Consider the following 144,179-nt stretch of genomic DNA (forward strand, 5'->3'; position numbering starts at 1 on the left):
GAATGTTAACTATGTGGCATCATATAGATCTGGCCATAAATACGTTTTCACTGTCGAGATCATCACCCCCTTTAGACAAAGGATTTCAGGTGTTTGACTTCTTATTGGCACTAGTAATTATTTCATGCTGCCTTAGTATGGTAGTATGGAGAAAGACAAATCACCATATGAAGTTTGGGCTGAGTATTGTTTACCTGTCATATTTAATATAGTTTCAAATTTGCAGTATTTATCTTTAAATGCTTGTTCTGTATCAGGTGAAGTGTAGAAGATTGCGGGCTGACATTATAGAAGTTTGTAAAATCATGAGAGGTATGGATAGGGTGAATAGTCAAAATATATTCCACGGGATGGGTGAGTTCAGCCAAAGTAGGCAGAAGTTGAAGGTGAAAGGGGAAGATTTAAAATGGACGAAGGGGCAACGTTTTGAAACCATGGGTGGTGTGGGTATGGGATGAGCTGCCAGAGGAAGAGTAGTAGATGCCAGTACAGCTACAACATTTAAAACTCATTTGTACAAACATATGAATGGGAAACATTTAGAGGCCTATGGGCGAAATGAAAGCAGATGGGACGAGCTTAATTTGGAAAACCTGGCCAGCATGGACATTTAGAAAAGCTTCGCACACGGTCAGTGTGGTTTTGTGAAAGGGAATTATATTTTGCCTTGTAAAATCATGCAATGTATTTCTGGAGATGCCTGAGAATGTAACAAACGGACTTGATAAAGGGGATTTGGTAGACACCAGGCTTTCCAGAGATTTTCCACAAGGTATTACAAAACAAAAGTTCTTACACAAGACAGAAGCTCGTAGGATGATGGACAATGTATTAACATGGGATGATGCAATAGATACATAGAAATCGGAGAGTCAGGATTAATGGATCTTCATGATAAAGGTGTACCTACTGGAGTACCACAGCTATCAGTCCGATGACTTCAGTTTTTTACACTCTATACTGATAGTCTGAAGGAGGGAGATGAGTGCAATATACATCCGGGTTTGAGGATGACACTGAGAACCAAAGGGCAGGCTGTTATTTAATGGAGAGGACTTCCAGGAAGGGACCATACAAAGAGATTAGACTGTGTATGAAGCATAAAGTCATCATGCTGACGCAGCAAGTAACCACGTTGGTTCATGAGACGGGGTCATGGGATAAAAGGGTTGTGTTACTGAGAATCTCTAAACTGGTGAGGCGATTATTCATTGGGGTTTAAATGAATGAGGAGTGATACTGCCGAAAAAAAGAAGGCACAGAGAGGCCTAGGTAAGGTACAAGTTGAAAAGTTGTTACCATTCCTGGGTGGAGTCTCGAACTCGAAGACATCGACACCGAATGTGGAACATCAATTTCTATCTGAGATGCAAAGTGCTGTCTTCTCTCAGAAGGTAGTGAATGCCTGGAATTCCCAAACCCAGAGAGGGATACAGGGATACAAGGAGTCGGCAAGAAAGTGGAGTTAGACCTGGAGTAGATCAGCCATGTACATATTAAATGACAGGGCTGGCTTGAGGGGCCGAATTTATTAATTTCACATGTTATGCTTTTGGAAAGTAACTGGTTATTTTCCTGGAAGTTGTGTTGTGTAATGCTACAATCGGATGAGCAAAGGATTTGTTTGAGTTTACCCTGGGTGGGGTATGGGGGCTGTATTCATATCGAATCTGGGACATAACTTACATCTCGAGCAGAAATTGCGGAGAGGGGAAGCTTGGAAACAGGTGTTGGGGGTGAGTGTCACTTCCTGACCCAGCCTGGATTTTCCAAGTGCATTTCCAAAACTACACCTAACCATCGGAGTGACCCTGATCTGCCCCTATGTAGCAGGTCCAAAGGGCTGAATGGAACGTTAGAACACAGGGCTGAGAGACACTAGTGGACCAATCGGCACTTTGGCACTATCCCACCAGTAAATAAGGTCGCGTCTCATCTCATTGTGGTCCCAGCTGCACTTTTCTCTCCTTGCACCATTATCCCTGATTCACCTGTCTATGGAAAATCAGACGAAACCAGCCTCGAGAAAATATAAAGATGCAGCCATCCCAAACTTCAGGGAAAGAGAATTCCCACTTGAATGTATTCCCTCTTCGTGATTTTTTTCTCACTCCAGTTGTGACTGAGGATGGACATTGTCACTATTTCGTTTCTAGTCCCACTCCTCCACTGCTCACAACAAATTTTAAATGTAACCAGGTTGGTGATATGACTGATGATAAAGGTCTTAGACTGGGTGAGATTCAGTGATAAGAACAAGTCAGGCAGATTTCTTTAGTCCGCCACAAGTTACGAACAGAACTAGCGGAGGAGGATGGTGGATTTGTGGCTCGCACTGCTGCCTCACATCACCAAGGAGCTGGGTTCAATTCCAACCTCGGGCGACCCTCTATTTGGAGTTTGAACATTCTCCCCGTGTCTGTGTGGGTTTCCTCTCAGTGCTCCAGTTTCCTGCCACAGTCCAAATATGTGCAGTTTAAAGTGGATTGCCCATAGTGCACAGGGATGCGTAGGTTAGGTGGGTTAGTTATGGGAAATGCAGGGTTACCTGGATAAGACTGGGGGGCGGCACATCCAGGTGGGATGCTGTTTGGTGGGTCAGTGTGGACTTAATGGATGGAATGCTCTGCCTCCACACTGTAGAGGTTCTATGAAATGACAACAAGTTTGGACTATACAACACCCAGTGGGATTATACCTAATCCTCTCTCCTCAAGGTCTTGTATGTTTATTTTTCTCTCATTCCAAGAGTAACTTGTTAAAGCCTTCATAATATCAGCCCTTCACCCCAGGAATACGTGAAATGAAATATCTCTGAACTGCTTCCAATGTAATTATATCCTTTTTCAGATAAGGAGATACATTAAACTAATCTCACACTCATATCATAATGTTTATAATTGTTTTCTCAAATAGCTGTGAGTCTTTGGAACACTCTCTCCCACGGAGCAATGGAGGCAGAGATATTGAATATATTTGAGGCACAGACGGAAAATTCATAAATAACAACAGAGTCAAGGATTATCCAGGAATGGGCAGCCATGTGCAGTGTGGGGGAAAATGTAGACAGTGGTATCAAATAACACGGCTTCAGAACCTCCAGGAATATAATGCAAAATGAAATGATAATATCAATAAAATCTTAAGGGGGAGTACATGATGGCGGCGATCCAGAAGATCTGCTTTGCTGGGCTCTGCATCAATGCACAGGCAAAGTGGTTCTCTAACCCACCCCATCCCAGCCATTTACTTAAAATTCAATGCTAAAAGAGCGATAGAATCTTTACCAATCCCTGTTTGTCAAAGGGACATTACAAAATATGGGAAAGGATCGAGTAACTCTGAACACGCAGTACACCTGTCAGAAGCATTCAGCATACCTGAGGCCGCAGCTGCAACCCACTCTGCTTGTTCACAGACTCAGTTACTCACCGGATCTTGGTCACTGAGTTCACCAAGTTACGTGAAATGATTGAAGCCACGATTGAAGAACAGTTCAGCCGTGGCTAGAGCCGCTCTCAGTCATGCTCCAAAAACATGAGCAGCAACTTCACAGCCTTGGAAACAGAACAAACTGCCGAGCTGCAGTGACAGAGACCGTGACCGATTCCTCTCGAGAGACGATCCTCGCCTTTGTAAAACAGGTCTGCACCTCAACTGAACAAGATGACGACCTCGAGAACAGGGGTAGGCTGAAGAATATTCACATCGTCGGTTTGCTGGAGCGGACAGAAGGTGGTCAGCCGCTGAGTTTTTTCAAGAACTGGCTGCAGCGATTCCTTCACTTGGAAACTGAGGAGGGACGGGTGAAGAGTGAGACAGTTCATCGGGTAACGGTGCGGAAGTCAGACTCAGACCAACGCCCTAATCCTGTCCTTGCGCGATTATATAGTTATGGGGACAAGCAAAGACTGATGGAAGCTTCCAGAACCCAGGGTAAAGATCAGATGGGTTGAATCCACAAGAGCTCCAGGATTATGTTCTTTCAGGACTTTTCAGCGGTGGTGATTCAGGAAAGAAAATCTTTTGATGATAGCAAGAGAAGAGTAAGGGAACTCGGGATTCAGCATTCCTTAATATACCCAGCGTTGTTGCGTATTTCTTTGAATGGATCCGTGAACCCGTCTGACTCTCCAGAGAAAGCGAAAACTTTATGGACATTTTAAAGTAAGCTGGATATTAAAGGTAATCATGTTTCTCGCTTAAAGAAATTTTGTTTATTTTTCTGCTATTAAACAGTGTTAAATTATAGCCTGCAATGGGTAGAGTACTCATTTTTAACTTCTTCATTAGTATTACTACTCTTTTTTTACTTTGTTTGTGTCTGGGGTGAAGCTCAAGCTGGAGGGAGTTACAAAGGTAGTTGTGATGACTAAGTGCCGACCGAAGGGCATTCATGCCCGATTTTTGTTGTTAATTGTCCTGGATTCCATATTGGTAGCGGGCAGACGATAAAATTTTGAGGTATGTAAGCATCCCCAGTGGGCGGTGGGGGGTAAATTCCCCAATCGAGTGTCATTGGCACTTTGGATTTTATTTCGTTCTTTGGTTTTTTATGTGTTTGGCTTTGGAAAGTTTTGAGAGCTTGCTAGTTGTAGTAGTTTTAGTTTGTACAGTGTTTTCGGCCCAATGACTCTTTTTTTCATTAATGATCAGCGTTGTGTAATTCGATGTGAAACTCTAGAGTTGAAATGTTGCTACAGTGTGTTATGGATAATGATGTGCTTAAATGTTGTACCTGGAACATTAAGGGGATCCATCTGCCAGTCAAGAGGAAAAGTGTACTTTCTAATCTTCAAGAAGAGAGGGTGGATGTTGTCCTATTGCAGGAGATGCACCTTGATGACAAGAAACATTTGACGTTACAGCAGGACGGGTTTGATCGGGTTTATTTCTCGACTTTAAATACTAGAGGTAGGGAAGAAGTCATACTAGTGAAGAAGAATCTTCAATTTAAATTATTAGATTGTATTAGACACTCACGAAAGGATCATCATCCCCAAAGTCTTGAACTATGCGAAATATTACAGTATTTTGAATGTTTATTGGCACCCGGCGCACCCTCTTAAAATCCCTGTAGATGCATTTTCCAAAGTAAGTTATCTTGCATCATGGCAGATTATTGTAGAAGGAGATTTCAACTGTGTTATGGCCCCACGGTGGACAGAATGTCCAAAGGTCCCCCAATACCCTCGTTCTTATATTGTAAGCAATTAATGGATTTGTGTCAGGAACTAGAGCTGGTGGATGCCTGGAGGCAGATCTACCTCACAAGTAGGAATTTTATTTTCTCCTTTAACCCGCAGAAATGGCACAAGACGGTTGACCTCTTCCCCATCCCTGCAACAATCTTAGATATGTTGGCATTCTACACAATTGGGAATATTATTCCAACATTCCTGCCCCAGAAGTAAGATAGAAGTAACATAAGATTATGTTGTATGCAGATGAGGGTCTTTATGTTTTTGTCAAATCCCACAGTTTCGGCAGCTCACGTGATGCAATACATTAATTGGCTTTTCACCTTTTCGGGCTATAAGTTTAATTTTACAAAGTTTGTGGCCATCCCTATGGGAGGTCTCAGGGAAATACCGGATGTTCAAGGCAAAACCTGTTTTCCTTTTAAATGGTCACGGGAGTGGTTTTCCTATTTTAGTATATTCATTACGTCCGTCTTTGATTATTTATTTAACGTGAACTATGTCCATTTGTTTGACAAAATTGAACAGACCTTCAAAGATGGGAGGCACTTCCAATATCCTGGCTAGGTCGGATAGCTGTTCTTAAAATGAATGTCCTTCCTTATTTATGATACCCCGTGTGAATGCTTCCTTTGATGTTTCCAAGACAGATATTTAGGAGACTTAATGGCTGGTCTTGCTCTTTTATTTGGCACCATAAGCGACTCTTTATCAAGCCAACCAAATTGCAACTACCCCACAGAGTGTGGGGAGTAGATCTCCAAGATTATAAGCTATCAATTAAGATCTTTATTATCCTATGTTAGTGTCTGGGCCACTGAGGACTCATAGCCAAAACTATGCTGCTTACCCCTATAATTGGAATACCAAGTGTCGACTGGGGAAAATGGATTCCATGTTTAAACTGTGGGAAACCAGGGATATAACTTGGTTCAGTGATTTAGAATTAATAGAATCCCTACAGTGTGGAAACAGGTCTTTGGGCCCAACAAGTTGACTTCGACCCACCCAGACACATTCGCCTACCATCCTATATTTAACCTGACTAATGCTCCAACCTACACATCCCTGAACACTATGGGTGATTTATAATAGCCAAATCATCTAACCTGCACATCTTTGGATCCTGGTGCTGTGAGGCCGCAGTGCTAACTACTGAGCCACCATGTGTTATTTGAGGGAGAAAAAAATGACATCATTTGATCAAATAACTCGTACGTATGGTCTACCTAGTAGAGACCTCTTCTGTCTTTTGTCCAGATCAGAGATTTGATTTTTAAAAAATACACCTTTAACAGACTCTTACAGATCCGATACAGAGAAGTGGGTGCTTATTGCTTAGAATACACTCTCTGTCAGTAAGCTTTATCATTAGTTGGAGTGTGTCCCCTCAGACGAGACTGTGCAGCTTTATGATGTCTGCAAGAGAGAGAGTTGAGGGTTCAGAACATCTCAAAGACATGCGAGGATATTTGTGAAAATGTTTGAAGGATTTTGATCTGTAATAGGACCCATTCCATGCAGTTGAAAATTCTTCATAGGCTCTATCTGACCCCAGATTGTCTCTCAAAATGCAAAGTGGGATTATCTTCAGCATGTCGTAAATGCAGAATGACTACAGGCACTCTTATTCATTGCTTGTTGTCCTGCTTCAAGCTTCATATATATTGGAGCACTGTGTTAGCTGTGATAGAGTGGGTTTGGGAACTGAATTGGAGATGGACCCAGTTTTTCTTTACCTGGATCTGCTCAGGGTACCTTACGCAGATGCAAATGAGGAAAAAATTATATCCATACGTTCTGTGCGAGCAAACATGTTCTGTTGTATTGGATGTCTGAAAACCCGGGTCTGTTGGGTCGTCGTAAGTTCTTCATGGAGAATATCCCTTTGGACTTTCTGACCAGTGTGGTGCATCAAAAAAAACCAGAGATTTTCATAAGACATGGCAGCTCTTTTTGGATTACCACGATGCAGGTTTATCTGTCGCATTAAGAAGGGGTTTTATATAGCCATGCCGATATTGTCTAATGAAGCTAATATCCAGCAAGGAGCAATTATGAACATAAAAATGCGTATCAGTTAATGCTCTCGAAGTACGAGAAATATAGTTTTGTTATGCTGAGCTCTGCTACTTATTCATTATTTATTGTTTATTTTTGTTTTTCGTCTGTCCATTTAGTGTTTTTAACTTGTTTTGTACGTACATGCACATGACTGCAATTTTGTTCAGTTATTTGAGTTGTGTTGTTCTTGGATCATTGTAACATTGAAAATCTCTTTTCAATAAAATTACTTTTTAAAAAAAATGGTAACATTGATAGAATAGAGTCGAAAAGAACTCTCATTAGAGAGGCGACTCGTGCTAGTTTACACTGAGGGTCACCACATCTCGGGTGATGGGGTGAAGTTGAGGTTGAGAGAGCGTCCCCTTCATGGTAACCTCTGTCAGTGTGAGGAACTGAACTTGCGCTGTTGGACTCCCTCTATATCACAAACCAGCCGTCCAACTAACTGAGTGGGAGACAGTGCAACTGTGACAGACAGAAACAGTCACATGCAAAGGGGAAGAGAAACTTTCATAACAATGAAAATGGTACAATTCAGATAATGGTCAATATAACGGCTGGGGGTAAAAACGTTCTCTGCTCAAAATTGTATTTTATGAGAAGACGTGTTTAGAAGCTGTCTTTGATTTAATATCATTAAGGTGAGTCAAGTGAAATAACCAGAATTACTCAGTGTGATTGGAATCTATAACCATAAAATAAGTGTAGATTTTCTGTTTCGTCTGTGTAAAGCATGCTGACCGTCGTATGAAAGTATATAGCAGGTGGAATATATTGTTAGGAGAGTGCGTTCCATGGGAAATGCCCTCGAACAGCCACTTGAAGAAAAATGGGGTAAAAGTGCCGGAGTGCCATCTGGTCAATCATGATGGGTGGGAGAATCGGGCTGGTATTGAATGAGAGGGACACCATGGGGTGGGGTAGGTAGCTAATGAGGTGAGTTCGATAAGATAGCACCGGAAACTAGCTCAACTTCGTACAGACAATTCCTCTCTCACACTCAACGAAAATGAAACTGAGAGAAATTACTGTTTTATACAGCTCAATGTGTCGAAGACTCTGCAGTCCTCCCTCCCAGTTACAAAGCTGCAGGTCAAATACTCATTCAAAACTCTCCATCGCCTGACCCCATACTAATATACCATTCACTCTTAATTCTTCATAATACTGATCCGTGTTGCATGATACTATCGAAATATCTTCATTTCAGCATTCTGGAAACAGTGAACATATCTTTCTATGACATTTTTTCTCAGTCTCCCCCTCCCTGTCTCTATCCCAAAATACATGTATTTACAGTCATACGGTTCTACAGACGGAAACACGCCCTTCTGCCCAGCTGCTCCGTGCCGAACAAAATGTCTATCCACACTCATCCAATTTCTCTGCCCTTGCTCTGTATCCTTTAATCCTTTCCTAACTGTGTATTTGTCCAAATGCCTTTTCAATGTTGTTATTGTACCCACCTCAACCACTTCCACTGACAGCTCAGTCCATATGTGTACCATATTCTGTGTAAAAACGTTGCACCTACGGGTTAATTTTTATTTTATTCCTCTCGAAGCATTAGAAACATTAACGGATGTCCTCTAATCCTCGACTCCCCAACCTTGCGAAAAAAATATTGAAGTATTGACCCTTATGCACGTCTCTCATAATTTGATGAGATCTACACTTCTTGTTGTGGTTCTGTTCGCCGATCTGGAAATTGGTGTTACAGACGTTTCGTCCCCTGTCTAGGTGACATCCTCAGTGCTTGGGGGCCTCCTGTGAAGCGCTTCTGTAATGTTTCTCTGGCATTTACAGTGGTTTGTATCTGCTGCTTCCGGTTGTCAGTTCCAGCTGTCCGCTCTAACGTCTGCAACACAAATTCCCAGCTTGGTGAACAGAACCACAACAATAAACACCGGAGCTACAAATCTTCTCACAAACCATCTACACTTCTGTAAGAAACTCTTCAGTTTCCTAGGCTGTAAAGAAATAAATTCTAACCTGTCCAACTTCTCTCTATAACTTAAACCCTTTAGCCCAGGAAACATCTCTGAAATTTCTTCTACACTCTTTTTAATTCAATGATATCCATTCTAGAGAAAGGAGAACAAAACTGAAACCAAATACTCCAACTGCAGCCTTACCAACATCCTGTATAATTGCAACATAACGTCCCAACTTCTATACTCAGTGCCCTGATGAAGGTCAGTGTGCCAACAGTCTTCTTCTCTGTCCTGTCTATCTGTGACTCAAATTTGAGACAACCGTGCACCTGATCTCTAATGTCCTTTGTTCCACTATACTCCTTAAGGCACTATCATTCATCATTAAACTCCCACCTGGATTTGACTTTCCAAAATGCAAGATGTCACCCTTATCTATGTTAAACTCCACATGTTATTTCTCAGCCCACTTCTGCTGCCGATCAAGGTACTGCTGCAATTTCTGGTCATGTTCCTCATCGGATCCCTCCTATTTTAGTGTCATCTGCAAACTTACTAAACTGGCGTTGTACACTCTCGTCTAAATCATTGATATAGATAACAAACAGCAATGGGCCAAGCACCAACCCCTGAGGCACTCCACTAGTCACAGGCCTCCAGTCCGAAAGGCATACCACCACCATAGCCATTTGTTTCATAACGTCAAGCCAATTGTGTCACCAATTTGCCAGTTTACATTGGAGTCCATGCAATCTAACCTTCTCGAATGGCCTACCATGTGAAACCTTATCAAAGGCTTTACTGAAATCCATATAGACTGTCCACCACCCTGCCCTCGTCAACCTTCCTGGTCACTTCCTCATAAAACTCGAACAAAATTTGTAAGGCATGATCAGTCATGCTATGCTGACTGCTCCAAGTCAAACTCTGTCTTTCCAAATGCATGCACATCTTATCTCTCAGAACCTTGTCAAGTGGTTTACCGAAAACAGATGTGAAACTTACCAGTGTATATTTCCCAGATTTTTCTTTGCAGCCCTTCTTGATTAAGGGCACAACATTTGCTACCGCCCAGTGTTCCGGGACCTTGGCCCCTGAACTGTCTTCTCTCGCCTCTTGCAGAGCTCTTGGATATATCTGGTCAGGACCAAGAGATTTATCTGACTTTATGCATTCTAACATGTCCATCAGCACCTCTACTGTGATATGAAAGGTACCAAGATATGAGAACTAACCACCCCAAAGGTCACAGATCTTCATGTCTTTCTTCATGGTAAACACAGAGGGGAAATTGAAGACCGCGCCCATCTGTTGTGGTTTTACACATGAATGCCCAGTTTGGATTTTAAGGCGTCCTATTTTCTCTCTAGTCGTTCTTTTTCTTTGCAAATCTTTGTGCTTTTCCAAAGCACATCTTTGGATTCACCCTAATTTTCTCAGCCAAGTCTATTTCATATTCCCTTTTCACCCTCCTGATTTCCTTCCTCAGTAAACTCCTGTATCCCTTGGGTCTCTCCAGAGATTCCATTGATTCCAGCTCCCTGAACCTGAGCCACGCCTCCTTTTTTCTGGTCAGAGCCTGATTATCTCATCTCATCCAGGGTTCTCTCTTCCTGCCTCACGTTCCCTTCACCCTCACAGGAACATATCGACCTTGAACTCGAGCTATCTCGCTTTTAAAGCCATCCCACTTACCAGAGATCCTTTTGCCTGGAAACAAGCTACTCCAATCAACCATTGCAAGTCCCTCTCTAATTCCAACAAAATTCGCCTCGCCCCAATTTAAAACTTGAATCTGTGCACCAATTCTGTCCCACCCATAACTATTTAAAAATTCATACAATTCTAGTCACCGGTCCCAAAATGCTCCCCCACTTTACCTCCGTCACCTATCCTGCCCTATGTCCTAACAGTAGGTCGAGTGTGTCCCTTCCCGAGTAGGACCCTCTATATGCTGCTTGTGGAAACTTTCCTGAACACACTTAACTAATTTCTTTTCATCTATGCCCTTAACCCTCTGAAAGTCCCATTCTATGTTAGTGTAATTAAAATCACCTATTGTGACAATCCTAATTCTCCTGCAATTCTCCCCAGCCTCCCTGCATATTTGTTTCTCTAATTCCCATTAATTATTTGGAGGCTTATAGTGTAACCACTATAACATCACCAACCCCCTCTTACTTCTTAGCACCATCCCCAAACCCCACTCAACATTATCTCAGTTATTTCATCTTTAAGTACTGCAGTGGTATGCGTCTGAATCGGAACTATTGGTATTGAAACTGTTTCAATTTACATCTCTCCATTCCAGTGTTTTTCACACCCACAGTACACCCTTGTCAAGGCACAATGGAGATATAAAGCTGTAAATGGATGGGAGCTGCACATCCTGTCACTGCCAGCATTGGTTGCAAGTTTCCCCACATTGGGCTGTGATCTAACACAGTGTTACCGAACAATGCAAAAGCCTGGGGTTACATACGAATGAACCAGTGCAGACTGTACAGCTCCCCACCCTGGATGTTTAACCCAGGATTATAGATCAAGCATTGGTGTGGACTGCACAGAGTTTCACTCTGGACATTGCTGGGTTGCATTCAGCAGTTCGCTCGCCAGATCTACACACTGCTCCATCCTTAACGTACAATGGATGGGCTGGTTATGTGAGTTGGATTTCGAATGTGAGAGAACTAAACATCTGGCAATACCTTCATTTTATGTTTTCATTCTTGTTATTGGACCCTTCAAATCCAGACTCATCCAAAAAGACCCGACACTCTGGATGAGTGATGGTGACTGTTGTTACAGGATCTGGGTCTGCAACATGACCAACAAATGGAGCAGAGGCTGCAGAGAGGGGGTCTCCGTAAAATGGAATGAAAGAGTCACTATCAAATCAGCCGTGCTCTTAGTGAATGGTGGGGCAGGATTGTGTGGACCCACGAATGCAACATATTCATCTACTTCTGTTTGCAACAGGCAAACTCCCCTTCCCTCCCAGTGCTCAATGCTGGTGGGGAGTGAGTCACCTCCTGTTGTCCCTGCGTAACAGGATCCTGGGGCCTCACAAGCCTCTAGATTTCCCAGTGACGGCCTCGAGCAGTTGAGTGACTCCCGCCTGTTCCTGTGTCCCAGTCTTGAGCAACTGAGTGATGCCTCCTGATCCCAAGTTTGTGAAAATAGATGTCCTCCTCTTGGTACTGAGTAACAGGCTCCAAAGGCTCAGTGCTCACCTACTGCTCCTGTGGAATGGACTTGTGGGACTGAATGGCCTCTTCACATTCCTTACAGCTTCTCTTGACTAAAGGCCTTTCTCCTGAATGATGTATTTTTCTATTTGACTGTCAGTAATTGAGCAAACAAGCTGACTGACAGAATTTAGAACCGGAATAGCCCCTTCCTGTTCCTGTGTTATCCACTCAAGAGTCAACAGAGTCTCAGTGATGTACAGCACGGAAAAAAGACGCTTCGATCTAGTCGTCCATTCTGACCAAATATTCTAAATTAATCTCGTCCCCCTTGCCAGCACTTGGCCCATTTCCATCTAAACCCTTTCCATGAACATACCCATTCAGATGTCTTTTAAATGGTGCAACTGTGCCTGCCTCCACTACCTCTTTTGGGTGCTCAGTCCATTAACACAGCAGTCTCTCTTTGAAAGTGTTGTACCTCATTTCCCTTTAGAAATCTTTCACCTCTCACCTTACACCTTTGTCCTGTAATTTTCGACTCGCCTATCCTGGGGTAAAGACATTGACTATTTACCTTATCTATGCCCCTCATGATTTTATAACCTCTTTTAGGTCACCCCTCAGCCTCAACACTTGAAAATAGTCCCAGCTTATTCAAACCCTCCCTGTAGCTCAAACCCTCCAATATCTGCAACATTCTTTTAAATCTCTTCTGCACCTTTTCAAGTTTGACAATATCTTTCCGACAGCAGGGTGACAAGAATTAGAGGCAATATTACAAATGTGGCCAAATTAATGACCTGTACAGATGTAACATTTCATGCAAAAGCATAGACTCAAAGCACGCACCAATAAAGGGAAGGTCACGAAGTGCCTTTTTCACTGCTCTGTCTACCTGTGACGGCACTTTCAAGGAACGGAGAACCTGCACCACAAGGTGCCTCACAGTAGCTCAGTGACTAGCATTGCTGCTTCAGAGCACAGGGATCTGGGTTTAATTCTATCCTTGAATGACTGCCTGTGTAGAGTTTGCACATTCTCTCCGCGTTTGCGTGCGTTTCTTTCGGGTGCTACGTTTTCCTGTCACAGTACAAAGATATACAGGCAAGTGTAGATTGGCCATGCTAAGTTGCTCCAAGTACCCAGGGATGTGTGAGCGAGGTGGATTAGCCATGGGAAATGCAGGCTGATAGGGATAGGATGAGGGGTATGTCCAGTAGGATATCGTTTAGATGGTGTGGCCTCCATGGGCCGAATAGCCTGTTTCCTCACTGTATGAATTCTAGAATTTCAATGGAGTTTTCTTTGATTGGCAACTTTCGACAGAACCCTACCTACATGTCTTGCCCTGATTTGTCTTTCCAAAATGAAACACCTCACATTTATTTAACTTTAACTCCATCTGCCACTCCTCGGCTCAGGTAATCGAGGTCCCATTATAGTCTGAGAGATCATTCTTCACTGTCGGCTACACCAACAAATTTGATATTATCTACAAACTTACTGACCAGACTTCATATACTCAAATGCAAATGATTTGTATAAGTAACAAAAGGCAGTGGACCCACTATTGATCTTTGCGGTATGCCACTGGTCACAGGTCTCCAAGTTCAATGAACAAACATCCACTGTCACGCCCTTTCTCCAATATAAAAGAAAATGTTGGATCTAACTGGTGAGCTCTCACTGGATCCCAGGCAGTCTAACCTCGCTAACCAGTCAACCATGTAGAACATTAAGGTTTTCTTACTGAATTCCATAAAGACAACATCCACTCTCCTGCCTTCATCAATCCTCTTCATCACTTCCTCAAAAAATTCCACCCAGTCAGTGAGACATGATCTCCAATGTACAAAGCCCTCTTCTGTCCTTGTCTTTCCAAATGCATATACATCGTTTCCCTCAAAACCCCCTCCAACAATTTAGTCACCATCGACATCAGGCTCACCGATCTATAGTTACCTGTTTTTTTTCCTTACTTTCTTAAATAATCACACTATGTTCGCAGCTCTCCAGTCTTTTGACACATCACCTGTGGAAATCAATGATACAAATATATCAGCAAAATGGTGAGCAATCACTTTCTTGCTTCCCACATACTTTGGGGATGCAATTGATCAGGTCCCAGGAAGTTGCTCACCTTTATATATTTTAAAATGTCCTACATCTCCTTGTAATATAGGCACATTTCAAGATATCACTCTATATTCCTTCATTCTCTGGCTCTTCTAACCCCCTACACATTAAATACTGAGGAGAAATGCTTGTTTCTAATCCCTCCCATCTAGTGTGATTACTGATCTTTAAGAGGCCCTATTATTTCCCTAGTTAATCCTTTGCTATTAAAGGATTTACAGAACTTCTTCAATGCCTCGTTAACCCTATTTCTAACGCCATCTGATGTCCATATTTTTCTAGCCCGATTTCCCCATTGACTACACACTTACTGCCCTTATACTCCTCTCGGGATTCACTTGATCTCAGCTCTGTTTACCTGACATATGCCTCCTTCGTTACCTTGACCATAACATCAATATATCTAACCATCCAGCACTCCCTGCCCCCACCAGCCTTGCCCATCTCACTCATGGGAACACGTTGGCTCTGGACTCTCTGAAACCAGGTTTTGATGGCCTTGCATTTTCCAACCATCCCTTAACTGTGAATAGGGTATTCCAATCAGCCTTTCACAGGGCTCGCCTAACACTTTCAAAATTGGCCTTGTTCAAAGTTAGAACTTTAATGTTTAATGTTAATCTTTCCTATTCCACAACTAGTTTAAAACTAATATTTATGCGTACCAGACATGAAAAGTTAAATAGACACTTCTTGCCCCTCCGGAACAGGCTTGAGAGGCTGAATGGCCTCCTCCTGTCCCTCTGCAATAGACTCAAGAGGCTTCATGGCTTCCTCCTGTCCCTGTGTAACAGACCCGAGCCATTAAATGACACAGCAATCCGTGGATTATGAGCAGCCGTTAAACTGTATCTGATGGAGGCCCATCCTTTCTCAGTTACAGAAACACAAACAACAATGTACTCCAGGTGCCCTCTCAGTAACACTTCATACAGCTGCAGTGACCCATCCCTTTGTTCTGAATGATTCTTTTGACAAAATATGCCAATTTACCACCTTTCAAGTAGCAACAGGTTAATATAAGCTGAATGGTCTTCTCTTATCCCTCTGTAAGAGTTCCATGTGAACAGAATTCTTTGGCCTGTTCCTGAGCAGCAGTCTCAATGCTCTGTCTCAAGGTTATGAAATGATTTGATAACAGGACATTAAAACCAGGAGTAGCCTCACACTGGTCAATAAGTATCGTACTTTGTGTTCAGGTATCGAGAAACTTGCCCAGCCGACTATTTTTTATGCAGCCAATCTGTTATTTTATAACTGTTTCCTTTCATAAACAGAGTAAAACAAATATAGACCATTGCAGTGTTCTGTTAATACTCTCATATACAATACAAAAAAGATTAAAGAGATTGAAAGGTTTATGGTCCATCCCTCAGCAACCCTCATCCATTCCATCCAAACCCGGTAAATGTTCCCTTTTATAGTTTTATGAAAAGTGATATGGAACTGGTTAACCGAGCCTATTTGTTCAGTGACTGTGATTAATGCCAGTCTTGATGGATTCTAATTGTCCCAGTGGAGGGTTTCCATCTTTTAATGATAAATGGGCGCCGTTCAATGTGTTATCCCATAACATGAGCAGAGCATCACCGACAGCACTGACAGGGATCCGCAGCTCCAGAGAAAGGGGGAGGAGAGATCAGCATCTGAGAACATTAGGCTGGCCTGTTCCAACAATGGATATTAATCTGAGAACATTAGACTGGAACATTCCAACAATGGATCCGAATCTGAGAACAGTAGACTAGAATATTCCAACAATGGATCAGAACCTGAGAACAGTAGACTAGAATATTCCAACAATGGATCAGAATATGCAAACATTAGACTGGAATGTTTCAACAATGGATCAGAATTTGAGAATATTAGACTCGAATATTCCAACAATAGACAGGCACTTATCCAGTTATGTTTGGTATCTTTCTGCATTTTATTATTGGTTGCCATTATCATTGCAGATCTTTTACACTCTTCGCATTGTTCAATACTTTTATTATCCCTTCCTGGCTATCGTTGGTGTTCCTGGTAAGTGTCACTGTCCAGATTTTGTTTTCTATAAACGAATTATAACTGTATTACTGTCCTTTCATACAGTCTACACTTCTTGCCACTATTATTATTCCTGTTGAAACTCTGAATCCAAATATTCACTCTACAGACCACTACTAACTACATCAATGAACGTGTTCAATTATTGTTTTCCTCTCTGCTCTGACAGTGTTACTCATGGGTCTCTATGTTGACCTACTTAGTTTCAACGGAGAACTGCAATGTATTGTATCATTGCCGTTGTTATTTAAATATTAAAAGCATGGAGGTCACTGTCTACTGTTCTGGTTACAAATTCCACTTCCTTCCGCTGTTTCCATCCCATCCCTGGCCAATATCTGCGGCTGAAGCACACAGGTCACAACTGTGGGACACCCCTTTGAACATGAGCTGAATTTTGACACCATTCCCTGACCATTTCTAACTTGAAATGCTCACCACTCCAGAATATATCTCACTGTTTTGTTGCATCTGCTGTTTGAATGTTGAGCTATGAAATACAGTCTTAATGACGTTAATAATCTGATGCTGATGCTCCTGGCTTCAATCCTGCCGTAGCAAATCTGATTCGAACTCACACCAAACCCCCATCCATCTGTCATTCATGTGTATGCCGATGTATATTTTTGTTGTGTCTGGCAATGACTTTATTTGAACATTCTCAAACACTTTACCTCATCTGTCGATGAAACTTCCCTCGTTCCCTCTGTTGATTAACAAAAAGCTTGCCAGTTTTTCGTAATTAAAATAGTTTTCTCCATGTGCATTCCTTCTCAAACAATGAGTTTCACATTCAACCACGCCAATCACGCACACGGACTGTCTCTCAGTCTCTGATGAACACACACACACACACACACACACACACACACACACACACACACACACACACACACACACACACACACACACACACAGAGCAAACCTTCCCATTGTAAACGGTAATCTGATGCGAGGATAGTTAGCATATGATAGTAAAGTTTGCAATACTCTCTATGCTGGGCAGATAGTGCAGTTTACTTAGCAACACACTAGCATGGTCTGCACAGCTCTCCATGCTGGGCTGTCATCTTGTCCCAGTTTATGTTGTTTGTGGTGTTCTGTGAAGCAGATTCAGAATTTGATGTAACAAATCATTCCAGCTGATCTGACAATGCCTTTACTCAATGTTCTCATTCTTGTAAGTTTATTCTTGAAGAACTCACTTCTCCAGTTAGTCCCACTGCCCTGTCTTTTTCCCCATATTTCCACAACATCTTTTCAGTTAATTAACTGTCTGTTTCTGTCTTTACTGTGAGTCTCTCTGTCCCTCTGTATCTTTTCCTGGCCTTGGGGTTTGGCTCCCTAGTGTATCGAGTACTGAAATTGTGTAGCTCAGCAATACTGAAATGGGATGTATCAAGCTGTTGTTCCCTTCCCGGTATGCCCGATGTGATAATCCATGAACAGGCGTGTTTCAGAAGTCATGAGACACATTCTTGTAACCTATTCTATACCTGTGTTTGTCCCTCTCAGGTGATCTTGCTATCAGTAACATGAGGAAGCTCCTTGAGTAAAGGACCAGGCATCTAGATTGTATGACAATGCTGTCACTTACAAAAAAAAGATATTTTCTCCTTTCTTTAAATAAGAGATCTTAAAGGCCAAACAGCCTGCTGAAAACCGCTCAAGTAAACAACTTATGAGGCTTTTAGGGTTTTTAATAAATAGTAGTAACAATGACCAACTCACGCAGACAGGCTTTCCAGTTTTTTTTCTTGTATATGTAACAGCTACCATGTGCTTGGGTCCCAGAAGGGTTGGAAGTTTTAGTAAATTATCCCTTGATGCTATTCTCTCTGAAACCTCACTTGATACTGCATGCAAGAATGCTGAATGCTCCTTTTTTTACCAAGGGGGAGGGGAGTTCAGATTACATTGGATTATCACAGTGTGGAAACAGCCCTTCTGCCCAACAAGTCCACACCGACCCGCCGAACAGCAACCATCCAGACCCATTCTCCCTCTTCACCTAACACTATGGTGCATTTTAGCATGGCCATTTCACCTAACCTGCATATTGTTGGACTGTGGGAGCAAACCAGAGCACCCATGCGGACACGGGAAGAACGTGCAAACTCCACACAGTCAGTCGCCTGAGGTGGGAATTGAACCCGGCTCTCCAGCGCTGTGAGGCATCAGTGCTAACCACCGTGCCGCCATGCCGCCCATGGAGCCGCCCTGTATTTAGGTGATGTTAATAAATTGGAACAGTTCACTTGTAGAAGATACTGTATCCATCATTCAGTTAAGGTTTCCAACAGCTAAGTTATTCCAAATTCCTCTTCATTTTGTATGGATTTTCATTGGAGTGTTTTAATATATTGTGTTTTGCATAATCGTGAGTGTTTTGACTAGTAGAATCACATCTGGAACACTCATTTCCCATTTTCCTTTAAAATAAGGAAAGGTTGGCATCCAACCTACCCTCTTAAAATAGTTTGAAGCAGTCTGGTTGGTCTATCGTAAACTGGGGACTCTTGTCTGGTTCTAAATCGAGAATAAATTGGGTTTAGAATTACAATCCCTACAGTGTGCAAAGAGGCCATTCGACCCAACAAGTCCACACCAACCCTCCGAGGAGTAACCGACCCAGACCCATTCCTCCACCCTATTATTACACATTTACCCTCACTAAGGCACCTAACCCACACATCCCTGAAAACTATGAACAATTTAGCATGGCCAATTCACCTGACATGTACATGTTTGGGTTGTGGGAGGAAAACAGAGCATCCAGAATAAGCTCATGCAGAAACTGGAGAGTGTGCACCAGGAGGCTATTGGGTTCAAAGGTCGTGTATGGTAGTTGTTAGTGTCTTTCGTTCCGGATATTGAATTTGGCTGGTTTAAGCAGTGATTTGTGTATAACGATTCTTTCAGTCACTGAGAGTTCTCTGGATGTGGAAGAAGTGAAGTTGTTTTTTTTTAACAAAAGGTAATGAAGGCAAAGCTGTAGGAATTGACAGACAAGCTGGAGTTGGGGTTGTGGTTGTCTGTGAGAAAATGAGAGGTAATTACAGCTGTAGCTCTGCAATTATATTTGGTGGAAACACCATCAGAGTCTTTGGAAATGGCTAGAATTCAATTTCAAATGAGGCGCCTTGAACATGAGATGGATTTGAAACAGTTTGAATTATAATGAAAAATAGAAACAAAAGAAAAGGAAATGTAGAAGAAAGAGAGAAGAGAAATTGAGTGTTTCAACTTCAAAACTTGAATTAGAGAGGAAAGTTGATACAAAAGGCGAAGATGAATGCAGACGGTAGGCTGAATGAGGAGGTTAGTGAGGTTGAGCAACCTTATTGTAGCCAATGGCCTGATGGGGTTCTGTTTAAATGCACCCAGGCATTATCTAAATTTGATGAGAAGGATGGGAAAGCCTTTTGAATTTCATTTGAGAAAGTGGCTAAACCAATGCAGTGGCTAGTAACCATGTGGATTTAGTTAATCCAAACAAAGCTGATAGGTATTTGCATCACTATCGGAGATAGTATCTGGCCAGTATGAGGTGGTGAAGAAAGCCATCTGAAGTTCATAAGAACTTGGGCCAGAAGCCGACAGACAGCATTTCAGGAATCTAAATAAGGGTCCCTGGTTAAACTCACATAGAGTTTGAAAGGATCAAAGTAATTTTGAAAGGTGGTAAGGGTATTAAAAACAGAGCAAACCTATGACACACTTAGAGAGATTCTTATTTTGGAGAAGTTCAATAATTCACTTCCTGCAGTCGTGAGAACTCGTGTGGAAGAGCAGAGAGAAACAATGGCAAGATTAGAAGCTGAAATGGTTGATGATGATGACTGAGTTCATAAATCAAAGTTTGGTTTCTGTGAGAGATTGAGAAGAATGTGCGAGATCTTCATAAAACATATACCTGTGAGAGTAAGGTATACTGGCATAGGCCAGGAGTAGTAGGTAAAGAGATTAGAACATTAAGAGTTACAGAAGTCTGTAACTCTTTTATGCTGAGACATGAGGAGCTATGTCATTCAGAGGGAGTATTGGAGAGATGAGGAGTACTCCATTATGTAACGTGTGTTTGGATTGTCCAGTGGAAATATCAACAGATTTATTCCAGAATGGGGAAGGAGGCCTTGAGCTTAGTATTGGAGTTACAACATTTCAGCATTTAAATTGCGAATAACATACATGAGACAAATCTTTAGCACTAATCGTGACCTCTTAAAGCTTTTGGAGAAGTTTAGGGAGAAAAGTACCAGTCTGTTTCGATTGAGTTTATTATTGCTGCCATTCAGTTTGAAATTATATAGTTGACAGGGCAAGCAAACCTACGTTTTGACACGTTGTGGAGACTTGGATGAAGGAAGATAAAGGCATTCTGTGGCAGGAGTAAAATGCCTGAAATCCTGGATGCTCACAGTCAATGTAATGTATATGTATTTCAATCTACTAATAGAGGAAGATTAGGAGGTCTAAAATGAATCCACCTTTGTATATTGATGGATTAATTTATTAAAGATGGAGTTGTGAGAATACTATGACTGTAAAAAGGTTATTTTCTCTTGGGTTTTTTTTAGAAGAGAGGTTTTAAAGGCAGAGGTGCAGAACTGCTGTCTGAAAACAGTTTAAGTAAATAACTGAGATTTTAGGTTTCATTAAAACAGTGGTAACAATGAAAGGGCAGCTCTCCCAGACCAAATTTCTTCACTTTGATTTTAGCTCAGCATTCAGAAGCTGCTGGGGATCCCAAAAGGTTTTGAAGTTTCAATACATGATCCATAGCTGCTTTTCTCTGAGATCTCTGTTGACGTTGTTTCCTCCTGGATTGGAAAACTGCTGTAAGGATCTGTATTTGAATATATCTTTGTGCCAAGCGGTGTAAACCAAGAAGGTACGGTATCTATTGTTTGTGTAAGTGTTCTAACATATAAGCTGTCCCAAAATGTTCTTTTCTTTGATTGTATTTTGACTAAAACATTTGAGTAGATTGTATTTTGCTTAATGTCGAGTGGTTTGACCAGTCACAGCATATCTGGAATGCACACTTCACATCTATATTCAAAATAAGGAAAGGTTTTGGTCTAAGCGGGGATCTGGTCTGGTCCACAACACTTGTACCAATGGGTTTCTGACTGGCTCCTGTAATTAAAAATTTTGTGGAGGTGCTGGAGCTTGTACTGTGAGCTGCCTCAGACATTCAGGGAGACCTGAGGATTTGGTGCCCCAACTCTGGATGGAGAATGGGGACTGTAGTTACAGCATCTGGGTCTGCAATATGAACACCAAATGGAGCAGAGGCTGCAGAGAGGGGAAGCTCTGAAACCACAGAGTGAGTGTGTGTGGGGAAGGGGATCTGCTGTATCCACCCCGGATTTTCCAGGAACAGCTTCCCAAGCTCCACTTAATCCAGAGGAGCAGGGTGTAAGGGGACACTGATTGAACAAGGAGCTGGTCATAGAGAGGTGTCACCTCCTTCAACACGACCTGCAGCTTCACACCAGGGGGAGGATGGTGCTGTCAGTGACTGTCAGGGTCACACTTTCATTCAGCTTCTATGATCCATAACATTCCAGGCAGTACTCGGTGACATATCAATCATTTCCCAGTATCTCAACATCAATGTCACCATTGGGTGATGGAGGCTATATATAGTGGATGAGGTAAATACATTGTTTCTTCCACAGCAGGGAGCTGCCGGGTATTTCCAGTATAATGGAATTCCCGATGGTGTACATGGCATCTGCAGAGTACCCATGTCAATAGAGAGAGGTAGAAGAACCGAAGGAGCTCTCTCTCTCTCTATTAATGTTACAGTGTGCCCATCACAGTACATCGTATTGGTGAATACATCCCATGGTCCTGGCAGCAGTCACGGCCTCTTCATTCAGAAGCAGTCAGCCATTCCCATCGTCATCAGGTCTCCACGTAAAAAGAAATGAATATATCTTGGATAAAGGCTGTCCCCTTGATGCACATTTCAAAACATTATTCCCACCACCAATTAACCACATCAATGTATTCCATGTGTACGGAGAGCAATGAGGTCACTTGGAGTGTCTGGGAGCAGACGATCAGGGATGGAGCAAAACCTCCCATGTCTGAACGGGTCTGCGGGAAACGCCCTGTACACAGTATCGTTAAATCCTGTAATCCCTCTCCATTTCAGTGTCATACTTCCCTCCATTATTCCTGTAAATGAAATGGCAGGTTATATCATGTTAAATTCCACCTGCCAAACTGTTATCTAACATAAAAGACTGCTAAAAAGTGTCTATCGATGTAGGAACAAAATAAAAACAAGGTCAAATGTGGAACAGTTGGTGCGCGTTCAGGATAATTTATTGCAGAGAACAGAGAAATCGCAGGGAAAAGAAACAGTTTCTTTGTGTCTATCTTCATGGAAGAATGTCCAGAAATCCTTCCAGAAATACCAAGTGACCATGGGACTTGTGTAAGTAACGTCTAAGATCATTCTTATTAGTGTTGGGGTTATCTTTGAAAAGAAAGCTGGATTGAGTATTTCTAAAGCTGACAGAGTAGACGTACATCATACAAGAATTTCAGAGGAAGCAGCAATAGACATGTTGAGTGCATTGCGGATTTTCACTTTATTTTCCGACACATTCCCGAAAGGCATTTAGCCAATCTGGATAAGGCAAAGGTTATAAATATTATCCAACAGTTTAAGAAAGGATGAATTTAGAGAATGGTGAACTACAGACCAATTATCTTGTCATCCGCAGCCGGGTATCTCTTGGACTCCATGACAAAGAACATGCTACTAGATATTTAGAAGGTAATAACATAACTGGGGAGTGTGAGAATGTACCCATGGAAGGAAAACCAGAAGTGGCAAACATTATTTGGAATGGTTTGAAGATGATTCTTGTGGACATAGGCAATGATGAACCATTGGTTAACGTATAGTTGGATATTCATGAGCTATTTTAAAGAACTCACACAGCAAGTTCATAAGAAAAATTAAAGCGAGAGGTATTGGGAAGAACATATGCAAATGGGAACGTAAAAGTTAGGTTTACGTTCATGTGAATGTAATTGGAAGATAGAGGATGTAGTGCACCAGTTGCATCGAGCGTTGGTGAGACTAAACGTAAAATATTGTGTATCGTTCGGAGTTCCTATCTAAGAAAGAATATATTGACTACAGAGGAACTTTAAAAGGTAAAATCCAGATTCATCCATAAAATGGCAAGATTGTCTGATGGGGAACCTCAGCCTTAATCTCGAGTTTTAAAACATGAGAGTTGATTGTGGTGAATCTTAGAAACATCGGAAGGACTGAATAACAGAGGGACATGCAGAAGTACAACTAGGCGAGATAAGGGAGAATCCCACGATATTCTACATGGACAAATAGAACAGAATAATCAGCAAACAGTTAGCGTCCATTAGAAACCAAGTGGCAATCTGTGTATCAAGCTGGAGAATATTGATAGATTGTTACATGAGACCTTCACATCTATTTTACTTGGGAGAAGGAGGAGGCAGGTACAGAAATCAAGAAGATGGATGAGGAAGCTCTTGAACAGATTGATGAAAAACATGAAAAAGGATTTGAGGCTTTGTCCTGCACAAATTTGGACCAATGTCCATGTCTGAATGAGTTGTATCACAGGCGGCTGTTGGGGTCGAAGGAGGAAAGACCCTGACTAAATATTTTAATTAGAATCTGACAATAGGGGAGGTGCCAGAGAATTGGAGAACTGCTCATATGATTCTACTTCACAGTAAGGGTGGGAGAGATAGACCAGGGAACTATAGAAGAGCGAGTATTAGATCACTGTTAAGGAAACTACAGGATAAAATAGGGAAGGAGAAAATCGAACTCCAATCAGAGTCACAAGGTTTGATCAGGGATAATCATCATGACTTTATCAGAAGGAAGTCACATCCAATGGATTTGATGGAATTAGTTTGAGGAAGTCGATTATTTAGTTTTGTAGGATTGCCTTTGACAAATTTCCACCTGGGAAACTGAGAAATCAAGTAAAATCTCACAATATGAATGATAACTTGACCAGTTACAACGAAACTTTTCTTAGTAGCAGGAGACAGAGGGTGTGGAAGAAGGCTGTTTGTGTGACTGGAGACCAGTGTCCCCTGGTGTACCACAGAGATCAGTGTTGTGTCCCTTATTGTTTGTGTTATTCATAGCAAAAAAAAATGTGAATGTGGAGGGGGCTAGGTGGAGAGTGGGGGAGATGTGATAAGTAAGTGTATGTTTGATATAAAGATTGGCTGAGTGGTTCGCAGTGAGGAGGAAGGTCTTAAGTTACAGGAAGATACAGATGGAATGGTCAGATGGGCAGATCAATGGCAGATGGAATGTAACCCTGATAAATATGAGGTGATGCACTTTGGGAGAAGGAACCAGGCAGGGGAGGACTCAATGAATGGCAGCATATTGGGAAGCTCAGATTGTGCTTCTCCACACATCCCTGAATGTGACTGGACAGGTTAATGCTTAAAAATGTGTTGCTGGAAAAGCGCGGCAGGTCAGGCAACATCAAAGGAGCGGGAGAATCGATGTTTCGGGCAGATTCCTGAACAAGGCCTATGCCCGAAACGTTGATTCTGCTGCTCTTTTGATGCTGCCTGACCTGCTGCGCTTTTCCAGCAACACATTTTTTTCAGCTGTGATCTCCAGTATCTGCAGTCCTCACTTTCTCATTGTAGATTATAAGAGCAATACAGGGCTTTGGTTCGGACAAAATGGAAAACTGTATGTTGCTCCGGGAACCACATTCCAGGAATGATGTGATTGTACTGGAGAGGGTGCAGAGGTGATTCACCAGGATGTGCCCTGGGATGGAGCATATCAGTTATGGAGAGAAGCTGGATAAGCTCAGGTTGTTTACTTTGGAGCAGGGAAAGCTGAGGGGTCAGGGATTCAGAAGGATAAGTTTCTGAGGGACATGGACAGGGTGGATAGACAGCAGCTGTTCCTTTTAGTAAGAGGGTCAAGAACAAAGGAGCACACCTTTAAAGTGAAGAGTTGAGGTTCAGAGATGATTTAAACATTTTTTTCACTTCGAGGTATGGGGTTCTGGGGTTACTTCCTGAGAGGGGAATGATCACCTCACAATCGTTAAAAAGCACTTGGACGAGCAATTGAAAGTGTCATAACATTCCATGCTACGGGCCCGGTGTTGGAAAGTGGGACTAGTATGGATCGTGCTGTATTTCTGTTGGCACAGAGTCTATGCCCCTGTGAGTGTATGGTGTGGAAGGTCAATTATTGAGCAGTTTAAGGCAGGAATTGATGGATTTCTGAAGAGTTATATTCATAAGGCTTATAAGAGTGAACTGTATTTGCTTGTTAAATTACGTCAATGTTGGAAATATGAGAAAACAAGTGCAGTTTCCTTACTGTTTGAAACCAGAGAATGGAAAATGGCGATCAGGGAAATGGCAGAACGATGAAGCCACTACTTCCGTTCTGTCTTCACAAAACTTTCTAACAATACAAGGAAAACCGAGTCTGGTGTGGGAAAATGATAGAGTACATGGAACATACAACATAGTAAGGAAATGGTTTAGGGGAAATTATTGGGGCTGAAAGTAATGGTCATAGACAACACTAACACAGATTTATGAAATGGGAATGATGTTGGAGAAACAGACTGGGAGACAAATGAAAGAGAAGCAATGATGTAAAACATTTTGATTTTTAGAAAAATGTTGGTAAAGCTCCATGTTCAATTTGCAAAATCAAATCTGAGTGGATTGGGGCGAATATATGGACATGTTTCTAGAATGGGACAGCTGGCAGGAAACAGTGAATAGAAATAAACAGAATCGTCAAGCAACAGCCTGACATTTTCTGAAAGGTATGATTCTGTGAGTATGACTATGTCCCAGACTCCCCATTACCTTCCCCAGATATCTCCTGTGTCATCAGCAGGACGGACAGATCAAAAGTGGTGGTACAGTGGGATACAGTTGAAAGGGAATTGCTCTTGGAGTCCTCAACAGTGACTCTGTAGCCCATGAAGTCTCATGGCATTCGTTTGCACATGGGAAAGGAAACGTCTTGCTGATTACCATGTACCAGCCTCTCTCAACTGATGAATCAGTACTCCTCCATGCTGACCAACACTTGAAGGAAGCACTGAGGGTAGCACGTACATAAGATCTACTCTGGGTGGGGAATTTCAATGTTCACTACCAACAGTATCTCAGCTACAGCATTACTAATCGAGCTGGCCAGGTCCTAAAGGATAAAACTGGCGGCAGGTGATGAAGGAGCCAACAAGAGGAAAATACAAACTTGATCACAGCCTTACTAATCTGCCAGTTGCAGAAGTATCTGTCCATGACAGTATCAGTAAGAGTGACCACCGCATAGTCGTTGTGGAGACGAAGTCACACCTGCATATTGAGAATAACCTCCACCATTTGGGTGGTACTATCACGGTGCTTAATAGGGCAGACTTCGAACAGATCTAGCAGCTCAAATCTGGATGTCCTTAAGGTGTTGTGGGTCATCAATAGCAGTGGAATTGTACTCCTGCATAACCTCATGGCCTGGTATATCCCCCTCACAACAATTGCCATCAATCCAGAGGATCAACATTGGTTCAATGGAGTGTGCAGGATGGCAGGAGAAGCACCAGGCATACCTGACAATGAGGTGTCAGCCTGGTGAAACCACCAAAAAGGACAACTTGTGCGCCAAACAGCATAAGCAGTAAGTGATAGACAGAGTTAATTGATCCCACAAGCAACGGTTCAGCTCTAAGTTCAGCAGTCCTTCCACATCTTGTCGAGAAACGTTGGGGACAATTAAATAATTCACTGGAGGAAGAGATTCCACAAATAACCCCGTCGTCCATGATGGAAGAGCCCAGCCCTTCAATGTATAAGATAAGGCTGATGCATTCGCAACAATCTTCAGTCAGAAATGCTGAGTGGATGATCCATTTCAGCCTCCTCCAGTGGTCCTCAGCAATTCAATTACCAGTCATCAACCAATTTGGTTCAGTCCACACGATATCCAGAAACGATTGGAGATACTGGATACGGCATAGGGTCCATAATCTGACAACATTCTAGCAATAGTCCTGAAAAGTTGTTCTCCATAACTTGCCACTCCGCTAGCCAAACTGCTTCAATACAGTTACAACAATGGCTTTTCCTCATTATGTGGAAAATTACCCAAAGTATCTCCTGTATATAAAAAGCAGAACAAATCCAATCCGGCCAAATACCACCCCATCAGTCTACTCTCGATCATCAGTAAAGTGGTGGAGGGTCTCAGTGCTTTTAAGCAGCACCTGCTCAGCAATACCCTAGTCAATGACGCCCAGTTTGGGCTGCACCAGGGCTACTCAGCTCCTGACTTCATTCCCGTGGTTCAAGCATGGACAAAAGAGCTGAATTCCAGAGGTAGGGTGAGAGTCACAGCCCTTTAAGTCAAGGCTGCATTCGACCCTATGTGGTATCAAGGGGCCTTAACAACACTGGAATCAATGGGAATCAGGGGCAAACCCCCTGCTGGTTAGAATCATACCTGACACGTAGGAAAATGGTCATGGTTGATGAAGGTCCGTCAACTCAGCTCCACGTCTGTAGGAGTCCCTCGAGCAGTGACCGAAAACATCTTCAAGGCTGCTTCATCAATGACCTTCCCTCCAATTTAAGGTCAGAAGTGGGAATGTTCGCCAATGATTGTACAATGTTCTGCAACATTTGTGGCTCCTCAGATACTGAAACAGTCCATGTTCAAACGCGACAAGATCTGGAGAGTATCCAGGCTGACAAGTGGCAAATAATATTCAGCCCACACGAATGCCAGACCATGACCATCACCAATAAAATACAATCTAACCTTCCCCTTGGCATCAATGGTGTTATTATCACTGAATCTCCCAGTATCAAACTTCTGGTCGGTAATCATTGCTCAGAAACTCACTGTTCTCGCCACATGAACACAGTAACTATAAGAGCAGGTCCGAAGCTAGGAATACTGCGGCGAGTAACTCACATCCTGACTTCCAAACATCTGTCCATCATCTACAATGCATAAGTCAGAAGTGTAATAGGAGACTCCCAATTTGCCTGGATGAGTGCAGCCCCAACAACACTCAAGAAGCTTTACACCATCCAGGACAAAGCAGTCAGTCTGACTGTCCCTTCATCCATAATGCTCCACCATCAACGCTCAGCAGCAGCAGCAGTGTTTTACTATCTACATGCTGCAATGAAATAATTCACCAAAGATCCTCAGAGACCATCTTTCCAACTCACGACCATGTGTATCTAGAAGGGCAAGGGCTACAGATGTATGGGAATACAATCATCCTCAGGTTCCCTCCAAGCAATTCACCATTCTGACTTGGAAATTTATCACCGCTCCTGCACAGTCACTGGGTCAGAATCCTGGGATTCCCTCCCTAATGGCACTGCAGGTCAACCACAGCAGGTGGACTGCAGCGTACAACAAGGCAGCTCACCACCACCTTCTCAAGGGCAACTAGGGACGGGCAATAAATGCTGGCCCAGCCAGTCACACCCAGATTCATGAAATAAATAAATAGAAATTAACAGAGAAAGTTTGGTGAGGTGTCGCAGGGATCGGTGCTTGGGGCCCAGCTGTTCACAATGCCCTTTAAACATTTGGTTTGCCGAAATCAGATACAATGTATCCCAGCCTGCTGACAGCACTAACGGATGTGGGATTGTGAGTGGGTGAGGAGGATGTAAAAAAGCACCGAGAAGACTAAGACAAGTGGAGTGAATGGGTAAACACGTGACAGATGGAGAACAATGTGGAGAGAGGTGACGGTGTGCCCTTTGGTGGAAACGATAAATTGGCAGCCTACCATTTGGAAAGGCTTGTTTGAAACATGTTGATCTACAAAGGGACATATGTTTCTTTTTGTTGTTTCCTTCTGCATAAACCTCTGAGGTACCTGCAGCGCAGTGAGTTTTGTAACCAGAAGTCAATACTGGGCAAGAGATTGGCATGCTGACCAGTGTATACGGACCCATCAAGTGGGGAGCTGCAACACTGAAAAGGATCTGCATCTGCTTGTACACCAGTCGCTGAAAGGAATATTGCAGAAACAGAAAGCAGTGAGGAAGATAAATGGTGTGTGGACCTTCATTTTAGGGTGATGTGATTCCAGGAGAAAAGGTGTCTTACTGCAACTGTACAGGAACTGGTGAGATATCATCTCGAACATTGTAAGTATTGTGGGCAATTTTGATCTCCGTACCTAATAAAGGACAAACCTGACATTGAGAGAGAGCAGCGAAGGATGACCAGACTGGTCTCTGGAATGACAGGCTTCTTGTGGGAGCAGAGTTTGGGGTGACTGGGCCAGTATTCCATGGAGTTGAGGAAAATGAGTCGAGATCTCAGTGGAATATACAGAACTCTGACAGGGTGAGTCAGATTGGAAGTAGGGATGATAATGTCCCTGGCTGCAACGCCTAAAACAAGGGGACACAGTATTAGGTACAGCAGGTCACTCTGCATTGAGATAAGAATAAATGTCTGTACTCACTGACTGGGGAACCTGGGGAATTCGCTCGCACCTGGAAACCGAATCACTGATTAAAATAAGGATTTAGAGACAGTAAATGGATGGTGGGAGAGCAGGAGTACGGTGTGGAAATGATGGGCCAAGCATCATTACATTGAATTGGGCAGCAAACTCGATTGACCAAACGTACTACTGCGCTTCCTCTTTTATAGCTTCCACAGATTACTCACATTAACAGATATGTACATCGTGTGGGGTAAGTGCATTGAGGAGATGTTTTCCATGAACTAGAATGGGGGAGACTCAATGTGTTGTATGACCTACTCCTTTCCCGCTGTTTCTATGAAGTCTGTGGGAAAGCTCTGTAAATGCTGTCACAAGCTCTCAGATGTTAAGAAGGAGGTTTTTGCAGGGTCGACAGGACTGTGTTCCCATTCCCTTTTCAGACACTGATACTAAGGTCGGATGTTCTGTCCGGTTTCATCCTTTCAGACCTCGGAGTAGTTTGATCCAAATGAGTGCCCTTGCTTGGGGTTCAGAGACCATTGAAATGTTTATCACATGTCAGGGTCTTTGGAGTCACTTTTAGCCCAGCCCAGGAAATCATGGGAGATTCACTTCCTAAAAGTACATTGGAGAAGGAAGTTCTGTTTACAATCCATATTGGCTTCAAGGTCACTGTTACTGACACCAGATTTTAGATCTCAATATTGTATTAATTGTATTTAACTTCCACCACCTGCCAGAGCGTTAGCCTGGTTTGGATGAGTAATTCAGTGAAAATTCCACAACAGCACCATCTCCACATGGGGACCTCTGGAAACCATACTGAGCAGGTTGTTTCTGTGCTGCTTGACAGCTCTGTCAAGAAGAACTCCCACCGATTTCATTTCCGTGATGGGACTGAGGGGGTGGTCATTAGTCAGGTTGTAATTATACTCATCTTTGCGGACTGGACATAGTAAGTAATTTTCCACATTGCCAGGGTGATGTCAGAGTTGGAGCTGGAATGAAACAGCTTCCCCAGGGACACGGCTTGTTGTACAGCACAAGTCTTCAGTTCTATTGCAGAAATGGAGTCTGGACCGATTGCCTTTGTCGTATCTGCTGTGTTCAGCTGTTTCTTCATGTCACGTGCAGCGAATCGAATTAGGTGAAGACTGGCATCTGTGATTTTGTTGGCATCATGATGAGGGTGAGGTGTATCATCGAATCAACACTTCTGGCAGAGGATGCTGCAGATAAAGCATCCTTCTCTTTTACACTGATGTGCAGGTCTGTTCCATTATTTAGGATGGGAATGTTTGTGGAGCTCTCTCCTCCAGTCACTTGTTTAATCGTCGATGACCATTTATAACTGAACGTGACAGGACTGCAGAGCTTCGATCAGATCTATTGGTCAAGTCTGGTAGCTTTAATGAGTTAGCATTAGGTTAAAGTTCATGTGAATCTGACTCTGACATGTTCACCCACACTCGTCACTGAGCCATAGATGGTGTTGATGGTAATGACAGACTGAGGTGTTACCATGGCAAAAAGTTTCAGGTTGTGTTTGAATGCATGTCTGCTTCTCCTGCTGCTGTGATCTACAGCACTACATGAATACGCAGTTTCGAGCTGCAATACCTGCAATGCAATTCTGCTGTCTGTTCCCCAATTCTAAATGTGACCCATTCACTCATCGGCCCTGCACTCAGTGACCTAACCTGGATTCTAATGTGGAAATACTTCAATTTTCAAACTCTCATTCTGCTGAGGGTCTGTCTCCCCGGGTCTTGCTTCCAATCTGACACATTCCACAAAAGCATTTAACTGATCTTAATTCAAATGTTTAATTCACCTGAATCTATTTCCTTGAGAAATACCATCTTCTGTATTTAAAGTGACTGTGTTTCCTCTGTTTCTCTCCCTGACCATGATTAAGAGCTCTGTAGTGTCAGTGATGCCAGCCTTATGTAGTTTCAGCGCCAATGAATTCTCTGGATTCCCAATCATCTTCACCACATTGTATGTTTCCTCTTTTGGTTTAATGCCTTATCACTCACGGCTGCCTTGTTTTCCCGTGAATACGTATTATCTTCTTGGGGTTGAATTTCTAGTATTATCTTCCGAATTATCCCCAGAGACTCCTCCCATTGCTGCTCCATGGTCTTTCCTCCTCAGCTCCTCTTCCAATTAACTCTGGCCATCTCCTCCCGCATGTCTTTGTAGTTACATTGCTTAATTATAACCACATAACATCTTGAAGAGAGCATTCGATATTAACTGAAAGAAGGAGTTTTGAGAGATGGGACACGAAGAATAATTGGTGGATTTCTTCACTAGATACAAAGGGAGAACGAGAGAGAGGAGATAGATATGGAGATGTGGAAAATGAGAAAACTAGATTAACAAAAGAAGTAGATGTACTTCCCTCAATGTTTTGGCAATTCCTGTGTGCTGTGGTTCTTTGTACAGTGCACGTACAACAGAGTAATATGTTCAAATGCTGGGTCTGATGCCATAACTTTTATCTCCAATAATATGACAGACAATAGTTTTGGAAAGAACCAAGCAGGACAACATATTTAATTGCTTGTAGAAAGGAGATGAACTGAAATAATTTGGGACACGAGAAGCAAGAATTTATAACACACATCCTGATAAGAATGAGAGATTAGATTTGGGAATCCCAGAAAAGGGGGAACGTTGAGAAAAAGGGAAGGTATCACTTCAGATGAGGATCAAATAATGTTTTAATGCTTTATAAATTTTACACATCATGTGCATAATTTTTCGTTAACTGTGTTTCTGTTGTTCATTCAGAATGTGTTGTACACATGTGAAAAATGTTACTTCTCTGAACACACATTGATTAAACAGTGTATTTAAAACCATTGTTCCTTCATTTCAAACTCTCCTGTTGCCATTCTAGCAGGAAATATGAACACCACCTGACCACCAAAAGAAATGACCCACTATCACTAGTTTTCATGCATACAGACAAAGAAAGACACCACGTTGGCTGTGCCAACACACACTTCCTAGGACAAAGCCACGCACAAAAGTTCTTAGAGGCATGAAATTTAAACCAGAAGTCCATCAATTAACACATCGGTTTAGATCCTATCTACCTTCCATTGAATAAAAAATGGAAATAACATCATGCACCTTAAGAAACCAAGGCCTATAAATAGAAAGACGAGACATACCACCAGTGCCTCACCAGAGACTCTCACTGATGATGTTACCTTGTCATGGAGACGAAACATCTGAAAACAAACCTTCAAGCTCAGCGAGTTAACTTACATACTTATGAATTGTTATTTTTCTTTTAATAGTGGACTTTGGCGCTACTTTGTCACTCATGTTTTAACAGATTACGAGGCGAGGTGATCTTTTCTGGGTGTGTGGTTTTAATTAACAGAGTGGTTCGACATCGCTATCATAACAGTGTGAGGGCTTGTCATATGGGATTTGAATAGATTTGGGGTACAAAAGGTCCCAGCAGATTCCATCACTTGACAGTTAGTGACCTAGATCTTCAACTAAAACAGGTGACAAAAGTCATTTAATTTTGTTCCTTGTAGTTGGTTAAATTAAAAGAAAAGGCGTTCAACATTACGAAAGAGGTTCTGAGGTTTGAAGCTGATTCACAAATTTGTCAGGAAAGTGTAGAAAGACAAAGGAAGGGCATACTTTTAGAATTAACATGTAGATTAGAATTGGGTTTCACCAGGGACAAAAGGAAAGCTGTCGCCATAATGGAGTTGGTCAAGCACTTTGGTGTATCAGAAAAGCAGGGAACTGCAGTCGAGTTAGAAAAAACTTAAATTGCAAGTGTGGCAACTTGAGTTAAAGATAAAGAAAGAGATAGAAATAGAGAGAGAAGATAGAGAAAGAGAAAGAGAGGAAAAAGGAAGAGAGGGAGAATTTGAAATTCAGAAGTTTGGAATTAGATAAGAAAGTTAAATTAGCAGGATGAAGATGAAGGGAGAATGTAGGGATGTATACAACTATATTAATACATTGCCATGTTTCGATGAGAAAAATGCCAAAATCTTTTTTTATTTCATTTGCAACATTGGCTAGGCAGATGGCGTGTCCTGTGAATTTGTGGGTAATTGTAGTTCAGACTAAGCTGGTGGGCACAGCTTGAGAGGTATGTGCAGCGCTGTCAGATGACGGAGCAAGAGATTATGCAAAAGTCAAACAGGCTATGTTGAGTGCTTATGAATTGGTACTAGAAGAATATAGACATTGGTTCAGAAATATAGAGACGGAACGAGGTCAGAGTTATGTTGAGTTTAAAAGAATAACCACAGTCATTTTGATAAATGCGTGCAGGCCTTAAAAATGGATAAGACCTGTGAAGCCCGATGGGAGATTATTCTGCTGAACGAAATTAAAGACTCACTTCCAGAGATGGTAAGAATTCATGTGAACGAACAGGAAGTTCAAGAAATGAGAAGCGCAGCAGAAATGGCAGTAAAGTATGTATTGGTGCATGAGATGAAATTTAGCTTCTGGGAGGATTTTCATCCTGTGAGGGATAGAAATTGGGAGAAAGGGAGATCCTATACTACAAAACATCGAGAAAAGCAGCACACTGGCAATAGTTTACCACAAGTTTAAAAAAAAGCCCAAAGACTTTGAAAGGAAGTGAAAGGCCTCAGGTCTCACTATAACATAGTAGAAGATATAAAATTACAGTACCGATGGTTTAAGAAGGGCACAGTTAAAAAGGTGTTTTCACTGCAGTAAGCTGGGACACACAGTGCTGGGCATTAAAGGAAGACCCTTTGGGAAAAATGTGGTAAAAGAGTTTAAGCCAGTGGTATTAGTGAACCTGGTAAAGGAGACCCCAACTAGAGGCGAGGAGCTGCAAGAGAGGGCACAGCCTATTTAGGGGCTGTGTATGGAGTTGGTGCCTGACCTCTATAAAGAATTTGTCTCTGTAGATAAACCTTACTAAGAAAATATCGGGTGTAGGGGGAGGACAAGAAGTTATAATTTTGCAAGATGCGGGATCTGTTAAGTTTCCAATAGTTGAGAAGTGAGGAGCCAGAAAGGCATAACAGATCAGGCAGCATCCGAAGAGCAGTGCAATCGACATATCAGGCATAAACCCATCGTCAGGAATGTGGCGAGGGGACAAGGGAGCTGAAAGATAAAAAGGAGGGTAGGAGCTGGGCTGGTGGGAGGGTCACTTGGAGGGCGTTAGGAAGATGTCGGTGGGAGTGATTGTGATATGTCAGAAGGGAGGTTGGAGTGGATAGGTGGGTAGGAAGATGGACAGTTAGGGCAGTTCAAGAGGGCGGTGCTAAGTTGAATGGTTGGATCTGGCATGAGGTTGGGGAGGGGCGATTTGGAAATTGATGAAGTCGATGTTGATGCTGCATAGTTTGAAGGTTTCAGCTGTCCTACCACCTGTCCACATCACCCTCCTCTCCGACCTATCACCATTAGACCCCACCTACATCTACCTATCGCCTTCCAAGCTACCTCCCACCCAGCTCCACTCCCACCCTCCTATTTATTTCTCAACCCCCCTCCCCCTCCATTACCTCCCACTTTCCTGATGAAGGACTTATGCCTGAAACGTCAACTCTCCTGCCCGTCGAATGCTGCCGACCTGCTTTGCTTTTCCAGACCCATAATTTTCAACTTTGATCTCCAGCATCTGCAGTCCTCACTTTCCCTCGGCCTCTAATAGTAAGAGATGGTAGTATATTCACTCTTTCTGATATGTTGCTCAACAGCGTGATAATTTGTGAAATGGGGACAGAAATTATGCATTACCTTGTGTAACATTACGTCGGAGTGCCAAATCAAGTAACAGTGGGGAAGTAACAGTAAGAGTGAGTGACAGAGTGTCAGTTCCAGGAATACAGCTGGGAATGATTTAGTAGGATTCAATGTGGGAGAGGCACGCCTAGTGGTGGAGAAGCCAAAGTAAAACTACGGAACTGGGAAATTCAAAGAAAAATACCCAGGGATTTTTCCAGACAGTGTAGTCACAAGATCCCACTGTCATGCGTTACAACAGGAAGGAAAACCGAAAGAAAAAGCCAAAGGAATTGATGCATGGAAGACTCAGACTAAAGCATTTCTAATGGCCTGGAATGCACAAGGACGTGGTTAATTTTTGTTGTACATGTTTTACATGCCAAATGGTAGGTAAGTCACAGGCAGTAATAAAACCAGCACCTTTGTTGCCAATTCCTGTATTCGAAGAACCTTTCACGTGGGTTATGATTAATTGTGGAGCTCTCATTTCTAAACTAAAAGTGGTAAGCGACATCTGCTGATCATAACGGATGTGTCTACCCGATGTCCAGGGATAATTCCATTATGGGGTGCTAAGGCAAAAAGGGAGGTGGGGGAGTTGGTAGCTTTTTTACTCGCTGTGGGCTACGCAGTGTATTTCAGTAAGACTAAGGGTCTCATTTTACCGATCAGCTGATTAAGGACGTCATGGATAGCTTCGGCTTACACCAGTGCATTCAAGTGCATTCCAAAACCGAATCCCAGGGAGCCTTAGAAAGTTAGCATCAGATGCTGAAGACAATATTAACAGCGTACTGTCAGAATTACCCGAATGATTGGAATATAGGCGTCTCATTATATTGTTTGCCATTAGAGATGCCCCAAATAAATCTACTCACTTTACTTCCTTTGAGTTAATATTCATACATTAAGTGAGAGACTCTTTGAAATTAATTATATATAAATTGTCAGGACCGACATCGGAGATCTCACATTTGGATTATGTATCTGAGGTGAGGGAGAAATAAGATGAAGTAGGTGAGTTACTTAACAGAAACTGAAGAGGGCACAGCATAGAGTGAAGCAGGTGGCAGATAAAACTCTGAAACTTTGACAATTTCCCACAGTGATGACATATTAGTATTGCCACCAGTGGTAGGAAACCCTTTCAAAGCCAGGTTTAGTGGACCCTTTCAAGTTAACAAAATTGTTGAGTCGGGTAAACTATCTGATAAAGATACCGGATATGTCAAAAAAAGTTAGAGAATGTCATGTGAATGAACAATGCTCCAGACACATTTAAGACTCAGGAACAGAGTTGTAGTCAGTTGAACAAATTGTGCAGTTTATCTGTATGATGTAGTGATCTTTAGCAGGTGATTGAAAGCTCACATGTTACAGTTGGCAGACCATGTTGAATGATTACAAGAAGCAAACTTGGTAATACCCTTAGTGAAAACAGAATTCGCAAAGGCAGAGGGGGCGTTCTTGGGACATTACATTGGACATGGAAGGTTGATCCCATGGAACACAAAGACGAAGGGCTTTGAGTAATTTCCACGACCATCCTCGAAGAAAGAGGGGCTTCGATTTTTGAAAATGAGTGGATTCTATCGGAAATTTGTTGCAAACTTCAGCAGCGTATTGGCACCTCTCATGGATTTACCAAGGAAGAACACAGAATTGTGGTGGACAGAACAATGCCAGGAGGCATTTGAGATTTTAAGGCAGGATTAATCACCGTATCAGGTTTAGCTGCACCAAATATTCTGAAACCCTTTGAAAATTGTGTTTGATGCTCGGGATGTCGGGGTTGGAGATGTATTCATACAGAAAGATGATGCTGGGATTGAATGGCCAATTAGCTACTTGTCGAAAAAACTCAATATCCACCAGAAAAAAAATTAAATCTCCATTATTGAAAAAGAATGATTAAGTTTCGTACTGGTCTGACAATATTTTAATGTTTATATGGCAAACAAATTGTCGGCGATGGTTGTGGACAATGACAAATCTCTCGCAATTTTTGGAATCTTTAAAGACCAGAATATGAGACTATTTTATTGGACTCTTATGTTACCAACTTTAAACTTATAAAATTTACATGCTGTTGGTCCTAAAATGTGACAGCAGATGTGTTACCGCTGATTTAAAGGAAAACGTTTTGATAAGATTTGACTTATCCCAGTGCAATATAGGTGTGCAGAATTAACATGAATGGCATAACTGAGATTAATACATTTGTATATCATAATAATGGGATTAAGAATTTGAGGAAAAGGAATGATGCCATCTTTTAATTCTGATGGTTCATATTCTTTTCTGAAGGGGGGAGGTGTTATAAAGCAGAAAGCATGTCTGGTTACTTTAAGACAGAATGGGTCTTGTTGAATAGAAAGTACAGCGACAGATGCCAGCTAAAGGTCAGGCTGTTCCACGTGTCACAATTAGCTGGGAAATGGATACCTGAGTTTTGGTTGCTGCTTTGTCGGCAATTCAAATACAACCAAATGATACAAGAAGCGGACGGAATTTGAATATTATTGCTTGGACACATGCAAAGCGATCAAATTATGAGAATTATTGTATCATGGGGAGTATATCATCCGAGCATTTTGAACACTAGAGGAAGAGCCACTGCCATCCAACAGCAGAGTTACTGCTGTAGAGCAGGAGTGCTAACTCGCCGTCTCAAACACTCTCTCTCAAAGATACATGTTCATTTAAAACCTCCTTGCAGTAAAAAAAAATGACCCATGGAGATCAGCAGCTGGAAGAGTTAACACAGCGAGGAAGATAGAGACTGTGTGGTCTTGAGATTGTAATGTTTAATATGTGGGTTGTTGTTAATGTACCCCCTTCAACCACATCTGCTGGCAGCTAATCCACGTACCATCCTCTGTGTAAAGAAGTGGTCCCTCAGGTTCCCTTTTATTCCTTCCCCTCTAACCTTAAAACGATCCTCTCTAATCCTCGATTCTGTACACCTTGGAAAAAGACTGAGAGCATTAACCCTATCCATACCCCTCGTAATCTTACACAGCTCTATAAGGTCCCCCCCCCCGCCCCCAGTCTCCTACACTCTCAAGAAAATTTCCTAGCTTGTCCACCCTCTCCCTATAACTCAGATCATTGTTTCCTAGCAATGTCCTTGTAAATTTCTTCTACACTCTTTCTAATTTAATAAAATCCTCCCTATAACAAGGTGAAAAAACTGAACACAAACGCCAAGTGCGGCCTTACCAAAGTCCTGTGAACCTGCAACATAAATTCCCAACTTGTTTACTCAATGTCCTGCCTAATGAACGCCAGTGTGCCAAAAGCCTTCCTCTCTGCCCTGTGTATATGTGACTCCACTCTTCGGGAACCGTGCACCTGAACCCCAAGGTCTCTCTGCCCACGACAACCCTTAAGGCCCTCCCATTCACCATGAAACTCCTATCTTGAATTGGTTTTCCAAACTGCAAGACGTCACGCATCTATATTAAATTCCATTTGCCATTACTCGGCCCACTTTCCCACCTGATTAAGGTCCTGCTTCAATTTCTGATAAAATTTCTCACTGATCATGCTCCCACTTATTTTGCTGTCATCTGCAAACTGGCTAATCATGCCTTGTACATTCTCAATCAATTCATAGATAACAAACAGCTATGGACCCAGCCTCCAGTCTGACAAGCATCTTTCCACTAAACCCTCTGCTTCTGACCATCAAACCAACTGTGCAACCAATTGGCCAGTTCCCCCAGCATTCCACGTGATGGAACCTTCCAGAGCAGCCTGCCATGTGGGACCTTATCAAAGGCCTTACTGAAATCCATAGAGACCACGTCTACCGCTCTGCCCTCATCAAGCTTCGTGGTCACTTCGTCAAAGAACTCTAACAAATTTGGCAAGCATGATCTCCCACTCACAAGTCTATGCCGACTGCTCCGAATCAAACCCTGTGTAAGTCATGGATGCAGTCAATGGTATGCTGTCCATCATTGTAAGATGATTGGAGTTTATAAGTAAAGCCATCTTCCTGCTGTTGCAGAGCCTTGCTGAGAGAACATTAGGGGCATTCTCTATGGATTTGATCTCCTTTGTAATGAATGATCTCCTTACCACAGACACGGTAACATGAGGATAGAGTAAAGAAGCTGAATGTTTAATCTGTAGAGCTGTGAGAGACGGGGAAATGGTGACGCGGAAACACGAGGAGTGGCAGCGATCATTTACTTCCAAAAGAGACATTGATAGGGTGAGAAAATCCATACTTTACCCAGGATTGATTGGTTTGATTTATTGCCATGTGTACCTCAGTACAGGTAAAAACTTTGAGCAGTGGAGACAGGTCATAGTAAGCAAGGCCAGACAGATCATAGGGTGGAAGTAGACTTGGACAGAGTAAGGCATACAGGTTACACGGAACAGGACGTGCACTAGACAAGATCAACATGAATACGGTCAGCATTATTTGAACTTAATGAGTCAATTCATCAGTCTAACGTGGTGTTTTAATAGTTTATATGTCTTTACTAACTTTCCCCACGTTATTGGGCAGTCGGTGTGTGAACCATGTACTGAACGTCAGGTTGCTCACAATCCCCAACAGCAGCCACAATACCTTCCATCTGAAACAGGTAGCCATTCCCACCAGCTTCCACCTTACATCGAGAACACCAGGTTGGCTTCTCGGAGATGGAAGATGCCTTCTTGAGATTTCGCACAAGACATGTGGCTTCTTTCCTCACCACTAGAAAACCACGTGTGCATCATAAGCAATGGAGTCAAGCGGAGCAACGTAGAGCAGTCTGTCTGTCCAGCCTCTGCTCCACTTGTTCATCATGTTAGAGCATCAATTAGGAGACAGTGAGCACTGCCGATGCTGGAGATTAGAGTAGAGCGTCGATTGCTGGAAAAGCACAGCAGGTCAGGCAGCATCCGAAGAGGAGGAGAATCGATGTTTCATGCATGAGCCATTCATCAGGAATCAGCATCAATTGCCTCATTCTGTCGCTATATAAGTACGTTGAGGGGGAATAGCCTCTTACTGTTCCTGTGAAAGTGATTCAAGGGGCTGAATAACCTCATCCCATTGCTCTGTAAGTGACCCAAGGAACTGAATGGCTTCTTCCTCGTCCGATTGGACAGGGCCAAGGGCCGGATTAGGTTACCCCTGGTTCCTACTTGACAGCTCGAAGTGCTGCCAAGTGTGCTGATGTTGCAGTTTTAAGAGGTTATTTTGTCCGGGTTACTTTTAAGAGAGAGATTGTATGATCATTACCAAGCTGGCTTGTTAAGACCACTTGAGTAAACAGCGAGGGAGACCGTGTGTTTATTTTAATCCACCCTGAATGGGTGTGGCCAGCTCTCACAAATTACGATCTCTGGCTTTTGGTTTCTCAGTAGCCTTAGAAACTATTGGGGTCTCCACAGAGTTGGAAGCTTCAGTGACGATCTCCTGGCTGTTGCTCTCTCTAAATTTTCTCTTAGTGCTGTATTTAATTCCTGGATTGGAGAAACGTTTGTGACATTCTGTGTCTGAATATTCCTTTCTGCCAGGGGCTGTGTTTATGGGAGATTCCTATATTGGAACAGTTCATTAGTAATAATTCCTAGATTTGTTATTCTGTTAACTTGTCCAATAGAATTACGTTTTTCTAAATTCCACTTTCTTTGCTTTCATTGTATCTTTCATGTTTCAATAAATAGTGCTTAGCTTCACACCGAGTAGTTTGACCTGTCACATTGCATCCGGGACAGACAGTTTACATTTCCTTTAAAATAAAAAGAAGAGTCTATGTTACCGCCTTCAAATATTTTCGAGGGACTTTCGTGTGGTCCAATCCACTAGACTCCTTCTCTTCCTGAGTAATAGGCTGGAGGCACTGAATGGGCCGTTCCTGTTCTTCTCCAAGAGTGTCAATGGGCTGAATGGCTTACTCATATTCCTGTGAAACCAATGTGAGGTACTGAATGAACTCTTGTTTTACTGTAGCAATGGGCAGTGTCAGGCAGTGCTGTTACATGAATGTTACGGACCATTTAACAGCACAAGTCTCAATGGAGTCTGGGTCTTGCTGCACATGGACACAGACTAGTTCAGGAGCTGATGGGGGTACAAAATGTTCTGAACATAGTGGAATCTTCTGTGAGCATCCCCACTTCTGATCTTATGGTGGGGAGGGGAGACATTGATGAAGCAGCTGAAGCTGTTTGTGAAGAGGAAGCTACCCTGAGGACTTCGCACAGGGCTGACCCAGGACTGAGATGATGAACATGTTCCTTTGTGCCATGTTTGACTCCAAACACTGGAGAGTTTACTCTGATTCCCATTAAGTCCAGTTTTGTTAAGCTCCTTGATGTCAGCAGACGTCAACCATTGCCTTGATATCAGGGCCAGTCATTTGTCCCTGAACCCTTGTCTCAACCTCTTTTGTTCGCATCAATAAGCCATGATATAGGAGCAGCAAGTGTTTTCTTCAAACAGGTGGTATTGAATGTCAGGGTTTCTCTTCTCAAGAGTGTTGGGGAGCTAGATGACTGAAAGTATTTGAAGAGGAGGTAGATGGATATTGGGTATGAAAGAGGATTTGAGACAGGGAGCAGATCAGTCATGATCTTAGTGAAGGGCAAGGCAGGCTTGGGGCATGAATGAACTGTCCCTGTGTCTGATGTTCTTACATTCTGTTCTTGGAAAGTTAGTGGGTGTTATTTTCATGAATGTCTGTTATGGAATGTTGCAGGCGGGGAGACCAGAGGATTTTGTGAGCCATCTTCTGGGTGAGGTATGGGGTTTCTTTTCTCATTGAACCTGGGTCTAAACATGACCAACAAATGAAGCACAAGTTGCAGAGAGGGGAAGCTCTGTGAAGAGAGATGAGGGGCCTCTTTCATACCCAGCCTGGATTTTCCAATTGCATTTCCCAAATCACTTCAAAGTGTGTGTGATAGTCTTGAGAGGCGGACTGGTCTCCTCTGTTTCTGTGCAACAAGTTATAGGAGTAAGTGGCCTCCAACCTCTCCTATCTCGCAGGTCTGCGGGGCTGGATGGAACACAGAAACATGAGAGTGAGGAGCAGGAGTGGGACATCAGATATGTTGAGCCTTCTCCACCAGGCACTAAGATTGTGGACTCAGCCCCACTTTCCTGTCTGTATACTATTACCTGTGACTCACTTCCCTGTCAAATATTTAATTAAACAGCTTTCAATCCATGTGAACATGGAGGCACGATAATCTTCCAGTGAAGAGAATTCCCACTTGAAAGGTCATTTCAGAATATTTCGCCATCCCTCTTATAGAATCTGACAGTCATGCAGAATGGAAACAGACCCGTTAGGCCAATCTGTTCACTCCGATCAGATATCAAATCTGACTTAGTCCTATTTGCCAGCATTTGGCCAATATCCCTCCTCTTTCAGATACATTTTAAATGTGCGATTGTAGCCGCCTTCACCACTTCCTCTGATAGCACTTTCTGTACACACACTACTCTTTGTGTGAAACATTTACCTTCAGGTGCATTCTAAATTATTCGCCCTTTCATTTTCAAACTATCCCATCTTGTTCCAGACTCCCCTTTCTTGTGGAGCAGATCATGGCTGTTCAGAATATCCATGCCTCTGATGATTCTATAAACCTCTATAATGTCACCCTTCAGCCTCTGACACTGCAGGGGGAAACACCTCAACCTTATCAACCTTTCCCTGAAGCTCAAAGAACGAGTTCTGCAACCGAGTTGTACGCAGTGTTCTTAAAGTGGCCTCACCAACATCCTGTACAGAAGCAACATGCCATCACAACTCCTATACTCAATGCTCTGACTGATTAAGGCAAATGTGCCAAATGTGTTCTGCACCACTCTGCCTACCTGCGACTCCACCTTCAAGGAACTATGTACCTGCAGCCCTATGTCCCTTTGATCCATAACACGCCCCAGGACCTTGCAATTAAGCGTATAATTTCTGTCCTGATTTGCCTTCCCAAAATGCAAAACTTCGTATTTATCTAAATTTAACTATATCTGTCACTCCTTGTCCCTTTGACCCATCTAATTATGGTCTCGTTGTACTCTGAGATAATCTACTACACCACCTTTCTGATGTCATCTGTAACCTTACTAACTATGGCCCCAATATTCACATCTAAATCCTTGACATAAATGATGAAATGCAGTGAAGTCAGTACCGATTCTTACAGAACACTGCTGCTCACAAGCCTCCAATCTGAAAAATATCCCTCTTCCTTCAAGCCAATTGTGACTAGCTTCCTCTGTACCTCGTGTGACCGAACCTTACTCATCTGCCTATCAATCGGAATATTATGAACACCTTACTGAGGTCCATGTAGACAATGTCTACCAAACTGCCTTCATCAATCTTCTTTGTCATCTCTTCATAAAACTCAATCAAATTAATGACACATGATTTCCCATGCAGAAAGCCACGTTGACAACCCCGATCAGCCCTTGCCTTAACAAATGTATGAGCTGAAAAATGTGTTGCTGGAAAAACACAGCAGGTCAGGCAGCATCCAAGGAGCAGGAGAATCGACGTTTCGGCATAAACATGTATTTAAATCCTGTCCCTCAGAATCCCCTCCAACAATTTACCGACCACTGACATCAGGCTCACCGGTCCATAGTTCCCTGACTTTTGGGGTCACTGCTTTCTTTCCCATTCCCAATGCTCCACTGCTCAAAACACATGTCAAATGTAACCAGATCGGAGATATAGCCGACGATATTGGTCTCAGACTGGGTTTTGGCAATAAGTCAGGCTAGTTTTTTTTTAAATCTGCTCAAATAGCACCTTTATGATCCAGAGTGATGTTACTCAAACTATGATGGAAAGATGCATGGCAAACTGTTTGGATATTGCAAATAAAGAATCGATATTTCCCTTTCTAAAAACACACACACACACACACACACACACACACACACACACACACACACACACACACACACATAAACAAAATCTCTGCAATTTCAAGTTGAATGCGCTTTTTCCATATATTATTGTAACTCATGACAAAAGGAAAAACTGAGAGATTCTTCAAAATGTTGTACTGCTTCTGAAGACATTCTAATCACATATGCTGCTAGCAATGGGACTTCATCCTGGAACAGTTGGATTTGGCTGAATTCCCTTTGCATTAGGCAGTGAAGAGATTCCAATGTATTCTAGCCAGGGATCGCCCAAGGGTATCACAGTAGCTCAGTGGTTATCACTGCTACTCACAGCACCAGGACCTTGCGTTCAATTCCAGACTTGGGTGACTATTTGTGTGGAGGTTGCACATTCTCCCCTTCTAATGGTTGCTCCAGTTTCCTTCCACAGTCCACAGCTGTGCTGGTAAGATGGATTGGTCATCTTAATTTGTCTGAAGTGTTCTGGGGTTGTTAGGTTCATCGTTCGGGGTAAATGTAAGGGAGCGAGCCTGGGAAGGTTCGTATGGACGTTTTGTGCCAAAGGCCCTGTTTGCACACTGTAGGGATTCTTTAAAAATAAGAATGGTAATGATGACTGTAGATTTTTTGTTTTAGCTCGCGCACATTGCTGTCATGAGGAACAATGAAAGAGGGAGAGTGTAATCCGCCGTTCCTTCTCAGGCAGATTACATTTTCTCTCTCTGAGCTGAATCACACAGTAATATCACCCTCTCCCAAACATGTGAGGTCTCCTTGTAGATTGTCCAAACTATGTCTCCATCACATTCCCTGTTCCATGTAGGTGCATCATTGTTGCTGTCATACACAGTGCCATATCCTTAGCAGAAAATGGTCTCAGTCGATTTGAAGATATGTTTTTATGTCGCTGCATCATTAAAAAATAAAATGTTTAATGTATTCAGAATATTGTGTCAAAATGATTGAATTTTGCAACAATATAGAAATTGCTGGAACAGCTCGGCAGGTCTGTCAGCATCCAGATGCCTTTTACATGCTGTATTTGTACCAACCTCCACCACTTCCGCTGCCAGCTCATTCCATATGCACACAACCCTCTGCGTGAAATGGTGCTCATGGGCTCGTCAAAAGCTTTCCCCTCTCAATTTCAACCAATGCCCTCCAGTTTTGGATGCCCAATCTGGGGAAAAACCTGACTACTCACCCTATCCATAACCATGTTGATTTTATAAACCTTGACTGCTGCAAAATGTGACTCCAATCAACACGAATGGCTGTGCTTTAAATCAGCCTGGGCCTAAATTCTGAAGTGCAATACTGACACCTCTTCCTTCTCCATCAGGTCACAATTCTAAATCCGTTTTAATCAGTTTGTTCAGGTGTGTTATGAAACACTTCTGTGGGAATTGCACCCAGACCTTTGTGCCCGGAGGTAGGGACACTAGCAACACTCAGCAATGCCCGTAAAGCTGTACCATTTTTCTCCTGTGTCTTTGCTCATCAGCCTGTTCTGGCATGCTGTGACATACCTCTGCAACAGGCAGGACTTGAATCCAGAACTTCTAGTCCAGAGCTTGGAACACCACCACGCACGTTCAGGAATCAAATCCAGACCTCTGTCTCAGAGGCAGGGACATTACCCACGACACTCCCATATCCAGATTTTGGGTCATATTTTAAGTGTCAGCTTTCAGCTCGGTGGGGATTTATTATAACCAGGTTACCAATTCTGAATTACACAAAACACTTTGTATTGTTAAACAAAGGCAAAATATTTGTCTCAACTGTAGGATGTTGAGTATACGGGATTAGTGGTGCTGGAAGAGCACAGCAGATCAGGCAGCATCCGAGGAGCAGTAAAATCGATGTCGGGCTTTTGCCCGAAACGTCGATTTTACTGCCTCTCGGATGCTGCGTGAACTGCTGTGCTCTTCCAGCACCACGAATCCAGAATTTGGTTTCCAGCATCTACAGTCATTGTTATTATCTTGTTGAGTGTACGTGCTGTGCCATCGAAGTTAACTATGAACAGCTTTAATCGCTATTATCTGTGGTCTGCAATATTAAGGAAAGAAATCCTGCAGACACACTCTGCCCAATGAAGGGTCTCGAATAGATTTTCATTACTGAACACCAGAGACGGAAAAAGACCATAATTTCAGATTCCAAAAAATCGATCAGTATTACCCAACTCTCACGTGTCACTGCCTTCTTCCTAAAACCATGAAATGATACCAGGCGCTGATTACTGTCCAGCCTCTCCTCCCCACTGACTGTGTCTGCAATCTGTCCCTCCTCCCCCTGACCACAGAAGGCAAACCAAACTCAGGGTCTTTGTGAAAATCAAGGCCGGAGTGTGCAGGTCTCCTGGAGAGGGGGAGGGAATTTTAAAATTAAACGGGGAAGGTGAGATGGCAGTAATATCACTCACTGGGCTGAGGAGTGGCAGATGGAGTTTAGTTTGGATTAATGCGAGGCATTGGTTTTGGTAAATCAAACAAGAGCAGGACCTATACAATTAAAAGTAGGGCCTTTGTCAGTGTTGTAGAACAGAGACCTCGGCCTTCAGCGTCCCCATTGGTTGGTGGTGGTGGGGGGCAGGGGGTAAAAACCCTGTCAAGTGTCATTGGCACTTTGGATTTTGTTTCATTCTTTTTTGATGTTTTTAGCTTTGGAAAGTTTGGAGAGCTTATTAGTTGCAGTCGTTTTAGTTTGTACAGATTTTAGGCTGGATGAGTCTTTTGTCATTAATGCTCAGCGATGTGTAATTCGATATGAAATTCTCTCGAGTTCAAATGTTGCTGCAGTGTGTTATGGATAACAATGTGCTTAAATGGTGTACCTGGAACATTAAGGGGAGCCATTGTACAGTCAAGAGAAAAATATACTTTCTCTTCTTAAAAAAGAGAGAATTTTCCTATTGCAGGAGATGCACCTTGATGACAAGGAACATTTAACGTTACAGCAGGGCGGGTTTGATCGGGTTTATTTCTCCTCTTTTAATACTAAAATGATTGGAAGAATCTTCCATTTAAATTACTGGATTGTATTAACACCCATGAAGGGATCATAATCGCAAAGACTTGAACTACAGGAATTAATACAGTATTTTAAATGTTTATTGCCACCCGGCGCACCCTCTTAAAATCCTGGTAGATGCATTTTCCAAATTCAGTTATCTTGCATCATGGCACATGTTTATGGAAAGAGATTTCGACTGTCTTATGGCCCCACGATGGACAGAATGTCCAAAGGTCCCCCAATACCCTCGTTATAATGTAAGCAATTCATGGATTTGTGTGCAGAACTAGAGCTGGTGGATGTCTGGAGGCACATCTACCTCACAGGTGGGGATTTTATTTTCTTCTTTAACTCGCAGAAATGCCACACGAGGGTTGATCTCTTCCCCATCCCTGCAACAATCTTAGATTCGGTGGCATCCTACACAACTGGGAATATTACCCCAACATACCTGCCCCAGAAGTGGGATAAAAGTCACATAAAATTACGTTGTATGCAGATGGTCTTATGTTTTTGTCAAATCCCGCAATTTCGGCAGCTCACGTGATGCAATGCAATAATTCCGTTGTCGCCTTTTCGGGTTCTATGATTAATTTTACAACGTTGGAGGCCATGCCTATGGGACGTCTTCGGGAAATACCTGATGAGGGCAAATCCTGGTTTCCTTTTAAATGGTCACGGGGGGTGTGATTCGGGAGGGTTTCCCAATTTCGGTATATTCATTACATCCGTCTTTGATCATTTATTTAACGTGAACAATGTCCATTTGTTTGACAAAATTAAACAAGACCTTCAAAGATGGGAGGCACTTCAATATCCTGGCTAGGTCGGATAGCTCTTAATAAAGAATGTCGTTCCTCATTTACTACACCACGTGTGAATGCTTCCTTTGATGTTTCCCACATAGGTATTTAGGAGAGATAATGGCTGGTTTAGCTCCTTTAATTGGCACCATAAGTGACTCTTTATCAAGCTAACCAAATTGCAACTAACCCCAGATTGTGGGGAGTAGATCGCCCAGATAAAAGCTATCAATTAAGCTCTTTTTTTTATCCTATGTTAGTGCCTGGGCTGCTGAGGACTCAGCGTCAATATTGCGAGATACTGAACCCCATCAGATAAAGTGAACCTTTATTACTCTGTTTTTCTTAGCTAAATTGACAACATTTATGAAGTATTGTCTTAACCCAATAATTATCAATATTGTTAAAGCATGAATGACAATGTGTCAGATCGAGGGCAATACAGCCAAAATCATGTTTCTTACCCCTGTAATTGGTATACCGGGTTGTCATCCGGGGATGATGGATTCCAGGTTTAAACTGTGGGCAGCAAGAGGTGTGCCTTGCTTGAGTGATTTAGAATTAGTAGATTCCCTCCAGTGTGGAGACAAGCAATTGGGCCCAGCAAGTCCACTTCGACCTTCTGAAGAGTAACCCACCCAGACCCATTCCCCTACCATCCTATATTTACCCTAACTAATGCCCAAACCTACACATCCCTGAACACTATGGGTGATTTATCAATGACCAATTTATCTAACATGCACATCTTTGTACTGTGGGTAGAAACCCACACAGACAAGGCGAGAATGTTAACTCCACACAGCCAGTCACCCAACAGCAGAACCAAAGCCGAGACCCTGGTGCTGTGAGGCAGCAATGCTCACCACTGAGCCAACACGTGTTATTTGATGGAGAAACAATGATGTCATTTGATCAAATAACTCGTGCGTAAGGACTACTTAGTGGAGACCTCTTCTGTGTTTTTTCCAGATCAGAGATTTGATTTAAAAAAACACACTTTTGCCACACTATTACAGATCCAATAAAGGGATGAGGGTTTTTATTGCTTAGAATATACTCTCTGTCAGTACCCTTTATCATTAGTTGGAGAGTGTCCCCTCAAACAAGACTGTGCAGCTTTGTGATGTCTGCTAGAGAGTTGGGATTCAGAACACTTCGGAGTCATGGGAGGATATTTGTGAAAATGCTCGAAGAATTTTGATCTGTAATAGGACCCATTCCATGCAGTTGCAAATTCTTCGTAGGGTCTATCTGACCCCAGATTGTCTCTCAAAATTCAAAGTGGGATTATCTTCAGCATGTCCTAAATGCAGAATGACTACAGGCACTCTTACTCATTGCTTGTGGTTCTGCTGCAGACTTCATCTATATTGGAGCACTGTTTCACATGTAATAGAGTGCGTATTGGGAACTGAATTGGAGATGGACTTGGTTTCTGTTTTCTTGGGCCTACCCAAGGTAATTTCCACAGATGAATATGGGAAAAATATATAACCTTACAATCCTTACTTTCTGTGCTAGGAAAAATATTCTGTTGTGTTGGATGTCTGAACTCCCCCAACCCCAGAGAGGAAGAGCTATGAACATAAAAATGTGTATCAGTTAATGCTCTTGATGAACGAGAGCTGTCCTTTTGTTATACTGAGCTGTATTATTTATTCATTATTTATTGTTTAGTTTTGTTTTTTCTTCTGTCTGTGTAGTGTTTTAACTTGTTTTGTATGTACATGCAATTGGATGTAATTGTTTTCGGATATTTGAGTTGTTTTGTTATTGGTTTATTATAATATTAAAAATCTCTTTTTAAATATTTTTTTTAAATTAAAATGCTAACATTGATAGAATACAGTCCCAAAAATCTCTCATCAGAGAGCCCATACATGGTGGTTTATCCTGAGGATCACCACATCTCGGGTGATGGGGTGAGGCTAACAGAGTGTCCCCTTCATGGTAATCTCTGTCAGCGTGAGGAACTGAACCTGCGCTGTGGCCCTCCCTCTACATCACAAACAGGCCGTCCTGCCAACTGAGTGGGAGACTGTGTAACTGTTACAGACAGAAACAGTCACAGACAAAGGGTAAGAGAAATATTCATAACAAGGAAAGTGGTACAGTTCAGATAACAGTCAAGATAACACCTGAGGGGAAAAATGTTCTCTGCTCGAAATTGTATTTATAACAAGGCGTGTTTAGAAGTTATTTTTGGTTTAATATAATTAAGGTGAGTCAAGTGACTCTTATGTGTTACACACTGGGACACTAACATTTTCCTGAAACTGGGAAATATTTGGAACATTATCTGGAACATTCTATAGTCAGCATTCTCCAGAATATTCTCTGACTGTGTGGGAAGTCTTGCAAAGGAGAGAGAGAGAGAGGGAGAGAGAGAGAGAGAGAGAGAGGGAGAGAAGCTGTTGCATGCAGTAGTGAGAGTGGGGGACCATGAACCTTGTTCAGGAGTAGTTGCAATCGCAGATATACAGTGATTGTGAGGGAGCAGACAGAATACGGTGACCCTTATCCTGACAGAGGGGGGAAGATGCTTGTCCTGTATTGCTGGACATTTCCTCAGACCTCAAATACTGCACTGAACTCGGTAGTGAGCACAGACAATGCTCGTTGGGTCTGGTGGTGTGGCACCCTCTGGGATGGGAATGTTCCCCCTCTGTACTCAACCATCCAATACGCCCACCGTGCTCCGTCAACAAACCATGGTGTAATTGTCCCTTATCTACCAATCTGACATTTCCCTGCCTTTGCTCTGTATCCATCTAATCCTTTCCTATCTGTGTATTTGTCCAATTACCTTATCAATATTGTTAGTGTGCCCACTTCAACCACTTCCACTGGCAGCTCAGTCTAATTTGTCAGTTCACCTTGGATTCCATGCGATCTAACCTTCTAGAGTGGCCTACTATGTGGAACCTTATCAAAGGCCTTACTGAAATCCATATAGAATATGTCTACAACCCTGATCTCATCGACCTTCCTGGTCACTTCCTCAAAAATCTCTAACAAAATTTGAAAGGCATGATCTGCCATCCACAAAGCTTTGCTGACTGCTTCAAGTCAAACTCTGTCTTTCCAAATGCATGCACATCTCATCTCTCAGAACCTTCTCAAGTGGTTTACCGAAAACAGGTGTGAAGCTTACTGGTCTATATTTCCTAGACTTTTCTTTGCAGACCTTCTTGAATAAGGGCGCAACATTTGCTACCACCCAGTCTTCCGGGATCTTGGTCCCTAAGCTTTTTCTCTCGCCTCTTACAGTGCTCTCAGATATATCTGGTCAGGACCATGAGATTTGTCTGACTTTGTGCGTTCTAATATGTCCAACAGCAACTCTACTGTGATATGAACAGTACCAAGATATCACAACTATCCTCCTAAAGGTCACAAATCTTCATGTCTTTCTTCATGATAAACACAGAGGGGAAATTGAGGACATCACCCATTTCTTGAGGTTTTACGCATGCATGCTGGTTTTGGATTTTAAAGCATCCTATTCTCTCTCTAGTTGCTCTTTATCTTTCCTATACTGAATTTGGATTCATTCTAATCTTCTCAGCCAAGACTACCTGATACCCCCTTATGGCCTTGCTGATATCCTTCTTCAGTAAACTCCTCTATCCCCTGTATAGCTCCAGGGATTCCTTTGGTCCCAGCTGCCTGAACATGAGCCACGCCTCCTTTTTTCTGGTCAAAGCCTCAATATCTCTTGACATCCAGAGTTCTCTCTTCCAGTCTCACATAACCTTCACCCTCACAGGAAAATGGAAACCTTGTACTCGAGCTATGTCACTTTTAAAGCCCTCCTACTTGCCCGGGATCCTTTTACCTGGAAACAAACAACTCCAATCATCCCCTGCAATCTCCTGTCTAACTCCAACAACATACGTCTTGCCCCAATTTAGAACTTGAATCTGTGGACCAATTTTGTCCCTCCCATAACTATTTTAAAATTAATACAACTCTGATCACTTTTACCAAAATGCTCCCCCACTTTATCTACTTCAGATATCCTGCCCTATTTCCCAACAGTAGGTCGTGTTTGTCCCTTCCCGAGTACAATACTCTATATATTGATTGTGGAACCTTTCCTGAACACACTTAACAAATTACATTCCATCTAAGTTCTTAACCATATGGAAGTCTATGTTAGGAAAATTGAAATCACCTATTATAACAACCCTATTGTTCCTGCAAGTCTCCCCAGTCCCCCTGCATATTTGTTCCTCTAATTCACATTGTTGATTATAGTGCAACCACTATAACATTACCATCCCCCTCTAACTACATTGCACCATTCACGAAACCTCTTTGGATATTATCTCAGGTATTTCAACTTTAAATACTGGTGTGATACTCGCCTTAATACTCCCTCCTGTCCCTGTATCCCAGTCTCATGCAGTTGAATGACTCTCTCCTGTTCCTGTGTCCCAGTCTCGAGTAGTTGGTATTTGAACTGTTTCCATTTACATCTCTACATCGCAGGGATTTTCACATCCATGGCATCCCTTGTGAAGGTACAGTGGAGATATGGAGCTGTAAATGGATGGGAGCAGCACATCCTGTCTCTTCCAACAATGGCTTCAAGATTCCCCCCACTGGGCAGTGTTACCGAACAATGCAACAGCCTGGGTTTATATATGAATGAACCAGAGCGGTCTGCACAGCTCCCCACGCTGGATATTTAGCCCAGGATTATAGATCAAGCATTGGTGTGGGCTGCACAGAGTTCCATTCTGGATATTGCTGTGCTGTATTCTGCAGTATGGTAGCCGGATCTAAACAGTGCTCCAGCCTGAAAGTATAATGGATGGGCTGGTTATGTGAGTCGGATTGCGAATGTGAGAGAACTAAACATCTGACAATACCTTCATTTTGTGTTTTCATTCTTGTGATTGGACCCTTCAAATCCAGACTCATCCGGTTAGACCCGGCCCTCTGGATTAGTCATGGTGACTGTTGTTGCAGCATCTGAGTCTGCAACATGACCAACAAATGGAGCAGAGGCTGCAGAGAGGGGCATCTCTGTAAAATGGAATGAGGGAATCACAATCAGATCAGCCGTGGTCTTAGTGAATGGTGGGCAGGATTGAGTGGACCATTCATGCAACTTATTCATATATTTGTTTTTGTTCCAAGCAAACTCCCCTTCTCTCCCAGTGTCCCATACTGGTGGGGAGTGAGTCCCCTCCTATCCTCGGACCTCACCAGCCTCTAGATTTCCCTGTGTCCCAGTTTCGAGCAGTTGAATGACCGCCTTCTGTTCCTGTGTTCCAGTCTCGAGAGATTGAGTGACTCCCTCCTGTTCCTGTGACCCAGTCTCAAGCAGTTGAATGACTCTCTCATGTTCTTGTGTCCCAGTTTCGAGCAGTTGAGTGACTCGCTCCTGTTCCCGTGTCCCAGTCTCGAGCAGTTGAGTGACTCCCTCCTGTTCCTGTTTTCCAGTCTCGAGCAGTTGAGTGACTCCCTCCTGTTCCTATGTCCCAGTCTCGAGCAGTTGAGTGACTCCCTCCTGTTACTGTGTCCTCGTCTCGAGCAGTTGAGTGACTCCCTCCTGTTCCTGTGTTCCAGTCTCGAGCAGTTGAGTGACTCCCTCCTGTTCCTGTGTTCCAGTCTCGAGCGATTGAGTGACTCCCTCCTGTTCCTGTGACCCAGTATCAAGAAGTTGAGTGACTCCCTCCTGTAACTGTGTCCCAGTCTCAAGCAGTTGAATGACTCTCTCATGTTTTTGTGTCCCAGTTTCGAGCAGTTGAGTGACTCCCTCCTGTTCCTGTGTCCCAGTCTCGAGCAGTTGAGTGACTTCCTCCTGTTCCTGTGTCCCAGTCTCGAGCAGTTGAGTGACTCCTTCCTGTTCCTGTGTCCCAGTCTCGAGCAGTTGAGTGACTCCCTCCTGTTCCTGTGTTCCAGTCTCGAGCAGTTGAGTGACTCCCTCCTGTTCCTGTGTCCCAGTCTCGAGCAGTTGAGTGAATCCCTCCTGTTCCTGTGTCCTCGTCTCGAGCAGTTGAATGACACCCTTCTGTTCCTGTGTCCTGGTCTCGAGCAGTTGAATGACCGCCTCCTGTTCCTGTGTCCCAGTGTCCAGTAGTTGAGTGAATCCCTCCTGTTCCTGTGTTCCAGTCTCGAGCAGTTGAGTGACTCCCTCCTGTTCCTGTGTCCCAGTCTCGAGCAGTTGAGTGAATCCCTCCTGTTCCTGTGTCCTCGTCTCGAGCAGTTGAATGACACCCTTCTGTTCCTGTGTCCTGGTCTCGAGCAGTTGAATGACCGCCTCCTGTTCCTGTGTCCCAGTGTCCAGTAATTGAGTGAATCCCTCCTGATCTTGTGTCCCAGTCTCAAGCAGTTGAGTGACTGCCTCCTGTCCCTGTGTCCCAGTCACGAGCAGTTGAGTGACTGCCTCCTAATCGAAGTTTTGTGAAAGTAGATGTCCTCCTCCTGCTCCTGAGTAACAGGCTCCAATAGCTCTGTGCTCACCTGCTGCACCTGTGGAATGCAGATGAGGGACTGAATGGCCTCTTCACATTCTTTCCAGCTTTTCTTGAATAAAAGCCTTTCTCCTGTTTCTGTAAAACACCATCAAAATCTGAATGATTTATTTTTGTATTTGACAGTCAGTAATTGAGCAAACAAGCTGACTGATAGACTAAGAACCTGCAGAGCCTCCTCCTGCTCCCATGTTAAACACTCAAGAGTCCATAGACTCTCAGAGATGTATAGCATGGAAAAAGATCCTTCGGTCTGTTCATCTATACCAACCAAATATCCTAAATTTATCTCGTCCCCCAAGCCAGCAGTTGTCCCATCTCCCTCTAAACCCTTCCCATTCACATACCCATCCAAATGCCTCTTAAATGGTATAACTGTATCTGCCTCCACCACCTGTTTCGGCTGTTCAATCCATACACACAGCAGACTCTGTGTGAAAATGTTGTCCCTCACATCTTTCCGACAGCAGGTTGACCAGAATTAAAGGCAATATTACAAAGGTGGCCAAACCAATGTGCTGTACAGATGCAAGGCATCATGCAAACGCATAGACTCAAAGCACGCACCAATAAAGGGAAGAACACCGAGTGCCTTCTTCATTGCGCTGCCGACCTGTGACGGCAATTTCAAGGAATGGAGAACCTGCACCACAAGGTGCCTCACAGGGCAGCGATCGGGGTTTAATTCCATCCTTGAATGACTGGCAGTGTGGAGTTTGTACATTCTCCCAGTGACTGTTTGAGCTTCCTCGGGTGCTATGTTTCCCTCCAACAGTATAACGATATACAGATAAGGGTATTTTGGCCATCCTAATTTGCTCATAGTATACTTGGATGTGAGGGCTAGGTGCATTAGCCATGGGAAATGCAGGCTGAGAGGGATAGGGTAGGGATTTGTCCAGAGGGATACTGTTTAGAGGGACGGTGTGGCCTTGATGGGGCGAAAATCCTGTTTCCTAACTGTAGGGATTCTATAATTTCTATGGACTTCTCCTTCATTGGCAACTTTCGACAGCATCCTACCTATATGTCTGGCCATGACTTTTCTTGCCAAAATGCAACACCTCACATTTATCTAAAATTAACTCCATCTGCCACTCCTCAACTCAGCTCACTTAATTAAGTTCCCATTATATTCTGAGAGATCATTCTTCACTGTTAACTACACCACCAAATTTGGAATTATCTATAAACTTACTGACAATACTTCATATAATGAAGTGCAAATGATTTGTATAAGTAACAAAAGGCAGTGGACCCACAACTGATCTTTGTGAGCAGCGCCACTGGTCACAGGTCTCCAAGTTTAATGAACAAATGCCAACTGTCACAACCTGTCTCCGATATTCGAGAAAAGTTTGGACCTAAATGACAAGTTCTCCCTGGATCCCAGGCAGCCTAACCTTGCTAACCAGTCTACCATGTAGAACATTTTGGTTTTCTTACTGAATTCCATGAAGACTGCATCCACTGTCCTGCCTTCTCAAACGCCATCTTCACTTCCTCAAAAAATTCCACACAGTCAGTGAGACGTGCTCTCCAATGTACAAAGCCCTCTTCAGTCATTGTCTTTCCAAATGCATATGCATCGTTTCCCTCAAAATCCCCTCCAACAATTTAGTCACCATTGACATCAGGCTCACCAATCTATAGTTACCTGGGTTTTCATTAGTTTCTGAAATAATGACACTCTGTTAGCAACCCTCCAGTCTTTTGCCACCTCACCTGTGGAAATCAATGTTACAGATATATCAGCAAAACGCTGAGCAATTTCCTTCCTAGCTTCCCACAATATTCTGGGATACAACTGATCAGGTCCCAGGGATTTTTTCACCTGTATGTGTTTTAAAATGTCAAACATCTCCTTGTAATATAGATACTTTTCAAAATATCACTATGTATTTCTTCATTCTCTCGCTCTTGTAACCTCTTCAACATTAAATACTAGGAAAAATACTTGCTTAGTATCCCTTCTACCTCCTATGGTTCCACACATACGTAGCCTTACTGATCTTTAATGTGCCCTATTCTCTCCCTAGTTAATATTTTGCAATTAAAGGATGTGTAGAGTTGCTTCAATACCTCGTTAACCCTATTTCTAAAGCCATCTCATGTCCACATTTTTCTGGCCCAATTTCCCCATTGACTATACACTTGTTGTCCTTATACACCTCTCGAGATTCACTTAATCTCAGCTCTGTTTACCTGACATATGCCTCCTTCCTTACCTTGACCATAACATCAATATATCTAGCCATCCAGCACACCCTGCACCCACCAGCCTTGCCCATCTCACTAATAGGAACACGTTGGCTCTGGACTCTCTGAAACCAAGTTTTGATGGCCTTGCATTTTCCAACCATCCCTTTACCTGTGAATAGGGTATTCCAATCAGCCTTTCACAGGACTCGCCTAACACTTTCAAAATTGGCCTTGTTCAAAGTTAGAACTTTAGTGTTTACATCAGGTCTTTCCTATTCCAAAACTAATTTAAAACTAACATTTATGTGTTACAGACTTGAATGTTAAATAAACATTTCTTGCCCCTCTGTAACAGGCTCGAGAGGCTGAATGACCTCCTCCTGTCCCTCTGTAATAGACTGGAGAGGCTTCATGGCCTCCTCCTGTCCCTGTGTAACAGATCCGAGACATTAAATGAGACAACAACACATGGATTATGAGCAGCTGGTAAACTGGATCTAATGGAGGTCTATTCCTTCTCAGTTACAGAAACACAAACAACACTATTTACTCTAGGCGCCCTCTCAGTAACACTTCATACAGCTGCAGCGATGCATCTCTTCGTTTTGAATTATTCTTTCGGCAAAATGTGCCAATATTCCAGCTTTCCACCTTTTCAAGAAGCAACAGGCTAATATGGGCTGAATGGCCTTCTCTTATCCCTCTGTAAGAGTCCCATACGGACAGAATTGCTTCGGCCTGTTCCTGAGCAGCAATCTCAATGCTCTGTCTCAAGGTTATGAAAGGATTTGACAACAGGGCATCAAAACCAGGAGTGGACGCACACTGGTCAATAAGTACCGTACTTTGTGTTCAGGTATCTAGAAAATTGCCCACCCGATTTTCTTTTATGCAGCCGATCTGTTATTTTATAACTGCCTCCTTTCATAAACAGAGTGGAACATATATAGACCCCTGCAGTGTCCTGTTAATACTCTCATATACAAGTTAATAAAAAGATTTAAAGATTTATGATCCATCCCTCAGCAACCCTCATCCATTCCATCCAAAACCAGTCTATGAAAAGTGATGTTTTGAACAGGTTAACTGAGCCTATTTGTTCAGTAAGTGCGATTAATGCCAGTCTCCATGGATTCTAATTATCCCAGTGGAGGGTTTCCACCTTTAAATGATAAATGGGCTCCGTTCAATGTGTTATCCCATAACATGAGCGGGAGCATCACCCACAGCACTGACAGGGATCAGCAGATCCAGAGAGAGGGGGAGGAGAGATCAGAATCTGAGAACATTAGACTGGAATATTCCAACAATGGATCAGAATGTGAGAACATTAGACTGGAATATTCCAACAATATACAGGAGCTTATCCAATTATGTTTGGCGTCTTTCTGCATATTATTGGTTGTCATTATCATCGCAGATCTATTACGATCTTCTCATTATTAAATATTTTTATTATCCCTTCCTGGCTATCGTTGGTGTTCCTGGTGAGTGTTACTGTCCAGATTTTGTTTTCTATAAAACAGTTATGACTGTATTATTGTTATTTCATATAGTCTGCACATCTTGCCACTATTATTGTTCCTGTTGAATCTCTCAATCCAGACATTCACTCTACAGACCACTACTAACTACATTAATGAAAGTGTTCAATTACTGTCTCACTCTCTGCTCTGGCAGTGTTACTATGTTGATCTATTCAGTTTCAGGGGAGAACCACAATGCATTGTATCATTGCCTTTGCTGTTAAGAGCATGGAGGTCACCGTCTACTGCTTTGGTTACAAACTCCACTTCCTTCCACTGTTTCCTTCCCATCCCAGGCCAATATCTGCAGCTGAAGCAGACAAGTCACAACTGTGGGATATCTCTTTGACTATGAGCTGATTCTTGACAACATGCCTTGAACATTTCTAACTTGAAATACTCCCCACTCCAGAATGTATCTCACTGGTTTATTCCATCTGCTGTTTGAACCTTGAGCTATGAAGTACAGGCTTAATGAAGCCAATAATCTGGTGCTGATGGTCCCGGCTTCAGACTTGCCGAAACAAATCTGATTCGACCTCACACTAAACTCCCATCCATCTGTCATTCATGTGCACGCCAATGTATATTGCTGTTGTGTCTGGCAATGACTTTATTTTTACATTCTCAAACACTTTATATCATCTGTACATGAATCTTCCCTCGTTCTCTCTGTTGATTAACAAAAAGCCTGCCAGTTATTCGTATATAAAATAGTTTCCTTCATGTGCTTTCCTTCTCAAACAATGAGTTTCGCATTCAACCACACACACACACACACACACACAAAACCTTCCCATTATAGGCAATAATCTGATGCGAGGATAGATAGCATATGACAGTAAAGTTTGCAATACTCTCTATTCTGGGCAGATAGTGCAGTTTACTAGCAACACACTAGTATGGTCTGCACAGCACTCTATGCTGGGCTGTCATCTTGTCCCAGTTTATGTTGTTTGTGGTGTTCTGTCAAGCAGATTCAGAATTTGATGTAACAAACCATTCCAGCTGATCTGACAATGCCTTTATTCAATGTTCTCATTCTTGTAAGTTTATTTTCGAAGAACTCACTTCTCCAGTTAGTCCCACTGCCCTGCCTTTTTCCACATATTTCCACAACATCTTTTCAGTTAATTAACTGACTGTTTCTGTCTTTAAAGTGAAACTCTCTGTCCCTCTGTATCTTTCCCTGGCCTTGGGTTTTGTCTCCCTAGTGTATCGTGTGCTGGCATTGTGTAGCTCAGAAATACAGAAATGGTGTGTACCAAGCTGTTGTTCACTTCCTGGTATGTCCCATGTGATGGTCCATGGACAGGGGTGTTTCAAAAGTTATGAGATACATCCTTCTAACTTGGTCTGTTCCTGTGGCTGTCCCTCTCAGGTGACCTTGCGATAAGTAACACGAGGAAGCCCAATGAGTGAAGGGCTAGGTATCTAAATTGCCTGACAATGTTGTCACTTTTTAAAATAAAACGTCAGTTTCTCATTTTTTTTTAGTAAGAGATCTTAAAGGCCAAACTGCCGACTGAAAACGGCTCAAGTAAATAACTTACGGGGCTTTTAGGGTTTTTAATAAATAGTAGTAACAATGGCCACCTCGCACAGACCAGGCTTTCTAGTTTGTTTTTTCTTGTAGTTTTAACAATCACCGGGTGCTTGGGGTCCCAAAGGGGTTGGAAATTTTAGTAAATCATCCCTAGCTGCTACTCTCTGTAAAGTCTCACTTGATGGTGTTTCCTCCTGGATTGGAGAACTGTATGCAAGAATGCATGTCTGAATGTTCCTTTTTGCCAAGGGGTGTGTTTAGGTGATGTTAGTAGATTGAACAGTTCATTTGTAGAACGTACTGTATCCATTATTCGGTTAAGTTTTCCAATAGTTAAGTTATTCTAAATTCCTCTTCATTTTGTATGGATTTTCATTCGAGGATAGTGAGGTAGAGCAACCCTATGGTAGCCAAAGGCCTGCTCAGGATCTGTTTAAATACATCCAGGCATTATCTAAATTTGATGAGAATGATGGGGGAGCCTTTTTAATTTCATTTCAGAAAGTGGCTAAACAAGTGCAGTGGCCAGAGAACATGTGGATTTAGTTTATCCAAACAAAGCTGATAGGTATTTGCATCCCTATTGGAGGAGGTGAAGAAAGCCATCTGAAGTGCATTTGAGCTTGTGCCAGAAGCCAACAGTGTTTCAGGAATCTAAAATAGCATCCCTGGTTAAACGCACGTTGTGTTTGAAAGAATCAAACAAAGTAATTTTGAAAGGTGGGGAAGGTTATTAAAAGCAGAGCAAACCTATGGCACTCTGAGAGAGACTCTAATTTTGGAGAAGTTCAACAATTCACTTTATGCAGTCATGAGAACTCATGTGGAAGAGCAGAGAGTTGCAATGGCAAGATTAGAAGCTGAAATGATGATGCAGATTTGGTTCAGAAATCAAAGTTTGGTTTCTGTGAAGGATTGAGAAGAATGTGTGAGATCCTCTTAAAACATATACCTGTGAGAGTAAGGTTGACTGGCATAGGTCAGGATTAGCAGGTGAAGCGGTTACAGCATTAAGTGGTACAGAAGGATGTAATATTTTTATGCTCAGACATGAGGTCCCATCACCAAACTATCATCTCCCAGACCAGACAGAAACCCCATCACCAAACCATCATCTCCCAGACCATACAGAAACCCCATCACCAAACCATCATCTCCCAGACCATACAGAAACCTCGACCATGACCCCACACCCCATCATCAAAACATCATCTCCCAGACCATACAGAACCTCATCACCTCAGGAGATCTCCCACCCACAGCTTCCAACCCCGCACTGCCCGGTTCTACCTCCTTCCTAAGTTCCACAAGCCTGACCACTCTGGCCGACCCATTCTCTCAGCATGCTCCTGCCCCACTGAACTCATGTCTACCTACCTCGACACTGTCCTATCCCCCCTAATCCAGGAACTCCCCACATACGTTCGAGACACCACCCATGCGCTCCACCTCCTCCAAGACTTCCGTTTCCCTGGCGCCCAAGGCCTCATCTTCACCATGGATATCCGATCCCTCTACACCTCCATCAGCCATGACCAGGGCCTCCAAGCCCTCCGTTTTTTCTTCTCCAGACGTCCCCAACAGTACCCTTCCACCGACACTCTCATTCATTTGGCTGAACTGGTCCTCACCCTTAACAATTTCTACTTTGAATCCTCCCACTTCCTCCAGCCCAAAGGGGTAGCCATGGGCACACGTATGGGCCCCATCTATGCTTGTCTCTTTGTTGGCTACGTAGAGCAGTTGATCTTCCGTAATTACACCGGCACCACTCCCCACCTCTTCCTCCGCTACATTGATGACTGCATTGGCGCCACCTCATGCTCCCGCGAGGAGGTTGAGCAATTCATCAACATTTCCAACACATTCCACCCTGACCTTAAATTTACCTGGACCATCTCTGACACCTCGCTCCCCTTCCTGGACCTCTCCATCTCCATTAATGACGACCGATTTGACACTGACATTTTTTACAAACCCCCCGACTCCCACAGCTACCTGGATTACACCTCTTCCCACCCTACCTCTTGCAAAAATGCCATTCCGTATTCCCAATTCCTCCGCCTTCTCTGGATCTGCTCCCAGGAGGACCAGGTCCACCACAGAACACACCAGATGGCCTCCTTCTTTAGGGACCGCAAATTCCCTTCCCACGTGGTTAAAGATGCCCTCCAACGCATCTCGTCCACATCCTGCACCTCCGCCCTCAGACCCCACCCCTCCAACCGTAACAAGGACAGAATGCTCCTGGTGCTCACCTTCCACCCTACCAACCTTCGCATAAAACAAATCATCCGCCGACAATTCCGCCACCTCCAAACAGTGCCCACTACCAGGGATATATTTCCCTCCCCACCTCTTTCCGCATTCCGCAAAGACTGTTCCCTCCGTGACTACCTGGTCAGGTCCACACCCCCTTACGACCCACCCTCCAATCCTGACACTTTCCCCTGCCACAGCATGAACTGTAAAACCTGCGCCCACACCTCCTCCCTCACCTCTATCCAAGGCCCTAAAGGAGCCTTCCACATCCATCAAAGTTTTACTTGCACATCCACTAATATCATTTATTGTATCCGTTGCTCCCGATGAAGTCTCCTCTACATTGGGGAGACTGGGCACCTCCTAGCAGAGCGCTTTAGGGAACATCTCCGGGACACCCGCACCAATCAACCACACCGCCCCATGGCCCAACATTTCAACTCCCCCTCCCACTCTGCCGAGGACATGGAGGTCGTGGGCTTCCTTCACCGCTGCTCCTTCACCACCAGACGCCTGGAGGAAGAACGCCTCATCTTCCGCCTCGGAACACTTCAACCGCAGGGCATCAATGTGGACTTCAACAGTTTCCTCATTTCCCCTTCCCCCACCTCACCCTAGTTCTAAACCTTCAGCTCAGTAACTGTCCCCTTGACTTGCCCGGACTTGTCCTACCTGCCTATCTTCGTTTCCACCTATCCACTCCACCCTCTCCTCCTTGACCCTATCACCTTCACCGTCAACATCATCCTGTCATCCGAGGGGTGATGACCCTTAAGATAAACCATAATTTGTGGTCCCACTGATGAGAAAGTGGTCCTTTGGGACTCTATTCTATCCATGTTAACAGTTTAATTTTTTTCAAAAATATTTTTATTCAGAGAAAATTAGTTTAATGCTTCAATGAACAAATAAGTACCCAACTCAAAAAGCAATGCAAATTGAACACAATTACACCCAAGTGCATGTATATAAGAAAAGGTAAATCAACGGGCCGAAGAAAAATAAAAAATAAAAAACGAATACTGGAACTCATTGTAACAAAATTATAGCTCTCAACCTTCAAGAGCGTTAATTAATACAAGAGCGTTCATTTGTTCGTAATTCTTCCTCTCTGGACATTAGATTCATTAGTCAATTTCGTCATAGCTATATTAGCCTGTACCTTGGTAATTCAAAAAGGGCTGTCATGTCGAATAAAAATCCTCTATTGTATGGTGCAAAATACCTTTTAAAAAGTCCAAAGGGCTATGCTCCATGACAAGGTTACGACAAACCAATAGACCCACGGGGTTTTCAGACACCCAACTTAACAGAACTTTTTTTTCTGAACTCAGAGAGTGAGGGTATTGAAGTATTTTTTCCTATGCACATCTGAGTAAGGTAGACTGGGCCGGCCCAGGAAAAGGGAAACCTGAACCATCTCCAATTCTGTCCGCAATATCCTGTCCATCGCAGCGAACACACCGCTCCTATAGCGCTGGTGGATGGTCAACAAGCAATGAGTAAGAGTGTCCATAGTCATTTTGTATTTAAGACATACTCCCACTTGAATTTTGAGAGAGTGTCTGGGGCCAGATAGACTCTATGATGAATCTTCAACTTCAGGGCAAAAGTCTTCTTACAGATTGAAATACTTCTTGTATTTTCACAAATATCCTCCCCTGTGTCCGAAGAGATCTGAACCCCCAAAATTGTTTGCAGACCTCATAAAGGCACAAAGTCTCGTCTAAGGGGTCACTCTGCAACAAATGATAAAGGGTACTGACAGAGAGTGTGTTCTTAGCAATAAGCACCTCCTTTCTGTATCGGATCTGTACGGGTCTGTTAAAAGTGTGGTTCTTTTCTGAATAACATCTCTGATCTGATAAAAAGAAAACAGAACAGATCTCTACTCGGTAGTCCATAGTTACGACTTATTTTGATCAAAGGACATCATTGTTTCTCCCTCAGATAAATCATCCAAGCAAGATACACCAACTGGTTGTCCATAGTTTAAACATGGAATCCAGTATTCCCCGTCGGAAACATGGTACACCACGTTTTGGGGTAAGAAATGGGGTTTGGCTATATTGCCCTCGATCGGACACATTACACTCCCTACTTTAAAATTATTGATATTTATTGGGAAATGGTAATACTTCGTAACTGTCCTCATTTTGTCTATGAGTAGCAGACTACTAAGGGAGTACTTTGCCTGAGAAGATTCAATATCTAACTATATTGATGCCGAAGCCTCACTAACATCGTGTAAAGAAGAGCTTAATTGATAGCTTTTAATATCCGGGCGATCTACTCCCCACAAACTGTGGGGTCGTTGTAATTTGGTTAACTTGATAAGGGGTCGTTTATGGTGACAAGTCAGAGCTACATCATCCATTTAGTCTCCTAAATGTGTGTCTGGGAAACATCAAAGAAAGCAGTCACACGGGGTATAGCAAACAAGGGAGGGAATTCATGTTAATAAGCGCTATCTAACCCAGCCAGGATATTGGAAGTGTCTCCCATCTTCGAAGGTCATTTTTAAATTTGTCAAACAAATCGACAAATCCCACGTTAAATTTAAGTTCAAAGATAGGATTAATGAATATACCTAAATAGGGAGCATCCCCATTACCCCGGGACCATTGAAAAGGAAATCAGGATTCTCCCATGGCATCAGGTATTTCCCTGAGTTCGCCCAGAGGCATGGCCTCTAACTTTGTAAAATCAATGGTATTGCCGGAAAACGCACCAAACGAACTGATGCATTGCATGAGGTGAGGGACCAAAACTATGGGATTTAACAAAAAATTAAGACAATCATCTGCAGACAATGTAATCTTACGTGACTTCTATCCCACTTCTGGGGCAGATATGTTGGGGTCCCTGCAGATGCCCTTCGCCAGTTGCTCAATCACTATCGTAAACAACACTGGCGTAAACAACCTTGTTGACTGCCTCTAGAAATATTAATTTTACAGGATCGCACACAGAGGGTCACTTTCAAGGACCCTCACCCACTTGATAAAAACTTTGCTGAGACCAAACCATTCTAACGTATAGAAGAGATACAGCTACTCAACCCAAGCAAATGTCTTCCCTGCATCAAAAGAGATCATTAATACCTGCTTAATTTGCTGTTGACACGCTTGGATCATATTGAGTAATCTCCTAACATTGTTGGGATATCTGCAGCCTTTTATAAGCTGGTTTGGTATACCTTGACAATGGAAGGATAAATAGTTTCCGTCCTCAATGTGAGGGACTCAGACAGAATTTTGAAATCAACATTTAGAAGTGAGGTGGGCACAATCTTTCGGTGTCTTCCTTTTCTTAAGAATAAGAGAGATGTGAGCCTCTCTTAAGGATGGTGGGATGCAGTTGTGACTGTGTGAGTGACGAACATAGTAAGCATCGGCTCTGACAACAGGTTTATAAATTCCTCATAAAACACACGTGGACATCTGTCAGGACCGGGCGCCTTTCCGCCTGGAAGCTGCTTTACACCCTCCAGCACTGACAATGGTGAATGAAGGCAAGACTCGAATTCGGGGGTTACCCCTGGAAGGTCCATGTTCTTGAAGAAAGATTCCAGCTTAATCCATCTATCCTCATAATGCTCAATCTGATATAATTCAGAGTAAAATCTCCGAAATGCTGTTTTAATTTTTATGGGATTGCAGGAAAGGGTCCCAGTACCTTCCCTAATTGAGGTAATGGCATTGGGGCTCTCTTTTCCATCGCAAGATAGGCTAACTTCTTGCCCGGTTTTGTTTTGCAAAAGTAGGTTCGTGCTTGGCTGTCTGTGTGAGCATGGAATTCACTGCAAACCGAAGCGTTGTGATCCTCTACAGCCGAGCCACCGAGGGTCTATCACAGTGTGCCCTCTCGGCTGCCTTCAACCGTGCCTGGAGCAAGCGTTCCTGCTCCAGCTTCTGCCGCATCCTAAGGAATTGTTCCTTTGGCATAAGCCTTAGCAATTCCCATAGAATGGGTGTGTTACTGGTTGAATCTGAATTAATGGCTAAGAAAGATCTGAATTCATTACAGAAATACTCAATGTACTTCATATCCTTAAGAATAAAGGGATTAGCCAGTGTTTGAACCTGCTATATTTCCCTTGATCTTAACCAATAAGTATGCCGCTGCATGGTCAGAAATGGTAATATTCCCAATTGTCCAGAACACCACTGAATTGAAGATTGCTGCAAGGTGAGGAAGACATCAACACTAGTGTGGCATTTCTGCGGGTTAAAGAAGAAAATAAAATCCCTGTTTATGAGGTGGATCTGCCTCCATACATCCACCAGCCCCAGTTCCACACAAGAATCCACTAATTGCTTAGATTGGAAAGATGGTGCTTGGAGCCTTTGGGCATACTGTCCACTGCGGGTGCAAAAGACAATTGAAATCTCCTCCTACGATATTGTGCGACGAAGAAAGGTTACTTAATTTGGAAAAAGCATCTATCAGGAATTTCCGGCAGTGAACCGGGAGCAATAAACATTCAAACTACTGCTTTGTTCCCCATATATCTTTGAGGGTTATAATCCTCCCGTGGGTATCTAATACAATCTACTAATTTAAATGAAAGATTCTTCCTCACCAGTATGGTTTCTCTCTTATTCCTAGTGTTAAAAGATGAGAAATAAACCCGATCAAACCCACCTTGCTGTAATGTCAAATGTTCCTTGTCATCAAAGTGCATCTCTGCAATACGACAATATCCACCCTCTCCTTTTTCTTAACTGGCGAATGGTTCCCCTTAATGTTCTAGATACACCATTTAAGCACGACATTTGCCATTATACACTGAAACAATATTTGAAATCCAGAGAGGAAGAACTCGAATTACAAATCGCTGAGCACCAATGAAAACAGAATCATAGAGCCTAAAAAAACATGCAACCTAAAGCTACTACAACTAATAAGCTCTCAAAACGTTTCAAAACTAAATACATACAAATACAAAAAAAGATACAAAGTGCCAATGGCACTCAGGAGGGGCATTTACCCCCCGTCGACTGGGAGCATTTTCACGTCACAAATCTCTATCTTCTGCCCCATTATCAATACTGCATCCAGGGCAATTAATCACAAACATCGGGACTGAACTGCCCTTAGGTAGGCATTCAGTCATCACGATCAACTTCATAACTCCGTCCAGCTTGAGCCCAACCCAACACACAAACTAAGCAAGAGAAAAACGAGCATTAATACTAATGAAGGAGTTAAAAGTATGTACTCTATCCAGCCCCGTGTATAATTTAACACTGCTTAATACCAGAAACTGCCATCAAACTTTCTTTTAAAAAGAGAAACAAGGTTATCGTTTTCCATTAACGCATCCAGCCTACTTTAAAGTGCCCACAAAGTTTTCACAACCTCTGGAGAGTTAGTGGATCTATTGAAAGATCCACTTGTGCATACGGAGCACCGCTGAGTTCATTAAGGATTACTGAATCTCAAGTTCCCTTAATCTTCTCTTGTTATCATCAAAAGATTTTATTTTCTGAATCACTGCCACTGAAAAGACCTGGAAGAACATAATCCTGGAGCCCTCTTCGGGTCTCTTCCCTGTGTTCTGGAGGCTTCCCTAAGTCTTTGTTTGTCCTTGCAACAATGTAATAGCACTAGGACAGGGTGAGGGCGTTGGTTGGAGTATGACCCGCGCACCGTAACCCGATGAACTGTCTCACTCTTCACCCGTCCCTCTTCAGCTTTGTTGTGAAGGAATCTTTGCAGCCAGTTCTCGCAAAAAAAAACTCACTGACTGATCACCCTATGTCCGGTCCACCAGACCGATTATGTGAACATTCTTCATCCTGTCCCTGTTCTCGAGGACATCACCTTGTTCAGCTAAGTTACGGACCTGTTTTACAGGAATCAATCACAGTCTCTGCCCCTACAGTTTGGCTCTCGACCTCATCCGTTCTGTTTCCAAGGCTTTCAAGTTGCTGCTCATGTTTTTGGAGCACTGCTGAGAGTGGTTCTATCCTCCCGCTGAATTTTTCTTCAATCATGGTTTCAGTCATTTCCCGTAACTTGGTGAACTCGGTGACCAAGTCCTGGTGAGTAACTCGGTCCATTAAACGAACAGAGGGTGTTACAGGTGCGGCCACAGACATACTGAAAGCTTCTGACGGGTGCGCTGCGTGTTGGGACTTACTCGATCCTTTCCCATATTTGTCATTTCCACTTGACAAAATGGCATTAGTAAGGATTCTGTCGCTCTTTTAGTGTTCAATTGTAAGTAAATGACTGTGGTGGGGTGGGGTAGAGCATTATTGTGATGCAGAGATCAGCAACGCTGACCTTTCAGATCGCTGCCATCTTGTTTCCCCGTTAAAACCTGATCGATGTTATCATTTCATTTAATTCCCGGATATTCTGGAGCCGTGTCATTCAGTACCACTGTCTACATTTTCCCCAACACTGCACATTGCTGCCCACTCCTCGATAATCCTTGACTCATCTGTGATTCGTGAACCTTGCCTCAAAAATATTCAATATTTCTGCCTCGGATGGTCTGCAGGGACGGGTGTTTCAAAGACTCACTACACGCGGAGAAAACAAAAATAAACAGACTCATTGGCATATGTGATTAGTTTTATTTTTGCATTCTTATCTGAGAAAGGATATAGTAACAAGGGAAGCAATTCATAGGTGTTTCACTCAATTTATTCCATGCATGAAGGGCTGATATTATGGCGACGTTAAAAGTTTACCCTTGGAGTGAGAGATGATCTTATTGAAATATACAAAGCATTGAGGCGAATGGATCAGGTATATACTGACTGGGAGTTCGTAGAGCCCAAACTTGATACTGTTGTCATTGAACCCCTACAGTGTGGAAGCAGGACATTCGATCCACCGAACAGTATCCCATCCAGGCCTGTCCCCTACCCTATCCATTTAACCCTGCATTTCCCATGACTAACCCACTTCACCTTCACATCCCTGCTACTTTAGGTAATTTAGCATGGTCAATAAAACTAAGCTGCACATCTTTTAACTGTGGGAGGAAACTGGAGAACTGGGATGAAACCCACACAGACACGGGAAGAATGTTCAAACGCCACATAGAGTTTCAGACGAGGTTGGAATTGAGCTCAGCTCCTTGCAGATATGAGCCAGTAGTGCGAACCAAAAATCTAACATGCTGCTTCATTAGCCCTATTAGTTACCTGCGTCTGACGAAAGATTAGATTAGATTACTTACAGTGTGGAAACAGGCCATTCGGCCCAACAAGTCCACACCGCCCCGCCAAAGCACAACCCACCCATACTCCTACATTTAACCCTTACCTAACACTACAGGCAATTTAGCATGGTCAATTCACCTGACCTGTACATCTTTGGACTGTGGGAGGAAACCGGAGCACCCGGAGGAAACCCATGCAGACACGGGGAGAACGTGCAAACTCCACACAGTCAGTCGCCTGAGGCGGGAATTGAACCCGGGTCTCTGGTGCTGTGATGCAGCAGTGCTAACCACTGTACCACTGCAAAAGAAATCTGCCTGACTTGTTCCGATCACTAAACCTGACCCGTCTGAGACCTTTATCATCGGTCATATCACCAACCCGGTTACATTTAAAATTTGTTGTGAGCAGTGGAGGAGTGGGAATGGAAAAGGAAAGAGTGACACCCTCCAACCTCAGTCAAAACCGGACTGAGGAAAAATTCACAAAGTCGGATTTCACTCAAGTGGGTATTCCCTTTCCCAGAAGTTTGGGATGGCTGAATCATTATATTATATCGAGGCTGGTTTTCGATAGACAGGTGAATCAGGGATAATGGTACATGGAGACAAAAGTGCAGCTGGGACCACAATGGGATGAGCCATGACCTTATTTACTGGTGGAGTAGTGTCAAAGGGCCGAATGGCCCACTCATGTCCCTCAGCCCTTTGTTCTGATGTTCCATTCATCCCTTCAGACTTGCTACAAACAGGCAGATCGAAGCCACGCCAATGGTTAGGTGTAGTTTCGGAAATGCCCTTGGAAATTCCAGGCTTGGTCAGGAAGTGACCCCCAGCTGCAATCCCTTTTTCCAGGCTTCCCCACTCTGTAACTTCTGCTCTGGAATTGCTTTGAAAGCAGTTCCCATATCTCATCCAGGGTTAACTCAGGCAAATTTTCTCCTCTCCCGAATGCAACATTGTACAACACGACTTCCAGGAAAATAACCAATTACTTTCCAAAAGTATGATATAAAAAAAATAAGAAGTAGGGACATGAGACGGCTATTCGGCCCCTCAAGACTGAACTCTCATTCAATAAGAACATGGCTGATCTACTTCCGGGCTCAACCCACTTTCCTACCCAATTTCCTGCTTCCCTGCACAACTCTCTAGGTTAGGGAATTCAAGACATTCACTACCTTCTGAGAGAATGCATCATTTTTCACCTCAGATTGAAATCGATGTTCCTTATTCGGTATCTACCACCTTGAGTTCAAGACTCAGGGAAACACCATCTCAACATCTACCTTGTCAAGCCCCCTCTGTATCTTGCACATTTCAATAATATCACCCTCATTCATTTCAACCACAATGAATAATCTCCTCACCATTTTAAATGTATTCAATAATTCAACCCTTCCATCTCAGGAAGCCGCCTCATGAACCAACCTAGTTACTTGCTGCATCAGCATGCTGACTTTAGGTTTCATAATCAGGAACACTCCAAACCCTTTGTACTACTCCTTTATGGGAGTCCTCTTCATTAAATAGCAGCCTGCATTTTGGTTCTCAAAGTGATCCACTAACTCCAATGTATATTGCACTCAGCTCCCGCCGTCAGGTTATCAGTATAGATTGTACATAACTGATGCCATCGGCCTGATATTTGTGGTAATCCAGTAGATAAGTCTTTATCATAAAGATCCATTACTCCTGACTCTCCAATTTCTATGTGTTAAGCAACCTTTATCCCATGCAAATATATTATTCATCATACTACAAGCCTGTGTAGTGATACCTTGTGAAAACTTTCTGGAAAGCCTCATGTCGACTAGTTCCCTTTATCAAATCTGCTTGTCACTTTCTCAGGGATTCCTGATGAACGGCCCCTGCCCGAAACATTGATTTTCCTGCTCCTTGAATACAATGCTTTTCCAGCATGACTCTAATCTTGACATTCTCAGGGATCTCCAAAAATGAATTTGTATGATTTTACAGAGCAAAAAGAGTTTCCCCTTAACAAAACTATGTCAACTCTGCATTAAGCTTTTCTAAGTGCGCTGCAATACCTTCCTTAATAACAGGCTGTAGCACATTCCCAGCAATAATGGTTAGGCTGAATTGTTCCTGCCTTCTGTCTCATTCCTTTCTTGAACACAGGCGCCACATTGGAGGTTCTCCAGTTTCACTGGAACACTCCTGTAATCCAAAGAGTTATGGAATATTTCACACAATGCCACTAGTCACTCTGTGACCACTTCTTTTAAAATTAACTATGAATTATTGCTGACCTGCCTACCCTTATTCTTATCAGTTAGGTAAATACCTTGTTCCTTTTGTTAGAGACAGTTCAATAACTTCCCTCCTGTTACCATTTTGTTTATGCCATTGACATGCTTCCGCTACTTTTCTCATGAGGAGTGATTCAAATTAATAGTGTAAATTATCTGCTTGTTCCCTGTGACCGGTTCTCCAGTCACACCCTCCTAATGGCCTCAATGTACTTTCCTCACTTCACTACTGCTTCAGCTCACACACACACATCTTCAAGCTTTTTGTATGTTGACAGAAAAGCTCATGATGCTTGTTTTTATATTTCTTACCAATTTATGACATCTTATCTTTTCGTACATTTTCCTCAATTTCTACATCCATACAGTTATATCGTGCACAAACAGACCCTTTCGTCCAACTTGTCCATGCTGAACAGGTTTTCTAAATTAAACTAACCTATCTGCTTGCTCTTGGCCCATATGCCTCGAATCGTTTCCCATTGATATGTTGGTCCAAATGTCTTTGAAATATTGTAGCTATGCTTGCATCTCCCACTGTCCCTCTGGCAGTTTATTCCATACATACATCACACTCTGTGTAAAAAATGTTGTCCCTTCGTCCATTTCAAGTTTCCCTCCTTCCACCTTAAAGCTATGCATCTGCATTTGAATTCCCCGATCCTACAGAAAAGACCTTCGCTAGTCACTCTATCCATTCCTCCCATATAATTATAAACTTCTAGAATGCCACCCATCAACCCCGTACACTCCATCTGATACTAACTTCAAAATCAAACGTTTAACGATAAGCACTGCAAATTTGAAATAATATTTAAAATGACAGGTGTACAAAACAGCCCAAACTTCATGCTGTTAGTTTTGCTCTATGTTACAAAACTAAGGCAGCATGAAACTCTTACTAATGCCAATAAGAGGTCAAGCACCTGAATTCCATAGTGTGAAGGCAGTGATGATGTATACTGTGAAAACGTATAGATCTAGATCTATATAATATCACGTTGTCAACATTCTCTCTCCTGTTCTCCCTATGGCCTTGTGTGGTTGTGTCTTCTTTATCTTACTCTCACCTAGAGAGAACCCCTTTCCCCCATTCACAACTTAATTTAAACCCATTTTGCATCATCTTCTCGTTCACTACTGCTAATAGCCCGTTTATTTTTTGCCACGCCCTCTTTTCCAAGTCACCCATCCCCCATCGCCGGCAAGGGATTAAAAAGCGCAGTGTCCAACCTTTTTCATTTCAGAACAAGTCACATTGGACTTGTTACGCTAACTCTGTTTCTCTGTCTCTGCAGATTCTTCCAGACCTGCTGAGGCTCTTCAGAAACGAATAGGCACAGCACAAATTTTCAATGAAACAAATAACTATAGATACCGGAAATAAATACAAAATAAATACAAAAATTGCTGAAGAAACCACGGGCTTTGTAGAGGGCCACTGGACTCGAAAGATTAACTCTACATTCACTACAGAAGATGCCGCCAGTTCTGCTTTATTTGTTCAGCAATTTCTCCTTTTGAACACGTTCCAATGACATGTGTGAAAGCTGCTCAAACACCCTTTCCAACACGGAGCGCCCTACACTTGGAACTGAAGTGCACACATTCATTCGCTCAGAAACTGCATAAGGCTGGCATCACTGACACCACTGAGCTCTTAATCATGGTCAGGGAGAAAACCAGAGGGAAACACATTTAATTCAAACGCAGATGGCACGACGAGCAAGGAAAAGACTCAGATGAATATGTTAAGGGTTTGAGTAATGTAACTTATTGGAAGCCTGGCACCAAGGAGAACCATCAGCAGAATGAGAATACGAAAATGGAAATATTACCGCATCAGAAACCAGGTGATGTCACTGAGTTCACGGCTAATCGGTGACTGGGTCTCGATGTGAACTGGGGGACAGTCAGTCGAATTGAATTGCAGATATTGCAGCTCAAACCGGGCTTTCATGTGATGCTGTAGACAACAGCAGCAACCGAAGCAGGATTGTATTCAAACATAATCTGTATCATTTTCCCCAGCATATTCCATCAGTCTACCATTACCATCAAACCGAGTGATGGTTCAGTGACGAGTGTGAGTGAACATGCCAAGGTCAGAACCATGTGTGCATAAAGCTGATGACAAACCATTACAGGTACCGCACCTGAGTGGTTTCATTCCAAACAGCAGAATTAACATCTGATAGAGAGGACGAAATGATCCCAAGACCAACAGATCACATCGAAGCTCTGCAGTCCTGCCACATCCAGACATAAATATCAGTGTAGTATTAAACAACTTATTGGAGGACAGGACTCCAGAAATACCCCCATCCTAAATAATGGAACAGCCCTGCACATCAGTGAAAATGACAAGGATGTTGTATCTGCACCATCCTCAGCCAGAGGTGTTGAATGTATGATCCACCTCATCCTCGCCATGATATCCACAGAATCACAGATGGCAGTGTTCACCCAATTCGATTCGCTGTACGTGACATGAAGAAACCGCTGAGCACAGTAGATACGACAAAGACAATGGGCCCTGACACCATTCCTGCAATAGGACTGAAGACTTGTGCTGCACAACAAACCGTGTCCCTGGGGAAGCTGTTTCATTCCAGCTCCAACTCTGACAACTCCATGGCAATGTGGAAAATTATCGAGGAGAAAGTGAGGACTGCAGATGCTGGAGATCAGAGCTGAAAATGTGTTGTTGGAAAAGCGCAGCAGGTCAGGCAGTATCCAAGGAGCAGGAGAAGAAGGGCTCATGCCTGAAACGTCGATTCTCCTGCTCCTTGGATGCTGCCTGATGACTGCGCTTTTCCAGCAACACATTTTCAGCAATGTGGAAAATTACTCAACTATGTCTGGTCCCGTAATAGGTGAATAATTACATTCTGACCATTTACCACCCCCTCAGTCCCTTCACGATAATCAAATTGGTGGGAGTTATTTTTGACAGAGCTGTCAAGCAGTCCAGAAATAACCCGCTCATTGTGGTTTCTGATAAGTTCCTATGTGGTGATGGTGCTGATGTGGAAATGTCACTGGATTACTAATCCAATATAGGATAATGCTCTGGCAGCTGGTGGTAGTTAAAAACAATTAATAAAATATCAAGATCTAGAATCTGGTGATTGTAACATTGACCTTGCATCCAATGTTGATTGTAAACTTCGATCTCATTCCCCAACGTACTTTCAGGAAGTAAATCTCCCTTGCTTTTCTTGTATGGCTCCAGTCACACAGACATGTGATAAACTCTTCAATGGTCCCTGAAATGGCCAAGCAAGACACTCAATTGTATCACACTGATCCAAAGTCTTAAAGGATAAAAGCAGACAGGATACCAGGCACCAGCCTCAATATCAGAGAAGGGAACTGGAATCACAGTCCTGTTGACCCTGCAGAGCCCTCCTTCCTAACATCTGAGAGCTTGTGACAACATTTACAGAGCTTTCCCACAGGCAGCACAGAAACATCGGGAAAAGAGTAGGTCATTCAACACATTGAGCCTTCCCCATTCTAGTTCATTGAGAAAATCTCCTCAATGCAGTTTTCCCGACACAGTGTTCATATCCATTAATATGTTTAAACATCGTGAAATATAAAATAAGAACTGTTGTAGACCTTCAGTCCATTAATCTTGCTCCTCGATTCAATATACAGGCAGTTCTCTGATAATGAATGTTTATTAAACTGATTTGACTGCAATGCGATTCGTGAATTGCGCACCTTTTTTCTATAAAGTGAGCTCCCGCTCACTGTGACGCGATTCCTTGCCAGGCACCATCTGTACAACAAAACCCAGCTTCAGGATCCTCTGTCTGCCAAATGCACCCTGTGAGTGTTCAGCTAAAACAGGAATGCAATCCGCTCTGCAAGCTTTGAAGCTGAGCTTGAAACGGGGAATTGCTCTCTCCAATTAGAAGGAACTTTATTTGAAACCGGGGGAGAATCTTCAGGAGAACTGCAATTCCATGTTGGCATCACGTGGTCAGTCAGTCCTGCGCACTTTCTGGTGAAGAGCTTGGTGAAAGGTACAGGGATATAGCCAGTGACTGAATTGTCATTATTAACACTATTTCATTACAAAATATGATTTAAAGGTTTAATTAGACTGTGCTAGTGTGTATTAGACTAACTTTAATTTTGGATTTTTACTGATATTTTGCAGTTCGCCGATTATCCTCTTTTCCCCATAAACCACATCATTAATATTACATGATTTTCTGCAACACAGTGATGCACAGGAACACAGCTACCACGTTATTGGAGAACAACCTGTAATGGTAGCTAATCCTCTATCTTCATACCATACCCTGCTGTCTCCCTATCCCTTTAGTTTCCAGAAATCCATATTTATCTTCAGTGCCTTGGTTTCCACAGCCTGCTCTGGGAGATAGTACCCCAGGTTCACCAGTCTCTGAGTGTAAACATTTATTCTCATCTCAATTCAGAGTGGCCTGCCTGTACATAATACTGTGGCCCCTTGTTCTGATGTCCCAGCCAGGGGAATTGTCACCCCTATTTCCAACCTGTCTCGCACTGACAGAGTTTTATATATTTTGCTGAGATCTCCACTCATTTTCCTAAACCCCATGGAATACAGGCCCAGTCACCCCAAACTCTGCTCCCACAACAAACCTGTCATCCCAGAGATCAGTCTGGTTATCCTTTACTGCTCTTCCTCAATGTCAGGTTTCTCCTTTATTAGGTAAGGAGACCAAAACTGCACACAATAATGCACAATGTGCGAGATGATACCTCACCAAGGCCCTGCTCAACTGCAGTAAAACACCCTTACTCCTGGATTCAAATCCCCCTGAAATAAAGGTGAATACACTATTTATCTGCCTATCTGTTTTCTGCTCCTGCAAAATTGCTTTCTGTAACCAGTGCACAGGGATATCCAGATCCTTTTCAATGTTGCACCTCCCCACGTGTTGGGTCTGTGTATACTGGTCAGCGTGCCAATGCCATTCTCAGTATTGACTTCTCGATTCAGATCTCATTGCCCTACACTGATCTCGGAGGGTTGCACAGAAGGAAACAAAAATGCAGCTTAAGTTCCTTTATAGATCAACATTTTTCAAACAATCCCTTTTCAAATGATAGGCTCCCGTTCTGCTTTTACCATCAAAGGTCACAATATCACATATCCCCCATAGACCATACCCCTCCCCCCCCCCACCCACTCATTGCTCTCCATCTGCCATGTATTTACCCAGACACTCCACTTGTCGGAATCACCTTGCAGTTTTTCGGACATCCTGCTCACCCACTCACAATCCGATATTGTTTAGTGCCATCAACAAACTTGGAAATATTAAATTTGATCCACTCAACAAAATATATATTGTGTATTGGGAATAGCTGGAGCCCAAACCCCGATCCTTGCTATATCCTCCAAGCCTTCCTTTCAAATAAACCCATTGTTTTATTCCTACTCACTGCTTCCTGCCCGTTCTCCCATTCTAAAACCATATTAGTCCCAGTCCCAGAGGATTTGAATTTGCATAATAGGCTTGGGGCTTTATCAAAAATCTTTCTGAAAATGCAATCAGATTTCATTGATTGCTTCTCCATAATTATGCTCAACGTCACTTTCTCAAATATGATTCCCATTTGATCAATCTCGGTTGACTTTACCTGTGCTCATTACTTTCAGTTCCAATACTTCCTCTAAGACTGTTTGGTTGCTAATTTCATTCTATTCCTTTTTTCTCAACAGACTCATGCTCACTAGGATTGTTGGGAAGTTTTCTTTTTTGTTTTGTTTTCTTCTGTGAAGACATAACTGTAGTATTTGCTCCATAGTTCTGCCTTTCGCCGGAACTCAATTCTCTGGTATCAGACTGTCAGAAAGCTGCACATTTTTCCACTTAATTTTGCCATTGACATATTTTCAGAAGATATTACAAGTTCAATCTTAAAACCCTTGTTAATATACTCTTCAGAGACCCATCAATTCGTATCTTAAACTACTCAATGATTGACCTTCCACAGCCATACAAACACAGAAGCACAGACTTTGTACCATCAAAAATACAGCATGGTCGAATTAGTCCCATTTTCGGACACAAGTCCCGTAGCCGTGAATCTTCTGGCATTTCAAGTGCACAGCCGTGTATTTTCTAATGGTTGTGAAGTTACCATAACAACTTCTCTCTCAGGAAGGGCTTTCCTGACCCCAACACACTCTGGATGAAAAACAAACCTCAATTCCCTTCACTTTAAAATGTGCTGCATTGTTCTTGGCCCTTTGACTAAAAGGAACAGCTGCAGCCTATCCATCCTGTTAATGTCCCTTAGAATCCTTTCCTTCTGAATCACGGCCCCCTCAGCCTTCTCTGCTCCAAACTAAACAACCTGAGTTTATCCAGCCTCTCGCCATAGCTGATATGCTCCATCCCTGGGAACATCCTGGTGAATCTCCTCTGAGCCCCCTCCACTACAATCAGATCCTTCCCGTAGTGTGGTTCCCAGAACTACACACAGTTCTCCATCTTGGCCAAACCAAAGTTCCGCATAGCTCTTATAATCTATGCCTTGATGCTTCTTCATTAGGTGGTTGTGAGCGTTGAAAGCTCGTGCCTCTGAATAAACCTGCTGGGATATAATTTGTTGTTATGTGATTTTTAGATTTGTTCACCCCAGTCCAACACCAGCACCTCTGAATCACAGCACTGATCCCTGTGATACACCATTGGACATCGGTCTCGAGTCACACTAACAACCTTGAACCACTACCCTCTGTCTCCTAACATTAAGTTGATTTGGATGCAACCTGGCAAAACATTGATGACTCTGACCTGTTCCCTTGTTATTCATTTCTGCTTGACACACTTGCAGAATATCTGGAGATTTTCCTTAATCTTACCCTCCCAGCAGGTGGTTTCTATGACCCTGTTTTAGGCAGTTCTCACCAAGTGATGAATTTCCTGAAAATTACGGTCTTAAGTGGCCAATCCCTTATCTTGCCATTATTTGCCTTGAATTTGGATTGGGCAGCCAGGGAAGAGTCCTGTTCATTTCCAATTTGTCATATGTTTTGTGAATTTTGTAAATTTCACTGTGATCCACCTGTCATTCTTTGAAAGACTAGAGAACATAGGCCGAGTTTCCTCATCAGACAATCTCGCCATCTGTGAGATTAATCTGGAGAACGTCCATTGCACTTTTATTGTGGTCAGTATATTCTTTCTCAGATTGGGTCACCAACCCTGTTCACAATGGATGCAGGTTTGCTCGCTGAGCTGGCAGGTTCATTTCCCGACGTTTCCTTACCTAACTAGGTAACATCTTCAGTGGACCTCTGGCGAAGCGATGCGACACATTCCTGCTTTCTTTTTAATGGTTTATTTGAGTTGTTGATGTCATTTCCTGTGGCGAAGTCACTTTCTGTTCCTTTTCATAAGGGGTGGTAGATGGGGTCTAACAACTAACAGCACATCGAGTTAGACATCTGCCAGAAATGCATGTGGATTCTCTCCATTGATCCTATTAATTTCTAAATATCCAATATCACGTGCTGCATAATAGATTCCAACAGTTTCCCTGCAGATGTCAAGTTAATTAGTCGGCAGTTCTCCAAACTATGTCATCTTCCCTTTATAGATGTATGGATCCCTTCCATTAATCTATAGTGCTTGGACCACGTTTGCTAACTTCCATTTATCCGGAAAGGCTTCCGGCCTCTGCAGAATACACAGGAAAATAAAACACAGTCATCGACAGTGCAATTAACACTTCTGTTGCTGATTTATGTCTGACATTTTAATAAGAAGTACGTCAGGTTTGTCAGGCTGAGCAATGCTCAATCCAGTTACACTTTCAAATACTGCCTTGTTACTGATATAAATTGACTTTTTGTCTTCAGTTGCACAAGCGCTACATGATCACTTGGTATTACTGGCTGATTTTATGGATCTTCCTCCTTGAAGACAGATACAAAGCAATTGATTATTTTCTTGGCCATTTCCCTGTTCTTCACAATAAACTCTCCTCTCCCAATTACCAATTTCCATATTTGACCTTGCTTTTATTTTGTTTCCTTTGAAATACACATTGTAGATTTATGCAGTGTTTTTGTTCCTGTTTGTTAGCATTCATGTTCTATTTTTGATTTCCTTATCAGTTTCATGGCCCTTGTTTCTGGATCGTAAATTTCTGAGAATTCTCAGGTTTCAACAATGACTGAAATTCTTCTGAAGCAATTTCCTATGGTTATGACATTTTCGAATTTGTTATGTTAAACATCATTATTTCACTTTCCCTTTCTTTGATGCTTGCACCTGAAATAAAAAGACTTTGCAATATTTCTATAAATTTCCTGGTCCTGATCAGATATATTCAGGAACACTGCAGGAGGACACAGAAGGAATTTCCAGAGCCCTGGCTGATATTTTTGCACCATCGCTGGCCAACGGGCGAAGTCACGAAGGACTGGAGGACAGCGAATGCTGTGTCCTTACTCAAGAAGAGCTACAATGAAAAACGTGGGAATTATAGACCAGTAAACGTAAAATCTGTTGTAGGTAATTTACTTGAACAGGTTCTGAGCGATAAGATATACATGCATTTGGAAAGACAGGGTGCGATTAGGAGCAAGATTAGAGTGGTGCTAGAAAAGCACAGCAGGTCAAGCAGCATCCGAGGAACAGGAAAATCAATGTTTCAGGCAAAAGCCCATCATCAAACTCAGCACGGCTTTGTGCATGGGAGATCATGGCTCAGAAATTTGTTCGAATTCTTTGATTAAGTGACTAGCAACGTTGAGGAGAACAGGATGGTATATGTAGTCTTTATGGATTCCAGTAAAGCCTTCAATAAGGTTCCAAATGGTACACTGCTTTTGAAGGTTAGATCGCATGAAATTGGGGAGGAGCTGCCAAATTAGATACAAAATTGCCTTGTTGGTGGGAAGCAGAGGGTAATAGTGGAAGGATGCTTGTCAGCCTGGAGGCCTGTGATTAATGGACGGGTTAGTGCTGGGTCCACTACATATTACATATATCTATGGTTTAGATGAGAATGAACAGACATGATTTGTAAGTTTGAAGACAGCACTAAAATAGGCAGCATCATGGAGAGTGAGGAAAGTTATCAGAAATTTCAGAAATTACAGCAGTACCTTGATCAACTGGAGAAGTGGCTAAGAAATGGCAAATGGATTTTAATATAGATCAGTGTAAATTCTTCCATTTTAGAAACGCAATTCAAGGTTAGAGTTTCATGGTTAATGGTTGGTTCCTAAGGAGTGTAGTTGAACAGAGGGACCTTGGAATTCAGGTGCATGGTTCACTTAAATTTGATTCAGAGGTAAATATGGCAGTGAAGAAAGCTTTTGGAACACTGGCTTTCATCAGTGTAGATCACTGAGTAACGAAATTAGTGAGTTACGTTGCAATTATACAGGATGCTGGTGAGGCCATATTGGGAGCGTCATATTCAGCTGTGTTCACTTTGCTATGGGAAGGATGGTATTAAACTGGAAAGAGTACCGAAGAAATCACAAGAATGTTGCAAAGGACTCAATGGTCTGAGTTATTGGGAGAGGTTGGACAAGCTAGGACTTTTTATTTTAGATGTATGAGGCTAAGGGGGAATCTGAGAGAAGTGTATAAGATCATGGGAATGACGGACAGAGCGAATGCACTCATTTTGTTTCCAGGGTTAGGCAATCACGGACAAGGGGGCATCAGGTTAAGGTCAGAGGGGAAACAATAAAAGGGAACCTGAGGACCAACTGCTTTTCACACAGGGGTGATACGCATATGGAATGATGTGCCAGTGGAAGAGGTTGACGAGGGAACATTCGCAACATTTAAAAAGCATTTGTACAAATACATGGACAGGAAAGGATTAGAAAGATACAGGGCAATGACAGGGAAATGGTGTTCGCGTGGATGGACATTTTGGTCGGAATGGACGTGTTTGGGCCGAAGGGCCTGTCTCCGTGTTGTCTGACTCTATGACTCCAACAAACATTGTTTGCTTCCCACTGTATGTTATATTGCACTTTCCCAATTCACTGGAGCGAACTTGACCCTTTAGCCTCCAGGCTACCATGATGTTTAACCAGAACTTTCAGGCATTCTATATTCATGCAGACACCGTGTAAAATGCACCTTATTAACGTCTCTATTCCTTCAAAGCTGATTCAAAGCAAGGTTATTAATTCTTCCTTCTGATCACACAACACCAAACCCAAAATAGACTGCTCTATAGTTTGCTTCACAACATACTCTTCAACCCACCTCACATACATGTGCAGAGTTTATTTTGCACAGCATAAGCAGTCACTTAGTTCATACAGTTTAGATGGAACTTGAGAACATCTAATAAAACTGCAGTATCCATGATACTTGCATATCTAATTCCCAGAGCATATGATGCTCAGGTTTTCTGCAACCGAGATATAACACACCAATATTTGTTGCGCCTTGCTCTTTGTAAGTTCCACATAAACTGATTCTGTGGAATCTGAGGGACAGGTCTGTGTCATTATTTGTAATAGACTTGGACAGGACATTCGGGAAGGCTCACCTCGACGCTGAGATGATCTGAAGATATCTCCATCATACAGGACAAGCATCAATATCCTCCCCGCTCTGTCAGGATAATGGTCACCGAATTCTCTCTGCTCCCTCACCCTGTCTGTATATCTGTTATAGCACCTACCCCCAGAAAATCCTCATGTCTATCTCCAAATAAGACTCAGGCACTACCACTCTCACTATTGAATTCAGCAACGTCCTTCCCAGAATTTCTCTATCACCTACGCAATACGCCCACACATTAATAATACTATATGGATTCAAAACTGTCGACTGCCTCATTCCGGACACCTCACAATTCCTCCCAGATCAACCTCCACCAGCACTAACAGCAAGGCCATCCACTCCTGTTCTCACTCCTTCCATCCCTTTCTTCTATTCCAAGAGAAACAGCCTGAAATAGGACAGAAACGGCCAAGCTGGGTGTTGGAGGGCCCAAATTCCATTCCCTCACCACCCCCCCCCCCCACACCCACCATGTGGGGCAGAACCTAGTACAAGATGAAGCGGACTGGGGTGCCTCGCATGAAATTTGTGGGACATTCATGTCCCACTGACCGATTAAGGAGCAGTGCACAGTGAAAGACAATTCTCACTGTAAACACACTGGCATTTCGAACGACAGTCATTTAACTCCCCCCCCCCCCCCCCACCAAATACAGTTAGCTCACTGCACAGAGATGTAGACACAGAAATACACAGAATTATTGGTATCACCACAATATACGAACAAACACAAAATATACAAGGGAATAGGCATACACACGTAGAAACACACGCAGACATATAGAGTCATACAAAAATAGACACAAACATAGATAGAAACACAGGCTGATACACAGAAAGACAAACATAGATGCTCAAATACACAGATGACAAGCAGATGGACAAACATACGCACACATAGACACAGATACAAATTGTTAAGTTTTTTGTTTTATAATGGGATCAAGGATTCTTGGGGTAAGGCAGGAGAATGAGGTTGAGGAACATATAAGAAATTATTGAATGGCATATCAGACTAGATGGGCCGAATGGCCGCATTCTGCTCCTTTTTTCATGTGGTGCTATGCTAACAGGTATTCTCTTCCTGAGACAACAGCAGAGGCTGGGTTTGATACATATTCGATTGGAAAGGTTCAATGGGAATGTGGGACAGGTTTGGAGTCCGGAATAGTTTATGTTTATTCCTAATTATTTTGTCCTTATATCTGCAAAGAGGTGGTGATTTGATGTTCAGTTAACATAGCTTTAAAATAACAGGTTCCACAAAGAAATAAGGACGTAGCTTTCACTTTAGTTTGAGCTACCTGTGGTGTCCTCATCTTCAGGGAGCAGTGAAGACTCGTTTATAGAGTCATAGAGATGTACAGCATGGAAACAGACCTTTCAGTACAACCCGTTCATGCCGACCAGATATCTCAACCCAATCTAGTCCCCCCTGCTGGCAACTGGCCCATATACCTCCAAACCCTTCCAATTCGTGTACCAATCCCAAATGCCTCTCAAATGTTGCAATTGTACCAGTCTCCACCACTTCCTCTGGCAGCTCATTCCATACAAGTACACCCTCTGGTTGAAAAACTTTGCCCCATAGGTCTCTTTTGTATCTTTCCCCTCTCATCCTAAACCTATGCCCTCTAGTTCTGGATTCCCCAACACCAGGGAAAAGACTTTGCCTATTTACACTATCCATGCCCCTCATAATTTTGTAAACCTCTATAAAATCACCCCTCAGCCTCTGATGCTCCAGGGAAAACAGCCCCAGCCTGTTCAGCCTCTCCCTGTAGCTCAAATCCTTTAACCCTGGTAAAATCTTTGTAAATCTTTTCTGAACTCGTTCAAGCTTCACAACATCTTTCCGATAGGAGCAAGACCAGAATTGCACGCAATATTCCAACAATGGCCTCACCAATGTCCTGTACAGCAGCAACATGACCTCCCAACTCCTGTACTCAATACTCCGACCAATAAAGGAAAGCATACAAAACGCCTTCTTCACTATCCTATCTACCTGCGATTCCACTTTCAAAGAGCTATGAGCCTACACTCCAAGGTTTCTTTGTTCAGCTACACTCCCTAGGACCTTGCCATTAAGTGTATAAGTCTGAGCTTGACTGATCTTTGTTGGACAGGACAGTCAATGTTTATTGGGAACAGACAGGAGACAGATGGTCAAACACAATCGGATCAGCCATGAGAATTCTGAATGGTGCAGCCAAATGACTAACTGTTGCCCCTACCCTGTGTGTTGTTCCCTCAATCCACCCTCAAGGATATTACATGGTAGGGGACCACACCATTCAATCAGACAAAATCGATACAATGACACTGGAGGAGACAATTCTGTCACTCTAATGAATTGCACAGCAACATAGAATGAAGTAATTCAGCTCGTTGAGAACATTACACAGCCCAGCAGAAGGCCATTCAACCCGCCTGAACAGCTACCCAGGAGCAGGGAACATTCACTCTCCTGTCCAGCAAAGATCAGTCGCTAACAGGAAACTGAGAGTAGAGATAAATGTTTATTTTCAGGCTGCAAAGCTGTAACTGATGGAATGCCTCAGAGATCATTGTGGGGTCATCAATGATCAACAATTTGTATCCAAGATCTGAAAGAAGGGGAGGGAATTGTTTGGAGCTCAATTAGCTCGTAATCCAAGATGGTTATTTAATGTGTCATCAAATGAAGGTAGTGAGTCTGCAATGTGTAACAGACAGGGAAGGTTAGTGAGCAAACCTTCAGCAGAAATAGCATAAGGTAGGTTGTGTATTTTGGCATGAAGAATAAAACAATGGTAAACAATATAAATGCAGAGAGCTTGCAGAACTCTGTGATTCAGGCGGTTTCTATGTTCCTGGGACATGAATCATATGAAGTTAGTCTGCAGATGCAGCAAGTGATTTGGAAGGTAAGTGGAATGATGCTGTTTTTGGCAAAAGGTATCGCAGGAATGTTTAACTGCATCGGTACGAGGGCATTGCTGTGACCACATTTGATGCACTGCGTGCTGCTTTGATCCCCGAAACTAAAATGAAAGGATTTAATTCTTTTCGAAGATTTTCAAAGAGGTTTCCCTTTACTCATTCCTGGAATGCCGGCCTTTTGTTATCGGGGATTATCAGTTTTGATCTTAGCTGAGAAATAGAATTCAACCATCCATGACGTTCTGAAGAGTGCATCAACTGGATGCACATTATCTCTTGTCAGGAAGACTAAAGCTAGAGAATAAATTTTAAGAAGAAGATGCATTTATATTAACACACATACTATGAAGACACCTACCAATATTTACAAATTACACAGACACATGTAAGCATGTCTTCAAATTATAAAGTGGGGACTTTTTTGCGATTGAAACGAATGCACTTGCATATAATCTATAATCGGGTTTTCCAGAGAATGTTCCAGAAGAGCACACCTGGTCCAGTTTGGTGTTCAGTTGACATTATCGTATGTTTCAACACAGAGAGGGAGAAAAATGTCCCCCGCCTGAGAAGCAGCAGCCTATTGATCTCTCTCTCTTACGTTGTTCCATCCGATAGCAAAGTGTGAGACCATAAAATCCCTGTGTTATCTTTACCACTTGTGAAGGATTTGTGGTGAGAATTCACTAGAATCTCTCCACTGCCTGAAACAAAGGGAATTCAGCCAAATTCAACTGTTCCAGAGTGAAACCCCACTACCAGTAACTTGTGTGAGCAGAATAACTTCAAAGGCAGAATAACGTTTGGGGCACTGTATCATTTTACCATTTGTTATGAGTCCAACGTTCTGTGTCTCACACTTTTCTAGAAAATGACCTACTCTGAGACCTACATCATTGGTCAGATCACAAAGATTGTTCCATTTAAGATTGGTGTAACCACTGGAGGAGTGGGACTGGAAAAGGACGGAGTGACCTTCCAACATTGGTTGAAACACAAATGAGAAATTTTCAAAGGGCTGTTCAAGTGGAAATTCCCTTCCCCGGAAGTTTGTGGTGCTGGATGCTTGCATTTATTCAAAATTATATTTGGTGACATTTGACAGACAAGCGAATGCAGACAAATGGCATACAGACAGAAAAATGCTTTTGAGACCACATGCACATCACCCATGGAATTTGTGAGTGGTGAAGCGGTGACAAAGTGTCTCATAGCCCACTCATGCTGCTCAGTCCTATGTCCCTATGTTCTATTCAGCTCCTCACAGCTCCTGATATTAGCAGATGGAGGCCACCTGCTCCAAATACCTGGTCCACTGGAACACAGGATGTCATCCTCAAGACTGTCACACACGGTTTGGTGTGAGTTGGAAAATGTTATTTGGAAAACTAGGCTGGTTTCGAAAGACAGCTCTGGTCTCTTTACAGAGTATCTCCTCTCTGCAACTTGTGCTTCATTTGTTGGTCATGTTGGAGACCCAGATTCACTATGAATACAGCCCCCATACCTCAGCCTGAGATGACTCACAAAATACTTTACTCTCTGTGACTGCAACATTCAATAACAGAACGTTCAGGAAAATTACAATTATTAACTTTATAATTACAGAATATGAGAACATAAGAAGCAAGATTAGGTGACTCGGATGATCAACCTATTGCATACCATCATGGCTGACTTACTGTTATCAATAACTGGTCTTTAATGTCCAATTCTTCACACCCTTTAGCACTCTGACAGGCCAAAAAATTCATGTACCACCTCTTTAAATACTTTCCATGATGTAACTCCCCTCACTATCTAGCCCAGATAATTCCTGGCATTGATTACCCTCTATGAGAGGAAAACACTCCCAACACAGACACCATTATCTATTGATATGAACAAGAGGTGAAGACAGGGGCTCAAGAAAGAGTGAATGGCCTTGATGACAAGGTAGCATTTTACTGTGGATGACATCAGGACCACCTACTTATTTGAGATTAATGGGAATTAGGTATACCCACCCCACTGGTTTGGGGTCTTTCAGAGCACAAAGAAAGATGTTTATGGTCGGTGACTGACAATCCTTTCAGTCATGGGACATCTCTGCAGGAGATCCTCAGGGTAGCTGCCTCAAAACAAACACCTTCATAAGATCAGAAATGGGGATGGTCACTGAAGACCACCCAATGTTCAGAACAATGTGCCACACCTCAGCTCCTGAAACACTCTGTGTCCATGTGCAGTAAGACCTGGACAGCATTCAGGTTTGTGCTGTTAAAGTGTCAGTAACATTCATGTAACAGCAAGGCCAGACACTCTACATTTCCACAGTTAAATGAAGAGCTCATTCAGCATCTCAGGCATATTAGAAACAGATATGTGGAAGCCATTCAGCCCATCGAAACTACTGAACAAAGAGAGGAATAGCCGATTCAATCCTCCTGCCTGTTCCACAGGAAGAGAAGGGGTCTGATTACCACATCAAGCTGTTAAACAGGAACAGGCAGGGCCAGGTCCGACCCATGAACCTGTTCCATGGGACCTGGAGGAGGCCATTCAGCCCCTCGAGACACTTATACAGGAACAGGAGGGTGTCATTGATGCTCCAACCTGACAAATCAATGGAGCAGAGAATGCACTCTGAGACGGATCCACGATGTTCTTCATGGCTCCATTACCTGTGGGACACTTGAAACTTTAATATGGTATGCTGCCAGTGAGGAAGGTAGCCAGATGCTTTGTCTGAAATCTCAGAGAGGCATCTTCCATCTCTGAGAAGACAGACCCATGTCCTCCATGGATGTCAGAAGCTGGTGGGAATAGTTAACTGTTTTAGAATGAAGGTATTGTGGCTGTTGTCGGGATTGTGGATAACATGACGTTTAATGCAGGATCATACCCTAAATGCACTGTTTTAATGTGGGGAGAATTAATTCAAAGACTGATCCTCTGTCTCTCTCAATCAACATATGGAGTGGGGGTGGGATGAGGGGAATGTCCTCGGAGGCTCTTAACCTATTGAGAATCACTCAACCTGAGTTAATAAAACTCATGGAATTTATCATCGTATCAGAGCCTGTTTAGAACATCATGAGTGACTGTCCATCCCCCTTCAGGTTCAATACAATCATCTCTTATTCTCTCACTGAGCTTCACTCTCTGCTCATTGTGCCATCATCCCAGGGATTAGTCTGGTGAAACTTGAGGGAAAGTCTATCCAGAGTACCCCAAATACTGCCTCAACAACACTCTCGGGGATGATCGCAATAATCATTTTCTCTCACTTAGACATCGCCGTTTCTTTCCTGTGCCACAAAAAGCCATCCTTTCTCTATGCACTACGACTGACATGGAATGTATAAGTTCCTTACATCTGTACGTCAGCATCAATAAAGCCAACACCAGAGATGCGTATGGAGATGTGCATCACTCTCGGGGAGAATTTCAATGAGATTGAATACACCTAAAATAGGGGATGACACCGACCTGAATAGAAATGAGCTATAGGAATACGGGAAACAGGCAGAGGAAGGGAGCTATCTTTACTTCTGTTCTTCTCTCACAGGATGTATGCAGACCTGGTCAGGGCATCATGTTATGCCGATCTTGAACTGAATGTTTGTTTCAGCTGTTCCACAGGACAGTAAAGAGAAAAGCACATTCCTGTGGGATTGTAGTGTTACAACACAGGATACATTCTCCTGCTTAATGTAAAACCAACAACAGGGAAATGATTTATCCACTGCAGTAATCCATGATAATTCTAGAGTCCATAACTATTTGAAGTAAAAATTAACAACTTTATTTCTTAAAGCATAACAGGGAATAATAGATGAATGAATATTTACAGCTTCTTCCTCTCAGCTATATTTTATCTCTCCCCCCCCCACTATATTAGTTCGATTAGACTCCTAATTAAGATTTACAAAACAAAACTTCTTATCTCAAAACCGAGAAGCTGTCGGTTCTTCTCCATATTCCTGTCTTCTTTTCTTCTTTGAGATTCTGCTTTTCCAAGTTACTAATCAATAAAGTTACCGAGAGGAAAACTATTTTTCAGGCAGTCTTTGCATGCTGGTAACTTGGCAGATCTCCTCTCAACTGTCAATTTCCCGCGGTCTTGTACCCCCAAACCATTGGACTGTGTCATTGGCTTTTAAGATTATCAATACACTAAATTCACACTTGATTGGAGGTGGGCACTTTGGGTTATAACTTAAACAGTTTGGCTGAATTTGTTTTTGTCTTGAGAAAATAAACTAATCGACCAAATGTTACATTAAATCTATTTTTCGAAGACTTGGTGCTGTCAGGTAGTTATTGCTGGCTTTTAATTCTGTTAAAGGTGCAGAACACCCACATGTTCCTCACAGAAGTCACACTGAAACCTGAATAGAGAAGAATGACCCATTGACTTCGCTTAAGGACTTGGGGCAAGCAGATGGGCTTTAATGGCAAATGAAAATTGTTGTTTTTAATTTCCCTCATGAGATTTCAACAGACTATTATTCTGTGGCTCTAGAGTATGAGTCTTGAACACCATAAACTGCCGTCCCGTATGTACAGAGAACAAGTTAAACATCCTCAGAGCAATTTTTTTAGTGATGGACATATGGTTAGAAGGAACTTGAAACTGTTAAACAAAGGCACAAATTCTGGTTTATTCAGAAGTTGCAATGAGACTGAGACGGGACTGGAGTATCATGACGGTGATATTGGACAGGATTCGTGCGTGGGGAGGAGATGGAGATGTAAATTTGTGAAGGACAAAATGGGTTATGGAGTTTGAGAACAGTCTGGTTCCTTCTTCCATATCAGTGAGTAATTTAGAAATAGTAGTTTGACACTGATTAATATAAGGAAAGGAGGTTTTGTTTGTAACTGAAGACATTGTCTTGCAATTTTCAAATTTTATATATCATGAGCAGAAATTCAGTTCAACCCAGTTTAGTAGACAAATATAATGACTTACCAGGTACACCAACTATAGCGAGGATGGGATAGTAACCACCTTGAGTAATCCAAAGGATATCCTGGATCCGTGATGCTAATGATATCCAAGGCTGAGAAAGGTAGTAAAGACCCAAGGATAAACTCCTGACTGTTATTGTAATATTCCAGTCTAATATTCTCAGATTCTGATAGATTTTTGAACCATTCCAGTCTAATGATCTCAGATTCTGATCCATTGTTGTACCATTCCAGTTTACTAATCTTAGATTCTGATCCACTATTAGAACATTTCAATCCAAGGTCCTCACATTCTGAACCATTATTCTAACGTTCCAGTCTAATGTTCTCAGATTCTGATTTCTACTCCCCCTCTCTCTCGAGCTGATGATCCCTGTTAGTGATGTCAGTGATGCTCCGACTCATACTATGGGATAACACACTGAAAAGAGCCCACTTATCATTCAACGATGGAAACTCTCCACTGGGATAATTAGGATCCACGGAGATTGACATTAATCACAGTCACTGAACAAATAGCTCCAGTTAACCCCTTTCAATTTAACATTGATTTTATTAAAATTCTAAAGAACGTATAAAATTTATACATTTGGCATGAGATATGTGGGAGTGACTGAGGAACGGAATATTGGAGATGGTAGATTGATTGCGTGCAATCATTCAATCTGCCTTGGATATGGTAATAATGACAAAGGATTGTCAGAACATAAACAAGTTTCTACGTTTATAAATGGAAACATACAATCTGCAACTACTGATCAGTGATTATAATGTCAGTAAAATATGGAGAGAACTTTTCGAGTCCAGAATCTGACAGGAAAATGTGCCTACGATAACATGAGTGATAAAGGACAACTGACATGAATATGTCAACAGAGAATATGACGTGACACACAATTCAGATGAGTATTCGAGAATCAGAGAAGGCAGGTGAGGGTCATGCTGTTAATGTTATCGATGTCAATCAACTGTGATTATTTTCCATTGGATTTCAATTGCAGTGTGATTATGATATTGGGGACATGGCTGCTGAGACTGGAGTGAGGAAACATGATATTTCCCACTCATCACTAGTGAAACGTTACTCTTTGTAAATCATTTGAAGATCAAATTTCAGGATACAGCTCCAACGAGGAATGAGGAGAGCCAATATTAACCATACAACCAGAAGATATTGGAGCGGAAATTTGGACATTAGGCCCCTTGAGCCTGCTTCACCATTCAATGATGGCTGTTTAGCTTCTCAACCCCATTCTCCCGCTTTCTACCTGTAATCCTTGATCCCCTTTACAGTCAAGAACCTATCTGTCTAACTCTTAAATGTACTCAATGATCTGGACTCGACAGCCCTCGGTGGCCTCTGTGGCAGTGAATTCCATAGATTCACCACTGTCTGGCTGGAGATGTTTCTCTTTATCTCTGTTTGAAAAGATCTTCTCTTTACTCGGTCCCTTTGGGTACTCGCCTCTCCTACCATTGGATATCTCTTCCCAAAATCCACTCTGTCCCACGGCATGCAGTATTCTGTAAGTTTCAATTCGACCTCCTAACATCTTTCTGAACTCTATCAAATACAGACCCAGAGCCCTCAAATATTCTTCGTATGTTAAGCTTTTCATTCCTGGCACCATTCTTGTGAATCTCGTCTGAAAACGCTCCAGGACCAGTACATCCTTCCTGAGATATGGGACCCAAAGCTGCGCACAATAATCCAAATGTAGCCTGACCAAAGCCTTGTAGAGCCTTAGACGTACATCCCTGGTTTTATATTGAAGCCTTCTTGAAATAAATGCCATCATTGTATTTGCCTGCCTAACTACTGACAAACTGCAAGTTTACCTTTCAAGACTCCTGGACTAGAACGCCCTCGTCTTTTTGCACTTCAGATTTCTGAATTTGCTTGCTATTTATAAAATAGTCTATGCCTCTATTCATCCTGTTAAAATGCTTATCCACACTTTTCCACATTGTACTACCCATGCCACTACTTTGTTCACTCTCCGACCCTGTGAAAATCCTTCAGCAGGTGAAAGTGAGGACCGCAGATGCTGGAGATCAGAGTCAAAAAGTGTGGTCATAGAAAAGTACAGCCTGGCAGGAAGCATCCGAGGAGCAGGAGATTTGACGTTTCAGGCATAAAGCCTTGATCAGGAATGTGGGGTGGGCGGAAGGTACCAGAGAGATAAATGAGAGGGGCTGGTGCTGGGAGGAAGGTCCCTTGGAAGGTGACAGCTAGATGAAGGTGGGTGGTGATAGTGATAGTTCAGAGTGGCAGGTGGAGTGGCTAGATGGGAAGGAAGATGGACAGGTAGGACAGTTCAAGAGGGCGGTTCTGAGTTGGAGGGTTTGATCTGGGATAAGGTGGAAGGGAGATGAGGAAACTGGTAAGATTGTCCTTGATACCGTGTGTTGGAAGGGTCCCAAGGCAGAAGATGATGCGTTCTTCCTTCAGACGTCAGGTGGCTCGAATTTGACAGTGGATGAGGCCACAAACCTGCAAAGCCTTGGCGGAGTCGGAGGGGGAGTTGAAGTAAACAGCCACAGGTCAGGGGGGTTGTTGGGTGTGTGTGTCTGAGAGTGTTCCCTGAACTGTTCTGCAAGTTGACGTCTTCTCTCGCCAATGTAGTGGAGACCAGGAGCAATGGACACACTAGAAGAGGTATTTGGATGCACAGGATGTTATCTGACTGATGTGGAAGGATCCTTTGGGGCCTTGGGTGGAGGTGAGGAGGGAGGTGTTGGAACAGGTTTCATACCTGTTGTAGTGGCAAGAGAAAGTGCCGGGAGTGGAAGGTGGCTTGTTGGGGTTGCGTGGACCTCATGAGGGAGCTGTGAGGGAATGGTCTCAGCAGTATGATGATAGGGGTAGGGAGGGAAGTATATCTCTGTTGGTGAGGTCTGACTGTTGGTGGCAGAAATGGCGGAGGATGATGCGTTGTATCCTGAGGTTGGTGGGATGGAAGGCATGCACCAGAGAGGTTCTAACTTGTTGTAGTTGGAAGGGTGAAGCTCAAGGCCGGAGTTTTGGGCAGTTGAGGAGATGCGCCAGAGCACCCTCCTGCAGCCAAACCACCTCTTCAATGCTACCTGTCCCTATATCTATCTTTGCACAGTTTGAAAGCTTAACCCAAATGCCCTCAGTTCCGTCATATAGATAATGAATGCACAAAGTGAAAAGTTGTGGTCCCAAAACTGAGTCTTGTGGAACACCACTTGTCACTGGCAGCCATCCTGAGAAGGACACTTTAATCCACACTCTCGGCCTTCTGTCAGACAGCCAAACTTCAACTTCCACCTTGCCTCTAACACCATGGACGCATATCTTTCTGAATAGCCTCATGCATGACACCTTGTCAAAGGATTTTTGAGGTGCAGATGGATAACATCTATTGGTTCTCCTTCATCAAATCTGCACATTACTCCCTCAATGTATTCTAGCAGGTTTGTCAGGCATGACCTCCCCTTGATGAACCCATGCTGACTCTGTCCTATTTTACCAAAGACCTCCAAGAATTCAGAAATCCCATTCTTCACGATGAATTCCATGATGTTACCCACAACCAAGTCTGCAAATCAGTCTGCAGTTTTCCATCTTCTGCCTAACTCCCTTATTAAACCGGGTGTCATGTTAGCAATTATACAGCCACTTGGCCCTTTCCTGATTTTAGTCATTCCTGAAAGATTACCACTTTCGCTTGGACTAACTCTTCAGTGATCTCCCTTACAAGGCTGGGGTGTAATCCATCTGGTCCAGGTGAGTTATCCACATTCAGGCCATTCCGTTTTCTAACATGTTCTTCTTGGTGATGGCCACTGTATTTAGGACTGCCCTCTCACTCTCTTCAATTCTTGGGAAATTACTCGTGTATTCCACCGTGAAGACTGATGCAAAATTCCTCAGCCATTTCTTTGCTTCCCACTACTGTCTTTCCAGCATCATTTCCCAGTGGTCCATATTCACATTTATGTCTCTTTTGCATTTTATATATCTAAAGAATCTCTTACAGTTTCCTTTATATTACTGGTTAGCTTAGCCCCATACTTAATGTTCTCCCTCCTTATTTATTTTTTCTTGCCTTCTGTTGGCCTCAATTATCCAGTTCCCCACTGCCCTTCACTCTGCTTGCTCTTTTGCTTATATGCAATCCCTGACTTCCCTTGTCAGCCCTGGTTGCCTCATCCTCCCTGTACCATACCTCTATTACTCAGCACGCATCACTGCAGTGTCTTTTAAATTATCATGGAATCTCCAGCCATTGCTGTTACCCTGTCTTTCCGGCTAGACGCCTGTCCCGGTCAATTCTACCCAGCTTCTCCCTTATGCCTCTCCAGTTGCCTTTATTCAGCTGAAATACTGTTATCTCTGATTCTATCTTCTCTCTCAAAGTTCAGAATAAATTCAACCATGTTCTGATCACTGCTTCTGAAGTTTTCCTTCACCTTAAGCTCCCTTATCTAGACTTCATCATTAAATCCAGTGTCATCTGTTCCCGAGTGGGCTCCACCACACGGTGCTCCAAAAAGCCATCCCGTAGATATTCCTCAAATTCCTTTTCTTGCGATTCACTACCAAATTGGTTTCCCATTTCACTTGCATATTGAAATCCCCCATGATCACTGTAACGTTGTCTTTCCTACAGATCTTTTCCATCTCCTGGTGTATCTTGTGCCCCAGCTCCTGACTACTCTTTGGAGGCCTCTGCAAGTCTCCAACTGTGGTGGTCTTACCTTTGTGGTTCCTCAATTCTACCATGCAGATTCTACACCATCTGACCTTACTTCCTTTCTTATTGTTGATTAAATTTCATTTCTTATTAATAATGTAAATCCACTCTCTCTATCTTTTCGATACGATATATGTCCTTGAATATCCTGATTCCCTTGCAGCCACTTCTCTGTGATGCCCATTACGTCATAGCTACCAATTTCAATCTATGCCACAAGCTCGAATACCCTATTCCTTATACTGCTCGCATTCAGATATAACCCTTCAATCTTGTGTGAACGTTCCCTCTTCTATTGCCATTTGTTTGTCCAGTGTGATTGAAGTTTGATTGCTTACACTTTCCATACACTCTGTTCTATTTGCGTCTATGCTGAAGATTTTAATAACCTCTCTTGAGCTCTGTGCTCTTACCTCCTCTTTTCTTATTAAACCCTATAAGGAAAGCCCTAACCCGCGCGCGCACACACACATACTCCTAATCAGTTTAAAGCTCTGTCGACATCCTTGGTTAGGATTCACTTGGACTCTGGTCCCAGCACGGTTCAGACGAAGACTGTCCCATCAGAACAGGTTATTTCTTCCTCAGTAATAAAATGTGTTTAAAGTTTGTGAGAAGATTTGTAGCTCGGGTGCTCATTGTTGTATTTCTGTTCGCCGAGCTGGGAATTTGCGTTGCAGACATTTCATCGCCTCTCTAGGTGACATTCTCAGTGCTTTGGAGCCTCCTGTGAAGCACTTCTGTGATGTTTCCTTCGGCATTTATAGTGGTTTGAATCTGTCGCTTCCGGTTGTCAGTTCCAGCTGTCCATTGCAGTGGTCGGTATATTGGGTCCAGGTCAATGTGCTTATTGATTGAATCTGTGGATGAGTGCCATGCCTCTTGGAATTCCCTGGCTGCTCTCTATTTGGTTTGTCTTATAATAGTAGTGTTGTCCCAGTCGAATTCATGTTGCTTGTCATCTGTGTGTGTGGCTACTCAGGATAGCTGGTCGTGTCGTTTCATGGCTAGTTGGTTTTCATGGATGCGGATCGTTAGCTGTCTTCCTCTTTGTCCTATGTAGTGTTTTGTGCAGTCTTTGCATGGGGTTTTGTACACTACATTGGTTTTGCTCATGCTGGGTATCGGGTCCTTCGTTCTGGTGAGTTGTTGTCTGAGAGTGGCTGTTGGTTTGTGTGCTGTTATGAGTCCTAGTGTTCGCAGTAGTCTGGCTGTCAGTTCGGAAATGCTCTTGATGTATGGTAGTGTGGCTAGTCCTTTGGGTCGTGACATGTCGTCGTTCCACTGTCTTTCCCTTAGACATCTGTTGATGAAATTGCGGGGGCATCCATTTTTGGCGAATACCTTGCATAGGTGTTCCTCTTCCTCTTTTTGCAGTTCTGGTGTACTGCAGTGTGTTCTGACCCTTTTGAATAGTGTCTTGATGCAACTTATTTTGTGTGTGTTGGGGTGGTTGCTTTCGTAGTTCAGGATTTGGTCTGTGTGTGTGGCTTTACTGTAAACCTTTGTGGTGAATTCTCCGTTCGGTGTTCTCTGTACCATTACGTCTAGGAATGGGAGTTGGTTGCCCTTTTCTTCCTCTCGAGTGAATCGGATTCCTGAGAGTGTGGCGTTGATGATCCAGTGCAATTTCAACAACAGATGGCTAGGGGAAAGACAATGGAACGAGGACATTCCGCAACCCAAAGGACTAGCCACACTACCATACATAAAAAACATTTCTGAACAGACAGCCAGACTACTGCGACCACTAGGACTCATAACAGCACACAAACCAACAGCCACTCTCAGACAACTCACCAGGATGAAGGACCCGATACCCAGCATGAGCAAAACCAATGTAGTGTATAAAACCCCAAGGAAAGACTGCACAAAACACTACATAGGACAAACAGGAAGACAGCTAACGATCCGCATCCATGAACACCAACTCGCCACGAAACGACACGACCAGCTATCCTTAGTGGCCACATACGCAGGTAACAAGCAACATGAATTCCACTGGGAGAACACTGCTATTATAGGTCAAGCCAAACAGAGAACAGCCAGGGAATTCCTAGAGGAATGGCACTCATCCATAGATTCAAACAATAAGCACATCGACCTGGACCCAATGTACCGACCACTGCAATGGACAACTGGAACTGACAACCGGAAGCGGCAGATTCAAACCACGATAAATGCCAGAGGAAAGATCACAGACCCGCTTCACAGGAGGCTCCCAAGCACTGAGGATATCACTTAGACAGGGGACAAAACGTCTGCAACATAAATTCCCAGCTCGGCGAACAGAACCACAACAATAAAATGTGTTTATTCAACACAAAATACTGGGACAAAAAAACAAGCGTTTCAGCACATACCAAAACATGAAAAATACAAAGAGACAAGTCTGTTAAAATTCACTTACGATGTGGAGCTATATGAATTGAAATGTGAATTACAAAACCACGGACGAGGTATTCAAGCTTTATTGGTCATTATTTGACCCACAGCTGAGGTACTGATTTCCCCCCAGTCAGTGATCCACCTCAGTGAGACTCTCTCGCCCTGTCTCACACATTGTCTAGTTGGCCCAGAATTTTTAAATTAATTCACCTTCTCCCTGGAACCAATCTATTGTTATTTTGGAACTTGTTCAGCAGTCAGCAACACGGTCCTGTGAAATTATTGGCGATAAATGATCTGGGATGGCAGCATAGTGCTCACAGGGTACGGCACCAGACAAAGGGCTTGCAGTCTGTGGGAATTTCTAAATAAAATTTCTGTATGTTTGTCCTCATGCTGTCTTCTGATCTAACTTCATACTCGTTTGACACCCCTTGCTCTCACTCACTCTGTCGCTCCATTTTCCCTCCATTCCTTTTATCTCTCTTCACTTCCTTTTTCTCTGTTAATTTCTCTCTCTCTCACGCACACACACACAGTTCACTCTGTTTTCAAATTGTGATGTTGGAGAGCTCATCGTTGTACAATTGGCTAAACGGCTTCGTTCAGTGCTCTATTAATTCTGAAGCTCTCTGAACCACTATGAAGACTTCAGCACAATAAAGACATCAGGTGCCTGGAGAGACAAGCTGGTCCTGCGAAGGACAGAGTGCAGAATCATCCTTTATCTCTTCCTGTTGCCTGTTGTGCAGTGGCCTTGAAATATCTGTTCAAACAAAATAGATTGAAATTCGTGCAGGCGGGAGGACGATCACCAGATGATTATGCTGTCAGAATTTAACAAGCAGATCCCACATACAAAATGTGGATTTCCCCATAAAAAAAAACAAAATGTGGATTTGCCTGATAGCAGTTCCTCCCAATTGAGACGGCCTAGCTCTGCCTGATGCTCACGTAATTTGCCTTCCGCCAATTCAGTAGCTTCACACAATGTCCTGACTTATCCATGTACGTAACTATCTTAAATCTGAAGGAGCTGTGACCACTGTTTCTAAAATTATGTCCCACTGAAAGGTCAGTCACCTGGCCAGGCTCATTAGCCGATACGCGGTCCAGTATGGCGCTTCCTCTGGTTGGACAATCCACAAACTGTTGCAGTTAATAAATTCTGCCCCGTCGAAGCCTCTTGCTCCAAGGGGCTCCCAGTCATTATTGGATATATTAAAGTCACTTACTATGACCACTCTGTTTTTAATACACCTTTCCTTAATCGACGTACATTTCGGTTCCTCAATCCCTCCGTGGCTGTTGGAGGGATTATAGTAACGCAGTGCTTGCAGCCATCTTATTTTTGAGCTTTAACCATATTGCTGCAGTGGATAGTCCCTCCTGTATGTCCTCTTCAAGTACAGATGTAGCATTCTCCCGATTATTAAAACACCTCGTCCACCTCTTTTACCCTTCTCTCCATCTCGCATAAAACAATGAAACCCTGGAATGTTAAATGGCCAGTCCTTTCCCTCTCTCAACCAAGTCTCTGTAAAGCTGCAACATTATAGTCCAATGCACGGATTCAGGCTGTCAGTTCATCGGTCTTAACCATAATAATTCTTCCATTGAAATAAAAACACTTCAGCCCAACTCCATCAGATCCTGACCGGATATTTGGTTTGAGTTTCCCTGATGTAAATTCTCGTTGTCTATTCTCTGGTAATAGGAGATTAGAAAAGACTGTCAGTAAAGCAGAAAATATTGCAAACAGACAATTTCTGTTTCCTCCATTGTCCCTTCAATATGAACATTTCATTACACACTGTCCAATTCCAATAAACTACTGGATAGTTATTATGCTTCAAACAACAGTCTCCAGCCTCTCAATGCACATTCTTCAACTCTCTCTGGACCCATTGGATTGACAGTTTTCTGTTCCCTCTCTCAACCAAATCTCTGTAATAGTTATATCATAGTTATATATACTCATTCAAACTCCAAACTCCAAGCTCATCTGTCTTGCCTGTCATACTGCTCATATTAAAATCAGCATACTTCCGACTGCCAGTCCCACTGTGTTCACTCCACACTGCCAGTTTGTTGCTGGTCTTAGCTGTACTGGGATTAGTCGCCACCTACTCTTCAGTCATGTGCTTGTGGACGTACTCCCCCCCTACCACCACCCCCGCCCCCCCCACCACCTAGTTTAAACCCTCCTGAGTGACAATAGCAAACCTGCCTGCCAGGAGATTGCTGCCGGTTCACGTCCATCCCGTCCTTCTTGTGTATTTCATACTGACCCAGGATTCCCAATGACCCACATAGCGGAGATTGCTGCCAGTTCAGATGCATCCAGTCCTTCCTGTCTATATCCTAACGACCCGGGAATCCCAATGATCCACATATTGCAAGTGCTGCCTACCCTACCAGCTCTTTGGCCATGTTTTTTACTATACTGCCTTCCTATTCCTAACTTCACTGGCACGTGGCATAATCTCGTCTCTCCAACATTCAAAAATCCTTTCAGCATAACTCCGGCACGATCTTTACTTTGAAATGGATAGACTTGACAATAAAAACTTAGTGTGATCTCATTAACTATGAAAGTGGAGCCCAACGAATCAGTCGCAATGACCATAGGATCTGATATCTTTCACCTTCACCAAACCTGTGTGACAAGGTATACATATGGAGTATCTATTTGTAGATGGACGTGGATAAACAGAAATTAGTCTAAAAGACCTGAAAATGTCATAACAGCTGGCTGTCATTCAGCCTGTTTACTCTGCTTTGCTGTTCAATTGGATTTTAGCTATTCTGTTCCTTTTAATGGCTGGGGCTTTACCCCAGATCGCTAGCGTGTCAGAAAGTGCCCAGTGTCTTTGTGCGCCCCTTGCGTAGGGAGCATCCAGTGCCAGGCGATGGGGTGTGGGGAACCCCGGGATGGCTCGGTGAAAGGCTGCATGCAATAACGGATGGACTCAGGGCTCGAGAGAGACGGAGTCGGTAATCAGAGACATGCACTCACATCAGTAGCTGGGCAAGATTCCCATGTACTCGGGGAGCCCGAGCACCAGTGCCACTTTTACAATAAACCCGTCATATTTGCAGCAATTCTCCATCAAATACAAGTAAATATACTGCAGATGGCAGAAACCTGAAACAAACATAGAAACATACTATGAAGAGAGAAACGAGTTAATTCTCCCAATGCAGACACGGGGAGATTGTAAAAAACTCCACAAAGACAGGGTCCAGAGATTGGAATTATTCTTATTTGAATGAAAATAGTCTTATCAGTGATAGGCAACATGGTTTTGTGCAGAGAAGGTCATGTCTTACCAAATCAATAGATTGTTTGAGGAAGTGACAAAGTTGATTGATGAAGGGGGACTGTAGATGTCATGTACGTGGACTTCAGGAAGGCGTTTGGTATGTTTCCCCATGGTCGGGGTATGTCGAAAGTGAAGTCACATGGTGCACGAGCTGATGGATAAAGAACTGGCTGGGCAACAGGAGGCAGAGAATAGTAAGGGGAGGGAGTTTCGCAAAATTGATAACTGTGACCAGTGGTTTATTTTAAGATGTTTCTGGAAAGATAAATGAATGGCCTGGGAACAAAGGGATACAGATCCTTAGAAAATAGGCGACAGGTTTAGATAGAGGATTTGGATCGGCGCAGGCTCGGACCACCGAATGGCCTGTTTCTGTGCTGGAGTGTTCTTTGTTATAAGATTAGCAATGACCCATCAGACCCCAGTAATGGTCTCCTCCAACCTCTTCCCTCAGACGAAAAGGTACAGAAGCTTAAAAACACTGAGCAGCTGGTTCAGGAACAGCTTCTTCCTGACTGTTATTAGACTGATGAGTGGACTCCCTAATCTCAGATAATGCTGATCTTGTTCCTGTTGATCTCGCCCCGCACACGCCCTGTGCATCGTAACCTGCATGGCTCTCAAACATATTTTATAGCCATTGTTCTGTACATCATTGTTTACTATGCTTTGTCTGCATTTCTTGGTAAAGCTCAAAGTAAATCCTCACCTCCCTTCCCCCAGTTACTACAGTGCTCACTTCCACCTGTCTCTGGTCCACAGCCCCAGAACCTCCCATTCACCACCCCCAGCACACTGTGACCCCATCCCCACTCCCTGTGTGCTTTGTATCTCACTATTTCTCTCACACTGTCTGTTTCCTAGTATTTTCCTTTTATCTGTCTTCTGTTTCTTTCCCATAACTTACTATCTCCCCTTCTCCCTGTTCTTGTAAATGTTTGTTTCTTGTTTTGTTTCCTTTCTCTGTTTTACTGACTGTCTTTCTGTTTGCCTCGCTGTGTTCTCTCTCTCCTTCTACATGTCCATCTCTTTCTCTCTCGTTGTGATAGTGATGGTTTCTCTATTCTTTTGAAGCATGTGATGGCTCTTTGGTTGGATGTTGGCAATACAATAAATTCAATTATGTTTTGGTATCTTAAACATAATTTAAATTTATTGGTTAAATTTCAATTGTTGTCAAAACAGCAACCAGAACTTGGATCTCCATTGAACAACCAATTCTTACATCTAAATATTTTGGAACTGCCTTCTCCCAGTGCTCTGCATACTGGCAACTGAAAGCATTCTATTCACGTGCATAATAGTGTGACGATAACAGCTCTTCCCAGGACGGTAAGAAACTACAGACGGTTTTGTGCACAGCCCATACTATCATGGAGGACAACCTTCCATCCATTTATACTTCTCATTGTCAGCGAAAGTCTGGCAACATCAAATATCTCTCCCAAACTGGTAATGATTTCCCACAACCTCTTCCAAAAGGGAGGAGATACAGAGGCTTGAAAACATGGACCAGTATGCTCAGGAACACCTTCTTCCCTACCGTAATTAGACTGACGAATTGAAATCTCTAACTTTTCAAATAATATTAATCTTGATAAATTCGATCTTGAATCGCACTGCTCCTGTGTTGCTGTCACCTTGTGTGCCTCACTCTGTCTAAGTGCCCTGTGAGGCTCAAGGACTTCTCAAGGGCAATCAAAAACAGTGAACTAATGCTGGCCCAGCCAGCGATACCTATATCCCATTAATAAATATAAGAACATGACAATACTCAGGGAACACAGACAGGTGGGATCAAATCGCTTTAAACATGATCTTAGATTGAGAGAAATATCCCTCGGTATCTGAAAGTAGAGTGTTCCGACAAAGCCTTTCATAAGCTGAAATGGCATAAAGTGAGGTATCAGTAATTTATGTGGGGAAAATTTACTTTTCTTGTTAAAAGTGAAATTTCTCTTCGGATTTCTTTTGATTAGTGAAAACAGGACGTAATGGAGATTTTTCGGAAAGGGAAATGGCAAAATGCGAATTTTTTAAAAGCGGGGGATACGTGTAGCAGCATGGGCGTGATATTCAGGAAGATTTGAAAAGTTAAAAATAAATGAGGTGATTCTCACATTTTATTTCCACCCCAGCTGATCATCATTCCCTTTGTTTGCTCTTTGTCTTCTATTTCTCTCTCTATCGATTCAACTCACTCCTCCTGCCCTTCAAAGCAGACTTCCCTGTCACCAGCATTGTTACACTATTTTCCAGCTGCTTTCAGTTCAGAAAAGCTTCCCAGCACTTTCTGATCTTTTCCTTGCATTATTTATGCAATTTCAGATCTCCAGCATCTTTCAAATTTGTTTAACCTTCAAATTTGTTATTCCATGGGAAGTCGGCATCTCTGCCCAGGGCAACATTTGTTAAGCATCACTAATTGTCCTGACTCTGACGACATTCCACAAGCCAATAGAAAGTCAAGCACATTGCTATGGGTCTGAAGTCACACTTAACCCAGAACGGGTAGTAACATTAGATTTCTTTACCGAAGGTCATCAGTGAAACAGGAAAATGTTCAGACAAAATGTGGTTTTATAGTTGTTTTTCGTGAAATTCACTTTTATTCCAATTCTTATCATTTTTATTTAGTTCTGCCATCAGCTGTGGTAGGACTTGAAACAAATCGCTTGAAACAATGTCTTTCGTTGAATAAGCTTTGCTCCTGAATTACATCCAGCGACATTCCTACTCTGATACATTATCCTAATCATGAAGGAACGTCTGAGACAAGAACAATTTTGTGATTGAAATACTTGTAACTGGAAAAGTGGCCAGAAGAGAGCTTGAAACATAAAGTCTGAATTTTACCAACGAGCAGACAATGGTTTGTTCAGCCACAGCACTGACGCAGAGATGGAGACTGGGGATATTATGACCTGGTAGTGGACAGGGTTCGTGACAGAGAGAACAAGATACATAAATCAGTTCAGGGCAATAAGAGATCTCGAGGTTGTGCACAGTTTTGTTCTCAGATGTTTGTAAGGGAGTGCTCTGCAATTCAGATGAATGGAAACTGCAATTGAAATTGAAGATAAAAGTTTTTTTCATTGGCAAATATAGATAATAGAAATTGCAATGAAGTTCAAAATTGTTTATGGGCTTAATGAATGGACAGAGGTAGAGAACACCAACAATAGCGAGAATAGGTTATGATTTGGAGATGCCGCTGTTAGACCGGGGTGTACAAAGTTAAAAATCACACAACACCAGGTTATAGTCCAACAGGTTTAATTGGAAGCACACTAGATTTAGGAGCGTCGCTCCTCCACCAGGAGTAACACACTCTCCACTCCGCCCAATCAGCACCACTAATATCCAATAAGGTAGACATTTCCGACAGAGGGAAATGTTGAAAAGACCCAAGGAAAGCCTCCTCTCCATTCGTGTAATTATCCAGTCCATTATTCGCAGATTCAGATCTGTCCTCTCCACGTCTCTCCAGCTGCTGATCTCTGTTACTGTTGGAGCTGATGCATCTGCTCCTACACTGGGACAGCGCACTGAGTGAAGCCCCTCACCAATACGGCACAGTTACAATGCATGTAGACTGACATCAATCGCGGTCACTGAGCAAACAGGTCTAGCTTTCAATACAGCACATTCAGTTCACAATATATCTGGACTGGACTGGACTGGATTCTGACATTGCTGGCTATTGGTCACATCTCCCATCGCCAATTCCTCGAGTGAAGTCAGTTGTGAGGGAGAATGATGGAAGTTTTCTGATCGCAGGCTAGAATACTCTGCCTTGATGTACGTTTGCAATGCTGTTGTCATCATACCCGGAATCTCTGCCCCTCCACAAAATAAAGAAACACAGTCAGGATGTTGTTACTGTGCAGATCTCTCCTTCATGGGAACAAACCCCAGCCAACAGACTGTCACTGGGCACAATTGCCCTGAACTTTGACAGGAAGTGTGGACTTCTCTGAATGGTCCTCTCACTGCTCTAATACAGAAACGTTGAACCTTCCATATAGAATATGCTTCAGTAATTAATTTATACAAATTGACAAACATCTTAATGCAGTTTTATTTGCTGTAAAGCAATAATTTTTCACCTTTTTTCTCCTCAGCCCAAAACCAAAAGTGATCTAATTCATTAATTAATAAGTCAGACTTACCTAGTAGATAGGGCGGAATGGGGGTAGTGGCTGTGGAGACTGCATGGGAAGTACAATGATATTCCACATGTCATCAACACTCTTAACGTCAGATAGAATTAAATATAGTTCACAACAAGGAACGAGCCAACGCTTGGGATATGTAATGCTCAATGACAATGTGAACTGAACCGGATAATTCTAAATGTGATAAAGTGAACTATATTTTATATACACACCATTTCATCATTGGGAATACAGATTGAGTAGTGTCACCGCATCTGAAGCATTAACTTTGATGTCTCTTCACAGATACGGCGAGACCTGCTCAGCTTTCCCTCCAACGTCTGTTTTTGTTTGAGATTGATCATGTTGTTCATATCTGGCAGGATGCTTACAATTAAAAACAGATGCTAATAACAAAATGTACAGGGGTGTGGTGACAATACAAGAGAATGACAGTAGAAATATCGCTCATTCCAAACTGGAAAAGACAATGGGCTGAGTTTTCACCACCTTTGCTGTAATAATTCTATGTTATGCATTGAAAGCTTTTGGAGATTGTGGAGACAAGCTTGTTCAATGAAGGACACAAGTGTTCCATCATCAAAAATCTATTGCTATTATTTCATGAAGTTCAGCTGCCTCTAAAATGTATTGTCAAACAAAATAGATTTCCTGAGATTTACAAGATGTTGAGATTTTCTTTTTACTTTCGATCTTAAAGAAGAGACAGATTTCGGCTGTAATTCAGGTATCACAGACACACCAACAGTAATAGAAACATGAAAGTACCACATTGTCCAAACATTACCAAGGTCAACATGTAGACCTGTCAAGAAACATGCAATAAAGTGATAATGGAAACATGAAATGCAAACAGAAAATGCTGGATAAACAAAAAACGTGAGGATGTGTCTGCAGAGAGCAGCAGAATTAACATATGTAATATGATGTGACACTGTTCTGAAAAGTCCTATTAGAATCAAAGGTTAATTTTTTGCATCTCTGTTCAGATGTTGCCAGATTTACTGAGTTTTGCTCCAGCTCTTTTGATTTCTTTCTTCTTTCTGAACTGTGACAAAGTGTCTGATCTGAATGATAGCAGCAAAGCTGTTATCTTAGTTGAATGTCGAGTAATTTGTTATTGATTTTAAATGAGAAATTACAAAGTTCCAATGTTTGACAGGGCTCTAAATATCGATGACGTATTGCATTGTGAGACCTTGCGATGAAAATGTTGAAACAAAACAGAAGTTGCTGTAAACGCTCAGCAGGTCTGGCATCATCTGTGCAAAGAAATCAGAGTTAACGTTTCAGGTCCAGTGCCCCTTCCTCAGAACTGATAGTAACAGGGAAAATGTTGGTTTATATGCAGAGGAGACTGGATAGCTCTTAATGGAGACTGTTAGTAGCTAACAATAGGGTGTGAGTAATGGAAGGCTATGTGACAACTAGGCCTGGTGTATGGATAGGGGGTTAGGACATTGGGGATTTCAGGCCCAAAAATTATTGAACTTGATTTTGAGTCTAAAGGACTGCAGTGTCCACACATGGAAAATGAGGTGTAGTTCTTTTAGCTTGCGTTGAATTTGCCTGGAACACTGCAGCAAGCCTGACACAGAGATATTGGTCAGGGAACAGGATGGGCTGTTCAACTGGCAGGCAACTGAAAGCTCAGAGTCATCTGCAGCGGTCCAACTTGGATGTTCTGTGAAGCGGTCACCCAGTCTACCCGTCATTTCCCCAATGTAGAGGAGACCACATTGTGAGCAGCGCATGAGGTAGACTGGATTGTGGGAAATGTTGGTAAGGTGCTGCTTCACCTCGAAGGTATAGTTGGGCCCTTTGATACTGATGAGGAGGGAGGGAAATGGGAATGTGTTACACCTCCGGCAGGGGAAAGTGAAGTGGACCTGTGGTGGGAGTGAATAAAGAGTAGACCAGTGTGTCCTGGAGGGAATAATCCCTCTAGAAGGTGGACAATGGAGGAGAGGTGAATATGTGCAGGTGGGGCATCTCGCTGAAGGTGGGGGAAATGTGGGCTGATGATCCTCTGCATGTGAATGCCGCTGGGATAGTAGGCAAGTGCAAGGGAAACTCCGTTGCGAGAGGGAAGGGGAGGGGCAGGCTAGAAGTGCAGGAGATGGGTCAGACTCAGTTGAGGACCCTGTTGACAACAGTGATGGGGAGTCCCTTGATTGAGGAACAAGGTGGACATTTGAAAGGCTTCCTTATTGAATTTAGTATCAGCAGAAGCAATGCGGTGGAGACGGAGGAACTGGGGGAATGGAATTGACTCTATGCAGGAAACCAGGTGTGAGGATGTATACTCCAGGAACCTGTGGGAGTCGGTGGGTTAATACTGGATATCAGTTGCCTGGCTATCCCCAGAAATGGAAGCAAAAATGTTGAGGAAAGGAAGTAAGGAGCCAGAGATCGACCAGGTGAAAGTGATGGAGAGTTTCAAATTCCAAGTGAAATCGGTGAACTTTTCCAATTCCGGACAAGAGAGAGAGATGCAGCAGCGATGATACCATCTGTGTATCGGACAAAGATTTGTGGATGGGTGCTGGAGTAGAACTGGAACAGGGAATGGTCGACGTCCCCCAGGAAGAAACAGGCATAACTGAGGCCCAAGTGTGTATCCGTGCACTTCCTCCGTGTGGCAGGAGCAGGCTGAAGCAATGGCTCTGCCCGGGCAGTTCTGTTTGTGAATTTTTGAGAGGAGATAGAAGCGAGCTCTGCTCTAAGAGGACCATCAGCTCGGGGGCAGTTAGGGGCGTGGGGCGAGTGGGGCAGAAATCTCCAGATGAAATGTGGTCAGTTATCATAGTTGATACAATTGCCTGATGTGCCATGGTAGGGACATGATCTAGGGGGAGATGAGTGGCAGTACCTGAGAGTGGGCGTTCAACCTTTGCAATGTCGAGGTCAGTCCACCAGACTATAGCAGCACCACCCTTGTCAGCACAGGCTGAATAACACAGTCAGAGTTGGACCTAAGCACATGGAGTATAGGCTGTTCGGATATTGATAGTATGGATTTGGTGAGGCAAGTGCAGAGAAATTACGACAACCAATGTCAAGTTGAGATTTCTCAACGAACCGATTTAGTTCAGGTAAAGGCCAGAGGGAGGAGTCCAGGTGGAGGGAGAGTGTTGGAACTGGGTAACGGCGTATTTGGAACAGGGAGAGGAATATTGCTGAAAGAAATGGGCACTGAGGCGAACGCAGCGGAAGAGCTCAACTAAATGTCATGCCTAAAATTCCTTAAAGTGGGGGCACAGAGAGGTAATGTTCAGATATTTGCTGAGTACAGAACATTCAGCATCAGAGAGTGGAAGTTAAGGAGGGACGGTGAATAAAAGACAGGAGGTGGAGTTGGGGGAGGGCATGGAGTCAGTGGGCAGGTATGAGAGGGGAGGAAGGTTCCAGAGGGTCAAGGGCATCTCTACCTTGTTGCAAATTGTGTGCCCAGTGCATCTGTTTAGCATGACGAATGAGCCGGTGAATAAATTAGAATTGTAGAGTGGTGCAGTCTTTAGACAATATAATGCGATTCTGCTGGACAGAGAAAACGTTGATCTCAGTGGTACTGATATCGCACGATCAGACCTCAGAAAGTAAATGATTGACTATAATTGGGAAGGTATACTTATTGTAACATCCTTATTTCAATGGAGTGACACTCAAGCAGCAAGGTCTTATTTTTTTCGGAGACTTTAGTCCAAACCTTAAATTATAATATGTCTTGATGTTATTAACAAGAAAAAAATATCAATGGTTTTGGAAGGCACTCGCAAGGGCAGAGTTTATTTGGCATTCCCAATAGCTCTGGGGAAGGTGTTATTGTTCAGTGAGGAAATTACCAGCGCAAAATTTCCTGCGATTCCCAGTGACCACAGTTTACTCAGGATCTCTGATGTCACAGGAGTCAAATACTACTTTAATGCAATGCAAGTTACTCTGATCTCACCTCAACTGACATTGGAAGATCAGTTAAATGAATAAAGAATAAAAGGCCAGTACACAGCCTGTTAGAACAATGTGCTCACTCTATTCACAATGTTTAAGGTAAAACTGATGCATGGATTTCTGACTGTGAGGAGAGGTTTGTCGTATTTGTGATGAGGCTGTTTGGTTAAGCGCTGTGACAGAGAGACAGAAAGACACTCCACTCTGTACCATGGGGAACAAAACCACCCTGTTTACGGTGCATCAGACAGTGACAGAAACAACTATTGTCAGTTCCTATTGGACATTGATCATCTCAATCTAATCATTCACTGATGCTCAATAGCAGCCCAGAAGCCAGCGGCTCCCATCATCCCAGTTGGAAAGCAAAATGGGGAAGGAATGGCCAGAGAAAGGGGGAGTAACTGGGGAATTGGTGTAACTTACAGGGGAGTGGCAGAAGAAGAGTGTGAAGGGAGATCATCGGTGGAAGAGAATGTAGCAGCAGGAGGTGCAGTGTAAGGGAAGTAGGACTGTAAGAAAAGAGTAGGACAGAGGAGGAAGAAAGGCAGATGAAGTTTTAGTGACAGGGAAAAGCTTGCTTTTGAGGAAGTGAGATTGGATGAGAAAACATCACTGTACAAGAAAATCGGGATCTGGTTTCCATTCAAAATTAAGAAAGGATTTCTTGTACTTTCTCTTCTATCACTTGATTCTTGTTCAGGTTGTACATGTACTATATATTTCTATATCTCCATCAAGTACAGACGACATGTTTCTTTCTCCCCTACGTGGTGTTTCAATATTTTTGATTTTATTTTTACAGTATGTATTTGCTTCCAATTCAAGGTGGATGTGAGAATATGATTTGATCTTCTGCAGTTTGCCCATAATATAGAATTTATTTGAATATTTATCCTCATCACACTCGCTGATTAAAACAAACAATGAATGAGTGCATGTCCATCCTGCAGATGAAAAATTTCTTCAGCTCTGGCTATTGCAGGGAATGTTACAAAGAACAGTGCCACACAAAATGCTAATGTTCTACCGCAAAATGCCAAATCCTAGTTTATCCTAAATTATTTACAATGTTTATAAACAAAACATGCAGAGGGGCGGAGTGTAAAAGGTGAATTCAAATCTGTGTCGAAAATGTTAATTGTGGATCCCTCATAAAATGTGATAACTACATCACTCATAAATTCACCAAAATAGGAAAAGCAAGAGACTGTAATTGTCCAATCATCATCTAAATAACATCTGGCGAAAAGGAAGGAAATCACTGGTTGTTTGTGATATTCCGAAATGACGATTGTGAGAATGTGGAGGTGGGGAGCAGTGAAATGGTGATCAATGTTGTGGATGACACAAAGATGGGCTGGGGGTGGGTCACAGTCAGGAGGGAAGTGTTAGGCTACAGGAGGACAGAAACAGATTATTCAGATAGCCAGATCAATGGCCTGATGAAATTTAACACCGATAAATTGGGAAGATGCAAGTCAGAAGTAACAAGACAAGTGAGTACTCAAAAGTGAGTATGAAAGAGGAGGGCTAAATTTGCTCCTTTTTTCTTTGCAGCAGGGAAAGTTAAGGAGGGAATATGGTACAGGTGTACAAGAGCAAATGGGGTATGGAGGGGATGAACAGACAGCAGCTGTTTTCCTTCGTCAAAGGATCAAAAACAAAGAGACACACTTTTCAAGTGAATGTCAGGGGATTGAGAGAGGATTTGTGGAATTTGTTTCGAACTGAGAGGATGGTATGAATCTGGAATGCTTTGTCTCGATGGGTGGTTGAGGCAGGTAACCTCACAAACGGTTAAAATGTCTTTGGATATGCACTTGCTGGCACAGACGTGATAGGCCTGTTTTTCATTGCATGATTCTTTGCAGTGGCAGCCATGAACACTCTGAAACAATTAACAATGGCAGTTGCTGCTTTGTTCCTTTGACTGTACTCAGGAAGTGGTTATATTACAAACCAGCATCATCTCATGCATCTTCAGCACTCACTCAACCAAAGGCAGCCCAGCCATCTCTGGGACCATCCAGTGGAATTCCTATTCTCAGTAGATGCTGTCTAACAACAACACTGACACTATTCTAGCTGTATGCAACCATTAGTAAAGCTACAGTCATAATATGAAGACAGCTTTTCCTCCATTATAATACAGACCTCTAGCAATAAGGGTGTTCTTTATCTGAAGCATAATAAATTCTTTCCCAGGTATTCACTTTTACAAGCAGCAAATTTTCCTGTGTTTTGCTGCCAGTTGTTTATCATGGAATTTCACCGGCCCAACCTCTTTCCCATTTCACATTTTCTTGTGCACTGTCTCCCTGATCCCACACACCTCACTCCCTCACATCCCCCACACTCTCCATCCTTACTTGTTAATCTCTGAAAAACCTGCGCCTCCTCTCTATAATTTATTCCAACTCCCAACTCACTGTTTTGATTCCTTCTCTCGGCATGGTCATTAGACTGGCCGTGCCTGATGTCCTATTCACCTAACCTTCTGCTCAGTTCCTGATATTCTGCTTTGGTTCTCACTCTCCTGGTTTATTCAAATCCATCTGACTTGTACGAGAAAACATCCCCACAAGGATGATGGTGCTTGTACAGTTAAGATACAATCTGTCTTTTTTGTACAGGTCCCCACCTGTCCTGGAAGAGATCCCAATGATACAACAATCTGGAACTCTCACCCCTGAACTAGATTTTTAACAACATGTTAAGCTTTAGTGTCTTCCTCATCCTTCTCTCTTTTCCACATGGCACGGGGAGTAATCCAGGGATTACAGAGGATTATTCTTTCTCTTTCTCGCTCGCTGTCTCTCTCTCTCTATCATATACACACACACACATTCAAACATTCACAGAAAGACACTATATTACTTTGCAAAAGAATGCAAATAACCTTAAAATAATCGGAATGACAAGTGGAATGAAGTATTTAGTTAAAGGGAGGATGAGAGAAATTGTGCTTCTTCTGGATGTCAGTTTGCTCGCTGAGTTGAAGAGTTCATTTTCAGATGGTTCATCACTGTACTAGGGAACATTATCAGTGAGCCTTCGGTGAAGTGCTGGTATTATGTCCCATTTGCTATTTATGTGTATAGGTTTCCTTGAGTCAGTGATGTAATTTCCAGTATTGGTGATTTTATGTCCAGTTCTTTTTGTCAGAGAGTGTTCGATGGAATCAAAATCGATATGTTTGTTGATAGAGTTCAGGTTGGAATGCTATTTTTCGAGGAATTCTCGTGCGTGTCTCTGTTTGGCTTGTCCTAGATGGATATGCAGACCCAGTCTAAATCGTGTACTTCCTCATCTATAAGTAAGGATACTAGTGATAGTGGGTCATGTGTTTTTCTTCTGGCCAGTTGTTGTTCATGTATCCAGGTGGCTAGTTTTCTGACTGTTTTTCCGATGTAGTGCTTGTAACAGTTCTTGCAAGGATTATTTTTGCTTGAGCAGAACAGACAAATATGTGAACTTATTGCAGTGCTCAAAAGTATGAAAAAACGTTGTAGAGTAAAACAGGAATACTCTGTTTCCGTTAGTTGGCATTCCAGCATCAAGGAGTTCTAATTTCAAGCTTGTCAGCAAAAGAGCCAGGAATGAGATAAGGAAACACTTCTTTATTGAGAGAGTTGTTAGGATTTGGAATGGAACTGCCTGGGAGAGTTGTGGATGAACATTAAAAAATAGAACTGGATATGCATTTGGAAATATGAATTTAACAGGCTGCAGAGATAGGGCTGGCAAATGGGAGGGGCTTGGGAGACATTCCTGGAACTGATGCACACACAGTGGCCAATGGCCTCCTCCTGTACTTTAAGGTTTTGCACTCAATCATGTGTCTGATGCGAATAAAAGTCAGGATCCGATTATTTCCCATTGTAAATACTCACGAATATCTGATTATTTAGTGCAGCATAAGCATTTAAAATGCAACTACTGCAAGGTCTGCTTCATTAAATAATCTAATTATTACTCAGAATATGAATATTTGAAATGTTGAATTCCAATTACGAAAACAAATCTGTCATTGCTTTGGCACAAATCTCTTTGAAAAAGTTTGACTTTTCACTTACACGATAATATGCTCATCGTTTTTGTTCACTGTCTGCATTTCAAATTAAATGACATTCTTTCTAAAAGTTAAACGTTTTCAAATTGTCGTTCACTAAAATTTGATAGCACAAATCATTTAGTTAGTTTAATATTCACAGAGCATTTTGAACTATAGCCATTTCTAATTCGCTGACAAATAGCTGAAGCTTGTACATTTTAGTGAGAAATTGAACTGATTGATTATATATAAATATATAAGAATGCTAATTCTATTTGATTATTCAATCGTTTGCTCACCCTGAACATGTAATCATTCAGAAGCCAACCGCTTTCAAAATGTTGGAGTGACAATGCATTGTTTTGAATCCTGACATTGTGTGTGTAATTCTGATCACCAAAAGAGTTACATCCATGTTGTTTGTTTGATACAAAATAAAATGTACATTCTTTATTTCTGTGTTAGAAAATCTTGACAGGAGTTTATAGTTTTGTTCCATAAATATAGAATCAGCCTAATTCTTTTCAGAGATTATAGTTCAGTCGAATAATCATAGTTGACGTCTTATTTTTGCGCAATTCACGAAACATAGCAAACATCTGATTAATACATGGGTCACCCAACAGATTGTATCTGAAGAAAACAGCAGCAAATGACAAGTCAAGAATTACGTTAATAACTGAACTTGGCGGAGCCTGTCTGGTGTAGGACACGTCACATATTGCACTGGCATTCAGGTGAATGGAACAATGAACAACATAACTGGAAGTTTTGGGCTAACGCCCCTCCCCAGCTTCCTAATGTCAGTCAGATCACTCCCTCACACATTCAACAATTGAAAATAATCCAGAGGCTGGGTGAAACATAAAACACAGAACAGTACAGCTTGGTGCAAACCCTTCAAGCCTTGACGTCCTGCCGAACTTTTATCCTACTCGAAGTTCAGACTAACTGACATACCCTTCATTGTACTATCATTCATGTGTCTATCCAATAGTCAATTAAATATCCGTAATTCAGCTGACTCCACTACCGCTGCTGGCAGTGCATTCCAAGCACCCACCACTCTCTGTTTAAAGAACCTACCTCTGACATCTCCTCAAACCTTCTTCTAATCATACTAAACTTATGCCCGCTCGAGATAGCCATTTCCACGCTGCGAAAAAGTCTCTGGCTACGAACTCTGCCGATATCTCTCATCATCTTATACACGTCTATGAAGTCAACTCCCATTCTTTATTGCTCCAAGGAGGAAAGCCCTAGCTCCCTCAACGCTTCTTTGTAAGACATGCCATCCAGTCTCGTAAGCATCCTGGTAAATCTCCCCGGCACCCTCTCCGAAGTCTCAACATCTTTGCAGTAATGAGGCGACTAGAACTAAATACAATATTCCAAGTGTAGTCCCAAGAGAGATTCTTGGCGCTGCAGCGTAACCTTGCGGCTCTTAAACGCAATCCCTGGCTAATTTAAACACCAGACATCTTAACAACCTTATCAGCTTGGGTGACAACATTGAGCATCCTATGATATGGACCACACGATCCCTATGGTCCTCCAGTCTACCAATAATCCTGCCTTTAAACCTGTATGCTGCATTCGAATTCGACCTTAAAAAATGAATCGCTTTACACGTATCCAAGTTGAACTCCATCTTCCATTTACCAGCCAATCCTGTCAATGTCCAATTACAACCTAAGACAGCCCTTAACAATATCCATAACTCTAACATCTTTATTACATTGTAAAACTTACTAAAGCACCCTTTCACTTTATCATCCAAGTCATTTGTAAAAATCACAAAGAACAGCAGTCCCAGAACCGATTCCTGAAGAACGCTACTGGTCACCAACCTCCAGGATGAATCCCTTCCATGTTCTACCACTATCAGTCTTCTACAGGTCAGACAATTTGTATCCACACACACAGGTTTCCGTTTCCTTGTACCCCATGCCTCCTTACTTTCTGAATGGGCCGATCTTATGGGAACTTTATCAACCACCTTGCTAAAATCCATGTACATCACATCCACTGCTCTACCTTCATCAATGTGGTTGATCCCATCCTGAAAGAATTCAATAAGTTCCTTGAGGCATGATTGTCCCTCAAAACGCCATGCTGACTATCTCTAATCAAACTATCACTTTCCAATTAATCATAAATTCTGTTTCTCAGAATCCTCTCCAATACTTTTCCCAATACAGAAGTAAGACTGACTGGCCAATATTTCGCAGGATTATCCCTATTGCCTTTCCTGAACAAGGGAATAACTTTTGCCACGCTCCAATCATCAGGCAATACTTCAGTGGACAGTGCGGACGCAAGGATCATCTCCAAAGGCGCACCAATCTCTTCCCTCAGTTCCTCTGGTAACCTCGGGTGCCTCCTGCCTGGTCCAGGTGACTTATCTATCCTTATGTTTGTACTTCAATCAGTCTGTTCTCACCTGACTTTGTCTACCCCCTGTCCAAACAACTGATTGACTGCTTTCCATTTCAGGGCTATATACAGTGCTGCCCTCCTGAGCAAGTACAGTTCCAAATTTCCCATGGAATGGAAAAAATGTGAATGCCCCAATGTCTTCCTGATGAAGGGACTGTGCTCAAAGTTTTCACTCTCCTGCTCCTCGGATGCTGCCTGACTCGCTGTGCTTTACCAGCACCATACTTTTCGACTCTGATCTCCAGCATCTGCAGTCCTCACTTTTTCCATGACTGAGGGCTGACCCCTCTGCACATGAAGCAAAGTAAGGTATTTGGAGCTGACTGTTCAGTTCTGGAACATTGCATTTGATTAACACATAAATTAAAAAAGAAATTACAATTCAACAATTATTCATTCAGTCCCAGAGTTACAGTTTTAGTTCATGGAAAGGCAGTTTGATAACAAACAGTAAATGACTGAAGAACTGCGAGGTACAGAGTATTCCGTGTGCTATATTCCAGGCTGGATGTCCTTTACCTTAATGTTGGGAATATTATCAGACCGATAAGCGAATGAGATGACATTTTTGCAGTGTGACATTTTTGCCATCACAGAGATGTGTTTGAGGGTGGTCAGGGCTGACAACTCAATATTCTGTGGTACAAGAACTATGGACAGCACAGGAGAAGGGTAAAAGAGAAAGTGGCGTTGCCTTATTAATTATGGAGTCAATGACTGCAGTTAGCTAGCATCATATCTTGGAAGGGTATTCAAATGACGCTTTGTGGGTTGAGGTTAGGGTCAAAACGATGACAAATGCACTGCTGGGGATATATTACCGTCTCTCAGATAAAAGAAAATACAGCAGCAGATATATAACCAATTCACTGAGGTGTGTAAAAACAATAATAGGATTTTTATATTTAGACATTTCAATTCCAAATATTCATTAGGACTGTGATTTTTTTTAAAGAGGGGAAGATGACTTGACATTTATTCCAGAGAGACTCTTATATCAACATGGAGCAGATACAACGATGGGCGGGGCAGTGCATAGGCGGGACTGTGGGGAGCGAAGCCAGTCAGGTGCCAGGCAGGTTTGGGAGAGCATTGCAGGACCAGTGACCGTGACTCAAGCATTTTTAGCTTGTTAAGGTAAAGACCAAAAGAAAAAGGCTTGAAAATTAAAAATAATTTGGATGATGGAGGCAGATCTTACCAAGAGAAAGACAGGATCTGGCCACAGTACAGTTACTTCTGGGTGAAACTGTAACAGAACAGCGTATAGGTGGGGGCGGGGGGGGGATCACATGCTCACAATGGAATTGATGAGAGTGTCACCACAACATGTTACACCAAAGATGAAATGTAGGAAAACCAGCCTGGAGAGCCTGGGATATCTACACATATTCAGAATGGAATTAACAATGAAAGAGAAGCTTAAAACAGGCATAAAGGGAGCAGGTCAATGGAGGTCCCAGAAGAGGAGAGAACGTGAAGGTCTAAACTCAAGAAAGTAAGTAAAAGTGCAAAAAGAGGGTGGGGGTGCAGCGGTGATAAAAATATTAGTGGGCAGTATTTTCAAGACTCCAAAGACATTTTATCGGTTTATTAAGGGTAAGAGGGATAACAAGAGAAAGAATAGGGAGTATTAGGATCCGAGGAGGCAACCTGTGCATCGAGCCAGAGAATATGTCAAAGACCTATTACATATTGGTCTTCAATTTGGAGGAGCAGTTACTGTATTCAATGTCTGTTCCTGACAGTGTGACCTTGAGCAAATTTATACAGAAGCTGAGGAAGAATTGGAAGTTGGTGTATGATAAAATGTGGCCAAATCCCTTGATCCGGATGAACTGTATCTAAGACTGATGTGGAAGATGAGGGAGGAGATTACAGGTTCTTAACCGTTGTGTTTATTTTTTTTTTAGTTTTGCCTCTGGCCACAAAGTTGGTATTATCGAACATGATAACATCAAATGTAGGTTTAACTTCCACACAGAGTGCTAGAAAAAAAGCCATGGGATTAAAGACCACCAAGTCTTACATCAGTGGGAGGGAAACAATTGTAGAAAATTGAGATAGCTGTTGAGGAATGATCACTAAATATGTTCAAGGCTGAGATGGACAGAGTTTTAAACAAGGGTTACAGGGAAAATGCTGGAAAATGGAATTGAAGGTTATCCGAATAAATGTACCCTAATTGAAAGGAAAAACAGAGTCAGCGAGCGGATGGGCATTTTCTCGCTCATATATCTAATGGTAAACCTTTTCAAATAGCCTGTATTCACTGGAACACCAGCATCTCTCCCTCCAGAATGAGACACAGTTTGGAAAGCAATCAATAGATTCAAGGAATTCACAAATGCAGTATTAATAGACAGAAAAGATCAGAGGACTGCGACAACGTGGATTGGCTGTCAGGGTGAATATTTGCATCTGCGCAGTCACCACGACGAGAAAGAAAACCTCAGCAAGACACTCTCCAAGTCCAAGTATGGGTCTGGTGTCAAGGGGTGCTTAAGTCCCAAACAATGCATCACTGCAGTGTTTCTCTCCTGCCTTAACCAAAACTAAATGTGGAGTGGTCTATTGACGTGCTGTTAGTGGCAAAATAGGTAGTAATGCTTTGGTCCCAGAGGCTTTGGTGAGCAGAGGCTCAGCAAAAGGTACAGGTAAGCTCACGTAAGTTCTTTTTAATGCTAGTTTGACAACAGTTGGGATGGCAGTTAGGGCAGTTGCACGTTCCACCTGCGGGATGTGGAGCTCAGCGAGATTTCCTTTGTCCCTGATGACTACACGTGTGGGCAGTGCAACCAGCTGCAGTTCCTGGGAGACAGTGTTCAGGATCTGGAGTTGGCTGTTCTCCGGATCATCCAGATACAGAGCACTTCAGAGGTAAGAGCTTTAGTGAGGTGGTCACACCCAAGTCCCTCCCTTAGCCGTGTTTCTTTAAAGACTGTCATATCCCAATCCCACGTAAAGATCTAATTCATGAGTTCGTCATCGTTACCTGTCAGCCGTGTTGCATTTAAATAAACGCAATTTAATCCAACAGGTGTTCCTTGCTTCCTGTCGTGTTCCAGGCAGAGAGTAGCTGGACGACAACCAGGAATGGGGAAGGGAGTAGTCAGAGAGTGCAGGAATCCCCTGTGGCATTCCTCTCGAAAACAAGTATACCATTTTTGATACTGACTTTGTGGTGTTGGGAAATGGGTGTTAGGAAAAATGACCGTTTAGGGGAAAGCAGCAGTAGCCAGCATAGTTGCATTACGACTGGGTCTGGGGAGCAATGGGAAAGGATAAAGGTAAACAGGGTCTTAGAAATGAGAGATTCTGTGGCCTCAAACGGCAAACCAGGATGGTGTGTTGCTTCTCAGTTGTCAGTGTCCAGGATGTCTCTGAGTGTCTGCTGGAGTTGGGGGGCGTGGGGGGTGGTGTGAACTGTTAGAAGTCATTGTGCACGTTGGCACAAATGACACAGGTAGACATAGGAATGTGGTCCTTCGGAGTGATTCCTGAGAGCTCGAAGAAAAGTTAAAAAACAGGACCTTGACAGTCACCTGATGACTTCCATTGTCATGAGCGAGAGCAGGTAAGAACAGGAAGATATGGCGGATACGTATGTGACTAAAGAATTGGTGCAGGGGGTGGGATTCATATTTTTTTGATCATTAGGAGCTTTTCTGTGACAGAGTTGACCTGTTCAAGAGGGACTGGTGGCACATGCACTGGATGGGGGACCAATATCTTGGCAGCCAGTTTTGCTCGTGCTACAAGGGAGTGTTTAAACGAGATTGGCAGGAGGTGGGACCCTCGAGAGCAGGGAGGCAAGTGTGAGGCTGGAAGGAAATACAGTATTCAGAAATAGTACGTTGAGGAGACAGACCAGGCTGGAACACGATAGGGAGCAAGGAATGCCTGTTGATTAAATTGCATTTATTTCAATGTGAAAGAGCTGACAGGTCAGGCCAATGAATACAGGGTGTGGATAGATACTCGGCACTGGATAGTCTAGCTATTACAGAAACATGGCTGAGGGATGGGTAGGACTGACCTTTAATGTAAAAGGATAAATGCATTATGAGGGACAGAGATGGTGGAAAGTGGGAGGGGAGTAGCATTTCTAATCAAGGGGAGTAGAAAGCACTGATCAGAGATAAAATAACTGATGAATCATCCAGTCAGGCTTTGTAGGTTGAACTAAGAAATAAGAAGCGGATGGTGACTTTATTGGGGTTGTAATATAGGCCCCCAAACTGTCAACAGGAATTACAGTAACAAAACTATCTAGCGAGTTTGGGGAGACTTGCAGGGAACATTCGGGTTGTCATAATAGGGGTTTTAATTTTTATAACACAGACTGGAACTGCCAGAGCATTAAGGGATTTGATAGGATGTGTCAGGAAAGTTTCCTCCAGCAGTATATAGAGGGTCCTAATCGGGAAGCGGCAATATTTGACCTACTCTTACGAAATATATCAGGATAGGTGAGTGAGGTGACAGTAGATGTGCACTTTGGGACCAGTGACCATAGTTCTGTTAATTTGCAAAAAGTTATGGAGAGGGAAGAAGTTGGTCCATAGATTCAAGTTCGAAATTGGGGCAAGGTTAATTTTGATAGACTCAGACAGGCGTTTGCAGGAGTTGATCAGAGTAGTCTGTTTGCAAGCAAAGGGACCTCCAGCAAGCGGGAGCTTAAGATCTATCTGTTCCTGTGAGGATGAAAGGAACGTTGACAGGAATGAGGAACACTGGATAACAAGAAATGTTTAGGCTTTCACCAAACAAATTGTGGAGGCGTGGCTCAGGTAGAGGCAGCTTGGATCACGGAAATCCCTGGAGGTGTACAGGGGATATCGGAGTTTACTGAAGAAGGAAATTAGGAGTGCGAAAAGGGGGTATGAGATAACCTTGACTGAGAAGATCAGGGTGAATCAAAAGAGGCACTTTAAGTATATTAAAGGAAAATCATTAACTAAAGAGAGAATAAGACCCCTCAAAGACCAAAGTGGACATGCATGTGTAGTACCATAAGAGATAGGCGATGTCCTCAACAAATATCTCTCCTCTATATTTACAGTGGAGAAAGATATGAATATATGGGAATTTGGGGAAATTAGTGGTGATATCTTAGGGACAGTCTGTATCACAGTAGAGGAGGTAATTGATGTACTAGAATCTTTGAAGTTGGAGAAATCTCATGGTCCTTACCAGATATATCCAAGAACACTGAAATGGGCTAGAGAAGAATTTGCGGGGGCCGTGGCTGATAATTTTGATCATCAGTTATCACAGATGAGATCCCAGAAGACTGAAGGATAGCAAATGTGCACTTAATCAAGAAGGACTGAAAAAATTAAGCATGGGAAATGCAGACCAGTCAGCTTAACATCTGTGGTAGGTAAATTACTTGAGAAGATTCTGAAGGATAAGATGTACATGCATTCCGAAAACGGTTTGATTAGGAATAGTAAGCATGGCTTTTTGAGTGGAAGTTCATGCCTGAAGAATTTGTTAATTTTCTTTGATGACATGACCAGGAAGGTTGACTAGGGCGGGCCAGTAGACGTCCAAATGTGAGGTGCTGGACAAGAACAGCAGATCAGGCAGCATTGGAGGGGAAGGAAAATCGATGTTTTGGCATATGCCTATCATCAGGAATGTCCAAGGTTTCGATACTCCTGCTTCTTGAATGCTGCCTGACCAGCTAGGCACTTCCAGTGCCACACTTTGCAACTCTGATCTCCAGCATCTGCAGTGTTCACTTTCTCCAAGGGTGGTAGATCTGGACTATATGGATTTCAGTTACACCAGAACAGGATGAGGCTTTTCAGCCCCTGGAGTATGATATACAGTTACAGGAGGAGGCCAATCAGCCCTCAAGGCAATAGAACTAGACCCATTCTAGATCATGCAGCAACATGATCAGGCTATTCAGCTACTTGAAGTCAATAACACAGGAAATGGAAGAGGCAACAAAATGACTGGACGATGGGGTACACTGGAATAACACCAGGCTATATAGCCTGTAAAGCCTTCAATAAGGTCAGGGCTGATCTCTCCCGGCATTAATTTCTCTTCTCTGCCCAATTCTTTGTAGCCCTAACTCCCTGATGTGTCAAGATCTATTAACACCATTCTGCTCCCCAAACTTTCAGAGATGTAGCTGTCTGAGATAGAGAGGCCAGAATAGTCACTACCCTCTGAGAGAAGGAAACAGTCCCCACGGATCTACCTTGACCTTTGACATAAACAAAAGATATGAGCACAGTATCAGAGTGACTGGCTCTGATATCACGGCAGGGCGTGACTGAGGAATGTGTCAAGGAAACTGAATAACATTGAACCTAATGGGAATCAGTTGTAAACTACCAAGTGGTTGGGCCATTCAGGACACCATGTGGCTGGTGCAGATCAATCCTCTCAGTCCCTAGATATCTATGTTGGCGATCTTCAAGGTAGCTTCCTCGGCACAAACATCTTCAGCTGGTTCATCAACGTCTTACCCTCCATCATTAGATCAGAAGTGAGGATGCTCAGAAAATATCGCATAAAGCATCAAAACCTGGTCAACATTCAAGCTCATGCTGTTAACGTCGAGGTAACATTAATGTAACAGTATTACTGGACCCTGAACATTTCCAAAGAACTAAAAAAGAGCAGCTTATTCTGTATCTCAAGCTGGTGTCACAGAAATGTGAGAACACCATTCAGCCCATTGAAGCTATTGGATAAGAAGAGGCACAGCCCATTTACTATCTCTTACCTATTGCACAAGAAGAGTTTTTAAAAAACCACAAATGTTGGAATGCAGGAGACTGGAAGAACGCAATAGGCCAGGCAGCATCAGGAGATGAAGTTCACTCCTTGGGCATAAGCTTTCTTCATGACTGGGGTGGGGGTAACGGTGTGTACAGATAAATAGTCGAGGTGCAAGAGTAGGAGGAGGCGGTGTGGTGAGGTGGGAAACACAGGTAGAGGGTACCACCGGGTTGGTCAATGGGAGGAATGAATCCAGTTGACAGCTGGAAGATGGGTTGATGAGAGGAAAGGAAGGAGGAGAGGATGGGAAGGGAGTCGGGGTATTGGAAGGGAGGTTATTAGAAATTGGAAAACTCAATGTTGAGTCTCCCGGGCTGTAGGCTGCACCGGTGGAATATTCAATGTTCCTCCAGATGTGCTTTGGTTCGTTCTGGCAATGGAGGAGGTCAAGGATGACCATGTCGAAAATGGAGTGGGAGGGGGAATTGAAATCGGAGGTGATTGGGAGGTCAAATCTGCCCTTACAGGCCCAGCTGAGATGCTCAGCAAAGCATTCCATTTAGTTTACATTTGGTCTCCCTGATATAGAGAAGACCACATCAGTAGCACCAGATACAGTTAACGAGGTTGGATCCCATCACCTGAAACATCTTCCACAAGGACCAATCACTTCACTAATTTTGGTTCGTGCCACACTCCCCACCAAACCCGCCAATCCTCACTGGCAACTGACCCTGCAGATGAAAATAATGCATCACCTGCTGGAACACCACCTCCCTCATCTCATCCAAGGCCCCAAACAGTCCTTCCATGTTAATCATAGGTCACATGCCTCTCCTTCAACCTAGATTACTTCATCAGGTGCACCTGATGTGGTCTTCTCTACATCGGGGAGAGTAACGTAAACAAAGGGCTCATTTCGCCGAGCATCACGACCAGGCCCACAGCGGCCGACCTGAACTCCCAGGCACCACCCATTTCAATTCCCCTTCCCAATTCCTTTCCAACATGACCTCCTTGGCCTCTTCTGTTGCCACAGTGAGTCAGACCGCAAATTGGATGAACAACATCTTACCTTCTGCCTGGTTAGCCTACAACCTGGAGGACTCAACATTGGGTTCTCCAATTTGGAATAACCTTCCCAACCATGGCCCTACTCCCTTTCCAGTCCCGCCTTCTCCCTTCCATTGCACCAAATGACCCCACCTTCTAGCTCCCAACCGGATTCATCCCTCCCATCGACCAACCAGGTTGCACCCACCACTTGTGTCCACCTTTCTGCTACCTCACCATTCTGCTGCTCTCCCCACTCCAACCACTCAATCCCCTCTTTATCTGCAGTTCCCCCTACCCCCACTCGCAGTCCTGAAGAACGGGTATATTTGAAGTGTTGACTTCTCCACCTCCTGATGCGGCCTGGCTTGCTGTTTCTTCCAGCCTCCTGTTTGTTTAATGTTACACAGGAAGATAAGGAATCCAGTCAGCACAACACGCAGGTAAGCAGCTGCCACGCGTCACCCAATAGTGGACCTCTTCCCTGGAACGAGGAAGAGGACATTCAGCCACCCGAGACATTGACAAATGAACAGAAGAAGCCATTCAGCCCGTCCAAACTGTTACACTGAAATAGGAGGATGTAATTGATGCTGCAACACTACAAACTAGTGAAGCAGCGGCTGCACAGACAGATTGCTCCATGTTGTGCCTCCTGGCTCCTTTGCTAATGTTTCACACGTGTTACATTAACATGGTTTGCTGATGGTAAGGAGGCACACCGGATGGTTTGTGGCACATCTCAAGGAGGCATCTTCCATCTCCGAGAAGACAAGGCTAGTCTTCTGTATGGATGTCAGAAGCCTTTGAGAATGACCAACCCTGTCAGAATGTGGCTGCTGAGAAGTTTGTGAACAACATGATGCTCAGTGCAGGGTCTCACTCCAACCTTGCGTTGAGACGGAGAGAGTTTGGTCAGAGCCTGGAGCTGTCTCTCAACAACATGGGGGCTCCACAGGGACATGTAAACTATCACAGAGTCATAGAGTTCAACGTGCCCTTTAGCCCAAACTGGACCATTCAGACTAAAATGTCCATCCATGCTAACTCCATTTTCCTGTACTTGGCCCATGTCCTTCTTAACATTCCCTATCATATATTTGTCCAAATGAGAAAACATAAATTGCGGGAAACACGTAATATTTCATGGTGTCAATGCTTAGTTTTGAAAATAATGAATATTGGTCCATAACGCTCAAGTTTTATTGCAATCACATTTTATTCTTTTTTCGCATTACAGATTAAACACTCATTTCCTTCACACTCTCCTTGTGGTACCTTCAACACAGGGATTACTCTGGCGCATTGCCTGTATTCTGTCTCATTGTGGCAAGGAGATCATTCCTCATAAAGGAGAGAAAATCTGTTCACAGCGTCCCAAGTACTGTTTCAATATCACTTTACAAATTCAGTAAGGTGTCTTCATACTTATACTTCCATCATTTTGCAATGAAGGACACTATACATTTACTGGGCTGATTACCTACTGCTCCGTATGAATTCTATCAGTGGCTCATGACCAAGGACATCCACCTCCTTTTCACCAAGAACACTTGCCATCATCTCACCTTCGCATAAATACAAACTGGGAAGGATGGTATGTTTTGCCAAATCATTTTGTTGCCTTGAAAAACGCTATGCTTTAAGCACAGCCACGCCAACAACAACAACACTATTGCCATTGGAGATGGTTGCAGATGCTGCGGAGGTGATGGCCTAGCTGTATTTTCTCTGAAATAATAACCCAGAGACTCAGGTAATAACCGAAACCCCGGTTTCGAATCCCACCACGGCAAATGTTGGAATTTGCGTTCAATAAAATATCAGGAATGGAGAATCTAATGAAACCATTGTGTTTGTCCTACCTGGAACATTAATGCACTTCAGAGAAGGAAATCTACAGTATTCACCCGGTCGGACTTACATGTGACTCCAGACCACAGCACTGTGGTTAACACACAGTTGTAGTTTGAAATGGCCAAGCCAGCCGCTCCGTTATATCACTCACTAAAATTTTCAAATAAATGAAACCGGGCGGACCACAACACTGACTACTTACAGCTCACAGACTGCAGTGGGTCAGGGAGGCGGCTCACCAACACCTTCTTAAGGACAATCAGGAAAGGAATTAATTACTGGCCCAACATCCCATAACTGAATAAAAGAAGATGATGACACTCAAGGAAGAGAGACAAAGGGACATAGCTCACTTCAAACTGGGACATGGAGGTATACCTCACATGGGCATGCATTTCAGTAATATGGGAACAGGAGAAAAATAAATAAGATTAGTCTGGACTATTATTTCCACTCCAGCTAATCATCAACAGTCCCTCTGTTTGTTTGTTTCTTTCTCTCTACCTCTCTCTTTCTCTATCTATTCAACTCACTCCTTCTCCCTTTCACAACAGCCATCCCTGTCATCAACATCAAACACACTATTTCCCAGCTGCATTCAGTTCTGATGTATGGTGATTGGACGCAAAACTTCACTTCTATTTTTCTCTCGACCTGAGGCTGCCAAATCTGTTCAGTTTCTCTGGCACTTACTCGTTCCTTTTGTTTCTGATCTCTAGAGGCATTTTTTTCCTCTACCTTTCATGGGATGTCTGCATCACTGACAGGGCAGCATTTGTGGACCTCACTAAATGCCTTTTACTGTGAGGCCATTCCTTAAGGTATTGGGTCTGACGTCAGTCTTAATTCAGACCGGGCAATAATGTGAGATTTAATCACCAAAGGACAACAATGAAATAGATAAACTTATTGACAAAGTGCTGGTGGGATTATACTAGTAAAATTCACTTTTATTTCCAGTTCCTGTCATTTGAATTTAAGTTCTGTCATCATCTGTGATAGGATTTGAAACAGTGTCCACAGTGTAGTTACCTGGGCCACTGAATTACGTGGCCAGCGACATTACTACTCTGACACCGTGTCCCTGTCATGAATTTACTTTACAGACAAGAACAAGATTTTGATGGAAACATTTGTAACGGAAAGAGTGATTAGAAGAGAACAGGAACCATAAAGTCTGACTTTTACCAAGGTATAGATAATGGTTTATTTTGCACTCACACTGACGTCAAGATAGGGTCTGGCGCTACCATGGAGCTGGGAGTGAGTAGCTTTGGTGATGGAGAGAATACCAAGACATAAATCAATTCGGGGAAAATAGGTACTTTGTGATTGTGAACAGTCTTGTTTTCAGATGTTTGTGTGTGCGGGGGTGTGGGCGGTTCTGAAATTTGTGGGTAATGAATGCGTTTGCATTTGAAACTGAAGACAATAGTTTCAGTATTTAGTAAATATAGATAACAGAAATAGCACAGAAGTTCACCATGGGATTAATAAATCGATAGTGATGGGGAGACTTACCAGGAACACCAACAATAGCGAGCATGGGATAGTAACCAGCCTGAATAATCAGCAGTACACCTAATATCCGATCTGGTAACATGTGCCAATACCAGGAAAAATACAAAAGACCCCAATATAAACTCCTGTCCATTGTTGCAGCATTCCAGTCTATTTTTCTTAGATTCTGAACCATTGATGCGTCATTCCAGTCGACTGTTCTCAGATTCTGATCCATTGTTGGCATATTCCAGTCTAATGCTGTCAGATTCTGATCCACTGTTGAAACATTCAATCTATTGTTCTCAGATTCTGGCCCATTGTTGGAACATTACAGTCTATGGTTCTCAGATTCTGATCTCTCCTTTCCCTGTCGCTGCAACTGATGATCCTTGTCAGTGTTGCTGGTGATGCATCTGCATCAATAATGGGATAAAGCATTGGAAGAAGCCCCGTATAAATAGAAGAGGAAAACTATCCAGTGACATAATTAGGATCCATGGAGAGTGACATCAATCACAGTCATTGAACAAACAGATCCAGATAACTCCTTTTGGAATACGACTTTCAGTTCAAAATAACAACTGGATTGAATTGAATGTTGACATCGCTGGCTAATGGTCACATCTCCAATTTCCATTTGCTCTCGTGGAGTTAATTGTGAGGGAGAATTATTGACGTTTTCTTATCGCGGGTTAGATGATTCTGCTGTGTTATTCATTTGCAATGCTGTAACCACCTGAACGCTCCACCATGACCATCCACCAAAAAAAATCACAATCTAGATGTGGTTTCCATGCTGGTCTCTCCTTGACTAGAACAGGCGCCAAGCAATAGATTCTCAGTGGATATATTTGCCCTGACCATACACAGGAAGTGTGGATATGTCTGGACATTCCACTCGTGACAATGCTGAATCTTCAACACACAATATGATTGAGCACTGTTTTATGTAAACTAACAAATACCTTAATACATTATATTGGCTTCAAAACGGTAAGACTTACAGTTTTGGAATTCAGTCCAAAGCCAAATGTGGCATGTTCTCACAAAGCCAGTCCTTTTACAGGGTTATGTTGTCCTTGGTTTTTTTGAAAGAGGGTCTAAAGGACCCAAGATTCCAATATGTCAGAATTTTGAAAGGTTCTTTGGGGTCCTTTTGTTTATACCTAACAGATAATGCCTCATCCAAGAAGCCTTTCAAGTCTCTAAAAAGTACCCTGTATAATCAGGAGGACCTGTCCAGCTCCCTCGGTGGACAGGTTGGATCAGTTCAGGGGTTTGTTGAGTCAGGGTCACTGGACGCTCTCTGCCTCCTTCTGCCCTTCCGACATTATAACCTGTAAGCAGTTGTGTCAGTTTTATTCTTGGTGCTAAGGGGTTTTGTTTATTGGGATTGTTGCAAGTATATTGGAACAGCATCTTTAAATCGGGATAGCCTGTCAGGTTCGGATACGATACGTTATTCAGGTATTCTATTTTCGGTTCCTTATGTTTAATTTGGGAATTTGGCAAATAAATGGCATTTGTTGAAAACTCGGCATTCTGACCAGCTAATTCTCTCTGGGAATATCAGCTATACACGAACCTTCAACAAGTAGCAAATTTATCGTCCGGCTACCTGCTTAAAATGTTTTGAGGGTTCGGATCTGGTCCATAACAGATTAGGGGCCTTCGCGGAATTTAGACAGCCAGTGGCAGGTGATATTGTCTCTTACTTCGTGTGTTGATTAGGTGAGTAAACAGACCTTCAGATAGCAATGGTTCCTGCAGGAACAAAGCTTGTTTTGGAGGTGGAGAAAGTGACCTTGGGGGTTTTACAAAATGCACATAATTCCAAGCCACAGGAATTAGTAGACAAAGGGAGTAAAAGCTACCATCTGGTGTGAGGAAAGATGAGATCAATGCAGCAGTAGCTCAGCATTCCAATTTGCTGGAAACTCCATCAAGATCTGTGGAGATGAGTAAGCTTCAATCGCAAAGGAGGCAGCTTGAGTTGGAAGCAGAGGTGAAGCAGTTTGAGCTACGACTATAAAAAGAAGAGGAAGAAAGATAACGAATAGGTTTAACGGAAGAAAGAGAAAAAAATAAATAGCTTCAGCAGGAGAGAAAGAAAAAGAGGGAGCATTTGAGCTTCAGAGGTGGACACTTAGAATGGAAAGTCAGCTGAAAAGGATGAAGATGAAGGCTGAAGGTCAGCTTAGTGAGGTACAGAGTGAAGATGGGTAAACCCATGGTCGTCCAAAGCCTGGTGAGAAATGTGTTTCAGTATATTCACAGCTTGCCCAGATTAATGAGGAGGAAAGTGGCTAAAGAATTTCAGTGGGCAGTGACCATGTAGGTTTTGTTGACCCAGACAAAACTTGTAGGTAGAGCTAGTGAGGTATGCGCAACACTATCAGAGGAGGGATCTGGGGAGTATGAGGAGGGGAAAATGTACATATGAGCATGTGCCAAAAGCCTACAGACAACGTGAGGAATTTAAGGAAGGATCCTGTTCGAACCCATATTGAGTTTGAAAGAATCAAACAAAGTAATTTTGGTAGATGGATAAGAGCTTTAAAAAGAGAGCAAACCTGCAATGCTCTGAGAGAGACAATTACTTTGAAGGGGTTTAAGCATTCACATAGTGCAAACTCATTTGGAAGATACTAGAGTAATAAAGGCAAGGCTGGCAGCTGAAGAGGCTGATGATTATGACTAGTGATTATTGTTATAAAACTTGTTTTGGCTTCCAGAGTCAATTTCAGTCCATGATGGATAGAAATTGGGGCAAAGAGAAATCCCCACGTAGAAAGGGAGACGTAGATCTCGGTGAAGGCAATACTTGAAGGAGGCAGAGAAGATTTCTTAAAAGCCTCCGGTGTTTTCATTGCAACAAAGTAGGTCACGTGAAATCACTGTTTTGGTGGATTCAGAAAAAAACACAGACGTAGGAAAAAGGAATAAATCTGGCAGTTTTGATGGAGCGTTAACAGAATGCACAGTGGAAACTAGAAAGCTGCATCAGAGTCTATAATCTGATTGGAGGTTTGTTACGGAGGGAGTACCAGATCTGCTTATAAAATATACCTGCAAAGGGAAAGTTTATTCACATAGGGCAGTTAAAGAGAATGCAATATTAAGAGACACCGGACCCTCTGTGAATAGATAAGGAGATATATACTCCTGAAGGAATATTTCCAAAAAAGGTACAGCGAAAGGCAATTCACCATGAGACAAAAGGTGCAAAATCATGTAAAGTGAGCATAGCGTGTCCAGAAAAATGTGGGGAAATTGTGGTAGAGGTATTGGACAAACTCTCAGCTCCAGGAATACAATTTGTCCTTGCGGAAAATATAGCTGATTCAGTGGTCGGATTACTGCTACTCTCGTTGAAAAGCCAGTGGATATGCAGACAACTGAATCAATGTAGGAGTTTTATCCTTGACATTTTCCTGATTGTGGGTAACAAAGTCCCAATGTCACAAGTTGAAACAGAAAATACCAAAAATGTAAAGATAAGGAAGCTTAAGTGGCATGAACAGATATTTTGTTCCATCAGAAAGTTGAGCCAAAACAGGAGCAAATAGGTGATCATGTAACTATTTTTGCTCAGCTAAACTAATTGAGTCACAGCAGAAAGATAAAAGTTTAAAGCAGTTGTATCAAAAAGCACATACGTTAGGAATTTTGACTGTATCCCTGAGCTTTATTACCTTAAAAATGATGTCCAAATGAGGAAATGGAGACTATCAAATTTTCAAGGAGATGAGAAATGAGAAGAGATTCATCAAATCATATTGCCAATGTGGTACAGAAATGAGGTGATGCGAATGGTGGATGAGTTACCACCGAGAAGTCAGTTCGGAGTGAGGAAAAAAAAACAGACTGAATACAGAGACATTTTACTGGCCTGGACTGCAACAGGATGCAGTTGAATTTTGCCAGATGCATCATACATGTCAGGTAATTGGAAAAACACAAGCGATAATAAAACCTGCACCTTTCTTAACTATTCCGGCATTTGAGGAACCTTTTACAGGAGTCTTAATTGATTGGCTAGGTCCCAGACCACAATCAAAAGAGTGGGCATCAGTATTTTTTTAACAATAATGGCTGCATCGACTAGATTTCCAGAGGCCATCCCAAGGTGCAGTATCACAGCTAAAAGAATTGCAAAGGAATTACTCTTTTATAAAAAATAGATACGGACTACCAATGAAGATACAGTGAGATCAAGGTTCAAAGTTCACATCTAATTAATCATGATAATGTCTTAGGAATGAAGCAATTCAAATCTACTGCAAACTATCCACAATTGCAGGGAGCACGAGAAAGGTGACATTAAACATTAAAGACCATGTTGAGGGCTTATAATCAGGATTGTCCAGATGATTAGCGCCGGGGAATTCCGTTTGCACTTATTGTGATCAGGGATGCCCCCGTTTAACAGAGCAAATTTGTTCCATTGGAATTATTTTGGGGGCATTAAGTGAGGGGACCATTAAAATTGATTAAGGAGAAAATAGTAAATTAGAGTTCAAAGGCCACACATTTGGACTCGGTCTCAAAATTTAAGGAACGATTAATAGCGCTGGGGAGTTGGCTCGACAGCATTTAAAAGAAATGCAACATGCAATAAAACAGGAAGCAGACAGGAAATTTAAAAAAGTGCAATTTTGTTATCGGGGATAAGATTTTACTGTTACTTCCAGTTATAGGTGAACCTTGAAAAGCAAGGTTTAGTAGACCTTATCAAATACAACGGATATTGAGTGAGAGTAACTACTTGATAGGACTCCAGAAAAAAAGAAATCTCACAGCGTATGTCATGTGAATATGCTCAAAATGTACTTTGACAGGTAAGGACAGCCAGAGCACAAAGTGTTAATGATTACGGCACAGAAGGAAAAAACAACTTCAGAGGATTCTGAATCGGACATTCCTAAAATTAAAGTGGACAATGAGGTAGTTGTTTAAAAATGTGTTGCTGGAAAAGCGCAGCAGGTCAGGCAGCATCAAACGAGAAGAAGAATCAACGTTCTGGGCATAAGGCCTTGTTCAGGAATGAGGAGGGTGTGTCAAGCAGGCTAAGATAAAAGGTAGGGAGGAGGGACTTGGGATAGGAGCGTTGGGAATGCGATAGGTGGAAGGAGGTTCAGGTGAGGGTGATAGGCCGGAGAGGGGGTGGGGGCGGAGAGGTCGAGAAGAAGATTGCAAGTCAAGAAAGCGGTGCTGAGTCTGAGGGTTTGGACCGAGAAAAGGATGGTGGAGGGGAAATGAGGAAGCTGGAGAAATCTGCATTCATCCCTTGTGGTTGGAGGGTTCCTAGGCAGAAGGTGAGTCGCTCTTCCTCCAGGCGTCGTGTTGCCATGGTCTGGTGATGGAGGAGTCCAAGGACCTGCATGTCCTTGGCGGAGTGGGAGGGGGAGTTAAAGTGTTCAGCCAAGGGACAGTTGGGTTGGTTGGTGCTGGTGTCCCAGAGGTGTTGTCTGAAACGTTCTGCAAGTAGGTGGCCTGTCTCCCCAATATAGAGGAGGCCACATCGGGTGCAGTGGATGCACGAAATGATGAGTGTGGAGGTGCAGGTGAACTTCTGATGGATATTGAAGGATCCCTTGGGGCCTTGGAGGGAAGTGAGGAGGGAGGTTTGGGTGCAAGTTTTTCATTTTTTGCAGTTGCAGGGGAAGTTGCTGAGAGTTGAGGTTGCGTTGGTGGAGTGTGTGGATCTGACAAGGGAGTCACGGAGGGAGTGGTCTTTCCGGAACGCTGATAGGGGTGGGGAGGGAAATATATCCTTGGTGTTGGGGTCCGTTTGGAGGTAGCAGAAATGACGAAGGATGATACGATGTTACTGAAGGTTGGTGGGGTGGTAGGTGAGGACCAGTGGGGTTTTGTCCTGGTGGCGATTGGAGGGACGGGGTTCAAGGGCGGAGGAGCAGGAAGTGGAGTAGATGCGGTGGAGAGTATCGTCAATCACGTCTGAGGGGAAATTGCGGTCTTTGAAGGAGGAGGCCAGTGGATTGTTCGGTATTGGAATTGGTCCTCCTGGCAGCAGATGCGGTGAAGGCGAAGGAATTGGGAATATAATCCCACCTTTTCCTCCACTACATTGATGACTGTATCGGCGCTACTTCGTGCTCCCACGAGGAGATTGAACAGTTCATCCACTTTACGAACACCTTCCACCCAGACCTCAAATTTATCTGGAGAGTCTCAGACTCCTCCCTCCCCTTCCGAGACCTCTCCATCTCTATCTCGGATGACCGACTCAACACGGACGTATACTATAAACCGACTGACTCCCACAGCTACCTAGATTACACCTCTTCCCACCCTGCCCCCTGTAAAAACGCCATCCTACGTTTCATTCCAGCTCCAACTCTGATATGACCCTGGCGATGAGGAAAATTACTCAACTATATCCAGTCCCTGCATAGGAGAATAATTACAATCTGACCAATTACCACACCCTCAGTCCCATCTCGACAGTCAAATTGGTGGGAATACTTTTCGATAAAGCTGTCAAGTAGCACCGAAATAATCGGGTCAGTTTGGTTTCTGATAGGTCCCCATGTGGAGATGGTGCTGCAGTGGACATATCATTGGTTTACGAATCCAGTCCAAGCCAATGATCTGGCAGCTGTTGGAAGTTAAAAATAATTAATAAAATATCGATACCTAAAATCTGGTGTCAGTAATACTGTCCAATGTTGATTGTAAACATCTGTCTCCTTCCCCAAGTGAACTCCCGTGCTTTCTTGGCCTAAAAGTGACTCGAGACACACAAACATGGTCTCTGAATCGGCCAAGTGAGACACCCAATAATATTAAACTACTCTGAGGTCTTAAAGGATAAAACCTGACAGAACATCTAGCATCAACCTCGTTATCAGAAAAGGGAGTGAGAAGCACTGTTCTGTCGACCCTGCATAGACATCCTTCCAAACATCTGAGAGCTTATGACAACATTTACAGAGCTTTCCCACAGACTGAACAGAAACATCGGGAGAGGGGGAGGTCATGTAGCACATTGAGCTTTCCGCATGCTATTTCATGGCCGAACATCTCCTCAATGTATTTTTCCCCACAGAATGTTCATATCCCAAAATATGTTTAAACAATATTGAAATATAGTGCCTTCGGCCCATCAATATATAGGGAGTTCTCTGATAACACGTGTTTATTAAGTATGATTTGACTACAATGTGATTCGTGAACCATTTTCTAGAAAATGAACTAACATCCCTGCTTCCAATCTGTCACACCCTGTCAGAGTTTTATATATCTCACTGAGATCTCCACTGATTTTCCTAAAGCCCATGGAATACAGGCCCAGTCACCCCAAACTCTGCTCCCACAACTAACTGTCATCCCAGAGATCGGTCTGGTCATCCTTCAAAACACTCCCTCAATGTCAGGTTTGCCCTTTATTAGGTAAGGACACCAAAACTGCACACAATACTGCACAATGTTCGAGATGGGGTCCCACCAAGTCCCCGTACAGTTGCAGTAAATGACCCTTAGTCCTGTATTCTAAATCACCCTGAAATGAAGTTAAATAAACCATTTATGTTCCTACCTGCTTTCTGCTCCTGCAATATTGCTTTCAGTGACTAGTGTACAGGGAGATCCAGATTCTTTTCAATGTTACTTGCTGGGTCTACGTACACTGTATACAGCGTGCCAATGCCATTCCCAGTATTGACTTCCGTGTTCAGAACTCACTGCCCTACATGGACTCGGAATGCTGCGCAGAAATAAACAAAAATGCAGCTTAAGTTCATTTATATATCAACAAATTTCAACCAATCTCTTTTCAAATGATAGGCTGCCATTGAATTGATCCCATCAATGTACACAACCTCTCATCTCTGCCATTGCTCTCCATCTGCCAGGTATTTGCCCAGTCACTCCACTTGTCTCAATCAATTTGGAGCCTTTTTTACATCCTCCTCATCCACTCACAAGCTGACATCGTTTAGAGCTGTCAGCAGTCTTGGGAATATTGCAATTGAGCCCCTCAACCAAAGATATGATGTGTATTTGGAATAGTTGGATGCCAAATCTCGATCCTTGTTATATCCTCCAAGCCTTCCATTCAAAAAACATGGTTTTGGTCCTACTCAGTGTTTCCTGCCAGCTCTCCCATTCTAAAACCATGACCATATATTAGCCCCAGTCCCATAGGATTCGAATTTTCACAATAGGCTTGGGGCTTTATCAAAAATCTTTCTGAAAATCCAATCGTATTGCGTTGATACCTTCTCCATAATTTTGCTAAAAGCCATTTTCCCAAACATGATTCCTATTTCATAAACCTCTGTTGACTTTGTCTATGCCCATTAATTTCAGTCCAATATTTTCTCGAAAATGTTTTAGTTACTAATTTCATTCTATTCCCTTTTTCTCACCAGACTAAAGATCCCGAGTATTGCGAGGAAATTTTATTTTTGTTTTTTCTTCTTCTGTGAAGGCATAACCGAAGTATTTGCTCCATTGATCTGCTAGTTCCCTGTCCTCAAATCTCTGGTATCAGACTGTAAGAGAGCTGCACCTTTTTCTCTTAATTTTGCCATTGGCGTATTTTCAGAAGATATTACAAGTTCACTCATATACACTGTGATAAGATATTCTTCAGAAAACCATCAATTCCTATCTTAAGCTGCCGAATGATTGACCTTCCACAGCCATATAATCACAGAAGCACAGACTCTGTACTATCAGAAATACAGCACGGTCTACATTAGCCCCACTTTCCAACACAAAACCTCTCGCCGTGAATCCTATGGCATTTCAAGTGCACAACCATGTATTTTCTAATGGTTTTGAGGTTACCATGACAATTCCATCTCACGAAGTGCATCCTAGACCCAAACATACTTTGCTTCAAAAACAGTCCTCAAATCCTCACTAAACCTCAAACCCTTCACTTCAAAAATGTGTCCCTTTGATTAAAAGGACCAGCTGCTGACTATCCACCCCATCCATATACCTCGTAATCTTATCCTCCTGATTCAGGTCCCCCTTAGCCTTCTCTGCTCCAAAGTAAACAATTCGAGCTTATCCAGGCTCTATCCATAGCTGATACGCTCCATCCCAGGGAACATCCTGGTGAATCTCCTCTGCACCCCCTCCAGTACAATCACATCCTTCCTGTAATGTAGCTCCCAGAATTGCACACAGTATTCCATCTTGGCTAATGAAAGTTCCGCATAGCTCTTATAATCTATGCTTCGATATGTGAAGGCTATGTTTACGCTCCCGTACGCTTTCTCAAATTGTGTGTTACCCTGTCCAGACACATTCAGAGATGCGTGGAGAAGCACCCTCTCAGCTTCCTAGTGTGTTGCCATTCATTGAGTCCTTGCCTGCCTGGTTCCTTCTTCCAAAGTGCATCACCTCATAGTTATCAGGGTTACATTCCATCTGCCATTGATCCACCCATGTGACAATTCCATCTGTATCTTCCTGCAACGTAAGGCCTTCCTCTTCACTGTCATCTACCCGGCCAATCTTTGCATCAAACACAAACTTACTTAAGACACTCCCCACCCCTCCTCCATATTCACAGCTGCATCCTTTATGATAAGGTTTAAAATCACAAAATATCAGCTTGTAGCCCAACAGGTTTATTTGGAGGCACGAGCTTTCAAAACGCTGCTTCTTCATCAGGTGGCTGTACGCTTTGATGAAGCTCTTCAAAAGCTAGTCCCACCGAAAATACCTTTTGGAGTATAACCTGGTGTTATGCAATTTTTAGCTTTGTCCACCCCAATCCAACACTAACACCTCCGAATCACAAATATTAAGAGACACAGCACTGATACCCGTGGTGCACCATTGGGCACGAGCCTCCAATCACACAAACAACCCTCTACCACCACCCTCTGTCTCCTAACACTTAGGTTCATTTGGTTGCAACTTGGCAAGTCACTGATGAGTCCTACATGTTCCCTTGTTATTCTGTTCTGCTGGAGACACTTGTAGAATATCTGGTGATTCTCCAGAATCTTTCCTACCAGTAGGTTTCCATGCCCCTGTATTAATTAGTGGCCTACAAGTGATGAATTTCCTCCTTATTGCAGTCTTAACTGTCCTGTCCCAGCTCCTGCCATTATTTGCCTTGAATGTGGAATAGACAGCGAGGGAAACGTTCTGTTAATTTCCAACTTGTCAAATATTTTGTGAATTATCTAAATTTCACTGTGACCCACCTCTCATTCTTTGAAACTCTAACGAACACAGGCCGAATTTCCTCATCAGGCAATCTCACTATCTGAGGGATTAATCTGGAAAATGTCCACTGCACTTCCTCTCAGGTCAGTATATTCTTTCTGTGATTCGGTCACCAAACCTGTGCACAATACTCCAGCTACAGTCCCTCCAACACGCTGTCAAACTGTTTCAACATGTCTTTACATCAATGTTCTGACTCCCTTAAATGAAGGAAAACCAAACTTTAACTTTCCACTTACATATATTCCTCCAAATACCCTTCACATTCATTGCATTTACGAACTCACTGAGATCTTATAGTTTAAGGTCAGAGGGGAAAGAATTAAAGGGAACTTGAGGAATAACTTTTTAACACAGGGGCTGTTACGCATATGGAATGAGAAGTGGTTGAGACGGATACATTAACAATATTTCAAAGGCATTTGAACAAATACACGGATTGTAAAGGATTGGAAAGATACGGGAAAATGACAGGGAAATGGGTATAGCGTGGATGGGCATTTTGGTTGCAATTGACCAGTTTGGGCTGAAGGGCCTGTCTCCGTGCTGTCTGCCTCTATGACTCTAACAACCATTGCTTGTCTCCCACTGAATTTTATATTGTACTTTCCAAATTTATTGAAGATATCTTGACATTCTAGCCTCCAGTCTTACGCGATGTTTGACTAGAATATTCAAGCATTCTATATTGTATGCAGACACCTTGTAAACTGTACCTTATAAATGCCATTATTCCTTAAAGGCTTATTCAGACCAAGGTTAATAATTCGTCCTTCTGACCACACCACATCAAATCCGAAATAACCTGCTCTCTAGTTTGCTTCACAACATACTCTTCAACCGACCTCATATACACTTACGGAACTTATTTTTCACAGCTTCAGCAGTCACTTAGTTAACGCTGTTAACCATTCAATAAGACTGCGGTATCCACAATACTTGCCTATCTAATTTTCAGAGCATATGATGCTCCGATTTTCTGCTACCGTTTTGTTTTCGATATATAACACACCAATATTTGCTTCTCCTTGCTATCTGTAAACTCTACCTAAACTGATTCGGTGGAAGCTGAGGGACAGGTCTGTGTCGTTATTAGTGATAGACCTGGTCAAGACATTTAGGGAAGCTCACCACGACGCTGAGATGATGTGAAGAAATGTCCCACAGTACTGGACAAGCAACAATATCCTCCTCGCTCTGTTACCATATACTCTCTGTTCCCTCACGCTCACTGTATATCTGTTATAGCACCTAGCCCCGAACAAAGTTCACGCTCTGTCTTCAAATAAGGCTCAGGCAGTATCACTCTCACTAATGAATTCAGCAACTAATAATACTATATGGATTCAAAACTGTCGACTGACTCATTCCAGACACCTCACAACTTTCCCCACCTACACCAGCACAAACAGCAGGGTCACCCATTCACACTCTCCCTCCACCCCTTTCTCCCATTCCAGGAGAAACCGCCTGGAATAGGATAGAAATTTCCAAGCCGGGTAGTGGAGTGCCCGATATCCGTTCCCTCACTCCCCTCACCCCGCCATGTGGGGAGGACTCTTAAGGAGCTGGAGTGGATCAGGAAGCCTCGTGTGGATAATCTGAAACATCCACGTCCTACTGACCAGTTAAGAAGCAATGTTCAGTGAAAGACATTTCTCAGTTTAAACCCACTGGCAGCTCCCACAACACTCACAACAGTCCTTTCATTTCCAAAAAAAAAACAGCCACAGATACCTCACTTCACAGAGACGCAGACACAGAAATACACAAACGAACACACACAATACATACAAGGAGATAGGCATACACACACGTATAAACAGACTGAGACGTATACAGTCACATACAAATAGACATACATACAGACAGCAACACAGGCTGAAACACAGACAGACAGATGTAGACACGGAAACACACAGATAACAAGCACACAGACACACACACACACAGGCGCACACACACACACACACACACACATACAGACACACAAAAACACAGGCACAGACACACACATCCAGACATACAAAAACACAGGCATAGATACACACACACATACAGATACACGCACAAACACTGACTCACATACAGACACACAGGGGCACAGACAATAGTGTCATTAAGACACAAATAGATATGTTTTTGATTTGTAAGGGGATCGAGGATTCCAGGGAAAAGGCAGAAGAATGAGGTCGAGGTACTAATAAGAAATTATTGAACGGAATTTCAGACTCGATAGGCTGAATAGCCTCAATCTGCTCATTTCCTTAATGCTCCTGCGGTATTATGCTATCAGGCATTCTCTTCCTGAGACAGCAGCAGAGGATCAGCGTGATAAATATTTGATTAGAAAGGGTCATTGGGAATGTGGGATAGGTTTGGAGTCCATAGTGGTTCATCTTTATTCCTAATTATTCTGTACTTATGTCTGAAAAGAGGTGGTGATTTGATGTTCAGTTAACACAGTTTTAAAATAACAGTTGTCCCACAATGAAATAAGGATGTCCCTTTCACTTTAGTCTTGTGCTACCTGTGGTGTCCTCATCCTCAGGGAGCAGTGAAGACTCGGTTATAGAAGATATTCCAGACTGAGACCTTTACTGGACAGAAGGGTCAGTGTTTATTGGGAACAGACAGGAAATGGATGGTCAGGCACACTCGGACCAGCCATGAGCATTCTGAATGGTGCAGCCGAATGGGCAACTTCTGCCCCTACCCCATGTGTTCCCTCATTCCACCACTCGAGGCTGTTACAGAGATATACTGCTGTCCCTACCCCATGTGTTGTTCCCTCAATCCACCCCTCGATGCTGTTACAGGGTAGGGGACCACTCCATTAAGTCAGACAGGATCGTTACAATGAGACAGGAGGAGGCCATTATGCGCCTGTAAGGAATTACACAGGAATATAGAATGAAGTAATTCAGCTCGTTCAGTACACTACACAGTCTAGGAGGAGGCCTTTCAACCCAGCTGAGCTAGTACACAGGAACAGGGAAGCTGTTGCCAACAGGAAATAGAGAGTAAAGACAATTTTTTATTTTCAGGCTGCAAAGCTGTAACTGATGGAGTGCCTCAGAGATCACTGTGGGGTCATCAATGATCAATAATCTTTATCAAAGATCTGGAGGAAGGGGAGGAATTGGCTTGGAGCTCAATAAACGCGTACACCAAGATGGCCATTCAATGTGTTGTCAAAGGTATGAGAGCTGCAAAGTGATACAGGCAGGGAAGGTTAGTGAGCAAACCTTCAGCAGAAATAATATAAGGTAAGTTATTTATTTTGGCATGAAAGATGAAACAATGGTAAACAATTTAAATGGAGAGAGATTGCAGAACTCTGTGATACAGGAGGTTTCCATGTTCTTGCGACATGAATCATATGAATCAGATGTCGCAAGTGATTTGGAAGGTAAGTGGAATAATGCTGTTTTTGGCAAAAAAACATCGGGTTTAATTGCAGGAATGTTTTACTGCATCTGTACAAGGCATTACTGAGACCACACCTAATACACTGTGTGCAGGTTTGATCCACTAAACTAAAATAAAAAGATATAATTCTTTTCGAAGATTTACTCATTCCTGGAAAGCAGGTCTTTTGTTATGGGGGATTATCAGTATTGATCTAAGCTGAGAAATAGTATTGAACCATCCATGACTTTATGAAAACTGTATAAACTGGATGCATATTATCTTCTGTCAGGGAGACTAAAGCTAGAGAATAAATTTTAAGGAAAAGATACATTGATATTAACACACATACTATGAAGACACCTACCAATATTTACAAATTACACAGACACATATAAGCATATCATCAAATTATAAAGTTGGAAATTTTTGGGACTGGAAGGATTTGTGCACAACAAGAGCAATGACCCACTTGCATATAATCCATAATCAGGTTTTCCAGAGAATGTTCCAGGAGATCGCACATGGTCCAGTTTGGTGGTCAGTTGACACAATTATTCGTTCCAACACAGAAAGGGAGAAAAATGTTCCCTGCCTGAGAAGCAGCAGCCGATTGATCCCTCTCTCTTACTTTGTTGCGCCCGATAGCAAAGTGTGAGATCAGAAAATCCCTGAGTTATCTTTACCACATGTGAAGGATTCCTGGTGAGGATTCATTGGAATCTCTTCGCTGCCTGAAACGAGGGAATTCAGCCAAATCCAACTGTTCCAGAAAGAAATCCCACTAGCAGTAGCTTGTGTGAGCAGAGTAACTTCAAAGGCAGAATAACATTTGGGGCACTCTGTCAGTTTACCATTTGTTATGAGTTCAACTTTCTGTGTCTCACGTTTTTCTCGAAAATGACCTACTCTGAGATCTATATCATTGGCCACATCACTAAACTGGTTGCATTTAAGATTGGTGTAACCAGTGGAGGAGTGGGACTGGAAAAGGACATAGTGACACTCCAACATTTATTGGAACACAAATGAGAAATTCTCAAAGAGCTGCTCAAGTGGAAATTCCCTTCCCCAGAGGATTGTGGTTTCTGGATGTTTGCATTTATTCAAAGTTGTTTTTGGTATGTAGTAAAATGGCATACAGACAGAAACGTGCTGCTGAGACCAAAAGCACATGGAGCGGTGATAAAGTATCTAATGGACCACTCCTGCTGCTCAGTCCTATGTTTCTGTGTTCTATTCAACCCCTCACAGCTCCTGCAAGGAGCAGATGGAGGCCACTTGTCCCAGATACCTGGTCCACAGTAACACAGTATCTCATCCAGTCCCTCAAGACTGTCACACATGGTTTGGTGTAGGTTGGAAAATGTTATTTGGTTCAAAAGACGCCTCTGGTCTCATTACAGAGTGTTTCCTCTCTGCAACTTGTGATTCATTTGTTGGTGATATTATAGACCCAGATTCACTGTGAATACAGTCCCCATACCTCAACCAGAAATGAGTTACAAAATACTTCACTCTCTCTGATTGCAAAGTTCAATAAAAGAACATTCAGGAAAATTACAAACATTAACTTTACAATTACTGAATAGGAGAACAAAAGGAATAGGATCAGGTAATTCGGATGATCAAGCCATTGTATACCATCATGGCTGATCTACTGTTGACATTAACTCCCCTTTAATGCCCAATTCTTCACCCCTTAGCTCTCTGACAGGTCATAAATCCATCTACCTCCTACTGAAATGCTTTCAGTAATGTAGCTCCCCTAACTCTCTAGCCCAGATAATTTCTAACAGTGATTACCTTCTGTGAGAGGAAAACACTCCCTACACATACATTATCACCTATTGATATGAACAAGAGGCGAACACAGGGTCTCAGGAAAGAGTGAATGGCTAAGATACCTATGCAGTATTTGACTGAGGATGGCATTGGGACCACCTATGTATTTGAGCTGAATGGGAATCAGGTGCAACTTTCCCACTGGACGCGGTCTTTCAGAACACAATAAGGTTTGGGGTCAGTCGCCAACAATCCTCTCAGTCCCGGGACATCTCTGCAGGAGATCCTCATGTTAGCCTCCTCAGCACAAACATCTTCAGTTGCTCCATCAATGTCTTTTCCCATCATAAGATCGGAAGTGGGTATGATGACTGAAGATCACAGAATGTTCAGAACATTTTGTCCCCCATCAGCTCCTGAACCATTCTGCGTCCATGTGCATCAAGACCCGGACAGCATTCCGGTTTGTGCTGTTAAAGTATCGGTAACATTTATGTAAAAGCATGGCCAGACACTGCCCATTTCCGCAGTTAAAAGAAGAGCTCATTAGCATCTCAAGCTGTTTGCACACGGGTATGAGCTAACATTCTCTCCTACCATTGAAAATATCATCCCAAAATCCACTCTTTCCAGTCCATTCAGTATCCTCTAAGTTTTGAGTCGACCTCCTAACATGTTCTGACCTCTATCATATGTAGACCCAGAGCCCTCAAATGTTCTTCATATGTTAAGCTTTTCATTCCTGGGACCATTCTCGTGGATCTCCATGGAAAACGCTCCAGGGCCAGTACATCCTTCCTGAGATATGGAACCCAAAACTGTGCACAATAATCCAAATGTGGCCTGACCAAAGTCTTATACAGCCTCAGAAGTACATCCCTGCATTTATATTCAAGCCCTCTTGAAATAAATGCCATCATTGTATTTGCCTTCCTAACTGTTGACAACCTGCAAGATTACCTTTCGAGACTCCTGGACTGGAACTCCCTCGGCTTTTTGCGCTTTTCACTTCTGAACCTGCTCGCTATTTAGAAAATAGTCCATGCCAGTATTCTTCCTGGCAAAGTGCATGATGTAACACTTGCCCACGTTATACTCCATCTGCCATATCTTTGCTCACTCCCCTAACCTGAACAAATCCTTCAATAGGAGAAAGTGAAGACAGCAGATGCTGGAGATCAGAGTCAAAAAGTGTGGTGCTAAAAAAGCACAGCCAGTCAGGCGGCATCCGAGGAGCCGGAGAATCGATGTTTCAGGCATTAAGTCTTCATCAGGAACGAGGGGGTTAGGCGGAACGGGGCTGAGAGACAAATGGGAGAGCCTGGGGCTGGGAGGAAGCTAGCTTGGACAGCGATAGCTCGATGAAGGTGAGTGGTGATAGTGAAAGGTCAGAGTGGAAGGTGGAGTGGATACATGGGAAGGAAGATGGACAGGTTGGACAGTTCAAGAGGGCGGTACTGAACTAGAGGGTTAGATCTGGGATAAGGTGGTGAGAGGGGAGATGAGGAAATTGGCGAAATTGCCTTTGATACTGTGTGGTTGGAGGGTCCCTCGGTGGAAGATGATGCATTCTTTCTCCAGACGACTACTGGCTAGAAATTGGCCATGGAGGAGGCCAACAATTTGCATATCCTTGTTGTAGTGGGAGGGAGAGTTGAAGTATTCAAAGATAGGGAAGTGGGGTTGTTGGGTGTGTGACTCTTCAGCTATCTCCCTTCCAAAGGTGGGGTGTAGTCCACCTGGTCCAGGTGATTTATCCAAATTCAGGTCATTCAGTTTTCTAACATGTTATTCTTGATGATGGCCACCATACTCAGCTCTGCCCTCTCACTCTCTTCAACTTCTGTGAAATTATTCATGTATTCCACCATGAAGACTGATGCCAAGTTCCTCATTCATTTCTTTGTTTCCCACGACTGTCTCTCCAGCATCATTTTCCAGTGTCCAATATTACTTTTACCTCTCTTTTGCACTATATATATCTAAAGAACCTCTTACAGTCTCCTCGATATTGCTGGTTCGCTTACCCCTATATTTAATCTTCTCCCTCCTT

This window comes from Chiloscyllium punctatum, chromosome 21 (genome assembly GCF_047496795.1).
Source record: "Chiloscyllium punctatum isolate Juve2018m chromosome 21, sChiPun1.3, whole genome shotgun sequence".
Taxonomy (NCBI): Eukaryota; Metazoa; Chordata; class Chondrichthyes; order Orectolobiformes; family Hemiscylliidae; genus Chiloscyllium; species Chiloscyllium punctatum.